Source organism: Antechinus flavipes, chromosome 1, assembly GCF_016432865.1.
Source record: "Antechinus flavipes isolate AdamAnt ecotype Samford, QLD, Australia chromosome 1, AdamAnt_v2, whole genome shotgun sequence".
In the NCBI taxonomy this organism is placed as follows: Eukaryota; Metazoa; Chordata; class Mammalia; order Dasyuromorphia; family Dasyuridae; genus Antechinus; species Antechinus flavipes.
In genome coordinates, this window is record NC_067398.1 from 128,464,194 (window position 1) to 128,608,372 (window position 144,179).

Genomic DNA, 144,179 nt, shown 5'->3' on the forward strand with positions numbered 1-144,179 from the left:
TATTCCATGGTCATCTTAATACTCAACAGTATTCCATTTTTTCCCCCTCATATCTATTCCAATATTATTCATTTTCCTGTTCAGTTATTTTAGTTAGTCTGATGATTAACGTCAGAATTGTTCAAATTTGCATTTCTCTGATAGTGATTTAGAACATTCCTTCATATAACTATAAAAAACTTTTATTTCTTTTTCCTGAAAACTGACTATTCATATCATTTGATGATCTCTTTAAGAATGCTATCCAGGGGCAGCTAGTTGGTGTAGTGGATAAGAGCATCAGCCCTGAAGTTAGGAGAATCTGAGTTCAATATGGCCTTAGACGCTTAACACTTCTTATCTGTGTGACCTTAGGCAAATCATTTAACCCCAGTTGCCTTAGCAAAGGAAAAAAAAAAGCATTAGAATGCTATCCAGGTTCTTTTTTTGTTCATGGCCTTCAGGTAGACTGATAATTTTTAAATTGTCTCTCTGGAATCTATTTTTCAAGTTGGCTGTTTTTTTAGTGAGGTATTTTACATTTTCTTCCATTTTTTTCATTCTTTTTAGTTTGTTTAACTGATCTATAATGTCTCATGGAGTCGTTAGCTTCCATTTGCCCCATTCTAATTTTTAATGTGTGATTGTCTTCAGTTTGTATCTCTTTTTCTATTTGATTTATTCTATTTTTCAAGGTGCTGTTTTTTCAGTGAATTTTTTTTTTTTTTGCATTTAGCTTAATGTATTTTTTAAGGAATTGATTTCTTCATTGGATTTTTTTTTTTTTTTGCATTTGCCCAATTATATTTTTAGGGAATTGCTTTCTTTCCCTAAGATTTCTATTATCAAGGTTCTTTTCTGTGTCTTGCTCATTTTCTTTTCTTTTTGTATTTCCTCTTTTTTATTTTTATGGTTAAGCTCTGTATCTTGGGTAAAGGTGGTACTGTCTCAATCTTCCCATGCAGATCTGAACCTTGGCTTTGAGCACAGGGATCCTTATGTTTGGTGTTTTGCTCATATTTTTACCTGCTCTTTCCAGAAAAAAGCCTGGTTTCACAGAGTTTTTCTTCTGACCTGGTACTAGAGGTTGCCTTACTGGTCTGCTCCACTGCTGAGTCAGAATTGAGGGTCTTAGTTTCTGATCTGCTATATTTAAGATCCTTTCACTGGCTTTTCCAGATTCTGTCTGAATTGGACTGAATGCTCCTTTCACCCCAGTAAGAGTGACCTTTCTTGAAGTCATCCAATCTATCTTGAGCTAGACTCTATTCAGAGGCTTGGTTTCATGTGATAGGAACTTGGCAGAGCTCAAGCAGCTTCCTGGGTTCACTCCACCATATTGGGTCTACCCCCAGAAGACTATTCATATCCTTTGGTCATTTATCAATTGGGGAATGACATATATTTTTATAAATTTAATTCAGTTTTGTATGTATTTGAGAAATGAGGCCTCTATCAGAAAATTTTCTTCCAAATGTCTGCTTTCCTTCTAATCTTTGCTACAATTTAAAGGTTTTATGAATCAAAATTATCTATTTAATTTCCCATAATACTCTCTATCTCTTATTTGCTCATAAATTCTTCCCTTATACTAAGATAAGATATTCCATATTTTCCTAATTTGCTTATGCTACTACCTTTTGTGTCTAAATCATGTACCTATTTTGACCTTACCTTGGTATATAGTGTGTGCTGTTAGTCTATATCTAGTCTGCCAAATTGTTTTCCAGCTTTCCTGGCATTTTTTGTTACAAAGTTAGTTCTTGTCCCAAAACCTTGAACCTTTATGTTTAGCAAACACTAGACTACTATAGTCATTTACTCCTGTGTATTGTATTTAGCTAGTACCATACTGCTTTATAATACAATTTGAATTCAAGTACTGCTAAACAGCTTCTTTCAATTCCCCCATCCTTGATCTTTTGTCCTTCCAGATGGATTTTGTTATTATTTTTAGTTCAATAAAATAATTTCTTGGTAGTTTGATTGGAATGTCACTGAATTATTATTTTTGTTTCATTCACTCAGCCTACTTATGAATAAGTTAATATTTCATCAGTTGTATTGATCTGATTTTATTTTTATGAAAAGTGTTATGTAATTGTGTTTATATAGTTCTGGGATTTGTCTTGGCAGCTAAACTCACAAGTATTTTATATTGTCCACTATTATTTTAAATGGATTTTCTTGTTCTAACTTTTCCTTCTAGGTTTTGTTGGTAATATATGAGAATGATGATGATTTATATGGGTATATTTTATATCCCACAACTTTGCTGAAATTAACTATTTCAACTACTTTTTAAAGTTGATTCCTTTGGATTCTCTAAGTATACCATTATACCACTGCAGAGAGTGACAGTTTCCTCATTGCCTTTTTAAAATTCCTTCAATTTCTTTTTCTCTTATTGTTATAGCTAGCATTTCTAGCAAAATATTGAGTAATAATGGTGATAATGCACAGCCTTGCTTCAATTTTGATCTTATTAGAAAGGCTTTTCTTCCCTATATTATAGATAATATTTACTGAGCTTTTCAGATAGCATAACTTATTATTTTAAGTAACATTCCCCTTATTCCTGTTTGTTAATTTTTTTAAAGGAATTAATCTTGTATTTTGTCAAAGGCTTTTTCTTCATGTATTGAGATAATCATATGATTTCTGTTGGTTTTGTTATTGATATGGATAATTTCCCCAATATTGAACCAGCCCTGCACTTGTATAAATCTCCTCTGGTTATAGTGTATGATCTTTGTGATATATTGCTCTTTGCTTGTATTTTATTTAAAACTTTTGTATCAATGTTCATTAGGGAAATTGATCTACAGTTTTCTTCTGTTTTTGCTCTCTAGGATTCAGGTCCCAGCAATATATTTGTGAATATGTAAGGCTGAAATGAGCAGGTCATATCGTGCTGATTTCTAATCACCAAATATTATGTGTCAATTATGTGCCAAGCACACAGTACTAGGTGTGAGGACACAAACATATTTTTTGTAAAAAAACTGATTCCTGTTCTTAAGGAGCTCACATTCTACTCAAGGGAAAATAACAATATATATGTAAATAAGTAAATATAATAAATACAAAAGTGTAGAGTAGTTTTGGGGGATGTGTGAAACACTACAGATTGGGGAAATTAAAAAAGATATCTTGTTGGAAGTAGTCCTTGAGCTGAATTCTAAATCCTTGAAAGATAAGAGCAATGAAAGTGATTATTTTTTTGAGCCTGTGGCTAAAAACTTAGGTGTGATAGGCAATTCTTTCCATACTATGTATACATAGATGAGTCTACTTACTGGCCATAATCCATGTTTGTGGTATCCTGTACTATTTGTGACTGACAACTTGTGACTGGGTAAAGACATTTGTTTAAAGAGAATTGTTCCATCTTTGGATGAATTGCTGTATGTTCATATGGACTATTAACTACTCTTGTTCCTTCTTGTCTCCAATTAAGTTATATTACACATCAGAGTATTCTACTTGAAGCACTTTGGTAACTTTTCTTGGACTGATCAAACAAGCTGGTCTTCATGCATAAGTAATTTGCTTAACTCTGTTGGGATTTAAGCTTCAACTCCAAAGTGCTACTAAAAATTATATGAGTTCTTCCTTTCTATGACCTCATGGCTGGTAACCTTTTCTTGCCATTTATTTCTTATTAGACTTCAGAGAAGACACTGATGGAATTGTCTGAAATTAGAAGGGAAGCAAATGAATCACAGTCAATGGGTAGATTGGATAACTTTCAACTGCTTTATAAACCTTAACTCAGTCCAAGAACTGGCTGATTATTTTAGTTATCACCAACTTACTTTTCTTATTCAATAACCCAAAATGTGGATAGAAACAGAATTGGCTAGAATTAGGGCTCATCCCTATAACTGAGACTATTTTGGAATTCACTGCAATAGAAAACAGCTGTTCTGGTCTTCTCAGTTTTGAACCAGTGATGAGTAGGATTCTCCCATTCATTATAGGAAGTGTTGGAAATCTTGCAACTTGCCCAGAAATGAGTTTCTATCATTCAGAAGAAAGAACATAATATATCTTATTTGACTTGATATACTTTGAAAATAACTTTCCCTTATATCCATGTTTGAATTGTTTGAATTAAATGTTGTTTACAACATAGTATTAGTTCTTCATTCGTGCATTTCAAAGTATTAGCTAGTCTGTGAGAAGAAAATATGCACTGAAGTAAAAGAACTAAGTTATTTATTTCTTTGAGATATTAAGAAGATTCAAGAAGGTCCCCAGAATGGTCACAAGGATCCCTTTATGATGACTTCATGTAGCAAGCAAGAGACACATAGTCAAAACGGTCAAGGACAGGCTGAAATCTGCATCAGTAGAGGTCAAACTCTTATTCTCATGCTATCATAGGTTCATTTAAATTCATATAATGTTGCTTTAGAGATGCTTTTGTTGCTCTAAGTAAACTAAGTGCTTGTTACATGTTTCAAGCTCCAAGAACATAAGTTTTGAATGAATCAATAAAATATTCAAAGGAATATGGATTTTTCTCCCTCATACTGTTTATACTAAGTAATTCAATACAATTCAATAAATATTTTCTAAGTGCCTATTCTGTGTGAGACATTGTAATATATGATGAGGATACTTTTTATTATTGTTTTAAAATTTTTTATATCTTTTTATTTACAAAACATATGCATGGATACTTTTTTCAACATTGACTCTTACAAAACCTTCTGTTCCAACTTTTCCCCTCCTTTCCCCCACCCCTCCACTAGATGGCAATACATGTTAAATCCAATACATGTATACATATTTATACACTTATCTTGCTGCACAAGAAAAATTGGATCTAGAAAGGAAAATAAAACCTGAGAAGGAAAACAAAAATGCAAGCAAACAATAACAGAAAGAGTGGTCCACACTCAGTTCCCATAGTCCTCTCTCTGAGTGTATATGGCTTTCTTCATTACTGGACAATTGGAACTGCTTTAAATCAACTCATTGTTGAAGAGAGCCATGTGCATATGATGGGAATATTAATAAATATGGAACATCCCTTACCCTCAAGTAAATAGGCAGTTGCTTGATTTTTGATTTTGTTTTGTTGGAAGATACCCAGATAAATAAATTGTAGTCCATTTTATTTTTACGTAAAATAGGTCACCTAACTTTTACTATTTAGGAACTAGAAGGTAAAAGACCAATTGTAGATAGCTTGAGGTCTGTTTAATAGTTTGGGTTAGGTAGTCATTTCCCATTTTTTGACTTGCTAGGTTAAGTGTCATAGTCTTTCTGCCAGCTTTTGAAGTTTGCAGTTATTTAACTCCTAACTGTAAGTTCTGTTTTATACTATATTGGGAGACTGATCATAGTCTTAGGAATGGGCAACATATAAAGGGATCCCTCAGTTGTTCACTAGGTAGACATCAAATCAGTTTTTGCCATTGTTCTTTCATCTTTCAGTTTCCCAATAACTAGAGAAGTTATTTCATCCTTGACTAGTACCTCAGTTCTATGAGAACTATGCTCTTATTCTCTTTTGCAGTTCATTTCTGACATTGTTCTTGGCTTATATTGATTCCTTATTAATTATATTTCCTGCCTTGCATTTCAATTGCGTTATGTTAGACATTTGCTGCTCACTTTTTCCATTCTCATTTAGTTAAACAGCCTGGATCTCAGTTTAAGTTCAAATTCATATCTAATAGTGCTGATATTGCATCTCTCTCTCTCTCTCCCCTGACCTTTTTCTTCCTCTATAGAATGATATTCTGGTCTCAAACCTGTTTCTGGAAACCCAGGCCCTTTTCCCTTATTTTTATGTTTAGATTCTTTCAAACTCCTTGAATCCCTGGTTCCAGTCTGGCTAACAGCTCAGCCCCAGTTATTATTATGGATTCCTTTAGGAAAGTGGGATTAAAAAAGAAGGAAAATAAGTAGACCAAAAGTTTACACAATTACTTCATCACTATCATCATCCATAAAAGCATTTAAAAGCTCTCTCATTTTTCCAGTCACAAATGGAATGAAGCAAAGCTGTGTGCTTGCTTCCATTCTTTTTAGCATGATAGTTTTAGCAATGTTGTCAGACACCTTCAACGAGGAAGAAAACAGCTTCAAGATTAGCATCACACTTGTGGAAAATTTAACTTGAAAAGGCTACAAGCCAAGATTAAAGTGTAAGGAGAGTTGGTTCATAATTTTTTCTTTACACATGATTTTTCACCCAATGCAGCCTGTGAGGTTGAGATGCATCAAAGTATGAATCATTTTTTTTTTTTTTTTGCTGTTAGTGCTAATTTTGGCTGCTAATTATTATCAAGAAAACACAGGTTCTCTACTGGCCATGTCCCACCATCCATATATGGAACCCTTGATTTCAGAAAATGGAGAAATTTTGAATGCCATGGATAAGTTTACTTACCTTGGCCACTATACTTTCCATGGATGAACACATGGATGATGAAGTAGACACATGCATTGCCAGAACTAGCTCAGTGTTTGGGAGGCTCCAAAGGAAAGTGTGGGAGAAAAAAGGTACTTATTAGACTGACTACCAAACTGAAGATCTACAGAGCCATTGTGCTGACTTCATTGTTGTATTTCTAGGAAACCTGGACAGTAAACCAGTGCCATGCCAGGAAATTGAATAGCTTCCATTTGATTTGTCTTAGGAGAATTCTGAAGATCACTTGGCAGGGTAAGAAACCAGACTGTTTAACAAACTGAAATTTTACAAAATTCTTGTTCTAACTTCACGAATGCCTGTGAAATCTGGACAGTATACTAGCACCATGACTTACTTCCATTTGAATTGTCTCAGGGAGATTCTGAAGATCATCTGGCAAGATAAGGTCCTGGACACTGAAGTTTCTTGAGTTAACTAGGAAGCATTGAAACGCTATTGTGGAGAGGAAAATTCTGATGGGCTGGCTATGTTGTCTGAATGCCAAACATATGTTTGTCTAAAAGACTATTTTACAGACAACTCACACAAGGAAAGCACTCACAGAGAAGTCAAAAGAAGTGATACAAGGACTCTCTCAAGATCTCTCTGAGAAACTTTATTTTCATTTGTGAGACTTGAGAGACACAAGCAAAGAACTGCCCAGCATGGCATTCTAGCATCAAAAATGTACTCTATGAATGAAGCAGAATTGCAGTAGTTCAAAGGAGATGTGAGATGTGCAAATTTAGAGACATTTCTGTTCCAAACATTCATGTGGACTATTTGTGCCTGAATTATGGTAGAATGTTCCAAGATTGTATTGATCTGATTAGCTGTAGTCAGATACAATGTACCTTAAACTCTAGCAGTTATGGTTATTTTGGTCCTCTTCTAGAATGAAGGACAACCAAGCAATTATTATGCAAAGAACTTTTACTTAGTGTTTTATATGTGTATATATACACTTCTGAATTTCTATTTTTCTAAATTTCTATGGTGCATAAGGATGTAAAAATAGGAAAGTCACATGATTTTCAGGTCAAAGGTATATATATCCATCAGGCATAGCATTGCATTTTCTACAAAGGTAGTTAGATTGGAAGCAAGAAACAAGAAAAGGGAATGCTAATCAGTAGCTGTGAGAGTTCTGTATCTAGCCGTGGGGCAGTGACAAGGAGAGGGGTGTCCATCAAAAGCAACCAGATTGCTGTGGGCTTGTAATGAAAAATAGAAAATTGAAAAGCCTATTGACCAAACCACTGCTGTCTTTACCCAAGGCATTTTTAGATAGCAGAAACTGCTCTCCACACACTGTGTGTGGACTTGGATATGGAGTCCTACCACATAAGAGAAGTGTATGCACTTAATGATAAATGATTCATAAAATGCCCATGTTTGAGCTGTTTGTTCCACACCCAAAATGGTCTTTAAATTGATTTATTAGCTACTTTGATATCTCATTTTTGAGCTTGGAATTCTACCAATAGCATGAGGAAGTCTGTTAGTAGGAACCATAAGGATTGAGAACTTTACTCTGAGAAGAGTGTTTCTTTGTCACTAGGAATTGGACTTCCCTAGTATTATTCCACTTGATCATTTGAGCATAAATCCTTTTTTCCCCCCAAAACAGCAAACACAAACGCATCTTAAAGGATTTTAAGATGTGGTTTTGGGAGCATCTGATAAGTGTTGTTTTTTACAAATCCAAGCCACTGGCCTCGAAAAACGTCAGAGGATTGCAACGTCTTCACATACTCTGTTTGTGTATTATATTTCTAATGAGATCCTTCTGTGATGTGCTCCATAGAGAGGACAAGTGGTGCCAGAGAAAGGATTTAAAATCTAGTTTATGAATGTTGGAAATGTCTCATTTTTCATTCGGCTTTGACATTTGAATGTTGTCATTGTTCTGGAACATCCAAATTGAGAACCCTGACAAACACTCTTTCATCTGATTCAAATAAGTCTAATAATACCACCTTAAACTAGGCTGGCCCACACATCAAATGGGTCTGTGATGTCACTAGACTGTGGAACCATCTGACACAAGTTGTCTTTAATTTTGAGGACTGCCTTCAATCCCTCATTTCCTTGGCCTGGGGTCAGTGTGCCATTGTTAATAGACAACTTGGGAGGACAAGGAAAATGGAGAGAGTTTCTCATGAATTTTAAGTGTCTCATTTGATGTCCTTTTTTTAGAGAGACCATGGAAGTTATTAAGTACAGACTGTGATTGTTACAGTCATTAATAGTATTATCCCTTACAGACCTAACTCCTTCTTTGGTGATATTTTAGGTAATCATTTAAATCAAGAAAGAAACTTCTTTATGATTATTTAAATTAGTTGGAATAAGGAATTACAGCTCCCTCATTCTGTTGTGTCAGTTTCACAGACCCAGAATTAGTATCTAGATCCTTTGGGGCTTCTTTTTTCCCATAGGAAAAAATGAGAGTAGTTTTTACCTGAGATTTTAGAAAAACAGCTATGAAATCTGAAGAAAGTTTTGAAAAGAATAAGGCAAGGTGATATTTCATAAAATCATAGGATTGTAAAGTTAGGGCTGATGCAAAACATAAATGTTTTAAAATTCATCCAGATCAGAAGCCCTCACCATTTAAATGCGAGAAAACTGAGGTCCATTGAGGTTGTAACTTATTTAATGTCACACAGGTAATTAAGAAGAGCTAGAATTCATCAGACCCAATGGCAGGAAAAATAGGCATCTTTTTCACTTTACCACACTGCCTATTTTTTGGTTTTTAAAATTTATTTTATAATTTTTTATTGTATAGTTACCTCTTCAATTTTTCTCTCTGCCAGCACAGATTCCTCCCCCATACTACATGTTTTTTTTTCCTACCATTGTACAAAACTACTAAATTAAACCCCTGGGGTATAGTGTGCCCCGGAACATTACTGTAAAATAATTTTAGTTGCCATTTAGTAAATATGGGCTCTTGTAGTTTTAATTGCCTACAATCAAATGAATATTCAATAGAAACCAGCCTAATTTTGTGTATATAGTTTAGCATATTGGCCAAATTTATGTAAATGATGCCCTACAGGAATTAATAATGGAATACAAAGCTTGTGAATGGGTTTTTCTGTGAAACACAACCACTTTCTGGCACAAAAGATTCCATTAATTAGCAATGAAAATGAAATTACTAGACTCACATAGTTGTGGTCTATTCCCAGTCAAAGAAATCAACATTAATATTTTGCCTATTTTCTATAATGCTAATGCAAAGAAGGAGACTGGAAAATGTGCAACATATTCTGTGGAGTAGTAACACCCAAGACTTGTTGATCTTGATTTCAGGCATGCCTGAAGGCAGCTAGATGGCACAGTGGATAGAGCACAGGGTCTAAGAGAGTCTGGAAGACCTGAGTTGAATTTAAGGTTCATACATTTACTAGTCATGTACAAATTACTTCCTTCCATTTGTCTCAGTTTCCTTAACTGTAAAATGGGGATGATAACAGCACCTACCTTTCACACTTGTTATGAAGAGCAACCAAGATAACATAAGTAAAGTACTTAGCTTATCATTCCTGGCAAATAATAGACTATATAAATACTTATTTATTGGGACAGACAGCCTAGTGTCTGACTTTACAGCTTCTTGTTTGCATAAAAATGGAAAGCTGGATTTTTTCTTCTAAACTCAATCTTTTGTAAATTGAGCTTTGTTTATCTACAGCTCTTTTATTTTCTTTTTATTAAAAGAAGAAACTGGATAAGACTTTCTCTAGGAGGGTTGGGACTCAGGAGCAGCCACATTAGACTTGTCTCACCTTTAATATTTCTGTCCAGGTAAAATAAAGTTAAGAAAAATATTGAGGGCAAACTTTAAGGAGAAAAAGAAAGTGAGGGGTAAATGTAGGAGTAGAAAGGGTTACATTATTGTACTGGTGGAGTGTTTATAGATTTGCTTTTACACATACATTCACAAACTTATAAATATCTGCATACATATATATATATACACACACACAGTGCATATATGTATATATAACACACAAAATATATACATACATATGTAAATCCATACATGCACACATATGCATGAACCTATAACTTTTCCCCCTTGTATAAACTGGCAAAGCTACAGTACTTCTCCCCACCCCCAAACTCAAACTTTGAGTCCTTCAAAGTTTGGGATTGCTGAAGTAATCATCCTGATTTGCTACATCCTACACATGGTTCTGACTGAAAAAAACAAAACAAACCTACCATATGTTATTGTGTGTATATACACACAGAGAGACAAGCACACATATACATATATGGAAAAGGTTGTTTTAAACTATATATGTAATTGATTTATTTACTATACATAACCTAAGTTTATCTGGAAATGGATGTATGTAGATCAGTTGTCTCTCAAGTCTAAATGTCCCTGTGCCATTTTCCTCTGATTTTCCTCTGATAATTTGCACCCAAAGTCAAACTGATTCCTCTCCAAATGTAGTGATTTTCCTAGTCAGTGTTTTCATTGGTACTCTTGACAATTCTGGATTTCGTATTCAGTGAGGTCACAAAGAGTGATGTTCAATGGAAAGTCATGTAACAGTGTACAATAGTACAAACAGCAAAATGAATCTTTAGGGCAATTACACAATTGTCAACTGTCATAGGAAATTTTAATCTCAGCCCTGGCAAAGAGGGTTTAGTAGCATGAACTACTAACATAAAGCACAATGCAGCTTTATTGAATCAAACCAGATTAAATGCTCCAAACAAAAGCTCTCAAATACTTTTCAGACTCTAATAATTGTTGTAATAGTTCATTTATATCTGACTCTTTGTGATCCCATTTAGGGTTTTCTTGGCAAAGGTCCTGGAGTGGTTTGTCATTTCCTTCTCCAGATCATTTTACAGATGAGGAAACTGAGGTAAACAGAATTAAGTGATTTATTTAGTCCTACACAGATAGTAAATGCTTAAGGCCAAAGTTGAACTCAGGACTTCCAGGCCTAATACTCTATCCACTAAATCACCTAACTGTCCCATCTCTGACTCTGTCATTCTCATATTTATGCTTCAATCCTTCTCATTTTTGCCCTTTCCTAATTATAGACTGTACACGCCATTAAAAATAATAAAAAATGTAAATGAGAGAGATCATTTTTACTTCCATATCTCCAGGATCCAGCACAGTGAAGTGCTTCAAAGTTGCTTATTAAATAGACTTGAACAAGGATGCTTGATATTACATTGTAGGGCATATAGAAGGAACAAAGAAGAAAGGATGGGGCCCAGATATTGTCAATTCACACTGTTTTCACAATTCAATCTACTTGGCATGCCCTTCCCTTTCTAGTTTTGTCAGTCAGTTTCCTACCCATTCTTCAAGGCTTAGCTTAATTGCCATCTCCTCCAAGAAATCTCCCCTATAGTCTCTAATCCAAAATAATCTCCCCTTCTTCTGAATTACCATAGTAGGTCACATTTTGTTGTAGCCTTTTGGGTCTTTATTTTATCTCTTGCACTAGACTGTGGAGGAACTCTTCCAGAGACTGGGTATTTTTTTTTTTTTTAATCAATATCTTGCCCATTGTAGATGACTGATAAATGTAAAATGAATGAATCTAATTTTTGCAAGATGGCTTTTGCCCCTTTTCTTGTCTCACCTTAATATTATTTATTTCTATTGTCTCAAGAAATACAATATTAATTTAGATTCCTTTGCATATGTTATGTAAGTGTGAAAATATTCATCTTTTGATATCAGAAATAAAATTATTCAGTCAGGCAGACTTTTACAGACATGGATAAAATGGTCCTGCCTTCTCTTACAAGTTCTGGTTGAATGAGAAGGAAAAAAAGATTGACAGGGGACTAAAGACCAACTTTATCAGTCTTAGACTGGTCTTCTAAAGAACTCACAGCTTAAACTCATCAAACTATTAATTTCTTTAAACAAACACAATGAATCAACCACATTCTTTTTGGATTTTTCTCCACCTGTGCCTTTGGCCTTCAGTCTGAGTCCACCCTTTTGAGTTCAATGATCTTGTGTTAGATCAAGTAATAGTCTGTTCTCATAGTATGTTTGGGGATTGAAGGAAAATATTTGGAACTTTTATCATTGAGGTGATAAGTACATTCATTGGCATCTGGGGAAAAGGAGTGATTTCTCCACCTTCTGAACTCTGGCTAGAGGCTCTTGCTGAGAGATTCCTAATGGTTGCCAACATAGTTTGGCTGAAGTATTTGCCTTGGTTGAACATTTCCTGGCTTTATTTATCAGTGTCAAAATGATTCCATGGGCATGCTTGGCTGTACTTGTGAACTAATAAATTCCTTCATCTTCTATGACTTTAAAAATGACTTTGTGTGTGTCCTAGGGGCTTGAAGAAAGAGAGGAAAAGGAATTAATATTAATATTATTATTAATTACTATGATTATTATTTTACCTTTTGTAAAGGCTACTTATCCAGTTACAAAAATTGACAGGAAAACCCATTGTTTACACATTTTTCCACTGTGTTTTATTTATCTGCCAAGAAAATTCTTGCACCATACCAACTCCTGTTAGTAAAACAAATGGCCCCTTTCACAATACAGCTCTGCAGAGTTTACATGGGTTTTCCAGCACTACACTTTAGGGGGAAAAATAAAACTTCGGCAACATTTGCATATGCTTTGCTTTCCTTTGTGTAAGCTATGACCTCTTTAACTAGCACCCAATGGCGCCATGAGCCAATTATCAGGATATGTGAACATGTAGGCATTTTGCTGAATGTTCAGCTGGATAGGGATCTTGTTGTATTTCTTGGAATAAATGATGTGTTGTCAGTGAACTCAGTCATGAGTCTGGGAGAAGTGGAAGTGAATAAATGAATGTGTACTACTCTCCTTGGCTTTAATATTGCTGGGAAGAACTGATGGGGATTGAACTACAGTTGACCAGTTTTTGAATTTATAAGCTCATTGATTAACAAGACTTAACAAATTTATAACGATGGTATGTGATTGCTCAGATTCTCTGGATTGGTGTTTCTAATGACTAGCTATTTCAACGAGCCTTTCACAAAGTCTCTCACAATATTCTTGAGGGATAAGATGGAGGGCCATGAGCTTTTTAAATGATAGTACAATTAGATAAATTTTGAATTGGTTCAATGACTTTACCTAAAATGTATTGGTGTGTGTGTGTGTGTGTGTGTGTGTGTGTGTGTGTGTGTGTGTGTAGTGCTAGCTAGTAGAGGGCTCTGTCCTTGGTCCTGTTTCATTTAACATTTTTATCAGTAATTTGGAGGAATAGGGAGAATAATGTGTTTATCAAATGGCATGAAAATGAGAGAACTAGCTAAATTTTTTTTTTATAATAGAATCAGGATGAAAATTTAAAACTCTGGGACAATAGTTTAAAATTAATATGATGAAATTTAATAGAGATTAAAGTCTTATAGTATGGTTCAAAAAATCAATTTCATCCATATAGAACAGTATTTCACAAATAAAAAAGTAATTTTTGTGAGAGACTTGAGAGTTTAGTAGACTGAACATTCAATATTAATCAGCAATATAATGTGTAAACCACAAGAGTGAACATAAACTTAAGTAGCACAAAAAGAAGCAGTGTCCAGAATGATGAAAGTAATAGTCTCATTGTTGTCCTTTTAATCTGATTATATCTGGAATTGTTTATTTCAATTTTTGTTATCTTATTCTTGATGTTTTTAGACTATGTTGTTTTCAGAATTCATGTAGAATTCTAAAATTCTGCATTCTAAGAGTTTATTGGCATTGTCAAAATAGCAGAGCTCCTCAATTGATTTCCCCTCTTTTAAATATATATTTTATTTCCCTCAATTACATGTTAACAACAATTTTTAAAAACACTTTTTAAAAAGTTTTGAGTTCTTAGTTCAATGAATCCCTCTCTCTCTCTCTCCCCTTCCCTGAGATGGTAAGCAGTCAGATATAGGTTGCACAATCATGTAAAATATTTCCATATTAGTCATTTGTATAAGAAAACTCGAATAAAAGAAAAATAACAGAAAAAAAGAAAGTGAAAAATAGCATGTTTCAGTCTGTATTTAGACAATATCAGTTCTTTCTGTGGAAGCAGATAGTCCTCTGGGATTTACTTGGATTATTATAATGCTGAGAATAGCTAAGTTATTCATGAATCTTCATTGAACAATATTGCTATTATTGTGTACAATGTTCTCCTAGTTCTGTTCATTTTGCATCGGTTCATATAAGGTTTTCTATTGATTTTAAAATGCTCCCCTCCTCAATTTGTACTCCCCTTATGTTCACAATTTAAACATGGCTCCTTATTGGTGATGGGGGTGATACTGGCAGACATTTTTCAAATCTTAACTTCAGGTGGCCACAAAACATGACAGAAGAGAAAAAAACCAGATGGGAATTTTTAATCATCTGAATTTTCCTAGTTATCTAGTTTTTGGTGTCCCCATAGTTTGGTTAGGTAGAAAGTTGTAACGTTCTGGGTAGTTTTCTTAAGATCTTTGGACCAACCTTCTTTTCAGTAGAATAGTCACCATGAGAATAACCAGAGATAAAGTCCAAATTCTTTATTTTATCTCCTTCACAGCCTTGTCTCCTTGACTGGGGCCAGGCTAGCTTTCTGGAGGCCCTTCAGACGGGACTTGGTCTCAGTGGGGGAAGCAGGAGGACAGGCCAGTCACCACAAAACTGATAAAGATGGAGTCTCTCTCTCTCTCTGTCCTTGTTGGTTTCTTATATACAATTATATCATTGAAGGTGTGAATCTTGTAGAATAGGTGTCAATCTTGTAGAACTATCTTAAGTACTAAGTACATGTATTGAACTAGAGAACTATTAATCACCACACTAAACTAGATAACCATTTTCTTACCAATTCCTCTGAGTTTACACCTTGAAAGAATCCTTGTTTCAGAGTTCTGACCCATTACAGAAAGTAATAACAAATAGTGAATTGAAGGACATCTGCTAATATTTTCAATTTCTGGAACATACATAGGAAGTTAAAAACAGCAATTTTAGCTTTTTAATCATTATGAACAGTAAACTGACAGACAAAAGGGTCCCTAAGTAGAATAATAATATTGATAATACCGTGCGTCCCCTATGCCAACTTCAGAAAGTCTAACAATATGCCACTCAAGGTTTTCAAAGTCCTTTCTAATGTAGCCTCCTCCTATCTGCCTAGACTTATATCTTCCTACCTGCTATTTATTCTGCAATTCTGTGACACTGGCCTCTTTGCTGTCTTGCATAAAGCATCCTATTTCTTAACTGTGCATTTTCCTTAGTTGTCTCCTGGGACTGGAATTCTCTCCCTCTTTTTCACTTTCTATATTCCCTCACGTCCAGTTCCAGTTAAAACCCCACCTTTTACAAGATGGTTTTTCTAATCCCTTTTCTTGGGAATAGCATCTTTTCTTTGTTGATTAGCTCCCATTTATCCTGTTTAATAGCTTATTTATATATATAAAATTGTTTTCATATCATCTCCTCCATTAGATTCTGAGGTCCTCACAAGCAAGGATTATCTTTTATCTTTCTTTAATTTTGAGCATTTATCATAGTGCCTGGTGGTCTGAGCCTAAAAAATAGTAGAGGCTTAATAAATCATTGTTGACTGACTGACCAGAAGCCAAATTCTCCTGCTGATATTTAAACCTTTGGAGGGTTTTCCTCTATAGGTTTACATAAGTCTGATTTCCATTCCATGAACCAGAGATTTACAGCTCATATTGGTAGAATTTTCTCATTGAATGTCTTCTCTATCTATAATAATGCTGAAATAGTGAGTTTACAATTTTTGGAGTGAGAATATGAAGAAAAAATGGTTACAGAGGTTACTGGCATGATAAGCCTAAAGCCTCTGTAGAATAGTATTATTGAGTTGATTGATGGTGATGGAATACTGACCTGTGAGCTGCAAACCCAGTCACTAAGTTAATTTCATTTATATGCTTGTGTATATGTATGTTGTTTTTGGCTCAAGTATAACCCTTTAGCTCCATTAATCAGACCTTTCACTCTTCCATAAAGTACACTTCAAGTCAACATACATTTATTAAATGATTATTATATGCTTTTCCAACAATACACCACTCTCCCAAACATTTAATCATGTTTGATAGTGTATGTTTCATTCCCTTCCCCTTTTATTGTTCAATTGTGTCTAACTTTCTGAGATACTGTTTTAGCTTTCCTTGGCAAAGATATTGGAGTGTGCCATTTCCTTCTCTCGCTCATTTTATAGGTGAGGAAACTGAGACAAACAGGGGTCAAGTGACTTTGTAATGCTGGAGAAACTGAGGCAAGATAGAAATTAGAGAGTATTTAATATTTTGTTTGAAAGGGAGAGATTTACTGGGACCAAATGGATCCATGGTTTGGTCCCAGGGCTGAATGAGCCTGTATTCTCCAAGAATCCAGCAAACAATTAGAGTTCTCAAATGATATATACATGTGGCTCAGATACAGGGAACAGACCAAGGCAGAGGCGGAGTCAGGGTGCTGAGAGCGGGAACTGGACTCTGACAGGATGGGGGGAGTCACTGGAGATGGGGATGACATAATAGGGGGAGGCACCCTGGAAATGGGGAGAGGCATCTTGATAAGATGCTGTCTGATATTCTGATAGATTGGGATGGGGAGAGGCATTCTGATATTCTAAAATATAAGATCTTTTATCCTTATCAAATATTCTGGTGATTAAGAGGATGGTTGCAGGATTGACCAGAACAATTAAATCACAATTCAGGGAAACTGAGGCTGGACAATTTAGGGAAACTGAGTCAGGATAATTAGGGAAACTGAGTCAGGACAATAAAAGAGAACTGTGGCACAACGACTTATCAAGGATCAGATAGTGTCTAAAGTCAAATTAAGCAAGGCGTTTCTAATTATTTCTAACATAAATTGGTTTGAGATTCCAGGAAGTCAAAGTTAAAAAGTAGAAATAAATCTCTATATACAAGTTAGCTGGCAATGTTCTGGGTTTCAGTGAATTTTACTCTTCAGGAAGGGAGTCTCCTTTTGGAAATGAAATACCCATTGTAGCCAAAGCTTAGAGAATAAACATTCTCTTCCTAGAAAGAAAAATTATTAAGGGTTTCCCCCTTAGTCTGATGCCTAATTATGATGATAGCTTTGCTTTTCCAAAAGATGTAATTGAAATATTTTGAGCTTTATGTTAAAAAAGATGTAGAATAAGGTCAGAGACCTTATGCCTCTTATGAGAAAGAGATACCTTGTCATTTTTTAGTCATTTTTAGTTGTGTTTGACTCTATGTAACCTCATTTGGGGTTTTCTTGGCAAAGATATGGAGCACTATAAGAGACTATACCTAGCAGATGTTACGAGCCACACCCACATATCAGGTAGAGATTAATCTACTGGGCAGAGATTGTCAGTGGAGAGCAAGTCCAGCTGGAGCAGCATGTTGACAACTCTAGAAGAGAATGGCTACTTAGTACTTAGCAGGAGAGTTGCTTTTCATGTATATGTCCTGGTCACATTTTTTTCTCTGTGGATATTCTTCCTTATATGTCCATTTGTCCCATTGCTGATGTATGCATTTGTGGGAGAATATGCTCCAGGTAAATCTCTTATAACTATTTTTCTTATTGTGATAATTCATCAGATGGTTTTGCTTTGAACTACTACTTTGGTAAACTAGTGAAGGAAGAGAAATGAATCAGCATTTATTAAAGTGCCTTTTATGTGCCAGGCATTGTGCTAAATCTTGTGCAAATATTCTCTCACTTCATCCCTGTGAGGTGGATTTTATTATTATTCCCACTTTACAATTGAGGCAACTGAAGTGAACAATGGTTAAGTGACTTTCTCAGGGTCACATAGCTAGTACATATCTGAGGTTGAATTTGAATTTGTCTTCCTGACTCCACACTATTGAGGTACTCCACTTTATTCATTGAGCCACCTACCTGGTTCATAAATATTTATTTTATAGAAATAAGTATATCTGGGGTAGGGTTCATGACTGAAGTTTTTGAAGAAAGTGTCTTGAATCTGAGATATCCTTTTCTAGTGGGGGGACCCATGTATGAATTAAGGGAGAAAGGGAGGTGTCTAAAAGTTTTCATTTTGCTTATTATATTTTTTTCATTGTTTTCTTTATGTATATAAAAATGATATATCCATTCAGTTCTCTCCCCATGTTTCCCTTAGCATTATATTCACTTCAAAAGAACTCTTAAAGGGGCTTACTCCCAAATCCAGTTTGAATTTGAGCCAGAATTTTAAATTTCTAAGAACAACTCTTAATTACTTAATGTGGGCTCTTAAGAACCACCCAACTGAAACAATTTGATTTTTGTGCTCTTTGAAAGCATATTAGTAACTATTGTCATTTTTTCACTCTACATTTTTCCGTTATCCTGTGGCTATGAAAATACTGTGGAGGAACACAGTCTATTTGCTTCTACTACTGCTAGTGACTGCTTCATAGAATGTGATTGAGAGAGCTTGTCCTTGAGGATTTAAAAAAAAAAAAAGATGGTTTATATTGCCTGTTCTGCGGCTACATCCTCTGGTGATCTTTGACATATCTTCTGTCGTCCCATCCAGTCAAAGAAACTGACTTTCACAAGTCCAGTGTTGCAGCTCATCATGTCAAACCATGACAAGGTCCTTTGCCAAAAAGACAGAATGAGTGGCAAAATCTTGCACAAAGACAGACCAGTTTTCTGTCAAAGATGCCCTGACTAATCAGAATAACAGCATAGTCTCACTTTAACTACTTCAACACTCATTTAAATTTGGTTTCAAGGGGAAGAAAATGAACCATATGAATTATGTAAGCATCAGCTGATGTGATTGTCTAATGAAAACCAGGGGGAACACTGGCTTCCCTCAGTTCATCTGCTGAACACCTGTGGTGTTGCATTGCACAAGGCCGGTAAGGTAAGAAATGATTGCTGCCAGGACACAGGCTTTAAAAGGGGACAGGTCTGTGTATTCAAACTAGCTGCCTGAAGAGCTAACATTCATTTCCTATGAAAGGACCTGAGGACATCCAAGCAAATTGTAAAGGATAGAATCTGGGCAGGTACTCGACACTAGCTCATGTGTTAGGACAGAGTTGCTTGAATCTTGTGGTAGCCTGCGGTTATGGTACCACTCAACAACAATGGGATTATAATAAGTTTTCTATGTTGGACCAGCATCAGACAGGTGGGTTTCCTTAGAAAAATATTGCTCAATAAAAATAAAGGAAAATATTCACAAAGTTCATGACTTCTCAGACATCCCTATTTGAAAAATCCTTAAAATGCTTCTCATAGCGTTGGATTAGATCCCATGCACTAGTAATTCTCGAGGTCTTTGAAGTTATCAGCTGCAGCTTTGGTTTATGACTAAGTGCTACCTCATGTTATTGAATATCTGGTGGCCATCTTTAAGGACAGGAAGTTCTTCATCCACCAGAACTGTTTGTTTGTTAGGGTAGGTCATTCTTGCCTCCCTAAAGTATGTTATTTTGGAATATTTCTGTATTTGTACCCATTTTGGCACGAGGAAAGATGGTGTAGAAGTGAAGTTAACAGAATCATAAATTAAAGGTTGGAAGGCATCTTGGAGGCCATCAAGTTTAACCCCTTCATTTTATAAATGAGGAAATTGAGGCTAAGAGAAATTAAGTGATTCTTCCTGAATCACAAGCTAGTCTTAGATCTTCTATACCACCAACTGTCTTAGAAGGCTTAGATGCAAATCCTAACTCTTCTAGTTACTTAGCTGTGTGAGGCTGGGCAAATAACTTCATCTTTTTGGGCCTCAGTTAAGTCCCTGTACATCTCTAGATTGTATGAAATTTGAATTTGAATAATTTTACTTGAAAAACATAATGACATAGTAGATGAAGAGCTATCATTGGAGGCAGGCAGACTTGAGTTCTAGTCTTTTTTGTAGCATTAAAGTGGCTCTTGGCTTTCAATGTCTCAGAGAACTATCTAACACTATAAGTTACAGAAAGGGTCCTGTTATACAAAGGTAGAAGGAATTTCTTCCCTGGAAGTCCCTTGTGGCAGTGAAATCAAAAAAAATAATTCTTCATTTTTCTTAATGGTCCTCAAATATTTTTGCTCTATTTTCTTTCCTTCTTTATTGAGTTATGAAATGATGATTGCTATGTGTAATCAGGGGATCAAATCTATTTACATGATTCTCCTTATTGATCAAAGTTGATTAATCAGTTAAGTCTACATGAAGCAGTGCAGATGGTGAGAACTTCAGAAGAAGAGAAATTTCCTTCTAGCTTTGAGAGAGAAGACATGTAGCTCCAGAATCTCTTCAAGGAAAAATTCCTAAAAATAGAGAAGGATTCTGTGAAGAAGCCAACATGTAAAGGAGTCAGTATCTTAGTCATAAGTCTAATAACTCTAGCTTAGCATACTATTTGGGTAAGTTCTAGGACTGACTTTTGGTTAAGCTGAGATATCTTGTTACCAGCAGGAGAGCTCAATCACTCTCTATATTGTTTGCTATATTCTCATCTGCATGACTTATTTGTTATTTGCTATGTGTGTTCTTTATATAACTAGAATTTAGTGGGAAGGGAGCCAAATTCCTTCCTCATTAATGGATGACAATCAGGAATCCAACTTAAACATTATTTTCCCTAGATTAACAGTATTTAGAAGAGCAGAAAGATATATTTTATCCTAGTATCATCTCTTTAAGGACAATAGAGTAGCCAGCTTCAGGGTCCCAAATTTCCTGCTTTCCTATTGTCAGGGATCTAAATCTTCCTTGAAGAAAAGTGGGTGGAAGAGAATATAGAGATTTAATGTCTCTCTGAGAACTACATCTATATAGATCTGTACAGGACCTATATTGGCAGTATGTATAAATAGCTTCCATATAATGTCCAGATCACAAAACAGAATGACTCACTCTCTCTCGCTCTCCCTCTCCCTTCCATTCTCTTTCCCTCCCCTTCTTTCCCTCCCACTTCCATCCTCTCTCCATGAGTTTTAAGACTTCCTAGTTAGGCAGAACTGCCAAAACTTGTACTTTGCTGCCATATTCTTTGACAACTTAGGGTCATTGTTACATTATGATGAAGTATCATGTCAAACTAGTGAATGCTAGTCATTCAAAGTATTATCAGTAATTGACAGTAGAAAGTCAAAAGTAGCTATGTTGCTTTTAGCAATTATTATGATTCAAAGATGATAGGATACTAATATACTTTCTTTTAAATGAGAAGGTATAAAAGTAGAATTTTCTAGTATGTTTTACATATAGCATAAACTTGTAAAATTATATAAGGTTTTTTGATACACATCAAGGAAAAAAAGGAGACTATTTAAACATATTTTTGGGTGTCTTCCATTTCTTGAACTGTCATAAATTCCTTATTTAGAGAAGAAAATCAGGATCTCTACCATCACCCATTATAGCTAGCTACCACTGGACTTAAAATAAATATACAGATTTGTAACACTTGATAGATGGCAAAGTAAGATTGCAGGAAAGATCAAAACCCTTAAGAAGTTCTTTTTATTACTAGAGACTTATGATTCATAACACACAGTACATTCTGGTCATGTGCTGTGTATAAGTGTATCATGTGTAAACTAAGATTTAGGAAGCTAAAAAAGTCACTGTAGTTTAGCTATACATTGCAAGCAAGGCAGATTTCCTCCCCCCTCTCCTTAGAGTAGGTCTCTGAAAGACAGATGTAGTATGATATTGCTGACAGCAGGGCTCATTCTTTTCATCCTTATGGCTTCCACAAAGGGTTTTATAATCAGGAGTATTTTCTGGAACAGATCTTTGCCATTTAAGATGATCCTTATGCCCTCTAGGCTTCTGCTATGGATGCTGAAAGATGATGAATTATGGGGAAAAAATCCAATTGAACTGAGGGTAGGGCTTAAAAATATACTTGACGCTTTTGTTGTTTTTTGAAAATTTTGAAGTTTCCCTGAGTTCTATAGCTAGATATAGATTTGTATATCTATATACAAATAGCTAGGGATAGCTAGATAAGATTTGTAGAGATTTGAGTGCCTGATATTTTTATCATGCTATCTTCACTATAGATTTAAAGAGTATATTCAAGATGAATGAATAGAATTACAGAATGTCAGTTTGATAGAAACCAGAAATAGATAAGACTGAAAACCTGGGATAGTACAGTTTCCATGGGACTCTGTACCACCTGCTGCCATCTCCATGAATAATATTTTACTTATCAGAAAAAAATCACCAATGAACCCTGCAGTATAATGGATTTAGATGATATGTAGAAAATAGGATAGAAATTTAGAATAGAAAAGACAACTTTCATACATGCAGGAATTTTACCTTTGAAGGATAAAAAATGTAATAAATAGTAAATACTTAATGTAAAATAAGCACATATGGCACTTTAAAGTTTGCAAAGTGCTTTAGATATGCTCTTTGATCCTCACAATAATGCTGTCAGATAAGTACTTTTATTGGCAACATGGCTGAAAACATCATGCTAAAAAAAAAGCATGTGCAAACACACAGCCTTGTTTTATTTTAATGGTGACTGGAAAAAAGTGCAAGATCTATCGTTCAGAACCTAGACAAACATGCCATCATGAAATTGATGTACTATATTGATGAACTCTGGAAAACCAAATTTTGACATCATTTCCCATAAACTCACATGACTGATTGTATTGTATTGTATTGTATTGTATTGTATTGTATTGTATTGTATAGCCTTGATCAGTTCTGTAAATGTTGTATACAGAGCTCTGTTCTGCTCCTGGCATTTCTCCTGGAATAGCTGGAGTTGTTGAGTTTACAAGTAAATATCATATTGACTGCTCCTCAGCCCCTTCTGAAGCCATACTGGCTTTCAGTTAGATGTCTGTTTTTAAGGTATAGTGTCAGCCTATTAAGAAGGACTTTGCAAAGATTCTTGCCAGCAATGATTCTAAAAGAAACTCCCCTCTGTGATTGTCAAGGACACTATATTCCCTTTACCTTTATAATGATGGACAATGGAGTAAACCTTGAACTCCTGGGGTATAACCTCCTCTTGCTATATAATCTGAAAAAATTCATTCAGCTTTTGTATAATCAATGGATTTCCTCATCTTGTAAATCTCAGCGGGAATAGAATCAACATCCAGTGCTTTACCACACACAAATAGTCTAATGGCATTCAAAACCTCTTCTTCACTTCCATATTTTCAGTTTATAGATGAGGAAACTGAGGCATGAAGAGGTTGTGACTTTCCCTGGATTAAAGAGCTAGTAAATGATTGAGGCAAGATTTGAACTTGTCTTCCTTATTCCAAGTCCAGAGCTTTATCCACTATGCCACTGAACTGTCTGTAGAGAAGATAACTGTGGAAAGATGTTGTATGGTTTTATAATTTTCTTCAAATACCTCAGAGGAAAAAAAAACTGTTTGATGCATTAGGTGATGACACAAAATGTCTGTTATTCAATTACTTCAGTACTTTAAGGATTTATGATTGTTTTGGTACAGACTTTTCATAGATAGCAATTCCCTGATGATTTGGTAGATGTTCTGCAAGAGTCACAGTGGCTGAAAAAAAAAGAATATTCTTCTTATGCCAATGAATGACCTCTCTGGGATTAACTAGCTAGGTTGGATCACAAATGAAAGACATTGTTGCTGGCTTGTTTTCACTTTAAGACTTTCTATCTTGGCAGGATCTGCCAAAACTTGTCCTCTGTTGCCATACCATTTGAGAATACAGAGTCATTTTTGTCTTATGGTAAAGTATCATGTAGAATTTTATTGAAGCTAGTTGTTCAAAGAAAGTAATATGTAATTTAAAAATATAGAAAAGCTTTTAGATTGTTATAATATCATTATCAATTCAATTTAGTTCAATGAACATATTATAAGTGTTTTAACCTTTCTTATGACAATATATTGGGTCTAAGATACATCAAGTATATATTACCTTTGAGGAGTTTACAATCTAAAAAGGGATTAAGATAATATAAATACTGTGGCATAAATAATAATAATGTTTTTTATCGACTATTAATATTTTATAATCTAATAATAATTAATACTAACATAAAGGAAAAGTAAAAAAAATAAACAAATGCCAAAAATAGAGCTAAGCAAAATAATATAAAAATATGAGGGTGGAAAGATTCATTTCCTTGGTGAGATTAATAAAAGCTTCATTGAGTCAGCAGCATGTGAGTTGGGTTCAGTGAAAAGATTTTCAGTAGTAGAGATGGCAGTGTGAAGGAGAATATACTTTAGGTATAAGGAATAACATGAATAGAAAAAAATAGAAAATGTGGGAAAGGTCAGCATAAAAATGAAGATGGAGAGTATTTCAATTTGTCTGGAATATGAATAAATGAAGGGGAAAATATTAGATAAAAATTCATATAATATACAACATACATACATATATATGTATAAGGATCTCTTTGTACACACATATAGAGAAAGAGAGGGAGAGGGAAGAAAAGAGGGATAGGGAGAAGGAAAGGACAGAGAGAGAAAGGTGAGGGAAGATGGAGGGAGGGAAAGGATAAGGAAGGAGAGGGGGAGGGAGATAGCAGAAGAGGAAAAGGGAGAAAGAAAGAAAGAAAGAAAGAAAGGAGGGAAATAGGTTAGACAGTGGGGAGAAAAGAAAAGGGGAAGAAGAGGAAGAGACAGAGAAGGAGAGAAGGAGCTAAGGAGAAAAGGGAGGGGGGAAAAAGGGTGGAGAGAAAGAGAGAAGAAGAAGGAGAGGGACACACTCACACACACACACACACACACACTCTCTCACACACATACAGGACGGTGAGGGGTGGGGAAGAGGGAGAGACAGAGGGAGGGGCAGGTAGGCATAACCGATAAAGTTCTGGACTAGAAATCAGGATGACTTAGATTCAAATTCTGTCTCAGATATATGTCAGCCTAGTGGCCTTATGCAAGTCATCAAACATCTGAGATTATTTTCTCATTTGTAAAATGGAAACAATAATAGTCTTACCTCCCAGGCTTGTTGTGAAGATCAGATTAGATAATAAATGTAAAGCATTTTGAAAAACTTTAAAAAAATGTAAATATTAACTGTTATTACGATTGCTTGCAGAATGTTTCAAATACATTACCTAACTTGATCTTCATAATAGTCCTGTTAGGTTGCTTATGATGAAGTTATTGGCAAGTTCTGGATTCAGGGAGCCAAATGAAGAGGTTTAGGGTTCCTGGAGGTCAGGGAGTCAAATGAAGAAGTTCGGGATTGTGTCCCCACATGATGAGGTTTGGCACAGGGTCCCTTGATTCCCCTAAGTTTTGGTGCAGGGCAGGGAATTGTGGGAACCCCTTCTGATGGCGCAGAGGTCCTTTGTAAAGGAATTTACAAACCCCAAAAGCTAGACTGGTAAAAGAAGTTTATTATTGGCATAGGGAAGTCAGCCTTTGCTGTGCATGAATGGAAAGACTGAATTCCTTGGTGGCAAAGTCCTGACAGAGAAGTAAAGTTTCTGGCAGAGAAATCCCGACCGAGATATAAAGTCTTGTTAGGAACATAGGTGAGGAAGAGATAAAAAGGGGGTAACACTGAAAGAGAATATCATTTCAGTGGGCAGAGGGTTGCTGCTACACCAAGAAAAGAGAGAGGTTCCTTGACATAACATGGCATGGCATGTTAGGTTCTCTGCAAGGAATGAGCCCCAAGTTAGCTCTTTTTATAATAGAAGCCTAGACTAGCAGCTCTTGATGAGGGCTGAGTACAGTTTGAGCTGGAATCATAATAGAGAATCTTGGAATTGAATGAGTGTCTCTGGGCTAATCTTCACCTCAATAGAGAGCTTAATCAGTAGAGTTATCAACAGGGGTGGTGCCCATGAGGATAACAGAATGTAGCTGTTTATTCCTTTTCCCTCTGGCAGGGTCTTTTACAGAAGCCAGAATTCAAGGAGACTTTTTCCTTGAAGGAATTTGAGAGAAAGAGAGAGTTTTGGGGGTCTCCTTTCGGTTTCAGTCTCCCCTTTACACTCTCACAAATAGTTTTCATGAAGTTTAATGAAGTGACTAAGGTCACCAAGAGGGAATAAGTGGTAGAATCTTGCTTTGAATCCAAATCTGTTATGTTGTGCTAGAATGGAGGCAAATTGTGGAAGGCCTTGAGTGCCAAGATTAAAAAAAATACTTTGTATTCCTTAGGTGAGAATTGGTCATTGTAAAGCATGGAATAGAAAGGGAATGGCCTGGGGTAGTAGAACCAATTAGAAGTCTATTACAATAGTAAGGACGGGGAAGTGAGGGGCATTGAATTTTAGAAGGCTGCTATGAGGCTAGCTATTTAATCCAATTTCCTGATAGACACATAGATCCTTTACAAATTATGAGGTATTAGAGGAATGTGTAGAAATATTGTTGAAAATCTTCTGATACAAATTATTTTTCTTTTGTAATTTTTTTAGAATCATGGTGCTATAGAATCTTGAAATTGGAAGGAACTTTTGTAATCATTAAATCCAGTCCCTCATTCCATAGATAGTTAATCAAGACCTAGAGATGAAGTGTATTATGGGAATGTTAAAATTTACTTTTATTATTTGGGACTCAGAGCCATTCCTTCAATATTTGGTTAATATTAAACCTCATTTTACCAAAACCTGTCTCATAGGATCCGAAAATTTACTTAAGAGCCTTAAACATTCATTAGATAAGAAGCCAGAGGATGAATCTCAAAAAGTCTTTGACTCTGATTTGAGATCCATGAGGTGACATATAAATCCCCCTTCAATTAGTCTATTTATAAGTTCTCTAAATGTGGTTTAATCTGTAATTTGATTTAGTTTACCTGTAGAGTATGTTTTAATGAGGTTAGTTTTCTTAGGAGATATATGAGATTATAACTCTGTTTAACTAAGTTTATTCAACTTTTATGACATTGAAGAAAGTGATTTTCATTCAATTGGGAGATCTTCGTGTGATAATTAGCTCAAACTTCCCCCAGCCCAGCAAGATCTGCTCATAAAATAGCATTTTGTTAACTCCTTATTAAGAGATTTGTCTGCTAAGAGAAAACTTCTTAGTGAAAAATAAAACTTCCTTTTTTGCCACTAAGATTTCCTGTTAGTGAATTCTTTCACGTTTAACCTGACCTTGGACCAAAGAGGGGATCCTCACATCAATTCTTTACCACTAGAACAACATCAAAATGACTATGCTGAATCTATATAAATGCTTCATGGATCATACAAAGAATCTTCTGATAGAATTATTTTTATTAGACCCATGATCTCATTGGTAGATTAATACTTGTTATGAGGAAATTGTCTCAACAAATGCAGTCCAGCACCTGTTTTGCCATTTAGAATCTGAGAGAGATTTCTAAGGACGTGGAGATGATAAATCCCTTACTCAGGGTCACATGGTATGTGTCAGAGTTGGAACTCTCTATCTGTTCTTGCATTTGGTGTCTTTCCACTTGGGATAATGCAGAAACACTTAATTAGGACTATGAAATGTTGAAGGGACCTCATTCAATACCTGGCTTCTTTTTAGATACTTTCTGTCTGGTGTTAACACTAGGGGGGTGTTAATTTTTGTGCCATGTGGTACTGAAGAAGGGACCCTGAAACTCTAAAACTCCTTGAAGGAGAAAATCTTCAACTCTGCCTCAGTAAGGGACCCTGACTGAAGGAAAAGAAGGCAAACAGTTTCATTCTGTTATTTAGGTGGGGGTGGTTCAGTCCTGAGCAAAAGAATTCTAAGCCAATTGAATTAAAGAAACTCATTCAATTCTATTCAAATTCCAACTCAAGCTGAAACCCAGTTTGTAGATGAGCCAACTTGGGACTCCATCCACTAGCCCCCTCCAGCTTGTAGCCAAAGCTCCTATTATAAAAGAACCAATCTAAAGTCCTCTCTTTGCAGAGGTTCTAAACATGCCATGCTATGCCATGCTAAGCTATGCCATGCTATGCCAAGGAGGCCTCTGCCCACTGGAATAATATTCTTTACTCTCTCTTTACCCTCACCTATTTCCCCAAATGAGACTTTATGCCTCTCTATCAGAATTTCTAACCTTACTTCCCAATCCCTATAATAAAACCTCTTTTTATCAATCTAGGTTTTCTGGTTTGTAAATTCCTTTACAGAGAATCCCTGTGCCGCCAGAAGGGGGGTTCCCCAAAACTCCCTACTCTTGCACCGAATCCTAAAGGGGTGTAGGGGAGCCAAACCTCTCCATTTGGTTCCCTGAACCTTGAATCTGACACTAGACCTTATCATTTAACTCCCTGACCACCAGAGACCCTAATGTCATTTTGGTTCCCTACAAAAGGGAACCCCAAAACCTAAACCTCATCAGAACAATGGAGGACTTCTATGCCATGTGGTACAATGGAGGCTTCCTACAACATGTAAATTCCTATTTCAATCAATCAACCTACAAGCATTTAAAAAATGTCTTTTATATGCAGACACTGTACTAAGTACTACTGTAATGCCAGAGAAACTGAGGCAACGTAGATATTAGAGAATTTTAACATTTTATTGAAAGGGAGAGATTTACATATATATATATTATATATGTATATATAATATATATATATATATAAATTATATATATATATATATATATATATATATATATATTATATATATATATATATATATATATATATATGCATGTGGCTCCAAGCTACTGGGGGTAGTCTGAGGCAGGGGCATAGTCAGAGCACTGAGAGTGGGAGTGGACTATCAATCCAGTTCTGACAGGATGGGAGGATACACTGGATATTCTGATAAATTGGGATCAAGAAGAACAATGATAAAATGGGGAGGAGGCACAGGACATTCTGAGAAGTAGGGAAGATCTGGGATCATGATGTCTAAGATAGAAGGTCTTTCTCCTTATATGGATCGTGATTTTTAGGAGGGAGAGTGGTGTTGCAGTATTGAGCAGATCAATTAGGAACTGAGGCAAAACAATTCAGGGAAACTGAAGCAGGACAATTTATGGAAACTGAGGCAGCACAATAAAAGGGAACTGTGGCACAACACTATGACCATACAAACAGAAAGGAAACATTCCCTGATCTCAAGGAGCTCTCATTACATCAGAAGAGGTATCATATACATATGTGAGGATGTACAAAATTTAGATACAAAGTGATATAGTAAATTGATAAAATCAGAAAAGTTCCTATAGAATGTGACACCTGAGCTGAATCTTTAAAAAATAATTTTAAAATTAAATTTCAGGTTTTTATCTGTGAATCAGCATTTGTATTTTACTTTTCCTCAATTATAAACTCAATTTTAAACACTTCTTAAAATTTTTTGAGTTCCAAATTTTCTTTCTCTTTTCCTCCCCTCACTTCTTTGAGAAGACAATTTGATATAAATTATATATATTCAGTCATGCAAACATGTTTCTATATTAACCATGTTGCAAAAAGAAACAGAGCAAAAAAATTAAGAAAAATAATGGAAGTAAAAAAAAAAAGTATACCTTGATCTGCATTCAGATTCTAACAGTTTTTTTTTCTGGGAATGGGTAGCATTTCTCATTATATGTTCTTCACAATTTTGGATCATTGTATTGTTGAAAATAGCTACATTGTTCACACTTGATTGTTCTACATTATTGTTACTATATATGCCATTCTCCTGATTATGTTAAGCTAAGTCTTGAGGAAGACTCGATTCTAATAAGTGAAAGTTAGAAATGAGTGTGATCTAGTTATGAAGGCAGATAGATGGTACAAAAGAATGAAGATGAGAAATTGATTGCTATGCATGAGGAACAGTAAGAAATCTAGTTTGGCTGGATTTTAGGAAGTATATAAGCAATAATGTACAATAAATATGGGAAACAATGATTGTGAAAGAGTTTAAATGCCAAATTGAATTTTATATTTTATCTTAGAGGTAATGAGAACTCAATGGAGTTTGAATGAGATGGTAAGACTCATTCTTTAAGAAAATTATCTAAATGGAAGGCGGAAGATAAAAGAGGAAAAGATAGATTGAGCTGCTTAGAAACGCAATTAATTAATTAATTATTTCAATAGTCTTGAACCTGACACTAGACCTTATCATTTAACAACTTTGCTACTGTGATTGCTCTTTGGATGTTTTCTAGTTTATCAATGCCACCCCACCTTTTTTAAAATAGCTTTTTATTGACAGAACCCATGCCAGGGTAATTTTTTACAATATTATATCCCTTGCACTCACTTCTGTTCCGATTTTTCCCTTCCCTCCCTCCACCTCCTCCCCCAGATGGCAAGCAGTCCTATACATGTTAAATAGTTTACAGTATATCCTAGATACAATATATGTGTGAAAACCAAACAGTTCTCTTGTTGCACAGGGAAAGCTGGATTCAGAAGGTAAAAATAACCTGGGAAGAAAAACAAAAATGCAAACAATTTACATTCATTTCTCAGTGTTCTTTCTATGGGGATAGCTGCTTCTGTCCATCCTTGATCAATTGAAACTGAGTTAGATCTCTTTGTCGAAGAAATCCACTTCTGTCAGAATACATCCTCATACAGTATCGTTGTTGAGGCATATAATGATCTCCTGGTTCTGCTCATTTCACTCAACATCAGTTCATGTAAATCTCGCCAATCCTCTCTGTATTCATCCTGCTGTTCATTTCTTACAGAACAATAATATTCCATAACATTCATATACCACAATTTACTCAATCATTCTCCAATTGATGGGCATCCATTCATTTTCCAGCTTCTAGCCACTACAAACAGGGCTGCCACAAACATTTTGGCACATACAGGTCCCTTTCCCTTCTTTAGTATCTCTTTTGGGTATAAGCCCAGTAGAAACACTGCTGGATCAAAGGGTATGCACAGTTTGATAACTTTTTGAGCATAGTTCCAAATTGCTCTCCAGAATAGCTGGATGTGTTCACAATTCCACCAACAATGTATCACTGTCCCTGTTTTCCCACATCCCCTCCAACATTCCGCATTGTCTTTCCCTGTCATTCTAGCCAATCTGACAGGTGTGTAGTGATATCTCAGAATTGTCTTAATTTGCATTTCTCTGATTAATAATGATTTGGAGCATATTTTCATATGGCTAGAAATAGTTTCAATTTTTTCATCTGAGAATTGTCTGTTCATATCCTTTGACCATTTATCAATTGGAGAATGGCTTGATTTCTTATAAATTAGAATCAATTCTCTATATATTTTGGAAATGAGGCCTTTATCAGAACCTTTGACTATAAAAATGTTTTCCCAGTTTATTGTTTCCCTTCTAATCTTGTCTGCCTTAGTTTTGTTTATACAAAAACTTTTCAATTTCATATAATCAAAATTTTCTATTTTGTAGTCAATAGTGATCTCTAGTTCTTCTTTGGTCATAAATTCCTTCCTCTTCCACAGGTCTGAGAGGTAAACTATCCTATGCTCTTCCAATTTATTTATAATCTCATTCTTTATTCCTAGGTCATGAACCCATTTTGACCTTATCTTGGTGTACGGTGTTAAGTGTGGGTCAATGCCTAGTTTCTGCCATACTAATTTCCAATTTTCCCAGCAATTTTTGTCAAATAATGTGTTCTTATCCCCAAAACTGAGGTCTTTGGGTTTGTCAAACATTAGATTATTAAAGTTATTGGCTGTTTTGTCCTTTGAACCTAATCAATTCCATATATCAATGCCCTTCTTAATAAATGGCATTTGGAATTAAACTTTATATTTCATATGTCAGGGAAGAGTACAATAGAACCATCATGTCTCCTCTTCAACTCTATGCCTCTTTAAATGCAAACCAAGATTTCATTACCTATTTTTGACCTGTTATAACACATTGTTAACTTATATTGAACTTGAGTCTTGTCCCTTTAATATCCTAAATATTTTTTCAGATATCATGCTCATATTATACATTTGGAATTGAAAATTATACTTATTCATATTAAATATGATTTAGAAATTACATTTATCTCTGTTAAATTTTATCTAAGCTAAGATTGAATCTTGACTCTATCATCTAGTTTGTTAGTTACCCATTCCATATTTTGTAATCTTTATTTGATAAACATACTACTGATGCTTATATACAACTCATTAAAAAAGGTTAAACAGAATAGAGGATCAAGCATAGATCTTGTGAGATATTCTACTGAAAAACAATTTCCAAGAAGGCATCATTAATGACAACTTTGGGGGCAAGCAATTTATAATCAATTCCAAATTCTTGTGCACTATTGTCTAGTCCACTTAATTTCATTTCTTTATTAGAATAATAGTATGTGAGACTTTGTCAAATTCTTTGCTACATTTAGACCAATAATATATACAGTATCCTTCTTATCTATCAGTTTAGTAATCTTGTTTAAAAAAAGGATGAGATTCATCTCTTCTGATTTGAATTTTAGGAAAGTCTTGCTGGCTTTGTGGGATTGCTACTTTCTTGCATGTTTATTCACTATTTCCTTAAATACATTTCTTTAAATTTAATAGTAGTTTAGAATTTAGCCATAAATTGAAATTAAATTCACTGGCCTGGAGTTTGCAGACTCTTTTGTTTTTCACTTTTATAAAAAAAAAAAAGCAATTGGTACATTTATTCTTCTCAAATCTTGCCATTCTTTATTTGATCTCTATACTTTTTTTCAAAGATCACTGAAAATCTCTTAGCAATATCATTTGCTAGTTCTTTTTATAAACTTCTGTACTGAGACCCTATTCTTCTGGCTGGCGACTACTTGCCCAGACCACATTTCTGGAATTGTTTTACTTTATTAAGGCTCAACTTGTTTGTTTTTTTTCCCCTCTCACTTCTTTATAGGTGTCTTTTATTTATTGTGTTTGCCCACTAGATTGTAAGCTCCTTAAAGGAATAGGGGCTACCTTCTTGTAAATACTTAATAAATTTGTTTAATAAATTCACTCTCATTCTCATTCTTCTTCCTTTCCTCCTTCTTTTCCTTCTTTCCTTCTCTCTCCATATGACATAATTTTAAATAACCCATAACAATTCTTACTAGCTCTTGATAGGCACTTTTTTTTGGTACTTGGAATCCTTTTCCTTTTTAAAAAATGGAATACAGACCTAGTAGCAATATTGCTGGATCAAAGTATTTAGCAATACTTTCTAGCTTTCCTGTGGCTGTTAGCATTTATCCCTAATAGAATAACTAGAAGTAGGCAGTAGTTATCTAACTTGACAAATCTTGGGAAATTCTCTTACATGTCTTGTTTTCATGTCCTGGAAAGATAGCAGAACTCTTAGTTGTTAATATCATATCCAAATAATTGACTCAATAATCCTAGAAGCAATTTGCCAACTACCACTAGTTATATTTTCTTCATCTTGTTGGGATGTTTTTTACCTGAAAGTAGTTGTAAATTGACATCATCATTCTTTTTTTTTAAAATAGTATTTTATTTTTCCAAATATGTGCAAAGATAATTTTCAACATTCACCTCTGTAGAATCTTGTGCTCTAAATTTTTTCCCCTCTTTTCTCCTCCCTTCCCGTTTCCAAGACTGCAGGCAATCTGATATAGGTTGAACACATGCAATTATTTTCTATATATTTCTATATTCACCATGCTGTGAAAGAAACATTAGATCAAAAGGGAAAAACCATGAGAAATAAAAAACCTGAAAGCACAACAAAACAACAATAAAACCACAACAACATGAAAACACTATGCTTCCCTCCATATTCAGTCTCTGTAATTATTTCTCTGGATGCAGATGGCACTTTCTATCCCAAGTCTCTTGGAATGTTTTGAATCATCTCATTGTTGAAAAGAGCCAAGTGCATCATAGTTGATCATCACATAATCTTATCATCACTGTGTACAATGTTCTCTTAGTTATGCTCTTTTCACTTAGCATTAGTTCATGTAAGTCTCTCCTGACTTTCTGAAATCATCCTGCTGATCATTTTTATAGAACAATAATATTCCATTACTTTTATATACCATAACTTATTGGCCATTCCCCAAATGATGGGCATCCCCTGAATTTCTGGTTCCTTGCCACTACAAAAAAGGCTGCCATAAACATTTTTGTATATATGAAACTTTTTTCCTCTTTCCTTGGAGAATAAGAAACTTCCTCTTCTTTTGAGGGTTCAACCTCTTTCTCTTTAGAAACATTCTCATCTGTTACCTCTGAATAATTAGCAATTCCTGTTCCTATCTCCTGTAATATATTTTTCTACCCTAAAAGCTCTGGGTATAGGTCAGGTTTCCTCTTTTTCTTCAGGACCTTTTTCTTTGTTTTAATATTTAAGTAAAACTTTCATTAAAAAAAAAGTGGCTTCTTCATAAGATGAAGAGCTCAGAGTGTCACTCTTTTCTCATAGGTAGTCCAGATTGCTCTTTCATAGTCACTTGACTATGGAAGAAATACAAATGTTACAGTTACTACTAAATTCATCCTGCTATTCATGCTAACTGGAAGTTAGAGTTTCCTTCTTGTTATTCTTAATAGTAATTTTTCTAGAAAACTTTTTTGGAAAACTATTTGTGGGAGTTTTCAACCCTAGAGTTTTTTCTTCATTTCTTTTACTACTTTGTTGACATTTTGAAAATTATATTCAATTTACTTTCCCTGTGCTAAAATCATACCTTGCTTTATCAGCTTGTATTGCTTACCTTTGGCAGCTAGATAGTGCAGTGGATAGAGCTCCAGATCTGGAGTCTCATTCTGAGTTCAAATATCACCTTAGACACTAATTGTATAATCCTGGGCAACTCACTCTGTTTACCCCAGTTTCTCATCTGTAAAATGAGCTGAAGAAGTATCTTTGCCAAGAATATCCCAGTAGGGGGTCATTGAGGGTTAGAAATGACTGAACAACAGCAATAATTACCTTGTTTTATTACCTTTTGCTTTTGAGTTCTATTCTTCATTTTTAAATTCTCTCTCACTTGGAGTAGTTTTCTTTTTCCTTCTTTTCTACTTCCACCTCCTCTGCTTCTTCATTTTCTCTTTTTCTTTTTCTTCTCCCTCCTGTTTCTCAAGTTCTTCTGTTCAAGCCTTTCTCTCTCTGAAATCCTTTTTCACCTTGAATCTTTGTTATGTGCTAGAATGGGATTACTTAGTAATTGACTACTTATCTTTGAAGGATCTTTAAAATATAACTTCTTCAATGACTTCTTTGCTGATCATTGTTAAGTTGGAAGTCATCAGGAAAAATTTTGCATGATCTTTATAAGTGTAATTGTAACCCTTAAGTGTCTATCCTCAGTGAAAATGTCTTTAGATGCATATTACTTTATTCCACATTCTTTTTGTGTATGTTTTGTCATTATCCTATGCTATTCATTTCTCTTCATACTCACTAAGACCATTGAGGGAAAGGTTTTGCTGCATACAGTATGGTTTGCCTCTGATATTTCATAGACTCATAGGCTATTAAGAGCTGGCAAAGACTTTGGGGGTTATCTAGTTCAGCATCCTCATTTTACGAAGGGAGAAGTTGAAGCTGAAAGAGGTGGAGTGATATGAATAAGGTCACATTATACAAATCTTATAAATATAGGATGAAATAGCTATGATTATAAGCCAAATCTCTAAGTCTGAGTCTTAGACATTATAATGTTCTTCCCAGTACACCATGACTTACTTCCATCTGGGGGCCAACTTCTTTTAAGCTGCTATAAAATTGTGGGGGCATTAACACTGGCTTTGCTTTTGTTATTTATTATCTGACATTATAAAGTTAGTGGAAGCCTATACCTTACTTCAATTCAGGTTGAAGTTTTTACTAAAAGAATGAAAAAAAATCTACAGGATGGGTTCTAAAAGACAACTCTTTCTATAAATACTGCTAAAACTTTTTAAAAACATGGACCTGTTCAGTTAAAATCTAAACAACACAGACATTTGATTTACTGCAGGCACTAGATTGGAGTGTTAAGTGGCTGTTTTAATTTTAGAGTTTTTATAAAGGAGCTACTCTCAACCTATGGTTGATTACTTTTTAAAAACAGAGACATATGATTTATTGTAAACAGCATATTGGAGAGCTGTTTTTTTTTAAGGACTGAAAAAGATTTAAAAAAAATTTCATGGTCAGAACTTGCCAACTTGGTTTTTAGTTTGGATACCACATGTGCCTAGCTAATCTGAATTGCTTTTAAAGTCTTCTCTAGTAGTGTCAGAGGATTAACCTAGCAAAGGATAAGAAAAAGGAAGCAGTGTCTGTCAGGCTTCCAGTATTTGATTGTGTAGCCTTCTCTATGGTCAATTGGTTTTGTTCAACAAACATTTTGTTTTATGTAGGAAGCACCAAATAGACCAGTATATTTAGAATATAGGGTATGTTAAGGAGGGTATAAAAAAATGAAAGGTGGTTTACAGCTGGATTGTTAAGGACTTTCCATCCTACAGCAACATAGATACACTAGAGGTTTTCCACATATGGTTAATTCATAACAAATTTAATGTTTGTTGAAATGTTTTCTTTTAAAAAATCTTATGATTTTATTTTGTATCAACCAAGTTTTTTTTCAGTTCAATTTAATGTATGTCATTTTGATTTAGTTCAATTCAATTCAACAACTCAATTTAATTTAATTCATTTGGGTTCAGCACCTATTCCTCCCAAGACACCATAGAAGGTATCTAGAGAAACAAAGTTGAAATAAAACATAGTCTCTGCCCTGAAGTAGCTAATAGCTTGCTTTTTTATTGAGGAGAGAAGATAAATAGATAGGTATTTTACTAGGTAAATTCAAATGAGGAGTACAAATTTCTAAGTAGAGAAGGAGATAATAATAATTAAAAGAACATTTGCCTGGAAAAATGTACAATGAAGATTTTTAAGTGGGGAAAAATGTATATTTTTAGGTTGATCAGTTGGAATGGTGATATAGTAGAATATATTAAGTAGACTTAGAGTCAAGAGATCTGGGTTTGAATTCTGCCCCTTCTGTGTACTTATTAGCTTATAACTTAAATTAATTCATTTAACCACTCAGCTTTAATTTAATTATCTTTAAAATATACTGGTAATACTTGGACTATCTACTTCATAGAGTTTCAAGAAGAATGCTTTGTACAAATTTGTTCAGATGAAAGTCATTTTAAGAATAAGTTGAAATTTGTATGAAGATATATTGTCCTTAAGATTCTCTGGCTCACATTTTGTAATTTTGTAGGACAAATATAAAGATAAAACTTTTATACTTCTATAATATCACTGCTAAATTCTAATGGTTTGTTCCAAATAAGTTTTTTTATCTTCATGGGTGTTATCAGAGTCATAACTAGGAATTTTTGTGCCTGGGATAAATATTGTGAGCTACACTGAGGACAAACTGCACAAAAGGTACTCACTGACTGAAACACGGGCATAAATCTACTAGTGAAAAACTGAATAATATGGAGAGAGATTTTATTGTTGTCGTTCTGTCATTTTTCAATTGTGCCTGATTATTCATGATCCTATTTGAGGTTTTCTTGGCAAAAATTCTGAAGTAGTTCTCCATTTCCTTCTTTAGTTCATTTTACAGAGGAGGGATGTGAGGCAAACAGGGATGAGTGATTTGTCCAGGGTCATATAGCTAGTAAGTGTGGCTGTATTTGAACTTTCCTAAGTGTCAGAGATCAAATTAGGAAGATGAGTTTTCCTGACTCTAAGTCTGGCACACTATTCCCTGTTTCATCTAGTTCCCTTTGGAGGGATGTTTTAAGATTAATATCTGGAACTTTCCAACTTAATAAATTATTCATAGTAACCAGGTACTGAATGATTTCAAGTCTTGCTAGTATTCTTTTGATTTAGTGTTGTACCACAAAGATCCAATTGCATTATATTAGTTGTACTTCTGGAAATCATTAATGCTCTGGGCAGCTTAGGAAGACAGAAGAAGAGGTCTGCAGACACTGAGTTGGGGACTGGCCAAGAGTTCCAGACTATAGAAGTAACACTGGCTGTGAATTGTAGAGCAGCAGGATTGTCCAGAGACAGTAAGGGGACCTATGCTAATCCTGGGAACAAAATCTGGTGCTATTTGGTAGCTTTGTTGATCATTACTCAGTTTTGTGTTACAATTTCAAGGTGGATTGTCACCAATTCCATAGTTCCAGATTGTAGGATGAAGAGGAGTAGGATTGATAATGAAGAAGGGGTCTGATCTTTATAAGGAAGGGTCAGGAATTCTCTCTGGATCATAACCTTAGAAGAACCAAATGTTTACAACTACCCAAATTGAGCTGTGAAGCAGGTCATAGAAGACAGAAGCTCATGCCAGTAACTTCCACCAGAGTTGAGCAGAAGCCAATTGTAACATAAAGTCCAAAAATCAAGAAAAAAAGAACCTGTCCATAAAAATGTACTATGGTGATAAGGAAATTCAAGTCATAAATTCAGAAGATGGTACATATTGGACAAAAGCCTGGAAAAAATTCCTAGAGAAGCTAAGGCAATAAAAAAAGAGTAAAAATGTGATTTAAAAAAAAAGAGTAGCAAAGGAAAAACATGAAAAAGTAAAAAGCAAAAATGTATGGAAATTATGAAAAGAGAATCAACAACTTGGAAAAAAGAGGCATAAGCATTACTAAAGGAAATATCTCTTTTTAAGAATTAGAATTGGTCAAGTGGAAACAAATGACTTCATAAGACATCAAGAAACAAATGAAAAAAAGGCAAAAGATGGAAAAAATAGAAGAAAATGTGAGAAATAATAACTGACTTGGAAATAAGGAGAGACAACTTTAGACTTATTGGATGACTTAGAATACATGATCAAAGAAGGAATACCAGACATCATATTTCAAGGAATTATAAAGAGAAACTGAGCATAAAGGTTAGAATCAGAAGGTATAGTTTTCTCCACAGTTTTTTCTTTTTGAATTGTGAGTCTTTACCTAGTAATTGTTCTTGAGTTTACTAAACCCTATTCTACCCTGTTCAAATACATCTGAATCTTGTTTACCAACATTTTTCCAAGGATTACCTCTTCTATTATTTTACTAATTATTGTAGAGGGCTGGAATTCTGAAAGCAGAGCACTTAAGGCTAATTACCTACTCAAGATGTGATAAAATGGTTCTATAAACATATGGTGATGTGATGGCTCTCCTCAGGATTGGTGCTTGCCGAATGTGTTGTTATGAGGTGATCAGAGGCAAGGATTAGAGGGCTGAGGGAAAGGGTCAGAGGCTCTTTACTGCAGTAAGCTGAGGAGAAAGGACTTCAGGCTCCAGACTCCAAAGTCCAGGATTCATCTTTGGCAAGCCACATGGCAGCTTGCCTTCCTCCTTCACTTCTCCTCCTTAAAACTAAGTACTTTCACTGATCCTGATTGTGATTGATCCTGAGGTCCTCCAGAGAGCTAGCCTGGACATTATAAATTATAAATTATAAAATTATATATAAATTATAAATGAATTTAGGTAGTTTGCTACTTTAGTATGCCCCAACCATATCAAGTAGTTGAAATTTCATAGTCTAACACTAACATAAGTCTAACACTAAATACTTGGTACTATATTTCTAACCATATCCTTTTATTCCCCTATACTACACTACCTGTTCTAAATAATCTGGTCTGTTCTGTCTCTGGAACACAAGAGATACATGTGCCTTTGTTCATAGTGTTTTACTTGTAAATCCTTATTTCCTCATTCTTCCCCCCATTCTTTAGATTTTAGCTCAGATGAAACCTCCATAAAGCCTCTTTTATCTCCCAGTAGATAATGATCTTTTTCTTTCCTCAAATAAGACTGCCTTTTGTGCCTTCTTTTGCTTGAATTTATACTATACATTATAGTTTTATAATACTATACATTACAGTTTTCCGTAATCTTAATTCTATCCTGAACAATAAATTTCATGAGGGCAGGGCTATTATTTTTTTATATAGCAACCTTTGTATTTCATTGAGCACCTAGCACAGGATTGTACATAGTAATTGTTTAATAAAGTTTGTTGAATTGAACTTGAAAATGATACTTCTGGGAGCAGCATATTCTTTTTGGTATTTTCACCAAAAAAGAGTTTTGACTGAGGGTAATTAAAGGGAAAGAGAGACTATTTTTAATTGTTGTTTTCTGTGTTTAGGCCTGAAGTGGTAATGGTGAAAAAGAATACAAGAGTGAATTAATGTAAAAAAGAAGAGTTTAGGAAGAGAAAAAAAATATAAGACTTGAAGAAAAGGAGGGAAAAGGAGAGTAATAATGCAGTAGAAACCCATCTTTCTTTCAAGGGATTTGGCTCAGAAATTACAAGTCTGAAACCACAGTTTACTGCACTGCTTTAAGGCAGCTCTCTGGCCAAGGGGAAAGGCAAATTGTGGTTTCCAGTGCAAGCTGTGGTTTTAAGATGTTTCTGGGTTGTTTTTTGTTTAAAAACTTATGACAGGAGTGAAGTCACTATCCCCTTCAGCCTTTCTTTCTCCCAGGCATTGTTTTGACTGCTTCCCCCCTCTCCCGCTCCCCCCCATTTGTGCCCATTCACACTGGGATTCTAAACCTTTTAAGCCAGTAAATACTCAGAATCTTTTGAGATAGTACTTTCCTTCCCATCAAGTGACTCATCTACTCTATTTATTGAAGTCTAACCTCAGAAGGGGGAAGGTTCACCACAATTGAAACTTATGAATTTTGGCAGGTTAGATTCCCAGTGGTGCCAAGAGCATCACACCATCCCATTGATGTCTTCAGCTGCTCAGAGAGAATGATGGACTAATTAAAATATGAAAAAAAAAACCTTGATGGTTTCCTTGAACCACATTGGGAAACCAAGACAAACCAAGGTAAGTAGGGGATGTAGTCTAATCCTGTTATAACACAACTTATTACATGTATTTGGATTTACCACATGGCAAGTCATGTCTGCCAGGAAAAACACCCTCAAACCAACATCTAGAAAAAGCCTAAAATAACAGGATGTAATATAACATTCATTCTGAAAGGTTTTTGTTTTTTTTTTTTGATTGGTAACTTTGTTTTTCACTCATTTAATTCATCCTTGAATATAACAAGGTTGATTATATTGGTTTAGAGTTGAATGTTCTTTCCCTTTCTATTCTATTATTCCTTCAAATAAATCATCCTTCATGTCATTGCCTGGCTTCTGGTAATATGTTTCTTCTGATCAATGTCCTTTAATGGTTCCCTATTGCCAATGAAGTAAAGTTCATGCTTGCTTGTCTAACATTCTGTTTTCTCCAGAATTTGGCATGATTTTACCTTTCTAGTTTCCTCTCATATGGTTTCCTCAACCAATATTTCACTTTAACAAAATTGGAGTATTTGCTATTTGGAGTCAACATATACCCTGCATTTTCTTATTACTTTCATGTCTTTACTCATCCTGCTTTCTATTTCTCATCTGTTAAATTTCTTCCCATCCTTTAAAACTCAACTCAAAAACTTCCTTTTACAGGAAGCCTTCCCTGATTGCTTCTATCCCATAAGACTTCCCAAAAAACTTGGCCTTGCCTTTCCTAATATAGCTGTTATGCACTCATTTATACTGTATTAATGTGTATATACATCACATTGTGATTTTGATAGATTCTATGGGGTAAGGACCATATTTTATCTATTTTCTGTCTCAACCAATGTTAAGGGCAGTGATAAAGTTTGTTCAGTTGAATTACTATAATAGGTAAAAGAGACTGACTCAAAATGGTAGCATGAACTAGATGAGGTTACATCATTAATAAGAGACAAAGCTGGCACCCAGATTTGGTGCTCATTTTATTACCTCTTTGAGTCTCATCTGTAAAATGAACATAATAATGCTTTTAGTGCTTACCTCAAAGGGTGATTAAGATCAAGTGAAATAATGCATTCAGTGTTTTTAAAGTGTTAAAGAGGTACATAAATGCTAGCAGTCATTTTCATTTTTATTAGCTGCTACTATCACACTATTGACTCATAATGAGTTTCTGGCCCATTAAAACTCTCAGACCCCTTTTATAGAAACTTTCATCCAATTATTTTTCCTGCCTTCTATAATCAAATTTTTGAGGCAAAGTCTAGGGTTAAAAAAAAAAGCTTCAAATTTCAAATTATTGGATTTACTCTAATTTTATTCCATTGACTATATAGTTTCATCCCATTTTTGGATCCTAATTCTCTCTTCAAACATGTTAGCTTTTCCTGTCATCTTTTTGTTGTATTTAAAACTGAGAGGAATTAAGTCATTAATAAAAATGTTAAACCCAGGTCAACTGCAGACCATTATGGCACACCATCCAAGACATCTCAGTAAGCTGATATGAATTCATTGATCATCATTCTTTGAATCTGGTGGTTCTGCCAATTCCAAATCAGCTTCACTCCAATCAGTTCAGCTCATATTCTTTCATTTTAGCGACAATGATATTGTGAGGAACTATCAAATATATACTAAAACCATGTATTTCATTTCTATACTATTTACCTAATTTTTGTGACCTTGTCATTAAGAAAAAAGTTGGGCTAGTGTGACACAACTGGTTTTTTTTATTGTAGATATGCAAAGTTATATTGATTAATACTTGGTTGCCTTTATAGTCTTCATAAAATATCCTAATAGTAATGAGATCTAGATTTTTGGCCTGGTATCAAACTTAGGATCATCAGTATGTACTTTGAAAAAAACTTGCCTATTTTCCATTAGTTTCCCCCCACCCCCACCACAAACCAGCAGCAATAGCTGATAGTTATTTCTGTATTTGAGGATGTAGTCTTTTGTTTCTGGTAACTTGAACTCCTTACTTATCTTGGATTCATTTTCTTGTTAGCCATTTAAATTATGGTCTTGATAGTCTGAAAGTGATTCTCCATGGTAGAGAAAACAGAAACAAGAAGAATTCAGTAGTTCTGTATTCTGTTATCTAGTTATCATACCATACCTTCTCTGAGTTTCCGTTTACCTCCAACATAGATTAAAAAGATACCTTTTGATATCCTTAGAATTCACTGTTGTTTTTAGAGCTTTCCCTAGGTTTATGTGATGCTCCTATTTCTTGATTTTTCTCTTACCTATTTGATTGCTATGTAATGTCTCCCAAGTACATATGTCCCTTAAGGTTTTGTCCTGGGCTCACTTCTCTTTCCCCCTCTATGTTGCTTATTTTGGTGATTTTGTCATCCCTATGGGTTCAAAGATTATTTCTATGTGGGTGATTATCAGATTTATTTCATTTATTTATTTATTTATTTGCTGAAGCAATTGGGGTTAAGTGGCTTGCCCATGACCACACAGCCAGGAAGTGTTAAGTATCTGAGGCCAGATTTAAACTCAGGTCCTCCTGACGTCAGGGCTGGTGCTCTACCCACTACACCAATTAACTGCCCTGATTATCAGATTTATTTATGCAGTTTCAGTTTCTCTCTTGAATCTATTCTAATATTCCCAACTGTTTTTTGGATTTCTTGAATTGGATCTCAAAGAATAATAAAAGCCTTTTATAAAAGGCTATGATGCATGGCTATGTGAATTGAGAGAAGGGGATTTATATGAAAAATGTTGTGAATATAGAAACAAAATGATTGAAGTACCCATGGGTATCTCAAATTCAACTTGTGCAAAATAGAATTCACTATCTCTTAATCTTCCCTTCTTCCCCAACAAAATAGGAAAAAAAGATCAAAATGTCTCTCCTCTTCCAAAATTTCCTATTGTTACTGAGGGCATCACCATCTTCCTACTTACTTAGGCCCACTGTGTGGTATTGCTCTAAGCTCCTTACTCTCATTCACCTCACATATCCAATCTATCCATAAATCTTGTTTCTATCTTCACAACATTTCTCTTAAAGATGAGGAAACTGAGGCAGACAGAGATTAAGTCACTTGCCCAAGGTCATGTAGCTAGTAAATATACAAGACTGGATGTGAATTCATGTCTTCTTTATCTTAAGTTGAGTGGTCCATTTATTACAATACTCAGATCCCATACTCAGATCCCTTTAAATTCTCTCAAAGCCAAGAGTTGACCATAATTTAACAGTACTTTGTAGTAGTATACAGTAGTAGTATTCTATACTGAACAAATATACATATTCTTCCCTCAATTTATTTGAAATCTAATTCTCTTTATGAAATTCTTTTGTAGTTCTTTTGTTATTTAGTTGACTTAGTTGTAATATATCACATGATGAACAATGCAGCTGGATTAAAATCCGTGAGACTCAATAAATAAAACCAGACTAAATAAAGCATTTGCTTTGGACTTTTATCTAGAGGGAAAAAGGCAAAATGACTAAAACAAATGTCAAGGATTAATATAGAGTGAATTTCTACTGTACTTGTTTTGTTTGATTTTAAAGTAATTGATTTTCAGTGACTTGTTTTTTCTTAAATGGATCTCAATAGTAAGAAAAATTGGAGGGTAGGGGAATATTCACAGGAATCAACAGGATATTGTGGAAAATGGACAGGGTATTAAAAGATTATGGTTGCAGTCCTGGCTTTGTTATCAATGAGGTATGTGATCTTTTAAATCATTTTATCTTTTTTTCTTCATTTGTGAAAATGGATTTGAATCACGATATCTCTAAATTACCTTTTAGTTTGAATATTATGTAATTCCTTAGTAAAGATCTATCTTCTTCTTGGATTTTGCTTAAAAGATGCAGGAAACACTGTCTCCTTATCTGGTCTCATTTGCTTTTTTACTTACTATATTCATTTGCTTTTGTACTTACCACATTCTATTTGCATTTTTATGGTTTGTTGCTGTCCATCATTCTTGAAGAGGACCAAAATGACATCTCTATGTCAGAGTCAAGTTACAGTCCGTCTGACTGTGGGTGATCAGACTAATCTGAGCTTTGAATGCTCTGCCACAGGTTGGATACAAATAATCCATATGAGCACATGGGGTGGCTTCTGTAACTTTGCAGATCTAGTGTTTCTTCTGGGCCAATTTAATTCTGTTTTGATCACAGAGAACAGCACCTTCTCTGATGTGATCATGCCATCTTATAACATGTACTTGCCTTCAAAAAGGCAAGGACTTTGTTGCTCATAATAGGAAGTTGACATAATGGAAAAAGAACTAGATTCGGATCTAGTAGAAGTGAGTTCAGTTCACTCAGTCCAATTGTTAATTTAACCTCTGATCTCTAGTTTCCTTATTTATAAAATGAGTGCATTGGACAAGATGATCTCTAAGATTCCTTCCAGCTCTAAATTCAATGATACAATTAACCTGTTAATATTTGTTAATGAAAGTCCCCTCCCCTTCCCTCTCCTCTTTCCAAAATCATATCCTCCTCACCCCTCACATGGACTATTTCAACATCTTTCACAATGGACTACCTGCCTCAAGTTTCTCCTTACACTAGTCCATCCACTATATCAATGCCACAAAGCTTTTCTTGAAATATAGATTTGATTATGTCACCCACTTAATACTTAAACTCCCTATTAATTCTAAGATTAAATATGAAGTCTTCTATCTGGCATTTAAAACATATCACAGACTTCCTTTTCTATCTAATATTTGAACACATCCTCTATACTCTATACTTCTTATTCTCTATCCCTTCATATCCTTCATTTTCCATCTCTGAACCTTTGTACTCGCTTTCATCTATATCTGAAATTATTTATCTCCTAACTTCTACCATTTAGAATCTCTGACTTCCTTAAAGAGTTAATTCAAAAGCTATTTTATCTTGGAAATCCTTTCTGCTCCACTCTTTTACCTCAGCAGCTGCTAGTTCCTCCTACTTTAAGGCTATTTTTTTTTTCATCAACTCTATTTCTCTTGAATGTAACAATTCATGTATCTGTTGTTTCCCACATTTGAATGTGAGCTCCATGAGGGAAGGTAATACTTTTGCTTTTTCTTTGTATGTCCTGTTCATATTGTAGTACTTGGTGTATAGTAAGCTATTTACAAATATTGACTGATTGATTAAAAACAATTGATAAAAATAAAACTAGTGTGGATTTTGACTGGTGCTCTGCTTTTAAGTAGGCCATTTAGATAGTAATTTTGCCTTGCTATTAATGTAAGACACTGCTAATGCACTTTGAATTTAGCAAAGTTGAATTAGGATTCATGTGTGAAGAGGTCCAGGATCTTCAGGATGTCCACTGCAACACAAAGGTCAAAATATCCTCAAAAGATAAGTCTTAACTGATGGAGTCTGAATAGAGATTGAAGATAATTTTTTCACTTTTTTCCTTTTCTTTTTTTTTTTGCAACATGGCTAATATAAAAATATGTTTGGTGAAAGATATTGGTGAAAGATAAGACTGGAGGCCAGATTTCAGGAGATTTAGAAGATAGTGAAGGGAAGGAACCCCTAATTCTGTAAGTTATCAATGCCTTTTAACCCATGTATATGACTAATAAATTTATCCCTCAATCAAGGATGACCCCTTATGTACAAAAATATTTCTAGCAGGATTTTTTTATTGTAGCAAAATACTGGAAGCAAAGTAGATTTTGATGGGAGAAAATTGTTGAACAAAAAGGCAATAGAATATTATTAACTAAAAGAAATTAGAAAAGGATCAGATTCAGAGAAAATGTGGAGCGTTTGATAAAGATCAGAATAAGAAAAAGTAGGACAAAAATTTATATAATGATTTCAGCATTGGAGGGGAGAACAATTATGACAGACTTAGGAATTTTGATCAATGCATCCAGTCATGAACCAAGAACCAGAAGACTGATGATGAATCATATCTGCATGTGTAGCATAATATATAAATTTTTCATATTTATCAATGTGTGGATTTTTGAATGACTTTTTTGTTGCAATGGAAGTTTTTTTTTGTGGGAAAGGAAGAATTTTTTGGAATTAGATGGATAGTCATAGTGATATTTAAAACAGGAAAAGAGAAAAAAGAAATATCAATAAGTCATTAAAAATACACAGAAGAGAGTAGAAAGAAGTTTATAAAAAATAGGTAAGTACAGGAGGGTTGAAAGTATTTGAAAAGGAAAAAAATATATATCCCAAGCTATATCTAGAATGGCGATTCATGACTTCATGTACTCCTCTTTTTTTTTTTTAATACAGACAAATATTCATACTTGTTGATCCTTTTCCAGTTCATAACAAAAAAGGAAAACTTTAAAAGAATAGTATCTTATTCCCAATTAAGGATTTTTTTAAAAAAAATTTCAGTCTAGGTGTTCCTATCTTAAACACACAGGAACTCATGAATCTAATCCCAATACTGATTGGCATGAAAGCTTTATCTTACTCTGTTTTCCCAGTCTGGACCAGTTATTCCTTCAGGCACCTCTGATAACACTACTTCTCAAGGTTCACCATATTGGTACTTGACATAGTACAAATATCTGATCAGATATAGTTCCACTGTAGCTCAGAACTCCTGAACTTGAGATCTAATAACTTTAGCCTCTCCAACAAGAAAAGACTACAAATGTATGTCACCAATCCTATTTTTAAGGATGAGGGGAATTTAAGTTCATTTGTATGCAGCACTGAAGAAGTCAATAGGTGATTAAGTAATCAATCTGTTGGAGATGATGAGAAGGAATGAGATCAAGAGTATATGAAAAAGAGTTGACTTTGGGGAGGACAAAGACTTGAATGAAGGAAGAGAGAATGGAGAGTATGTTAGGAGAAAATGAGATGAAGAGAAAGGGAGAAGAGGGAGCTCATGTAAATGTCCTTGATTTTCTTGGTAAAATATGAAATAAGTCCTTATTTGATAGAATGTATTGAAGGGCTTTTATTAGGCCTGAAGAGAGAAAAGAAAGTTGTAGTGAGTGTAATAGAGAATTAATTAATAGCTAATGTTTATATAACACTTAAAGATTTACAAAGTACTTTATTAAGTACTGCAGGGAGTATTTCATTGAGATATACAGCAAATTTGTAGGGGATTAAATGAATAAAGTTTCAAAACTTTCTCCATTTCCATTCATCAGCATGAGAGTAGAACTGAAGAAAGTAGATAATGGGAGTTATCACAAGAACTGAAGAAAGTAGATAATGGGAGTTATCACAGGCTTGGGGTTTGACAAAGGATTGCTGGTGAAAGGACAAGGAACAAGGAATTAGAGAGTAGAGGAAAATGTAGAATTGAACCAGTTTACTAAGTAGCCACAGCTGGGAAAGAAAGAGAATATAATCAAAGTCGGTCTGGAAAAGTATTTAGAAGTGTAGATATTGGAGATCACCGTGACTACAAAGAAATGATTTAGGAGTTATAAAGCATATGGGGTTATGGAATGATAGGAAAATTATGGTCTAGTAAAGGAATTTAGAAGAAATCTTCATGGAAGAAAATTTGTGGGTGATGGCAAAATTATCACATGTTAACAGTTCCTAGTAAGAGGGTAGGAATTGGAGTAAAGAGAAGACTATATACTAGGCACTGATCTCATTGAGGAAGGAACTAGAATGTCTTGGGGGCCAGTAGAGCAGTCACAAAAATTCTTGGATAGAAAGAATCATATGTAAAGGAGGAGAAATTTCCAAATAATGGTGATAGAGGAAAAGGAAAGTTTGGAAATGGCACTAGGAAGCAAAAAAATGTTCCTGCTATGTGAGATTTTTTCTAACCCCTCTCCCCAGTTGTTAAACTTCTCCCATATTGCTTCAGAATATTTTGCTTTGCATTTTCTAAATCTTACTTATGAGAACCTGTTGCTTCTTCTAAGTAATATGTAAGCTCTGTAAGAGTATGAACTGTTTTTATTTTTCTTTTTATCTATACCTAGTGCCTAACTCTGGCACATAAGTGGTGCTGTATAGTACTTAATATGTTTTTAATAAATGCTTGTTGAGTGAATAAAAGTAGACGTTCTAATCTACTTTTTTCTCAGAGACTGGAACAAATGATAAGAGAATGAAGTTGAGGAGGATTTGAGCCACAAATTTGGGGAGAAAGTATATAATGTATAACCTCTTTTTCTGGAAAATAGGAAGTGGAGAACTCTGCTGAAAGGGAAGTTAGAGGTAGTTAGGCTTGAGAAGGAAAGAAGCTTGGAATAGCCTGCTGAGGAGAGTGTGATAGAAAGTCAATTAGCAAAAAGGAAAATTACTGGAATTGTTATGCCACAGTTTTCTTTAACTGTCCTGACTCAGTTTCCCTGTCTCAGTTACCTTAACTGTTCTGTCTCTGACCCAGTAAAACTAAGGATTATTTGCTCTCGGGTTATGAATTAGCAAGATAAAAGAGTAGCTCTCCTGATTCTTTTATGGATTTACAATATTCCTTTAGAATATTCCAAGACCAACCCATGATATCTTTACTTCTTTGTCTCTGGAATTTTTAGGTTTTATGGCTTCCCCTCCCTGATAAAAAAACCTTCCCTCCCTTTCTCTTCTTTGTCTCCAAAAAGGTATTTAAGAAGTTGTTGTTCTTCCATTCATTGCTGGAGAATGGCATCTGGCAGCTGTATGCTGGACGCTGGATTCTTTGGGTCCTCCAGCCCTGGGACCAATATGGATTCCTTGGTCCCAGTATACTTATCTCTGTCTGACTGGATAATCTGAGACGAGAGTCCTGTCCAGTCAATCTTACTCTCCCATTAATAAAAATATTAAAACTCTCTAATCTCTCTCCTGCCTCAGTTTCTCCGGCATTACAATTTGGAGGTCCCACCGAGATAATAGAAACTGAGAACTGGATTAGAGATTAGAGATCTCTCGGTCTCCACCTAGGCCTGAGGGGGGATCAGGACCTGGGTCTGTTCCTTGAGAAAAGACCAGCACTCTGGCTACCCCAGAGCCTCCTAGGAAAAGGAAGTGGTTCTTCAGCCTCAGTCTGGCCTACAGTGGACAACGAAATAGATTCGGTATTTGATTCGGCATTCGGGAGAGTAAGTATGTCTGGGTACCTTTTGGGGTACCATCTGGTTTTGGTTCTGGTTCTGGTCTGTTCTGTTGTTGCAACCTGTGGTCTCAGAATAAATGCCGACGGGTTTACAAATTCTGAGACGGGTATTTTCTGGGACGCTGGAGAATACCCTCTGGGTATGGTATGTTTGCTTAATGTTGTAACTGTGTAGTCTGTCATATATGTTCTATGTTCTGTGTGGTTTGTCTGTTATGTTGTTGGTTGGAAAACAACGTTGCAACTGTGCATAGTAAATTGGAGCTCCATGTTTGTTTGTGTGTGTCTGTGTTAAAATTTAGGAAGCTTGTAAGAGATAAGGATTCAGCCTCTGAGTTGCAGGCTTAGAAAGTTTGAAAAATCTTTCTCTCTCTCTCTGTCTTTGGCTGACTGCAGCAGCCTGTGAGAAAAAGGGAGAAAAGGGAAAGGAAGAAAAAAAAAAGGAAAAGAAAAAAAATAGATTGAAAGGGATTTGAAAGTTCGGAAAGTTAAAAAATATATATAGAAGAGCAGGTGCTAACATTTAAAGGAAAGGAGATTGTTTAAGTATGTAGTCAGGGGGAAAGAGAAAGTTGGAAATGGGTGGATTTGGGAAGAAACCTGATATTGGGAAACTGATGGGCTAAATCTTGAAAAGGATCCCCATGTAGGAAATTGAGTGGGGAACCCGAGGGAAGTTTTTTTCCTAGGGGTCAGGAGCGGGGGAAGGATGGCCACATGGAATCCTCTCCGCCCCTCACCCTGCTGAGTATGTTCCTGCCGTTTTTTTTCTTATCTGATTACGGCCAGTTCAGCAAACTGATTTTTAAGGACATGCTTATTTTAGGTTAATTGATTGAATATTTGTTTCTTCATAAAGGTTTTCTTGGTTAAGAGATATGGTCATAAATGTGATCCATACTTTGGTACGAATATTTCTAAGAGTTTAATTGCTATGTTAAAAAAAACCTTGAATTCTTTTATGTGGAATTGGGTGTTTTGTATAAGTTTAAATTGATTGTATTGGGTCATCCTGAGGTTATTTAAAGGGCCTCTGAACATAATAGTTTTTTCTCTTTGTCCTTTTGAAAATGTTTTTGTTATGGACAATATGCAATTTGGGATGTTTTTCTATGTATTGCGTATTTTAAAAGCAAAATGATTTGTATGTATAATGTTCACTCATGTAACATCTACCTAGATATGATAATTGTTCTAAGTTGTGAACTTACTGAGACAAAATTGCTTTCTGTTATGACTTATAAGGATATGATAAATAATTTATCCGAAATTTGATGACATCTGTTATTGGAGTTTTTGGGCTTAGAGTTAATTAGCTAATGCTATTTGGGAGTTTTAAAGCTCCACCCTGTGACAGTTACTGGGACAATTGATTGATAAGCTGTTAAAACTCAACTGCTTATGTTATGTTATAGTTATGTTCTTGCATTTTTCCTTCTGTAACTGATCTCTCTGATCAGAGCAATGATCAATGGAACTGTTAATGCAATTCAATTATGTCAAGCCTTGCTATTTTCAGTCTGGTTATATGTAGTCATTATATCCTAAATGCTTGGGCAAATGAGTATTTCGCCTGGTCATCTGTCTGTTACTAGATATTTGTGTTTTGTTTCTTTAAGGTTTCTACATGATAAGTGGACAATTAACAGGGGTCTGTAAGACTGCACCCATTTGCTTGGCCTGTAAAGCAAACTCGTCTCTTCACATAGGAAACTGCTGGCCAATCCATTTTGGCCTCCTCGTATTTTGCAACAGTCTGGTGAACTGAGTCTATGAGACTGATCTAATCTTTATGTGTTAGATTTGTGTTTTTGTTCTAGATTTTGGTCAAATTACAGATATTGACTTGCTTCTGGAACCTGGATCAGCTTTGATCAGCCTTGATTGTCAGCATGACGCACCCACTCTGCATGGAATGAGAGCCTCCTGTCACTTCATAGCCTGAAGCAGCAGTTTTAAAATGAGACCATGGACTGGACCCTGCATCGACTGTACTTTGGACTGATATGAGGGACTTTGGGAATGGTTGATGACTGACTGTTAAACCTTGCCTGGATCATCTATTACTGTGTGTTTAAGATTTGATATGGATTTGTTAAAACTGTGTAATTATTGCTGATATGTTTTGAGGGCTTTTTAGGAAATGCTACTGTATTATCTGTTATGTATAGGGATTTTGATTTGCTCTTGGGATTTATATGGGGAATGTCATTTGATAATTCCTTTCCGTGAGAAAAAAAAAGGGAGGTAGAGATAGAACATTGGGGAAACTGATACCTGGAAGAATGGGAACCCCTAGCTTCCTATTCACTTTGCCTTACGCATCTCTGCCCCACCCCCGATCTCACTTAGTTCAGATTGAATTTGGATGCTTTAGTTTTAGAATCCCTTATTTTGTTAAAATTTCCCTGGCAGACTCAGTTTTTGAGATTATTTTTTAGAAAAGTTTTAGAAATCAGACACCTGTTGTGACACTGGCAGTCTCTCTGATCTGTTTTTCCATTCCTGTAACCCCAGTTCATTAAGTATTTCAGCATTTCAAAGGACCTTGAAGTTTGGCTTGAGGCACCTAAAAAGTTTGGAGTTTGCCTGCCTTGATGGTCTAACTGTGCATAATCTGCTCAGAAATCTGTATTCTAATAGCAGTCCTGTTTCTCTGGGTGGGGACGGGTGGAGTACTACAAGCCTCATCCTTCCCCCATGGAGAGGGCTGCCTCTCTGAATGGGCCTTGGACCCTGCTGCTTTGTAAGCAGAGACTGAGTTAAGTGCACAAATGACCACAGACCTAATTGTCCATCTCAAATTGGATTCTCTGGCTGAGATGGTGCTCCAGAACTGTAGAGGACCTGACATGCTTGCAACAAGGGAGCCTTTGTACAGCTGTTAACTCTGGGGTTATCAGGGAGAGACTTGCTCTTGCCAATGAGTCTTACATTTTTTCTAGTTTTATTTTTGGCACATTTGCTTTACATAAGGTGGGACAAAGACCTCCTGGGTATCTAGAGGAAGGTGCTAAGATTCAAAGGTTTGAATATTTAGGAGAAAGAGTGTGGAATGTTATGCCACAGTTTTCTTTAACTGTCCTGACTCAGTTTCCCTGTCTCAGTTACCTTAACTGTTCTGTCTCTGACCCAGTAAAACTAAGGATTATTTGCTCTCGGGTTATGAATTAGCAAGATAAAAGAGTAGCTCTCCTGATTCTTTTATGGATTTACAATATTCCTTTAGAATATTCCAAGACCAACCCATGATATCTTTACTTCTTTGTCTCTGGAATTTTTAGGTTTTATGGCTTCCCCTCCCTGATAAAAAAACCTTCCCTCCCTTTCTCTTCTTTGTCTCCAAAAAGGTATTTAAGAAGTTGTTGTTCTTCCATTCATTGCTGGAGAATGGCATCTGGCAGCTGTATGCTGGACGCTGGATTCTTTGGGTCCTCCAGCCCTGGGACCAATATGGATTCCTTGGTCCCAGTATACTTATCTCTGTCTGACTGGATAATCTGAGACGAGAGTCCTGTCCAGTCAATCTTACTCTCCCATTAATAAAAATATTAAAACTCTCTAATCTCTCTCCTGCCTCAGTTTCTCCGGCATTACAGAATGAAGCAGTAAAAAAGATCAAACTGAGATTGGATAGCAAAAAGTTAATTGATTTGTCTATGGTTGCTCAGCTAGAAAGAGTCAAAACTGGGACTCTAATTTAGGCATTAGTTTCATAAGATTGCTAAGCCATCATATCCTACATTAGGATATCTATAAAAGATCCTTGTAATGAGTTCTTGTTAAAAGAGCCTTATTCATAAATGACTAGATTTTCCAAATATTTGGCTATACAACTTTCTGTTGATGGAAAACAGAACTCAGTGATATCAGTGAGCTTCTCCAGTGGGCATAATTATTAGCATTGCACATAGAGCTCTTGATAGATTTAAGAAACAGACAAAGGAATAGCGAAGTTAACTAACCAAAAAAGAAGAAAGGAAAATGAAAGAGGGGAAATTAGAAAGAAAGATCTCAAGCATGGAGATAGATTAAAAAGGATAAGATAAAATAAACACAAGAGAAAGGATTTTAAAGGAATAAAAGTGGACAGCAGAGGCTAAAGTAGAGACAAGGACCAAATTTAGACAATGTGGGTAGTCACATAATTCAAATTGTTCAGGGCAAAAAACAATCTTCAGCATTAGTATTCTTCAGACAATATGTTGCAAAGATAGGTTAATCCAGATAATTTTTAATGTTATCTATACGGAGAAAGGAACAGCAGAGGATGAGGTAGAAGTTATAGAAGTAATGGACATGAACTTGGACAGACTTTGGGGAATAACAGAGAATAGATGAGCCTGACATGCTATGGAGGCTCATTGGAGAACAACAAGAAATAACAACAAATATACTGCTTTATATAATTCTGACATATGAATATTGGAATCTAGGAGATAAATAGCAGAAAATTATGTAACAGTGAATGTGGGATTGATTTTGGGGTTCAGGGGATCTCTGCCACATCATAATGAGTACCAACAGACAAACTTTGAATACTAATTAATAGGAAATGGGAATAGGGACAGAGAATTGTTTTTTGATTTCATTAGTAACCAGGGAACTCTTGTATAAGGAAACTATTATGGTAGGTAAGAAACTTCTCTGCAACTTATAGTTTTAGAGAAATGCCTATAGTATAGACAGCTTAAGTCTGTTGCCAAGAATCATAAAAGTAGTTCATGTCAAAGGTTGAACTTGTATTTGGGTCCTTTCTAGTTCCAAGACCAACTCTTTATTCAGTAGGCCAGCCCATCTCTCTTCAAACTTGAATAGTGGTAGCAATGCCATCAAGATTCTGACTTGTTTGCTTCTTTCTCTTGATCCTTCCTTCTCCTCAACTGTCTTGGCTTCTTGAATCATCAAAGCTTCAAGAAGATTTGCACAGTAAGGCTTCATGGAATTTGAAAGGTTCAACAAAGAACATTGTTTGTATTTTACTCCAATCCAATATACAATGTGAGGCTCAGATAGGATGGAAATGTATAATGCCTGTCTCTGAGGTGGGGAAAAAGTAAAAAGAAAACTATTTGCCAAAGCCAGGATAGGACTCAGGGCTGGATGTCTTCTATGAAGAAGAATAAGAAATCTCCCCAAAATTGTTTTAGGTGTTACTCAGGTGGATTTAGGAGGCTGGTGAAAAAGACACTAGGGAATATGATGAACAGTCTGAAACTAAATGGCTGGAGAGGTTTCTGAAAGTATAAAAACAATGGCTAGCATTTAGATAGTACCTTGAGGTTTATAAAGCATTTTATACTCTTATTTGATCCTTGCAGCAATTCTGTGAGATAGGTACTGTTATTATTCTCACTTTACAGATGAGGAAACTGAGGCTAAGAGAACTTAAGTGACAGAAAGCTGTGTCTGAATCAGGTTTTGAACTCATTGCTTTCTGATTCCAACTACAGCATCCTATCCAATGAGCCTCCTAGCTATATTTAGCTCCCAGATATGCAGATAAAGAATTTTGAAACCGAATAAAACTGAATGAATATCCATCAGCTGATCCCCCAAAAGCCTGAATTGAGCAGTTGTATTAGAGGTGGGAAGCAACAGTGATAGCAAAGGACAGAGGGATGGGTAAGGGGTAGTCATTTTTAGTGATCCTGGGAAAGGTAGCTTTGAGATAGAGAGGGAGTTCAGTGATTGATAGGAAAAGAGGCAGAGCTGAAACAGATATTAGGAGGCAGAACTGATTATGACTGATGATGGTGGAGGTGAACCTTCATCCACGTATATGTGAGGACCTGCCCTTTTAGACCCCCCTCTTCACCAAAGAGTTTGTTTCCTTTTCTTATTGGTTTAGGAGACTGTAAGAATAATTGTTTTCTATTTTTTTAATCAGGGGTGAAGGATAATTTTATTTTACAGGTTTTCCTGTTATTTATATACATTGATGGTATATTTGAATAAATGCTTTCCTATCCTGTTTCAGATATTTACTAGCTATGGAACCCTAGACAAGTCACTTAACATCTATCAGACTAATTTGTTCATCTGTAAAATGGGAATAGTAATAAATGCTTCGGAGTTGTGAGGATAAAATGAATACCTTAAAGCAATATATAAATGCTACTGTTATCAAGTTGAATATTACTGTAGTACCTATCATCCAGGCTTTTTGTGAAGATCCAGTGAGATAACATATGTAAAATATTTTGCAAATTTTAAAATGCTATATAAATGCTATTATTCTTCTTTTATTTCTGTTGATTTACCTGGTTTGTGAGAAAACTGCACTGAGTAGGGGGTCTGAGCAGAGAGTATCTTTTTCCTCTTTCACATTGAATCAGGGTAGAGAAAGATGTGCCCATGTTGATATTAAAGATACAAAATAATTCTCCACTGGAGTTCTTTAAGTAGCAAATTTATTTTATCAATGGAGAATGAATATAATAAATCATACATTTGTAAACTTCTGAGGGAAATAATATGTGAGACATATTTGTATTCTTTGAGATGATTGTAGACTAAATTAAAAAAATACTTCAATCCTTAATTACTCAGGTTGCCTTATTATGAAACCCAAATTCAATAAAACATTTAAAAGGCAGCCTATAGATGCATATAGAGCCTATAGAGAGAAAAGCAACTGGGGAGTGGGGGGAGGAGGCTGAAAGCTATTCCATGCGAACATTAGTAGAAGGAAATGGGGATTGCTTGAAGAGAAAAAAACCTTCTTTCCAAATTTGGGATGGGAATGATAACTAATTTTTTTCAAGACAATTAGGATTAAATACCTTGCTCAGGGTCATATAGCTAGTAAGTATTAAGTATCTGCGGCTGGATTTGAACTCAGGTCCTCCAGATTCCAGGGCCAGTGCTCTATCCACTACACCATATAGATGTCCTAGAATGATAATTATTTTAAAAATATTGGGCATTTGTAATATGGTTGATATAAGTAAGAAAGATTCCTTTGGCTCCAAAAGGGAGAACTATAATCAGTTGATAGAAGTTTCAGACAAGCAGGTTTTGGTAAAATTTAAGAAAATAATGAAAATAATTTGAAACTGGAATGTGTCAAGAGGTATTGCCTTCTGTGTCACTGGAATGTTTAAACAGATGCTGGATGACCACTTGGTGCGAATGTCATAGATAGAATTCATCTGTTCTTTAAGGAATTCTGTTAGATGACCTTTACAGGCTTTTCTAACTATGATTTCATGTGAAAAATGCTAACTCATATTGTACCGTATAAAAATGGCTTTAAGTTATTGGATGATGACTGTTTGGGATAGAAGAAGCTTTTATTTATTAAATGAAAAGATTAAAAAATGAGGATTTTTATTGATATTTAATTTACACACTTCCTTAGCAATTGGGAAAATGCAATTTCTTCAAAATAGACATTTTAAACAGAAGACTAGACTCCATCTAAAATGTTAGTTCCTTCCCAACATTTATATGCTTCAGTTTAACTAATAATTTTTGTAAGCACCTTTAGGTTGGGTTTTTGAATTGAATTATCAGACTTAGGAACTAGAGAGATAGCAAAAGTACCCTATTCAGGCCTAATAGGCAGAAATAAACACCAAATCTGAAAAAGGTAAAGAGAAATAAAGTCAGGTCTCTGAAAAGATGAGAACCCCATTCCTATGATAGTGGGTGGCTTAAAAGTACTGGTTGTGATGTGGGTGACACAATAAAGACATTCATACCATTTCTAAAAATTCCTGGCAGCAGAGTCAAGTCTGGCTGGAGATGATTGCCCAATGAGTGCTGTCATGTTTTCCATCAGGGACTGTGGATATTTGTGTATAATTCCTGTGGGATCTGAGTATGGGATGTATACACACAGTAAAAGTTCAGTTTCAAGTAGCTGCTAACATCCCATAAACAATGCATTCCAAATGCCTTTTGGGATTTCTCCCATGTGTGTGTATGTACACACACACACACACACACACACTCACACACACACTGATGTTTTGTTGCAAAATAATGGCAATTTCTCATAATGTATATGACTTCTATATGACTTCTTGTAGGAATGTTCATAGTGCTAAAAATGAAAAGTATTGGAAAATGTTTTATACTGATAGCAGTCCTTTAACTGAAAGTTCCTATTTAGTTCTTCTCTGCAAAATAAAAGTTGGATTTAAATTTTGCTCTTGAGCTTAAAAATAATGGAGCTAAAAAATTTCTTCCTTGTTCATTTGCTTCTGTGAAAATCAAGACAACAAAACTGTTTTCCTAATCTCCTAATGAAAATTCTCATTTAATTGTTCTCTTAAAAAATTTATCTTGTTTTTTACAGGGCTGAGGTGAAAGAAATGTGCTCCATTTATTTGTATTGGGAGTTGTGGACAAACCTGGAAAGAAGGCAGATATAATCTACCAAAACTCAGACAAAACTGGGTTTTAAATTTCTTTTTGAAGTTGTTTCATGTGATTAAAGGTAAAATAATTTTCCAGGATGAATTAACAAATTATTTAGGAACCACAGTTTCAAATGATTTGACATCAAGACAAGAAATGAATTTTAAGGGGAAATTCAAGGACATTATATGTACTATTTAAGAAAATCTCTTTTTAGGGTAAGAATAAAAACAATAACTTTTGTTCCCAATATTAGAAGTTCCTTGATAATTTTATTTTCATGAGGGAGTCTATGTTTGATCATTGTGACTATTCATTTTATCAATATTTAGAAGAGATTGGATAATTCAATGTCCTGAATTCCTATAATAGGAAAAATGAGGGGAATAATAGAAATGAGGGGAAATAACTCATATCACTGTTTTCTCAAATAAATAAATGAGAACTCATTTTATACAAAGGTTTGGGAGTAGATCTCCCTTTTGTATTGAGAAATTCTAATCTGAAATCTATTCTTATCCACAATTTCCAATCCTTTTGAGTTCTGTAAAATAAATAATGACTTTATAGGAAATGCATTGAATCTGACATCTAAAGACTTGGATACAAATTCCTGCTCAAATTTGTAGCTTATCAAATACATGAAAGCCAATGGACTCCAAGACCTTCTGACTTCCTAGAAAGAGTTAATTTCAGTTGTATGACTTGGACCCATGATAGAAAAGGGATGTTCTACAACTGCTACTTCAAACATGATGGAAAATGGTGGAACTTGAGGTGTCTCTACACATCTCCATCAGAAATTATTCTGCTATGTCTTGGACTTTGATCCCATAGAAGCTATTGTGTATGCTGAATTTGTTTTTGAGGCAAAGTGGATGGATGAATTTTGGGCACTGTATAACCGTTTGGAACATACTTTTTTAAATTTCCATTTTAAAATTTTTTATAAATAATTGACTTTTAGTATGTAGCTCATTGTAGGAACTTTTTTTAATTATAGTTTTTTATCGACAAAACATATGCATGGGTAATTTTTCAACATTGTCCCTTGCAATCACTTCTGTCCCAACTTTTCCCTTCCCTCCTTCCACCCTTCCCCTAGAAGGCAGGCAGTCTCATACATGTTAAACATGTTAAAGTATATCTTAAATACAATATATGTGTACAGATCTGTACAGTTCTCTTGTTGCACAAGAAAAATCAGATTCAGAAAGATAAAAATAATCTGTGAAGAAAAACAAAAATACAAGTAGTCCACATTCATTTCCCAGTGTTCTTTTTCTGGGTATAGCTGGTTCTGTCCATCATTGATCAATTGGAACTGAATTGGATCTTCTCATTGTCGAAGATAACTACTTCTATCAGAATATATCCTCAAACAGTATTGTTGTGGAACACACATTTTAACAAAAATTTCAATTATACAAATCATATTGGGTCTATTGTGTGAATATATTTATGATGCATAATCTTTTTTTGCCCTTTAGTCATCTACTTCTGAGAAGTGAATCTGTTTAATCTTGTTGCCACACTACTTCCCTGCCATCTCTACACCATGCCCCTGTATGCATATGTTTTCAACTTCCCCTCTTTCCTTTCAGATCCTCTTTATGTGTTATCTTCTCCCATTTTGAGGGGGTAGAGGCCGTTTTGTTTGTTTGCATTGGTGTCCCTACAGCTTAGCAGACTGCTTAGCATGTAGTTTGAGCCCATACATATTCTCTCTCTGTCTCTCTCTTCTTTTCTTCTTCCTTCCCTCCCTCTTTATCCTATCATTTCCATATTTCCAAGGAATGAACAAAATGTCATAGAATTGAAAAAGAAATGAATTTGTAGTCAAAGGACCTGTTTTCAAAACTTACTTCTGCCATTGATTACCTATGTCACCTTAGGAAGGCCATTTAACATTTCTAGGTCTCATTTGCCTCATCTGTCAAATAATTAGATCCTGGCTCTAAAATCTATGATCTTATATGCCCTTCATGATTTAATAATAAGTAGTAGGAACCTTTCAAAACCTAATGAGAAAAATGAGCCATATAGGAATTTTCCATGCCAAGCTTTCCACTGAGGGAAGCATTTTGGAGCTATGGGATCCTTTAGCGTCTACTCTAATCTTATCAATTGCTTGTATTTTAAATCTGGCTTGTGAATACTATCCTTCTGGTTGTTGTTATAAAGCTCTTTGGTTCTGCTTTTTTCCCTTCAAGAGCTACATGCTGTTTTTATTTAAATAAGGAACACAAGAATAAGTTTAATGTCTTAAAAATGAGCAAAAAGGGTTATGGTTTAGCCACTACATTTTTCATCAGTATCTCACCAGTCACATGATATTAGTATAGTACACTTTGTCATAGCTACTTAAGAGACAGTAAGTTGTGTGAAAGAAAATCAATATCTTATGCTCCCAAATCTAGTAGAGACTGTGAAAGGAGGAAGTGTGGAAAGGTGACATTCTCTTGTGAATGTCTAGTAGTATTAGTACTCATCCATGGCAATCATAATAAAAATGTCTCCCAAATAAAATCCATCTAAGTTTTTATATATGACTGAATAGTGAACTGTGACAACACATTTGCCTTGTTTATGATGAATGCTGAAAATGTAGTTCTTCAAATTAAAAAAAAATTATAGCTGATCACATGATATGATCAACATGACTTTTTTTATTAACATTCTGAATTCCTGGATAATTATCTTGCATTCTCTAACATTCTACACATCTCTAACATCTACACAATTAGTCATGCAATCACAAGGACCATAGATTTAGAGCCAGAAGGGATATTAGAGGTCATCTAAACCCAGCCTCTGCATTTTATAGAAGAGGAAACTGAGTTTCAGAGAGTTTAAATAACTTGCCCAAAGTCATTTAAAGAGTTTAAATAACTTGGACACTAAGTGGAAGACTCAATATGTGAACGTGTCTACTCAAATTTTAAGCCTAATATTCTTTCCATTATTATGTCTCCTCTAGTTTGTAAGAAGGAGTAAGTAAATCTTGAAATTAGGTCTTGGGAACAGACTTTCTTTTTTCAAGCTACTATTTAATGTATTTAATATTTTTCATTCCACTATGTGATAGGAAGCTGAAATAGCCTTCCAAAAATTAACCTACCAATTCTCTCTAATGATGGAACATAGTCCCAGAAGGCTCAAAGGCTTTGTGGGTAAATATGAAAATTAAATGGAATAAATATTATAGAACACTTCAAAGAGTGTCAAAGGTAAAAATGAAACTCTGCATGTGTGAAATTCAGAATGGATTCTGTAGATTTTCAGGGTAATATCATTATATATTATCTATCCTCTCTCCCCAGTACCTCCAAATCTGAGTCTTCCTGATACTTTGAAGTCTGAAAAAAAAATTTAATCTTGATATCACTAACTAAAGGTGTGTTGAATGTATTCTACTTCAATGTAGCTAGATATGTTCACAAAGTTTAAAAACTCAATGAAAATAGCAAGTATTTCCCACCTTTCTATGCTAAATAACTAATAACCATATCATTTTTTCCTTTGTTGCATCAAAAAGATACATTAAAATTAATTTTCAGTAATAAAAATTAAATTCTTTTAGAAAAACAATTTAAAATGATAAAGGGATATGTGAGGATTTGTGGCATAGATGATAATTTAATTTTTACCAATGTATAATACCACCATTCAAAGGATAAAGTTATTAACATGCTCTCAAAGCATATATCCCAAATTGGAATTCCAGGTGAGGCTTATTGAATTATAATGCAACCTTTAAAATGTCACAGAGGTCACTTTAATAATTTATTTTTTTTTCAGCAAGAGATGTGACTGTATGTAACCATCAACTAGACAGTAATTATGGATCTTTCAAATCTGGTATGAGTTTTTTTTACAAATTGTTTAGAATCAGAACTAGATTACTTGATTCCTTGAGATTTCTGCTGAATATGTAATATCAATCAATAATGTGTCTAAGATGTAAAACAATACTTTCATAGATGTGACTAGTAACTCACAAATGTGTAGGAGAACAAGACAAGAAAGCAAGTCACTTGTCAAAACCTATATTTCTTTAAATGGACCTTTAGGGATACCTCCCTCCTAGCTCTAAGGTTAGTTAATATCAATTTCATATAAGAAATTAACTAATTGACTTTTAAACCATAGTTTTAAAAGAATATTATAATGTCTGGGCTACCTCTCTGGAGGGTCTCAGGACAGGCCTTGGTCTTTAGGTGGAGAAGTGATAAAGGCAGGAGAGTCACCATGAGTCTGGTTAAAGATCAAGTCCTAATTCTTCTTTGTGTCTGTGTCTGAGACTCTTCTGTGTCTCCTCTGTGTCTATGGCTGAGAGATTCTTTCTGAGTCCTTCCAGCCCTTAAATACTTCAATACAATTACATTACTACAGCACACGAACATATGCCAACTGTAGCCATTACATCAACGTATTATACTAAGTATGTGCTTAACCTGTACCTTGCTGTCCTTGATTCAAGTATACCTTTTCAGAGTTATGGCCCTCTATATCTCCTCCTTTTGTTTTAGAACACAGGTGGTCATGCCCTCCCTGACTTCTCAGGAAGGGAGGTGAGAACACCAAAGGGAAATGGGGAGTCAAATCAGATATTGTTAACAAGTTTCCTCTGAAATTGAAATAGGTATACACAAATCCATCAGCATGGGAGGTATTACACAAGCACATAGTAATATAACACAGGCTGATTCCTGCAGATTTTGAAATCCTGCAACAATCTCATCATGTGTCAGGGAATCCAATGATTCCTGCTGGTTTTAAAGTCCTGCAGCAGTCTCATCAATAATTTTTGATGTTCATGAGTCAATTGCCATAACTACCACACTCTTTCAATGGTGGGCACAGTCAGCAATGGAACCATATTATGTTTCTTGGGTCTTCTCCTTTGTTTGAAGGATCTTCTCTGTCTCTCTCTGATGGACAAGGTGAATATGGTTTGTTGGCACTCATCTGATTCCTTCTCCATCTGTAGAGATATAGACAAACCCTCTTCCCGAAGCAGTTAACCTATCTAGTCCCTTCCATTCACTACTTTCTGGATCTCTCCATATCACCTGATGATTATCTAAAGATAGTGAAGCTGCTCACACTGGATACTGCCCTTCCAGTGGATTATAAAACCTGTCTGCTGGAGCCAGAGCATCTTTATCAAAAATAAAAAAAATCAATAATGTGAAGAACTAAATTTAAAAGTTCTCTAAGGTTACCTGTGGCTCCCTTTTTCTTTTGTTTTTGGAGGAGCATCTTGATGTCTCTTTCTCCTCTTTACTATTGCTTGTCCTTGAGAATTAGAAGGTATACTAGTGGTATGTACAATCTGATACTGTGCACAAAAATGTGCAAAATGTTTAGAAGTATATGCAGGTCCATTATCTGTTTTTATTGCTTGTGGCACACCCATGATTGCAAAAGCTTGTATAAGGAATTCAGTGACCACTCGGGCTATCTCTTTTGCTGCTGGTATTGCAAAAGTAAATCCTGAAAAGGTGTCTAGTACAACATGCATAAAAGACAGATGACCAAAAGATTTATAACAAGTCACATCCATTTGTCAAATTTCATTGGGTCTCAAACCATGAGGGTTCTTCCCTGAAGGGAGCATAGGAGCATGGAAAGGAAGGCAAGTTGTACAGCCTTTTACTATGCTCCTAACTGCCTCTTTTGTTATCCAAATTGCAAATGTAAAGCTTGAGCAGCTTGGTGATATTTAGAATGAGATTCTTGGGCTGTCTGAAATAAAGGAATATTGACTAATATGGTTAGAGGACTCTCTGCCTCTGAATTTCCATAAAAAATAGGACCTGGAAGTTCACTACGAGAGTGAACATGCAAGATATAACTCTTACCTGGATGCTTTCTCACTTGCTCTTGAAGTTCCTTAAAACTCTTAAAGTTTCTGATATTAGAAGCTACAAATTTTATTTGGACTGTGTAATGGGCTGAGGCTTGAATTGATGCACTGAGGTCCCAAGCACATGAGGCTAAATAGTAATTGGACCATACTCTATTAATATATAAACTTGGAGAAAGAATGGCCCCCGCCTACTCTTTGTGCAAGTCCTGATGTGTTGTATAGGAAATGACGATTTTGGTGGGTGGAGGCAGGGGAGTGGAAAAGGAAGGGGAAGGAGAGACTTTTGGGATTGCCTTGCCACAGTTTGCTCAGCTCACATCTCTCTCTGTTAGCTGGCTTCCTGTCGCAACCATCCATATTGCTATCGCAACCTTTCTTGCCTATATTTGCTATCGCAATCTTTATTCACCTCTTCACTTCAATAAATATTGAAGATTTTTCCCTTAACCTGAATTCCTGACTCTGGCTGATTTTTAAATACGCGGTCATTACAGGACTGTGGCAATTCTTTGTACCACACCTACTGAATATGCCGAATCAGATAGTATATTTACATCTCCTGGATAATAAGAGCTAGCATGATGGCGTACAATTCATTCTGCTGAATGGACTGAAAAGAAGTTCTGACTATTCTCTTTATAATTAAGTCATGACAGTATACAGCACAAATATTATGTTTGGATGCATCTGTAAAGATAATTGGTCCTTTAAGAGGAACCTTAGAAATCTTTTCTTCAAACATCTATTGCCAATTATGTAATAGATGGGATATTTTTAATGGAGACCCATGTGTAAAATTTGGAGCTATGGCCAAAAAAAAAAAAAAAAAAAAAAAAAAAAACCACTCTGGGATGTTTTCACAGCAAACATTAATTTGAGCATTGATTTAAAAGATATATATCTTGTCAGATCTTATCCCAGATAATTGTATTACTCACTTAATGGCCTTTAATAAGATTCAAACCACAAGCACTGGGTAAGCAATAAGGCTTTGGTTTGGTTGTGCTGAGAGCGTCACCCACTCTATCACATGGTCTTCTTGATAAAGGACTACTTTGGGTGCCTCTTTTGTAACAAAAATTGATATTTCCAAGGGTTTTTGAGTAACCCTTTCAATCGTATTGGATAAAGCCAGTTCAACCACTCTCAAAGCCTTTTGAGCTTTTTTGGTAAGCTGGAGTGGTGAGTTTAAAGCATTGTCTTCCCTTAAAATGTCATACAATGGTTGTAATTGATAGGTAGTTAAGCCTAATTCTGGATGCATCCATTGGCTATCTCCTATCAATTTCTGAAAGTCATTTAAGATGTTCAAATTCTCTGTTCTTAAAGAAAGCTTTTGTGTTGTAAGCACCTTAGAATATACTTCATATCCTAAATATTGAAAAGCAGCAGCTTTGGATTTTTCCATACATTTGTAATAAAATAACTTTTAAAAATGCTTTTCTTACTGAAGTAAGAGTAGCAGTTACATAACATTTGACATATAATAGGGCTATTTTTCATAATTTGTGGCATTCAAATCTTTTTATAAGCCTCAGCTAAATTAACACTAGGCACTGAAGGCAAATCTTTTCATATCTTCCTTATGCAGAGTGATAGAATAGAAACAATCCTTAATGTTTATAAACCCAGAAAGGCCATTCCCTAGACAATTGAGTAGGAGATGGAATTCCAGGCTGAAGAGTTCTCATAGTTTCCATCTGTTCATTTACTTTTCTTAAATCAGTCAATATCCTCCATTTTCCAGATTTCTTTCTTACAACAAATACAGGGGAATTCCAAGGACTTAGAGAAGGTTGAAAGTGTCCTTGGTCAAGTTGCTCCTGTACTATATCTAATAAGGCCTGAATTTTTTTGCTTGTTAAGGGCCACTGTTCCACCCACACTGGTGTATTAGTTTTCCATTGAATGGGAACAGGTGAGGGTATTGGCAGGCCTTCAACATCAGCCTTGGCTAAGAAGCCTATCCTAACAGTTGTAAGATGTCTCTTCCCCATAGATTGATGAGGATTTTTTCAACTATAAAAGGAGTAAAAACTCCTGTTTCATTTTCTAATATCCATCTCAAAGGGGTAGCACTACTTTCAGCTGCTATTGATCCTCCTCTAGCAGACATATAGGTGTCTGCATTAACCTTTGGCCAATGACTGGGCCAATTGGCACCTCTAATAACTGTACGATCTGCACCCCTGTCTACCAACCCTTTCAACAGTATGCCATTTACATAAATTGTGAGCATAAGACAGTCAGCTGTAATGGCTGTAGTCCAGAATATTCCTGAATTCTGTTGTTCGGAGTCAAAATCTGGATAAATGTCACCAAATTGCCTATCAGGAGTGTGTATCAGTAAACCTATTGCTACTGTTTCTCCTGGGTGATAAGTCACATATTGTCTACCTGTATTAGTGATTGGGATATTAGCTACACATTCCCCAGTTTTCCAAAGCAGTATACAGATAAAATTGTTCTGTAAGCATTCTTAGGAGATGAAATGGCCAAGCCTACTGTGTGTGGAAGCAAGGCTTTTATAGGCTGGACAGGGACAGATTTTACCTCTCCAGGGGATATCTCAATAGTCCCAGCTGCGTACAATTCTATTCTTCCCAATTGTAATCCCTTTCATCCCATCTTGGCTGATAGATCATGTTGGCACTGGAGCCGTGCACCACTTCCTGTTTTCCTGAGTCAACCTACATTCTGATGTCCAATGGAAGCCTTTGTTGCATTTTGGACATAGGGTTTTGGGTCTTGTTTTCCCACCCTGTTTTTTTAACTCTATCTTTTTGCCAACATCGAGCTTTCAAATGCCCTACTTTACCACACTGAAAACATTGACAAGTCTCTCTGGAAATCCCTTGCCAAAAGGGACCTTGTCTTCCCATGTTCAGATCTTGAAAAGTCTGCATCATAGCCTGACTATAAAAGGTATTTGTGTCCACTGTGGAAGAGTGTCTTATGATCTCCTCTAAAGGAGCATGCTTGTGTAGTCTTAGTATAATTCTTCTACAAACCTCATTAGCATCTTCCTAAGCAAGTTGTAATTATATGTAATTTTAAAATTACTGTCCTAACAGATTATATGAGCCAATCTATTCTGTTCTATTATTATGTAACATAATGTGATATTATTTAATAGTGTTATATCATAGATATTATTCTGCAAACTTGAGGATGAGGCCAATAGTACTTCTATATTATTCTAGTTCACCAGTAAGGTACCCTATGCTACACAATGATGATCAGGGTGATTCTGATGTACTTGGTTGTTGGTATATTAAACCCATCTATAGAATAATAGGTTCCAAATCTGAAAGGGACCTTAGAGGTCATTTGATCTAACCTCTTCATGATACAGATGAGGTCACTATATCTAGAGAAGTGAAGTGACTAACAGGAATTCTGGGAAACCTTCCCACACCCACAAGAGTCTGGGAATCACCAGAAGCTGCCTGGGATCAGTGCTACAACTCATAATTGCTATGTAGTAGGTCAGATTTTGACAAGTCTTCTCTTCAGAATCTCAGAAGCACTTCGGATCATTGTCTTTCAGTAGGCATTATTCTTTGATCTTTTTGTTTTCTTATACATCTTGTTCTTTTCTTCCGATGCCTTGGTTCATGCTGCCCTTCATGTTGCATAGACAACAGCTGCAACAAATATCAGAATCTATACTACACAACATGACATAATAAATTCTGGGGATAGATAAGTGACTAAGGTGAATAAGATGTAGTATTGTTCTCAAGAAGTATATTGTCCAATAGAGAGCATAGCATCAATAACTGGCATAATAATAACAATAAATAGCATTTATATAGTGCTTACTATGTGCCAGGCATTGTGCTAAGTGCTTTACAAGTATTACCTCATCCGATCACCAAAATAACTCTGGGAAGTACATACTATCATACCCATTTTATATTAGAGAAAACTGAGACAAACAGAGATTGTATAACTTGCCCGAGATTACATAGCTAGTAAATTTTTTTTTACTGGATTTTAATCCAGATCCTTCTAACTCAAGGCTCAAATGATAGTTAACAGATCAAAGAAAATGAAGTTAGAAAAAACATTATTACATTTATGTTATGATGGATTGCTTTGATTTTCTCAATAAAGTAAGGGGGAAGGTCATCTAGTGTGGAGGAGAGAAAGATAGAAAGGAGAAAAGAGAAGGAGGGGAAGAGGAAGGCAGGTGCTAGGGGTAGTATAAGACAAAAGGAGAAACAAAAAGGTTTCATCAGTGAAGAATAACAGATTGTCTTGCAGTGGTGAAGGCCTGATTGAGATTAAATGATAGACATTTGCAGGTAGCCTAGATTATCTGATATCATGAATTTCTCCAGGAGTATTCAGCACCACATTATACATTTACAGTAAATAAATACCTGTTGAATTCAAACAAGTTAATGATAATTTTATAAGAAATAGTATGATTTAATGACTAGAAATTTATGATTAAAACCAGGAAGATCTGAATTCAAGTCCCACTTCCATCACACATTTGCTCTATGATCTATGGCTAATCATCTGGATAAAATACTGAGTATTGTAGACAACTCTCTAAGATGAGAAATGAAACCTGAATGAATAGAGAGAGCTTCTGTAACTAGTAGTTCCCAGATAAAAAAAAAATCAAGTCCAGTTTTTATCCCTTAATGATAAATTATAGAACAATTGTAGAATGTTCTTGAATATATATAGCTTGAATATATATAGCTAATTTCTCTTATTAGGACTCTAAATGCCTTTAACATATTTCAAGATCTTTGAGGTCAAAGATTGTGTTTTATTTCATCTTTGTGGATTCAGCACCTAGAACAGCACCTTGTAGTCACCTGGTTAATACTGAAATGCTTTGTGTTCTATTGCATCTTTATGTTTCTATTCCAATTAGTGAAAATAAGACACATGTTTCGATAAGGTGTCTAGAATTATAGAAGGTGAAGGTTGCTTACTACCTGATGTTTTAAAACAAATCCTTTACAGAAACTTTCTACGATGAAAACATTTGTACATTGTTGGCCAAAGGTTTTTGCCAGTCTATTTTCATAGTATAGATACAAAAGCCAAAGAATTATATATATATATATATATATATATATATATATATATATATATATATATATATATATAATAAAAGATAGGCAGACTGAGATAAATGATCTTTATTCACCTAGTATATTTCACGTTTACATATAAGAACATGTTTCTCTCCCCCTCCCCCCCCAGGACAATGCAAATTCCTTAAAGATAGGGACTATTTGATTTTTGCCTTTGTGCCCCTAATGCTTAATATATAGTTGGTGGTTAAAATGCTTGTTGATTGATTGAACCAAGTGAAAGACAGCTTGTGATTGGGTGATAATGGATTAAAAAAAACTTTCTCTTTTCATTATCATAAAAGAAGCTAATGTCACAGAGAAGGGGAAAAAGTCCTTCTGGAGATTATTGGATATACTTCTGGTTTCTTGTGATGGCTTATCTATCTATATTTAGATGCTTGGATTCATCATCTGATCCTCATGTTATGTAAGGCCCTGAGACAGGGGGCTAACTGTCCTCAAATGCACTTCATACATCTGGAAATCATTTCTCTAATCTTTCCTATTAGCCAGATACTGAGTGCACAACCTCAGATTGGGAAGGCAGTCAGCTATTAAAAAAAATAATAATTTGCAATACTTGTTTCTGCTACAGATGCTTCTGCACTTTTGGCAGATATGCTGACCTAATAAAGAGTAAGTTGTCTTTAGACAGCATTACAAGTTTCAAGAGAAGTCATTATGTACTCAGATGAGAATACTTTTCATTTTTTAAACCTTCTCTTTTTATAGATGAAGAAACTGAGGTCTAGAAATGTCAAGACTTGCTTAACTGAATCAGAGTCAAAGTGCTGGAGTTGAAAGATAATTACAGTGCTTTGTGGATAGGATTAGCTGTAAAAATGGGGAAAGGTAGAAAGAATTTGTAAGAATTATTTAGGAAGGACTTGTGTGTTGGGGTTCTGTGGCAGAGACATGAGATGGGGGAAATGTGAAAAGAGAAGGGCAGTTGCTAATTCAGTTTACTTTTTCACACATAATGAAGAACATTGTATTTGAAATCAAGATTCTTAGGCTTGAATCTGATAATTTGCCCTTTTACTACTTGTATGATCATGGGGAAGTCACTTTTATCTTTCTGTGCTAACATTTTCTTCTGCAAATTGAAGTAGTTGGCTTAGGTGAATATGAGGGTCCCTTTCATCTCTAAATCCTAAAACACAAAGATCTTTTATGATAGAAGGATCTCTCCATTTGGGGATATTCTACTTCAGCCAGTAGACAGTGCAAATTGTCAACTCTCAAATATCCATTGATAGTTTTATCCAAATAGTTACCAACTATTACCAACTGTTACCAATTACTTTTAATTACTTTTTTAAACTGAATATTAGATTCATCAGATTTATTAGATTTTAAGCTCCTTGAGCAGGAACTACTTTTTGCCTCTTTTTGTATTCCCAGTGCTTAGCACAATATCAATCATTTAATAGGCACTTAATAAATATTTATTAATTGATTCTTTGAAGAAAATATGCTTTTTGACCTTATTTGAGCTGACATTGGGACTGAGACCTTTGAAGCCAAGATAAAGATCTTTGTATACTATGAAGTTCTAATTAGCAAAATTTCAAGGAGTTTAGTACCTCAGCATATAATTGTCTGTATCAGAGATGCAGATGCCAAATTCAAATAGAAATGGAAATGGGCACTAAACGATATACAAGGATCCATGTAGGCCACATATTGACATAGAAAACCATATATCAACATTACAGGTTTTATTCTATTTTATTTAATTTGTCAATCATTTGCCAATTACATTTCAATATGGTTGGGAGCACTCAGGATTGTTGTTGGTACATGGAGACAGGTTGCTTGTCTCTGTCTACTTTGAAAAATGATTTGGTAAATTCTTAGAATTAAATGAGGATCAAAAAAAAATGGGTAGTGAACCTCCATGAAGAAACTGAATAGGTTCACATCAGGCCCTCACTATTGGGTAAATCAAATTATCTCTCTGAATCTCAATTTATCCATTTATAAAATGAGAACAATATTATTTGTACTATGTAACTCATAGGAGTGATATAAAGCAAGAGCTTTTTAAATAGTAAAATGACATAAATGTTATTAATTTTATTTTGTTCATTATGTTATCATTAATGGATATCAGCATTCAATTATAAATATAAAATTCTAAAGTTAAATATAAATTATTTTGAGATAATTCATTATTTGAGTTTAACCATGCAACTGTTAAAACTAGTGTAGTGGATAGAGAACAAGACTTGGAGTCACATCCATATCTAGCCTCTGACACTTACTGGCTATCTGAAATCACTTAATACCCCAGCCTTAGTTTCCTTAACTATACAATGAGGAATGTGGATTGAATAGCCTCCAAGGCCCTCAATAGCTCTACATCTCTTTTCTCAAGTTTATGATATACTATGAAAATAGGGTCTTTATAAAACAAAAATAATTTTTTTCCAAGAAAAATAATACTGTGAACAGGATTACAAAGAGAAATAGATAGCCAGCTTAGACATTATGAAATTGAGGACCTTCATTTTGTAGATGATAAAACTAAGGTCCAAAAAAGTTCAATGGTTTGCCCATAGTGAGTCATCTTACTAATAGAAGAGCCAGGAATGGAACCTGGCTTCCAGACTTACAGTCTAATAGCTGAGAGCAGATTGTTTTAAAAAATATTTTTGCTTATACTCCAATATGTTTATTTACTAAAGAAGTTCTAAAAAGGACCTTTACTTGGAAACATCAGCAATTAACACAGTAATACTTCATTTCCTTGAAAGTAATAAAAAGTATATCTTTTAATATACAATTTAGGCATTTATAATAATTCAGACTGAATGTTACCAGTTAGTGAGTGGCTAATATATGAAAATCAGCTCAAATAACTGAGTGTTACAAAAAGTTTACCCTCTGAGAAACAATGTGACATGGTGATTAGCTGGCATTATCAGATTTGGGTTTAGTCATGCACCTTCTGCATACTGGTTGGGTGGTCCTGGGAAAATTACTTAACCTTTTAGTGCCCCAGGCAACCTGCTGAAATGTTAAATTGCAGAGTGAGTGCAGAGTTGCTTTGGTAGAAGGAGCTGATACTAACAAAATTGCAGGTATGTTTTTTTAAAGTATGCTTAGAAAAACTGTCTAGCATAGTGAAGAGAATCTGATCTTAGAGTCACAGAGACTTAGATTCACCTCCTATTTCTGACACATATTGTCTATGTCTTCATGGACAGGTCATTTAACTTCTCAGATCCTAGGCAATTCTATAACTTTAGGTTGCAGACAAGTTGTTGACCTGTTAGGAGGAATTTCTGCATATATGCATATATCTTTCTCAATGCACCTTTACCCTTCTTCCATCCCTTTTCCTATGAAAAAAATATATACTATACAAAAATATTTACTATTTATTTTTTGTAAGATCCCCAAAATATAATCTATAACACTTCACATTTGTTCAAAGAAACCTTTGGGTTTTTACTAGAGAGAAAATATTTAGCTTTTAATGAAAGCACACTTTTATTAAGAAAAATATGTGGCTGGGAAAAACGTCTTTTATTTTATTACATAGGTACAACTTTCTAGGTAAAAGCAGTTTGAGAATAATTTACATAATTGAGAAAGACACTGAAAGAACTGAAGAATAATTTCTGTGCAAATCAAGTTTGAATTTAGCCAACAAGGTAAACTGATAGCAGGAATTTACTGTGGATCATCTGAGCAAATGGATCAACAAAACAAAAAAAAGGATTTGTGGAAAGGATAAATGACAGATGATGGAATATTCAACCACTTGAACATAAACTTGACTACAAGATGCTAAGAGATATCAGTGGAACTCCAGGTTTGTGTATGTGGTAGGGTAGCAATTGGTTATACAATATGGACTTTAAAGGAATGAATCAGAAAGGAAACGATTCATGTCTGCCCTTTGAGTAACACAGAGGAAATGATTGTAGATGTTGACATAAGGGAATACTTAAGGGAGTGATAACCATCATAATCCAGTTACATTTGTAATTAGGAATAAAGTGAGATCCAACAAAGTAAAATTAAAGGATGATGATTACTAAATTATACCAGAGAAAATTTTAAAAGAAAGACAAAATAAAAATATAAAGAATTTAAGGCAGGAGACAAAAGGGGAAAATGGAAAGTGTTAAAAAAGAATCTATATCTATATCTAGTAAATTATTGCCAGAATTTTTCTTTTTTCATCTTAGATAAATGAATTACAAAATGTGATTGAAAGCAAGAAAAATATCACATGTGAATAATAAAAGTCTACATGCAGAGGAGGAACTGGAAAGATTACAGAATGAAGTTAAAATACTGTAAAAATGATAAGAAAAGCAATGTTTGGCAAAAGAAAGTGCTCATTGCACAATAAGTTAATATAAATAAAGTGAAAGTTTTCTAGAACATATTGAATAAGAGGCCAGTGATGGAGACAACCAGCTTTTTAGATACAGGAAGGAATAATTTATAGGATGAAGAGGTAGCCACATTGCCAAAACCAAACCAAACCAAAAAAAAAAAAAAACTAACACAATTCTTTGAGGTGACATGAAGTAGGGCCTGAACTGTACATCTGGCTTTTATGGGCCGATTAATTGAAACATTAACTAAAAACAAGGTAAAGATCATGATTAATTTGAGATTTAGGAAAATTATTTGTATAGGATTAAATCTCTGCTGAATATATACTCCTTGAAGGCAGGGACTGTTTTTATTTTTGTCTTTGTATCTCCAGCATCTAAGAGAGCATCTTCAACATAGAAGGAGCTAAATAAATTTCTATTAAATTAATTTAAATCACATTATTGACTTTCCAGCACACTGAATTTGAGGACTTATAAGAGCTGTCACAGCAATATTTATAAAGGTCTATTGATTTCACTTAGGGAAAAGGTGTTTTGGAATGAGAGATGGACTTGGAAACAAGGAAGGAAAAAAAATAGAGGCAAGAGGATACTGAAAAATAAAACATTCTAATTTCCCTGACCAGTGGCTTTAGAATCAGGTCACCTAAAACAAAAACCAGGTAATGAAGATCAAATACAAACTTGAGAATATATCCAAGAATGAGGGATTTGCTTTTTGTTCTTTTTTTTTTTTAAACAAAAACAAAGACAAAGCAACTTTATTGATGTCTCTTAAAAAACGGATCACAGTAATTTCTTTTTTCTTCTCCTCCTTTCTTCTCCTTCTTCTCCTTCCTTCTTCCTTCCTCTTTCCTACCTTCTTTCTTTCTTCTTCTTTTCTTCCTTGTCTAGACTCACACAGCTAGTGTCTCAGGACAGATTTGAACTTGAGACTTCCTGATTCCAGGGCCAGTGCTCTTTTCATTGCACTTCCTAGCTGTTTCCACCAATTTTTTTAGATTACTATAATTTCTAGATATATTGCCCTCATCCCACCTCATATGATCTCTGCCTTATAACAAAGAAAAGATGTATGAAAAATTCAACACAAATGATAATGCTCGACAGTACATACACTATTCTGTACCCATAGTGCCTTAATTTTCCACCAAAAAGAAGCTTCTTTATCTCATCTTTGAGGCAGAGTTTGTCATTACAATTACTCAATGTTTTTGACTTTATTTTAGAGTTTTTTCATTTATAGTTTTTGTGTATATTTTCCCAAGTTGTGTTTATTTCCTTCTGTATTAGTTTATATAAGTGCTTCTATGTTTTTCTGAATTTCTTATATTCATTTTTTTAGCGTAATATTATATTGTGTTTATATAGCCAAATTTGCACAGTCATTCTCCAATTGATGGGTACTTTGTTTCTAGTTTTTTTTTTTTTTTTTTTTTTTGGCTATCATGGTAAGTACTGATACCAACATTTTTTTTCTCTATATATGGTATTTCTTGTAGTCTTTGACTTTCTTGGAGTATATGCTTAGCAGGATGTCTTCTGGATAAAAGAAAATAAACACTTTTGAAGCTTTTCTAATAGAATCCCAGTTATTTTACAAAATTGTTAAAGTTTTCTCCATCATTGTATTAGCATATTTGCCTTCTTACAACTGCTCCAAAATATTTTTCCCCAAATTTTTTTCATTTTTGTCAGTTTACTGGGCATGAAGTGAAACCTTATATTTGTTTTTAATTGATATATATATATTTTTTTTAGTGATTTGGAGTAGTCTTTCAACTGGTTGTTAATAGTTTACAATGCTTTTAAAGACAATATTTGTTCATATCCTTTGACCGCTTGTGTATTGGTTAATTTATTATTTGTTCTTCATTGATTGAAGTCTTGATTTGGAACCCTGAATAACATTTGTATAAGATATTGCCATCTTCATATGTGAAAATTTTGGCACTTACTATTCTCTCTTTTGAGAAATTATGAAGATTGTAATCAAAAGATTACTTATGTCTTTAAGGCTGAAGTTCACAAAATGAACACAACAACGTTGTGAGGGCAGATAGTATAAGTATTATCTTCCTATTTTTATGTAAGAGGAAACTGAGATTTAGAGAGATTAAACGACTCCCCCAAGGCCACACAGTAAATGAGTCAGAATTCAAGCCCAGGTTTCCCATTGCAGGCACTTTTTCTAAGTATATATTTACTATGCCATTAGCAAAAAATAAAACTGAACTTTTTAATGCTATGTTGCAATTGAAGAAAGCACAAGCTCAGATAATTCAAAATAGTAAATAACACTCAGACCAAATATATTTTATTTAGGAATTTGAATCAATTAAGCAAACATACATTCCTTTCATAACAAAATGAGTGTACTTGATATTCAGGAAATCCGAAGCACATAAAACAAAATGAATGAAGCTGTCATAAACAGATTTGATGTGCGAGAATCTCAAGAGCCCAGCTTCTTTCCTATCTTGGCTTCCTTCTCCATTTCCCCCAGATATTCATATTACACGAGGTAAAGATGGTTCAATTTGTTCTCCAGTTGTTACCCAGAGAATGATTTGTGTTTAAAGATACTTATTGCTTTGTACGTTAAATTTTTTAAATAATATCTAGTATTTACATAATACTTTAAAGTTTGTAATTTACTTTACAAATTTTAATATTATTCTCACAACAACATTGAGAGATGGGTACTATATTATCCTCATTTTACAAGTGAGGAAACTGAGGCAGACAGGTTAAATGACTTGCTTTGGCTCACATAGCCATTAAATATTTGAGAATGGATTGGACTCAGGTCTTTCTGATTCCTAATCTAGTTCACTCTCTACTCTAAAACCCAACTGCCTCATTAAAAAAAAATCTCATTCATAATCTTATAGACCTTATGTTCTATAGAGTAGATGAGGGAGAAGATAGAGAAAGGAGAAGGGTTTCCTTCTTATAGAAATCACACTGCTGATTCCTTCCAGAGCACATAATACTCATACTCTTGGAATGTTTACCTTTCCACAGCTTAAAAAGGGTTGGTGAATATATTTTTTAAAAATAATCTTTTCTTGGGAAAATTGCTTTTATTAAATTATATTTAAGAAAAGTGTATTAATATCACATAATAATATACTCTGGGTTTCTTGAGAGAAGGATTACTTCATTATTTTGTATTTGAAAACCCAGCACTAACAATGAACTGGCATATAACAGGAACTTAATAGATGTTGATATGTAAAATACCATGCCTTCAAAGGCAAATCTAATAAATTTAGGCTCAAGTAAATATATAAAAGTATTCTGGTGGGGATGCAAAGAATAAGTGAAGAAGATGAGGGATCTTTGGGTGGGAGGAAGTTAAAGTAAATAGCAAGGCAAGTTATGGAGCAGAATTTAGTTAGAGTCAGTAAGGATAGGAAAGACATGTGTATGTAGGGGATGTGTGTATGAGTACGTATATGTATTTATATATGTATTTACATATGTATATATAAATGCATTTTTCTTAACTAGCTTGCTTGAGGGTGGGGGATAAAAGGAGAGAAAGGAAAAAATAAGGTGAGCAGCAGAGAAACAAAGAACAATAGGAACATAATTTCTTCTACTGACATTCTTTCTTGATCTGGTAATTTGTTGTTATATATTTTGAATCCTTCCTGATGTTCTGCTGGGCACATTACAGTCTTCTCTTTTGTTTTGCTTTATTTTGTTTCTTATTCCTTTTCTGCTTTTCTTTTTTTCTTATTCTGTTTTTTTTTCAAATAAAATTAAAAAAAAGAAAAAAAAAGAAAAAATCATCCTGACCATTGCAACTTTTTTTTTGGATGGAGAATTATTGCACCAAAATTATGTTGCAGTATGGATACAGTGGATACAGCACTAGCCCCATGGATAGAATATTGGCCACTAAATCAGAGACTTGGAGGTGGGACTTCTGACATTTACTATCTGTGTACCTTGAGCACATAAATTAAACTATCTGTGCTTCCTTTTTACTAGTTGTAAAGTGAAGTGATTAAACTTATGGTTTCTAGGATGCCATCTAGCACTAAATCTCTAATCCTGTGATTTTATGAAAGTGAAAGTGTCTCATCTTTCGTAAGTGTCATGGGTTGCTGAATGATATATTGAGGGTGAGGGACAGTTTTTGGATGTTAGTAAAATCACTCCTTATAAGGAGCACTGATTTAGCTTGATGAATATAATATAGCTGGCCCTTACAGCAGTCTATAACCCAGATTCTTAACTGTAGATTGTGATCCCATTTGGGGTCTTTTAACCAAATATAAGGGTTGGGAAATTATGATTTATTGTCAGCAAATGTTTGATTTGTATACCTATTTTTATATCTATAAACCTGGGAGTGCATAAAAATTTCTCAGGTGAAAGGGGTTTGTGAGTAGAAGAAGTAAGTGTAAATCCCTGGTCTGTAACAAAGTGGGGGTACTTCAGCATATTATTCCAGTTTCCTTTTCCTTATACTCTTACCTCCTTTTTAGGCTGAATGTACTAGTTTAAAAAACAAGCTCTTTGAAGGCAGGGACCAACCTTTTTTTCTTATTACCTCTGTTGTTTATCAGAAAAACGGAATGGTATTGCCTTTATTAGCCTAACTCTTGTCTGTATTATAAGAATGAACTTTTTTCAAATACTCCTAGAACCATTCAGAAGCCTACTGAACTTATGAAACTGTTCTGGGCATAGGGAGGACACATGACTGATTGATTATTTTCTGTCATTAGGGACAAATATCTCCTCTTCTGCTTACCTCTCCTCCTCCATGCCATTTGTCAGGATAAGTAATTATTATATTCCCAAACGTATTGTCTGAATTGACTTTTAACTTTAGGGGCCAAGCTCACTGAATAAATCAAGCTTACCCTCAGTGAAAATAACAACTTATAATAATAGTATGTAGCTTCTCTAAGGTGATTCTATATATATTTTCCCCTTTATTAAGGGGCCTGTAATTTAAATGAGATGCATTGTTAACTTTTTAAAAAAAAAAGCAGTTATACTTAAATATTTAAGATGTGAACATACTGCTAAGTTATTCAGTTTTATCCTGTTAGTCACTTCATTCTTGGGTAATGCATTGAGATGCATTTCAGGCCATGACAGAACTGAGTATAGATATAAGTCAGCAAGGAAGAGGTGAAAAAAAAGCAACTATACTTAATTTCAGGGGCTCTCACCTTGATTAAAGTGTGTGGAAATTATAGGATTATGGACTGAGATCTGGAAATGAAACTGAAGGTATATGAAAATGATGTTCTTCACATAAGTTTTGTATTGTGGGTTGCTAAATGAAGTTGTGGGCATGGGAGCAGCCAGGAATCAATGATTTGGATATAGGAGACATAGTTATGCATTCAGATTTATTGTAAACACTTTCCATATATTCACCAATAAGACAAACGAGTAGCTTGCAAAGTCTATTAACTTTCATTTTCAGTTGATGAAACTAAGACCTGGGGAGGTTAAGTGCCAAAGTCACTCATCTAAGTGAGCACTAGAGGCAAGGACTCGAATCCAATTTCTCTGACTCCTGAAACTGATCTTTTCATAGTATTGCCTCCTACATTACTCTGCTCTCCATCCGCCTACAGGTGGATCACCAACCACCCAGATCTTCACAGCTGCTACCACAATACATATGTAAACAATCTCTGAATGGGATTTATGGATTTGGGACATTTGGCCTTGAATTAGAATGATGATTTCCCCTCTTAATGCATGACCTCAGGTTTTTAACAGAGTGTGTAGGTGTTGGGTTTGACTGAAGGAGAAAGAGCTGGAGTTTGGAGAAAGCCCTGAAGAGCTCACAGCTGCAGGCAATCAAACAGGATTCCAGAAAGTGGGGGCAGCCTTGAATTAGAGGGGCAGGAGAGGAGGCTGGAGTAGTGTGCAGAGTGAAACCTGGCACCGAGTCTTTGAGAATTAACCAGAATTCCATAAATTGGGTTTCTAGGGAATGGTTTGAGTGATTTCTGAACCCCTCCTAGATTTGCTCAGAATTCCTATCTTCTCTGGCTGCTTATCTGATGTGTGAAGGCGGAGGGTGGTAAATATCAACTAAATACATAATGACATAGCTGTGCAAAGACATTTTAAAGGAAAAAGAACACATGTGCAGTCAATTCTTAATTACCTGCAATAGCCATGGCCAATTTTTCTCTAGGCCTGGAATCCTTTTGAGAAATTTGGGAGACATTGCACAATTTAGGGATGCCCAAGAGTCTGCTAGGAATGGCTGCTCTTTTGCCTTCCCCTCCCAAAAAATGATATAGTTATGTCCTCTATGACCTTTTCTGGGACTCCCTTAGTACAAAAATCTTATATATTTCTCCATTTCCTTTATATCACTATCAAATTTCTTTTTAGATATATAAAATATCACTATATATTCATGAGCTTAATGACAATATTCTCAGCAAATGCAAAAATAAAAAATAAACTTAATAAACCCACAAAATCAGAAGAAATTATATTTTGATAACAATTGTGATATTTTACAACTAGTTTAAGTAATTATTTTAACAAAATAACATATTTATTAGATCTATGCCTCCTTCATGTATAGAATCTTAGTATCATGGATTTGAAATGGAAGCATATAATCCAGTCCACTCAAAAACTTCCCCATGCCTGAAAGCAAAGTTCATGTGCCATCTTTTAAGTGAAGCCTAATGTGCTCTCTAGACTATTAGTTATCTTTCCCATACATACCACCAAACTACTTTGCATTTCCATTTACTTTGGACATTTCTGTGCACATGTCAATTTCTTCAATGGAATGTAAACTTATTGATGATAGGAACTCCTTTCCTCTCTCCCTCCCTCCCTTCCCTTCTCTCTCCTCCTTCCTTCCTTCCTTCCAAATTGTGAATCATATTTACCATTTTAAATACTACAATTAGCATGGCTCCCTTTGCATAAATACTTGTTAAAAAATGTTTAAAAAGCACATATAGCACATAGTTGGAAATTAGGAATCAGAAATATTAGCCATACCCTTATTTTCTTCACTTCTTTCATCTGTGACTATCCAAAAAGTAGGAAACAGGCAATTCTTAAAATTAAATGTTCTTTCCTGTAAACAGGCAGTTATTTTGCTTTAGTAACAAATATATTTTGAAAGAATTCATTATCAAATTTAAATGACAGAAAATAGGGAATCACTCCAGCTTCTTGGATCAAAACATTGGATCACTGGGAAGTGTGAAGTAGGAGGAACTTGAAGCTATAATGAAGTACAACCTACTGTAGAAAGAAAAAAGACCTTGGTTTGGAAAGGTGAGAATCCTACCTATGCATAAGTGTTTGAACAGTTATGTTTAAAAAATAAATATATTATTAAAAGCGACACACATGTTTCCTTATGCTTAATTGTTTGGTCATCAAAAATTGCAAGGTTACTGGGACAAATCTAGTTTAAGAGGAGCCATTGGGTTGTGAAGAAAATAAGAGGTACATAGACCATATAAATAATTTCTACATAGGATGGAAAGACTCATTTTGAATAAAAGCACGACGTGGGACATAACCTGAGCTTCCAATAATATCAGGTCAAGAAAATTGGAGGAGAATTAATGTATATAAATCTGAATTTAAGATCTAAGTTTCTCTCTGTAGAACAGTGAAAGAGAGGAGATGAAGAAATATCTTCAACCAAATTGAGGGCAAAGAGGGATGCAATGGTTTGGGGAATAAAACCTCGAAATGATTTAGACCTTGTGTGAAAGTGACCATAGAGCAGTCATTGATTGAGAAAACCACACTGAGACATGCAGGCTGGCTCCAGAAAGAATATTTGTTTACACGCTATTGTAAAAACATCTCCCTATGGTGACACCCTCTTTAATGACAGCCTGAGCTGTCAGTACCTATGTCTTTTCAGAGCATATAAAATTTTAACTTGATTAGCATTAACTTAATTGGAGCCTTTCAAATTTCTGAAATATGAGATGGATTGGAGATCATGTTCTGTTGTTAAACATGATATATCATTTAAATTATGACCTTTCTTTTCCCAGCACCACCCCCAACCTCTGGCTTTGCTTCTGCAAAATAAACAGTTGTCTCTATTTGTGTGTCTCATATATGTTAACATGATGGATCATAGGATCCTCAATTTAGAGTGGTAGAAGACCTTTGTTTCCTTATCAAGAAAAATGGAAACTGATACCCAGAGGGAATGACTAACCAACATTGCACAGGTCACAAATGGCATAGCCATTATACAAATTAGGTCTTCTAACACTAAACTTGGTACTCTTTCTTTTATACTATTCTGTTCAAAGAATATTAAGTTCTTTGACAGCAGTAGCAATTTCCATTTAATTGCTTTTGTATAAAATGCAACATAATAGAAATGGTTCATTAGTGCATGTGGAGTTTGTTGACTCAATCTCTCAGTGTATTCATTAAAATTTACTATGTCCTAGAGATAAGACAAAAGTGAAACAATCCTTTAGAACATTCTAAAGGAAAAGACAACAGGTACATATACAGACATATATAAGACTTATATAAATCAAATACAAGACAACCTTAGAAAAGAAGACTACTTAGACTTTCTAGTACTTACGCTCACCATGAAGAAAAGCCTTCCAAAGTATGCAGTAATTAAACTGAATCTTAAATGATAGGGAGGGCTCCAGGAGACAAGAGATGCAAAGGAAAAACATTCCAGGAAAAAGAGAAACAGTACAGAGGATGGGGTTCAAGATGGGATATCACAAGGAACAGCAAACAGAACAGAATGGATAGATAATAGAGAATGTGGAGAAGAGTTATCTCTAAGTGGGAAGAAACCAAATGCTAAAGAAAGATAATCAAATAGAGGAGTTTGTATTTGATTGAAAAGGTAATAGACAAGTTTAATGAGTCAAGAGTCAACATCAGCAGACTTAGTAGATCTTAAGAAATCAGTTAAGTTTGTGTTGCACTATTTTACAAAGTTTTTTTAAAATTAGAAACAGCAACATTATAAAAAAATGACTTGCTAGATTCTTTCCCCTTCTTTTAGAAGATATATACACATATATTCATACATATGCACATATATATGATGTTATATATGTGTATATGTAAGATTTTTCTGTATATACTTCTATTTATCAGTTATTTCTTTGGATGTAGGTAATTTCTTCCTTCATATGGAAGACTTCATATGTCAATATGTCAAAGCAGTCAGTTTATCCACTATGGAAAAGAAGTCATAGAATTATAAACTTTTAGGATTGGAAAGAATCCAAAAGGTCATCAATGCTAACCTGGTCAAGAATTCTTATTAACAACATTCCAAACAAGTGGAGGCCAATGATTGTGATTGAGAAATTATTACCTTTTAAAGATGCCTATTTAATTATTATTAGGAAATTTTTCTTATGCTGTGTTGAAAGCCTACTCCTTATACCTTTTACCTGTTGTAACTAAACTGTGTGATCTGATAGAGTTAACTGCATAAGGTGCAGAGAAAGAAAAATCTTTTTACTTTTCCTTGGTTGGCCCCCACCCTTGAAATGTGTATGGTCTAGACCAATGGTTCTCAAACTTTTGTTTTTAGTATCTTTATCCTATTAAAAATTATTGAGGATCTCTCCAAAGAGTTTGTGTTTATCTGGATTATATTTATAGACATTTACCATATTGGAAATAAAAACTATTTTTGAATTTGTACACCTTCTAAAAGGGTTTCAGAGATCCCCAGGATTCTCTAGACCATACTTTAAGAACCACTGGTCTAGACCTTCCAGTGATTCTTGTTTTTCATTCCTTTCATCTGGACCTATTTACCTCATCACTATCCTCACTACATTGCTAAGGAGAGATATGTTCTGAGCACATATGAGAGGAAATAAATGGATAGGATAATTTAACAGTGTCCATTTCCTTTGCTGGACATCAGTGATTATGGGCTTGCTTGTCTAAAAAGAAGGTTGGAAAAATCCAGAATATATTTTCACCCTGCTTTATGACTTTTATGGAAATTATTGATAAAGCAAAGTTATTGGATTCTTTTGCTTGGTACTTTGGATTGAAGCTGTTTGTCCTTTTGTCTTATTGTTATGTCTATATATCTCATACCATTCATTAGCTTTCTTTCCTTTAGTCTCCAGGTTGCAATTAAGGATATATATATATATATATATATATATATATATATATATATAAATGTTACCATAGAGAGAATATTATCTATAGCGAGTTGTCTTTTTAGAACTATACAAATCAGGAATTATGTGCAAAGAAAAGACATTTTGCTCAATTTCTATAATCCCAAGCAATAAACAGGAGGAAAAGATATAGTTTATTAACTATTTTTCTTTGTCTGCTGGAAAGGAATAGTTAAGCCATATCTATGACAACCCTGGTCTTTTGGAGATCTCATCCAAACAACTAGTAAAATGTTAACTGCAGCTACCTAAGTGTCTGATCATCAATTCAGTCTTAGTTTCCTCTCCTCCTCACTTGTTTAACTTGCCTTTACTTGATTCTTCAAAGACAAACAAAGCTTCAAAAGTAAATACTCCTTATGCTGATTATCAATTTAGAGCTCACAAAAGTCATAGTTCCTGATAGAATGGGAATAAATGGATCAGAATTTTCAAAGACCTCCTATTTCTTTAGAGACCTACTTTGCAGGCCTCCAAATAAAGCAAAACAAATCCACATCAAAGCCTTTCAGAAATTTAAAAACAAGAGGTGGCTTCTCTTCACTGGCAGTCCTGTAAGCAGAAGCTATGATCACTTTAAGAATTGATGCTTTAGAGGGAAATCCTTTTTGAATATGAATTGGATGGCTGCTAAGGTTGCTCTCAACTGTAAAAATATTGTGTGTATGTAGTAGTTAACATTTCTCCTACATCATTTCATGGAGAAGACTTCCTGAAGTCTTCTCTTCTCCATGCTAAACATTCCTAGTTACTTCAACTAATTCTTCTAAATGCTATGGTTTTGAAGCCTTTCACCATTCTCAGGGGTAATAGAGCAGCTAACCTGGTGATCAACAAAGATAAAACTGTATTTAGAAATAGGTAATAGGACCTTGAGGTCCAGTGGAAGCTGGAAAGAGATTAAAGTTAGTTGAGTCTAATGAGAAGATTTGAGATTTGATTGGGACCTTAGGATTTATAATAGGTTTTAAAACCTTTTGATGTCAGCCACATGCTCCTTTACCCAGACTGGTAACTTTATTGATAATTTGCTGCCTAAGATATATGTAGGGCTTAGAAAAATGATGATAGGAGGTGATTATAAGTATTTACGGCCTTTCATTTAAACCCAGGAATCTTAAGTGACAGCTTTTTGAGAAGCTTGTCAGTCAATTAAGTGGTTTGAAATTCTGCCAATGGTTTAAAAACCTGTGGTTTGGGTAAGTTTGCAGTCATTGGGGCCCTGACAGTCTCCCCACAGCTCTCTTATTTCCATCCGAAACCACTATTTTGCTGGTTCAGGAGGATGCAGCACAGACGTCTTGACCCTGTTGTTTATTTCTGAGGGTAAAAAAATCACAATGGACCTTAGATCTGAGTGTGCTTGTCAAATTGATTAAAGCTTTTCATGGCCAACAGAACAGTCAGAACTCAAATGATGGGCTGTCCCTTGCTGGTCCCTCTATAGGAAAAAGATAGGGTTAATGATCTTGGAGAGGAACTGCATCTATTTTACCATTACAATTCTATTCTTACTGCCTAAAACAAACAAAAACAAACACAAGGAAGAGACTAAAGATTTAATTATTGTTTCAGCTGACATTTCTTAATGGCCTATATACAAAGCATCATATCAAGTGTCATTAAAGTATATAACACTAATTGACATTTATATAATACCTTAAGGTTTTTCTAGTGCTTTACATACTTTTTATCATCTCTCAAAAATTCTGTGAGCTGGGTACTATTGTATTTGTTGTTTAGTCATTTCTGTTGTGCTTGTCTCTTTGTGAATCCATTTTGGTTTTTCTTGGTAAAAATGGTTGGTTTGCCATTTTCTTCTCCAGCTCATTTTACAGATGAGGAAATGGAGGCAAACAGGGTTAAGTGATTTACACAGGGTCACACAACTAGTAAGTGTCTCCAGTCACATTTGAACTCTGGAAATTCTTTTGATCCCAGGCTAGGCAACCTATTCTCTGTGTCACCTAGTTGCCTGTGGGCACTATTATTGTCCCTGTTTTTTAGATGAAAAAACTGAAGCTCTGATTGGGCAGGTAATCACACAGGTAGTAAGTCTCTTGAGATCAAATTCTAAAGCAGAACTTTCAGGAAACATTTTTTTTTCACTGTGCCTTAATGACCCTTGTGAACACGGTGGCCTGGCAACTATTTTTTTTATCTTCTTTGCCTTCTTAGCAGCCATAGCTACTGAAGATCTAGAAAAGAAAATTCTTTAAAGTTCTTGGTACTTTTAAATGACTCAACATCAGAAATAAAGATGGTTTTAGAGAGTTGTCTTGTGTATCAGAAAGAATTTGAACACTGGTCTTCCTAAAGCCAACTCCCTACTTAGACCACTGCCACTAATATTTTTTGTGTAACAAAACAAAATGGAGGTAATTCATTCATATTCTTTGTTTGGTCTTTGGCTTCCCCCTACTTACCTAGATCTACAGTTTCAAACATTTTCTCCTTTGTAAATTCTGTATTCTAACAGGAAACCTGCCTTATCAGTGTCTGTCATTACACCATCAGCCTAAGAAGTCTAATCAGAGAGTACAAAGGACATCTCCATGCATGAGAATGCCCTCAGTAACCCTAACCTGATATATCTGCAGTCAAGCCTTCCACAGTAGATCACTCTTTAGCATTACACCAGCATCTTCTCTCTCAGCTCCACATTTATCAGCAGAGAAACACAAACACTGCAGCTTCATAGGTACACAGTGTCCCCACACCTATTGCAGTCTAGGGCAGCAGTGACTTAGGCCCTGGTGCAAACCACCCACAGGCAGTCTTTGATGTTCTGTGGTTCAAATATTTAAATACCCTGTGTTTGAAGTGAAGATCCACTGTTAAAGACTTCATAAAAATCTATATAAGGGGAGCTATTCTGTAATTGCCTCAAATCAGAAGAGAAATGAATTAAAGAAAAAAACATATTTTTAATAGTCAATCCTGAAGCCTCCTTCCTTCTCCTCCACCCCTTTTCTTTTTTCGTTCTGCCCTAGCCCAAAATCTGATGCTAAGTTGACATTCATTAGTCCCTGGAAAAGAGTGGAATGCCCAAATGGCAGTGAATTTCTATAGCTAAAGAAATTATTTACCCTTATACCACAAAGCAGATGACTTTCCAGTTTGGACTGAGCATTATGAGAACACAGAATAAATAATAGAAGAAGAATCAGGTAATAGATAGGAATAATAATCAGAGAAATGACTTACATTTACATAGTTCTTTATGGTAGTCAAAAGTCTTAAGTTTTAATTTTTCAGCCCCACTGCTGACTCATTGTGCCTGTTTGAATCTTTGTAGAATTATAACATTTTGAAGCTGGACTGTTCCATAGAGATTAATTTCTCACATTTTCCCATTTTAGAGATATGAATTACAATTTGGGATTTTGAGATCAGAGATATATAATTAACTTTAATTTCAAATGAGGATAAGTAGTGATGGGAGAGTAAGAAAGATCTGAGATTGTGTTATAAATACATATTTCTTTTTTATTTTTTATAGTAGCTTTTTATTTTTCAAAATACATGCAAAGCTAGTTTTTAACATTTACCCTTGCAAAACCTTGTATTCCATATTGTTCTCCCTCCTCCTCCTCTTCTCCCCTCCCCTAGACAGCAAGTAATTCAATGTAGGTTAAGCATATGCAATTCATCTAAACATATTTCCACATTTATCATGCAGCACAAGAAAAAATATGAATACATATTTCCCTAAATTCTTGGGAACTTTTTTATTCTCATGGGACTAGTGCATAATAGACACTTAATAAAATGCTTGTTGATTGATTGATTGTGTCTGTGGGTTTTTTTGGAAATATGTAAATGAACTAATTAGCCATATAATCTTTCTTCACACTGGACCAGCTTTAAAATCTTTGAATTTCATTACTGAGTATTTATTTTAACTAATTCTATTTTGTATTTGGGCCAATTTGAACCTATAAAAGAAAAAAATCTATATTATACTCTTGAATATAGAAACAATTGCTAAGAATATAGAATGGCTGCATTTTAGGATGTTTCTAGTGATTCAACTTTAGTGTTTGACAAAGAAGCAAACAAGCTTGCTGAGGAAAACAAATAAACAAAAAGTCAAATAAACAGCCCCCTTTCCAAAACTTTAACTGAGCTGTTCCCATTTGGCTGATTTCTGGGAAGCAGATGGGAAAGTGTCTTTGGCCTCCTTTCTTGGCCTTCTTTCATTATTTCTTTAAAATGCTCAAGGCCTCTTATTTACCAAACAGTGTAAGTTGATAAAAGTAAGACTTCCTCAGTGTTCTAAATTTTGGCCCAGTTAATCTTTCAGGAGTGTTGAAAACAGGGCTTTAATTAGCAATTTTATCAGTTAACCCAGTCACTCATCTCCAGGTCTTATCTGATACCTTGGTAGTGCAGGCACTTAGGGACTTCAGAAAAAGGCCGACTTGTCAGAGTGACAGTTGAGAGGACTTTTGTGGGAGAGGAAAAAAGAGGTCTCAGCAATGGACTGCATTAAATGGAACTTGATACCGATCCGAAAGGAATTATCTCACCAAAGTAACCTAGAATAGGAGTTGATTCCTCTTGTATTTCTCCATAATCCTCTATGGTATGTCATCTTAGTATTAAAGACATAGTCGATGGTTTCTTATAGTGTGAAAATAGGACTTGAAATGAGTGAAACTTCTCTGTTAGACACTGATTAAGTGGAAGGCAATGTGGCCTGAGTTGTGCCTTCCATTCCCAAAAACTAAGGAGAAACCCAAAATAGGGATCTGGTTGAAAAAAATTGGAACAGTTCCTTGGAGGTAAACATGATGATGACAAGAAAGCATTAAAAGATGAATCTCAGATATATTGGAGACATTCTGCTTTCTTTTAGCCCATCTGTAGGATAAGGAGCCAGGATGAGGGTTTGAATCTTGACTCTACTACTTTCTACCTGTGTGATCTTATTTATGAAAGCCACCCAACCTTTCTGGGCCTTACTTTATTTGTAAATGAGGGGGTTGGAATAGATAGCCTAAATTCTCTTCCAGCTATAACATGGAAGTGGTTTGAATCTCTTTCTTTGTTAGTTTTGTTCTTCTTTGTGGTATCATTTTCCACTTAGAATTTGTTGAAAATCTTTATTTTCTGTTACTTGGCACATAAAATTGTTACTGACATAGTATAATCACCTGGGGGGGAAAAAAACCATGGACTCTCAGTAAATGAAAAAACCCCACAAACCCTCAACATTTAAACTATTAAAACAAGATTCATCATTTTATTATCTTAAGATGAACCCATTATCACTGCAATGGCAGAGTAAGTAAAAGAAAAAAACACACTACATAAGGGGTATACTAGAGCCAAGAAGATATTTATGCTTGCCTAAGCAATTCTGATGATTTGATAGTTGAAATGTTTATGCTTTTATTCACTTAGATAATATACTTAAGACATCTATGTTAAACAACAGATAATCACAGTGGTGTACTGAGGGTGTGATGTAGTTGCAGTTAGTATTTGAGGGCTATTAAAACAAACTTAGAAGGCTCTGAACACAATTTGACAATTTTATGTTTCCCATCCCATAAAGCAAAGGCAAAGCAATCACTTTACTGACTTTAACTGGAAAACACAGTCTGGGCTTTAGATTTATTGTTAAAAGGAGGAAAAACTTGTTTTCACTAGAGAAGAAGCCTGTTAGAATAAGAGTTCAGTAAACCTTAAGCACAAATTAATTTGTGTCTTTATTTTGCTTTTAACCAAATGAAAAAATTGGAGTTTTTATGTGATGGCTGTCATTTCATTTTCTGTTCTCTATTCTATATTCTTTTATCTCTTTATACTCCTTTCCAATCCTAAAATAACTGAAAGTGTAATATTCCCCCAGAAGGGTATCGATGTCATGGTGATTGTTTCAATAATGAGGTTAGTTCAGCTCCTTGGATTTCCCCCAGCTCCACAGCTCCTCTTTCTGACGTCCCTTGCCTGAAGCACTGTCACAACCAGACAAACTGAGTGTCACAACAATCTCTAAACTTGCAAGAGGCTGGAATGTTAGCTGCCTCCCCCTTATTTATTGAGATGCAGGACAACTGTTAGCAAACAAAGTACGAGGGCAGGCTGCCAAACCTATTTTTCTACAGATAAACTTGAGAAATTCAGAGACATTGACAGATTTGAAACTCAAAGTTGGGCCAAGCCAGAGATGGGATAGCTAACACAAAATCTTGTGCTGTTTTTTAGGGGTAAAGGTCCCTTCCTGATCCTTACATGCACACATACACATACAAATACACATTTTTAAAGAGGTGAATTCTGAATGCAAGAATGACAACTTTGGAACACAAAGTAGTTCACTGAATGAACTAAAGGTTATTATAGAGAGGTAGCTTGATCAGGAAACTAAGGAAATTCAACATAACAAGGTAAATATTTCTGTATCTTTAGGTACATAGCCTTTACCTTTATTAATCATAATATCATTAACAGTAAGCTTTCATTGTCTTGTTTCCTTAAATTCTTTCCATATCTCAGAACAGTCAAAGGGTTTGGACAAGTAATAATGAAAACCAACATTGCAAAACCTTTTGGTTACCATGGTTTGTCAGGCAGAGAGCATTATTCTCTGGATTTAAAGATGAGGAAACTAAAATTCTAAGAGAGAAGTGACCAGGTCCCAGGTCTCCTAGCTAGCAAGTAAGTTCAATTTTTAAAATCAGTCCTCCCAAGTGCAGACTTAGCACAATTTTTACTATACTACATACTCTTTCACATTAGGTATATGATTTCTGGTGATCAGAAGATCAGAAAATCCCAGAAACAATTCTGTTTTCTATGGGAAGGCATTCCTAATCTTTCTTGATTCTAGTGCTCCTCTGGGTTGATTCTTTCCTGTTTATCCTGTATATAGCTCATTTGCACATATTGATTTTTATACAACCTTCCTTATTACAGTGTGAGCTACTCAAAGGCAGGAATTGTCTTTTGCCTTTCTTTGTATCTTTTGCTCTTAGCGATATGCCTGGTATGTAGAAAGTTACTTAATAAATATTTTTTGACTAATTGACTGAGTGATTTGAATCACTGACTTTGTTATTGAAACCAAACTTTAGCTTTAATAAATAAAAGGACAATATTAAACAAGACAATTCATTAAACATACTTAATAAATATTTAATATTAAGTAAATCAATATTAAAATAAAATAAAAATGTACTTAATAAACGTACCATGTGCAGTCATTCTAAATAATGGGATACAAAAGGAGACAAAAGATAGTCCCTCCCCTCAAGGAGTTTATAATCTAATGGAAGAAATAACATACAATAAATAGATACAAAGTTAGCCATATACAGGATTAACAATTAACAGAGGAAAGCACTGGAATTAAGAGGGATTAGGAAAGATTTCATGTTAAAGGTGAGATTTTATTTGGGATTTTAAGAAAGCCAGGAAGGTCAGTAATTTGAGTGGAAGAGGAAGAGACTTGAAAAAAGGTGTCCAAAGGAATCTAGAAACCTTTTTAGTTGGCAGTCATCTTGCTAAGCAGAGAGATATGATAGCCAAGGACAATGCTGATTTAGAATATAAACTAATGTGTGAAACACAAATAATGGTGGAAAATAGGAAATGAAGTTATTGAGCTAGATTGGGAAGTGACTGAACTAAATGCAGTATGTGAATATCATGTAATATGACTATGCTACAAATGTAATATTACTATGCTCCAGAGAAGCAGGGAAAGATATATGAATTGATGGAGTAAAATGATCAGAACCAGGAAAACAATTTACATAATAAGAAATGAAAAAAAGAAACAGAAACTGAATCTTGTATAATTATAATCACCAAATTTGGTCCTGGCACTAGAAATTAGTTGAGAGGTGGGACACTCCCACCACTGGAATATTAGAAGTCTACTTCCAGGCATGGTTGATATGTTGGTTTTACTAAGAGTGAATTCTTTTATTTATTTTAAAATGTTTGTTACAAAGAAGCCATTGAGGATGAGTCATTGGATAGAAGAGGTGGGGAAAGGGTATATTTTTAAATGGAATATTATATACCAACAATATTCATTAGTAAAATAAAACAAATAAAAATCACATTGGTGGAGAACATTAGAAGTTTATGCAAAATATTGCCTGCTTAAAATAGATTTTTATTGATATATTTTGTTTTAATATCAATTGTATTTCTCTCTATATTCTTCACCCTACTCCAACCCTTCGCTAGAGAATTCTTATAATAAGAATTTCCTTTAAAGAAGAGAAAAATAGTGCAGCAAAACTAATCAATGCATCAAAAAAAAAGTCTACTGTTATGCACATTATTCTATACCCATGGACTCCTAGCTCTGCAAAGGAACAAGGGAAGAACCTTGCTTTTTATAACTTGGCAACAGTTAATTGCAGTTATTTAGTGGTTGTTCCTCTCCCCCTCTACCCCCCCCTCCCATTCATACTGCTGTAGTAACTGAATATTATTTTCCTGGATCTGCTTTCTTTATGTTGTCAGTTCATACACATCTTTATGCTTTTCTATGTTGTCTTTTAAAATACTTAAAATCAGTAAAGGTGAAAACAAGTCTACAGAAAACTTGTGAAATTCAGATAAGCCACATCATCCCAAGAGACTTCCTGGATTAATTGGCAATAAGATTAAAAACAGATGAAAATGGAACACATTTATTAGTATTATTAAAAAAATCTATTTTCTTTATTGGTGACAGAACAGCCATCACATTTAGACTTCATCACTTTAGTCCTCAAAATACAGAGAAATAAAAAGACATTTAGGAAAATGAATATGGGATAAATAGCATGAGATTAGGCAAAGATTATACTGTGGTAATCCATTTAGAAGTGACACAATCATGAAAATACTGAAGAATCACTTTATAGACTATCTTAAAAAGAGAAAACAAATGAAAGAAAAATGGATGATATGAATGGGCCTATATGATGACCATTATCAACTAATAATATATAAATACACAATTTTCTAATTTTTACATAAATCTTAGGGAATAATATGTAGGTAGAGCAAAACTATCATTGACAGAACACGAGGCTTGAACATGAAGTTTTTTTTTTTTGTTATGATTCTCTGTAGCAGAATACATTTTTTATAAATACACAATTGCTTGGAAGGTGCAGAGAATACAATGTATTATGTTTATTTTTACAAAAACACAAAATATTTGTTTAGTATGAAAAGAAGTATTTGAGTCACCAAAGCAAAATGTAGCTTTATAGGTAACATTTCCTATATTAAGAGCAGACAAGATTCCTTGATAAAGGAGACCACACAGATAACTTTGTTCAGTGTTTTTCCAATTATTAAAATCACATAAAGCACAAAAGAAGGGAATGTATTTTCACCAAAGCTATTTAACATTGCAAGGTCCAAAAAGAAATCACATGCATTACAGACAATGAAATCATCCAAGTGCTCTCATTTGTTGATGATATTGTCTTAATTATACCAAGCATCAGAACATAGCTTCTCAATAAGACCATGATTATTCAAAAGAGACCACTATAACAATTCTTAAAGGAAAATACAACCTCCTATTTTTTAGATGCTTGCATGAAGTTTAATGGACAATCTACTGAGTTGGTTCAGGAGTAAATAAATCTTGTGGGAATGCTGTCAATTAGCATATCTTAAATATATAAAGAACTTTGACAAATCTATAAAAATATGTAATCATTCCCCAATTGATATATAGTCAGAGGATATGAATAGATTTTTCCAATGAAGAAATCAAAACAATGTATAATGATCTTTCATATGAATAAATAATTATTGATTAGAGAAATGCAAATTAAAAGAACCTTGAAATATCATTTTATACCTATCAGATTGGCTAAAATAATTGAAGGGGAAAATGACAAATATTGGGTGTAGAAAAATTGGACACTAATTAATTGTGGATGGAATGGCAAACTGATCCAAACACTTTGGAGAGTAATCTGGAATTATGTCCAAAGAGTTATTAAACTGCACTCTGCTTTTTGACTCAGCAATACCATCACTAGGTCTATTTGTAATAATTTTTAGGGAAAAAAGAAAAGAACCTATATATTATAAAATATTTATAGCAGCTCTCTTTGTGGTGACAAAGAAGTAGAAATTGCAGAGATGCACATCAATTAGTGAATGCCTGAATCAGTTGTGCTATATCATTGCGATAAAATACTAATGTGCTATAAAATTGATAAGGTCAATATACAGTAATAGCAATATTGTTTTTTAGAATATCTTTGAACAAATAAGTCATTTTGACTATTATGTAGACCCAAATTAACTACAAAGCACTTATGAAGAAAGACATTATTTATATACAAAAAAAGAATTTAATAAGTAGAAATATATGTATAGAATGACAACATACATATACATATTTGTGACTAATGGTAGCTATTTCTAGGCTTGAGGGAAGGATAGAGAAAAAAGGAAAAAAAATTATATGGTAACTTTAATATATATTTAAAAGGAATAGCAAGTTGTATATAATTGCAGTTTCTTGCACAATCATCTTTTTTACTATATTTGAAACTTTATCCCATAAATTAAAAATAAAATAAAAATTTAAAAAAGAGGAATAAAGCAAGTTGACTACATTTAGGAATCAGCTTAGTTTTTTTCTTACTACTGTTTCCCAATACAAAGACCTCTGACAATGATATATGGTCACAAATTTTGAACATCATGATCTCTGGGAAATCCACATCTTGGGTAACCCAAAGAATAATGGAGATATATGCATAGTACAGTTTTCCCCATATTTTCAAAAGCAATCTAGGCTTAAGAAGTGCTTAAGACACATTATTGAGGATATGTATAAATGGAAAAGAAATTGGGTCAGTCATGTGGCAAGAGCAAAAGATGACAGATGGCCTAACTGAATGCTCTACTGATACCTATAAAAACTAAAAAGGCCTTGAAGAAAGCCCCCAGCACATTGGGTAGGAAGTAATTTGATGTTTCTGTGATCTTTACAATTCTCTAAAGTTAAAATTTTCAAAGAAATTACAAAACCTCATTAGTAGACAAGTTTCCTTAACTAGGAGTTCCCTATACTCAATGAAACCACAAATTCTTTTTCTATCTGAAACAATTCCTGGGACATTCCATGTCATGATATTATAACAGGTTAGCTTTTACCTTATCTTACCAGGGTCTGGACCCAATTGTTGCTTCCCAGACTATATAGCCCTACTATGTGCACCTCTCCTTTATGTGTTATCTTCCTCTACTAGGGTAAAAACTTGTTGAGATCCAGGTCTGTTTTGCTTATCTTCTCTGTGGGCAGTAGTAAGTGCTTAAAAATATTTTTTTTTCATTGTTTCTCCCTCCCTCCTTCCCTCTCTTTCTCCCCCCTTTCCTCCCTCCCTCCCTTCCTTTTCTTCCTTTCCCTCCCTTCCTTCCTTCCTCCTTCCTTCCTTCCTTCCTTCCTTCCTTCCTTCCTTCCTTCCTTCCTTCCTTCCTTCCTCCCTCCCTCCCTCCCTCCCTTCCTTCCTTCTTTTCTTCCTTCCTTCCTTCCTCCCTCCCTCCCTCCCTTCCTTCCTTCCTTCCTTTTCTTCCTTCTTTTCTTCCTCCCTTCCTTCCTTCCTTCCTCTCTCCCTTCCTTCTTTTCTTCCTTCCTTCCTCTCTCCTTCCTCCCTCCCTCCCTTCCTTCCTTCTTTCCTTCCTTTCTCCCTCCCTCCCTTTCTCCTTCTCCCTCCTTCCCTCTCTCTCTCCTTCTCCCTTCCTCCCTCTTCCTCTCCCTCTCTCTCTCTTTCTCCTTCTCTCTCTGCTTCTCTCTCTCTCCCTCCCTCATACATTATGTATTTCTGCTTCTATTTATCTTCTAGAATTATTTAGGCAAATATTATAAATAACACTATTAGGAATAGAGACACAGCCTCATACTCAAGACTTGGCATCCAGTCCTACTTCTCACATTTATACAAACATGAAAAGAACCTCTCTAAGACTACAAACTGCAAAGAAGTTGCTGTACTTCATTGGTAGAAGGACTCCCCTCTTCAGTTCTTCTCTGCACCAAATGAAAAGAAGTCTGGGTTAATTTTTATTTTTATTTATTTATTCTTCTGGGCTAATTAAAAAGGAGAGTTTTTTTGGATGTAGACAGATTGGCAACCTCAAGGAATGTTATTGACTCTAATGGGCCCAGGGGCATGGTCTGTTATGTCATTCCCAATTTTAGTTTTTGCTCATCAGCATCATCTCTGGGAGAAGAGAGTACTTTTTACTCCAGTAGGACCATAAAGAACTTTGGATCCCTATACCTGTGCCCATAAAGCAGGGTAAAGCAGAATAGGCCTTTTATTTCATGTGGGGCCAACTTTCACTACCCAATATACTAAAGACATCTACTTCTCTACTAAGTATGAAATGTTTACACTGTGATACCACTCTCACACCCCTTTTGTACATCAGAATAACCTTTTGAGATGCTTTATTCTTACTCACAATTCCAACTTGTGCCAGTGACATGCTTGAGAAAAATGCCTTTTCTCTGAGCCTGTGAACCACAAACTACAGGACTGATTCCATGTAAATAACATAAGAGATCATTGTAGCTAAAACAAACAAACAAACAAACAAACAAAATCCTCAAATGTTCTGGGAAAGTAGCAGGCACTCAGTAAATATTTATTGCCAGATTGGCATCTTGATGTCATTTTCCACAGTTTTGTTCCCCAGTTGGAAGCCACTGGAAGCTAAGGAACAATGTCTTCTTTCTGTAAATTCCTGGTATTGTTGAGACTGCATATTATCATACATTGAGGGTTTAAAAATAATTAATGAATGAAAAATAATTTTCCACATGCTCTTGAAATAGGGGAGTAATCCACAAGAGTTTGTGTTGCTATGATGAAAGGCTTTGATCTAAGAGACAGGAGACCTTGGTTCTCATTCCAACTGGGCAGCTACTTAGTTGTGCAATTATGGGCCAGGCACACACAGCATTACACATGGTTAAGTACTCAATAGATTTTTTTTTTGGTTTATTAAGACAAATCACTTAATCTTTCAGCACTTCAGTTTCCTCTTTTTAAAATGAGAATCAGAATACCTGCCTTATAGGGTGGTTGTGAAGAGAATTCTTTTCTTTCTTCTCAATTCTCAACACTTTAAAGTAAACCCAAAAAACAACACACACACACACACACACACACACACACACACACACACGCTATATATAGTCAAAATTCTCTCTCTCTCTCTCTCTCTCTCTCTCTATATATATATATATACATTACATATATATATATACATATGTATATATATATATATATATAATTCAAAATATGCAAAGTCTTATCACTGCTGATGAACTTAAGGAACATGTATAAGATACTAATGCCAAAAAAATTCTAAGACTTTTGAGTATGTTTAACATAGCAAAGGCCTTTCATAGGATTGATTTAAAGCTAAAAAAAAAACTTTAAAATTTTGCTCAATTTTGAAAATTTTTTTCTAAGTATGTCTAATGTCTTAGGCATTATACTAGGTGCTAGTAATACAAAAACGGAAGTAAAAACTATAGCCTATGAGGAACTTACAAACTAGTAAAAAAAGACAATATCTCATCTACATATGTGAATATTTACAAAAGTGTATGAATGCATGAAAAATGACATTTTTAACATTTATTAAACATTTATTAAATTTATTAAACATTTATTAAATACCATGCATAAAAATATGCTAAGCATTTGGGATTAAAACATAAAAGATATCCCCTGTTCTTAAGGTTCTAATTGGTAGAAAAAATCCACATAAAAGTTTTTCTGGATGGGTGGAATTGACTGAGATCTTATAGGTGCCATTTTGTAAGGCAGAAGGCAGGAATAAGGTGTCTAGAAGGTATATTTGTAGGGCAGATGGCAAGGTCTACAGGTTTTCCTTCTTCCTGAAGGGCTTGTAATGACTCACCACTCATCCAAGTAGAGTGAGTAGCCATATCACATATCATTTCTACAAAATAGATACAAGATAATTTGGAGGACAGTGAAAAGGAAAGTTTATGTAGAAAGGAATGCTTAAGCTGGATTTTAAGGAAACTAGGGATTCTTGGGGGTGGATGTAAGTAAAGAGAATAGTTCACATGGGAGGACAGATTGCAAAGTTAGGGAGATAGGCTATGGAGGCTTAGGTGCCAATGCCACATGAAAATAAAACAGAGCAATTTCAATAAGGAGAGAATGTAGTCCAACCTAATCATTTTCCAGATGAAGGAAACAATCTAGCAATGTTAGTAGCTTCCCATATAGCTATCATATGTTAAGGCATCAAATTCCAAGAAACCTCCACCATCATCAGCGGAGCTAAGGATTGTATCCACCTGTAGTATGAATGATTCCCTCAGACTGTTCTTCCCTGCCAATTCAATCTATTGCCCTCACATCTTTATTACTACTATTCCTGGGCTCACTGCACTGATGATAGAGCTCAACTCTATTAATTCAAGTGGAGCAAAGCAGACCTACCCCAACACCAAAACTTCATGTATTGCTTAATATAACTTGTTTTTCACCCCAGGATCCAGCTCAAGATCTGAGACAACAGATTTTTCCCCTTCAGTATCAGAGCCTTAAGTACCAGGCCCCTTACCTTATAGGACCAGAACCTCCAATATTATACCTTCTCCTCAAGAACCTGGCCAACAAGTAAAGAAATACTCAGATTCCAGACCTCTTGTTTCTAGGATCCCATTTATAAGAAGGACCACTGAAACCAAGCCTCAAAGTCCTTTCTGAGTAATTGAAAGATAACTATCAACCCATTGTCATTCACAGGATTCTTGTGTTGGGGTCTTTTCATAAAGATTTTTATCTTTTTTTTTCCTGTGGTTAGTAAACTCCTATTTCTTATTCTCTCATTTCTTATTAAATAGGTTCTCTGGGCCTTACTAATTGCCTATTCTTTCATCCCCATTTATATCTACCCTACCCCTTACAAGTCCCAATCCAGCTTTGCCTACCTCATTTATTATGCCTTGTTGGAACTCACTTCACAAGAATAAGATTCCCTTCATCTTAAACCTCCTCCACCTCTTATATTCCTTCATGGCTGTGAAATTCACTGATATGTGGTTTACCTCAAAGACACTGCATTTCTGGCCATTATTTCCAGTACTGATGAATTTTTCTTTAATGGTCCAGGGGAAACAAGCATATGTTTTGTTTTCTGTTATAACTTCTAGATTCTTCTCTGTTGGAATCATTAGTAGTATCTCCTTGATTTACGGTTAGTTCTATCTAGGAATAATCTTAACCTAGATATTTGAGAGGATTTAAGATTAATTATATCTAGCCATAATCTTAATTTAGATACTTGAGAGTTATCTATTGGTGTTCAGGTCATGTTCTCACCCTGGCTTTGGGAACAGCAATGGCCTTCAGATCACAGAGTTTCCTTTCATTCTTGTCCTCATAGTCATCATTCAGGTAAGCAATCCCTGTGGAAAAGAGACTTATCATGTTATATGTTATACCAAAAGGCAAGTAAACTCAAAGGCCTAGGAATAGTAGCATCCCACACACCACTAACCTTGCTCCCAGCTTAGGGCCTGAGGTCATTATCTATCTCCTTTGAAAAAGGGGGCAATCATCCCTACCAAATGCTATTTAAAGGGCTGGTAAACCAGAAGAGATAAAGCAGAAAGGTACCCTGAGGGTAAAACAAGAGGTAGTATGTAGCATGACCACTTTGACTACAGCATCAAAGTTTTGACTAATTTCTACCAAATCACAGGTGGTATAGCCTTCCTTCCTTAGCAATCAATTACTGAAGATTACAAAAAGAAAGGTATTGCTTCAATGATACTGTCATTACAAAATGACTAAACCTCAGAAATGGATATGGTTTGATCAATGGAAGAAATAATAAAGAAGGTTTTTATGATCTGCTTTGGTACTATATCCTAAAGACTATGGGGCTTGCAGATGTGAGCTCCTTTAGAGCAGGGATTGTGTTTTTTGTTTGTAGTGCTTAGGACAGTAGATTTTTAATGTGTTTTTTCATCAATTCTATCTCCTCTCTCCAAAAATTTAACATCCAGTTCACAGTGTTTTTTCTCATCCAAATCCTTGCTCTCATACTTAGAGACACACATATATATAGACTCCCATATCCTGCCTCTTCATTTCAAAACTTTAGCCACACACAGGGACATTTATACACTTGATCTCCCCAACACTGGCAAAAGTTTTACTTCTATGATAAAAAATTCTATAATATTATAATGCCATGTAAATAATGCCACCTTTCATTTAATCTTTCCCTATTCCTCACTCTTTAAAAAAGTATATTTATTTTCTCCCCAAATTACATGTGAAGATAAGTTTTACCATTAACTTATAGAATATTTTGAATTCCAAATTTTTCTCCTTCTCTTCCATTTTCTCTTTTTCTCTTCCCCTCTTTCTAAAGTGGTAGGCAATTTGGTATAGTTATACATGTGCTATCATATAAACCATATTTCCAAAACAGTTGACCTAGAAAATAGATCAGGAGAGACAATTTAAAAAGTATTGGTCTACTTGAAGGCCACAACCAAAAAAAGATTCTGGATAGCATTCTTCAAGAGATCATCAAGGAAAACTGCCCTGATTTACTAGAACCAGAAAGTAAAGCAGTCATTGACAGAATCCATTGATCACCTCTGGAAAGGAATCTCACAAGGAAAACTCTTAAGAAACCTTGTTGAAAACTCCAGAACTATAGTTTCAAGAAAAAAAATACTTCAAGCTGCCAGAGAAAAAAATAATTGAAATGTTGAGGAGTCACAGTCAGGTTACTCAGGATGTGGCAGCTTCTACCCTACAGGATGGGAAGGCCTGCAATATCACATTTTGGAAGACAAAGGACCTGGGATTTCAACTAAGAATCAACTCCAGTGAGACTAAGCATCTTCTTTCAGGGGTGGAGATGAAATAAGGAACTTTAAATCATTTTTGTTGAAAAGACCAGAACTAAAAAGAAAATTTGATCTTCAAATACAGGAATTAAGAGAAGCATAGAAAGTTGAACAGAAACCCCTCCCTCCAGCAAAAACATATTACTTAAAAGTAAAGGATCTTTACATCCCTAGATAGGAAAATGGTATTTGTAGTTCTTGAGAACTATATCTTTTGTTAAGGCAGTTAGAGGGGGGCATACATAGATAGAAGGTATGAGTACTGGTTCATATGATATTAAAAAAAAGATATTAAAAATTTCCATATTAAAAAATCATAGTGTAAAAAAAACTGAAAGAAAAAACCCATGAAAAAGAATATAGTAAGTGAAAAAGTATACTTTCATCTGTAATTCAGAGTCTATCAATTCTTTATCTGAATGTTGAAAACATTTTCCTTCAACAATCCTTTGTACTTATCTTAGATCATTGTTTTGCTGAGCAGAGCTGAATAATTCATAACTAATCATCCTACAATGTTGCTTATACTGTATGCACAATTTCCCGGTTATTTTTATAAATAATATTTCATTTTCCCTTCAATAACATATCAACATAATTTTTAGTGTTCATTTTTATAAGATTTTGTTTCACATTTTTCTCCCTTCATTCCCTCCCCTCTTCCTAAAATGGTTGCCAAGTTGATATAGATTATACATGCGCTATCTTGTAAAATTTATTTTCATATTAGTTATGGTTGTGAAAGAAGAAAGATCAAAATGACAAAAAAATCCACAAAAAGAATAAAGTAATTGAGAAAAGTATATTTTGATCTGCATGTCGATCAGTTTTTTATCTGCATGTGTATAGCATTTTCTATCATGAGTCCTATGTAACTGTGTTAGATTATTGTGTTGTTGAGAAGAGCTAAGTCATTCATAATTGATCATCATATGATGTTGCTGACACTGTGTACAATCTGTGTACTGAATCTGTTCATCTCACTTTACATCAGTTTGTACAAGCCTTTGCAGTATTTCTGAAATTTGCCTGCTCATCATTTATTATTACACAATAGTATTCCATTACATTTACATACCACAATTTGTTCAACCTTTCCCCACTTAATGGGCATTCCTTCAATTTCCAGTATTTTGCCACCATGGAAAGGGCTACTATTAATATTTTTGCACATGTAGATCCTTTCCTCCTTTTTAATGATCTCTTTGGAATAAAGACCTAGTAATGACCTGAGTCAAAGAGAATTGGTTTGGGCATATTTCTAAATTGCTCTCCAGACCAACTGATAGTTGGATTAGTTAATTACTCCAACAGCAGTATAGTAATGTCCCAATTTTCCCATAGTCTCTTCCACATTTAGCATTTTCCATTCTTTTGTCTCATTAGCCAATCTATTAACGGGGAGGTGATACCTCAGAAGGGTTTTAATTTGCATTTCTCTAATCAAAAATGATTTGGAGCACTTCTTCATATGCTTATAGACAACTTTGATTTCTTCATTTGAAAACTGGCTGTCCAAATCCTCTATTATCAATTGGAGAATGGCTTTTATTCTTATCAATTTGATTTAGGTCTCTACATATTTGAGAAATGAGGGCTTTATCAGAGCTACTTGCTATAAAGATTATTTCTCAGCTTTGTGCTTGCCTTCTAATCTTAGTTGCATTGTTTTTGTGCAAAAGTTTATTAATTTAATATAATCAAAATTATGTATTTTACATATTGTAATGCTATCTATCTCTGTATTGGTCATGAAGCTGCATCTCACTTAACTTCTCCTTTAAGAATTTGGATGATATACCATTTGGTGCATATATATGTTGTATTGACATTTCTTCATTGTCTATTGTACCTTTTAGCTAGGTGTGGTTTCCTTTTTTATCCCTTTTAATAAGATTCATTTTTTGCTTTTACTTTGTCTAAGATCAGGATGGCTACTCTTCCTAATTTTTTTTTTTAAGTTTAGCTGAAGCTAATAGATTCTGCTCTAGTCCCATACCTTTACTCTGTGCCTGTTTTTCTTGAGAACAGTATAAGATTCTGGTTTTTGATCCACTCTGCTATTTCTCTTTATCATATCTTAATTATTTTTATATCATTCCCTCTCATTCATCTTACACTTATGCCCTCTGTTTATATATATATATCTTCTAGTTGTATTATCAGTGATACAATTTTTAAGAATTACAAGTATCATCTTCCCATACAGAGATGTAAATAGTTTAACTCCATTGAAGCTTTTTTGTTTTCTTTCCCCCCTTCCCCTTTATATGCTTCTCTTAGATTGTGATACTAAAAATCAATTTTTAAAAATCAGTTTTGTTTTTCTCTTTATGAATGTTTGAAATCCTTGTGTTTCATTGAATGGCCATTTCTTTCCCCACACATTAAAGTATTATGCTTAATTTTGCTAGGTAAGGGATTTTTAATGGTAGTCCTACTTCCTCTTGTTGTGTACAGTGTTCTCTTAGTTCTACTCATTTCACTTAGCATCAGTTCATATAAGTCTTTCCAAGCTTCTTTGAAATCATCCTGCTGATCATTTCTTATAGAATAATAATATTCCATAACATTCATATACCATAACTTATTCAGCTATTCTCCAACTAATGGGCATCCACTCTATTTCCAGTTCCTTGCCACCACAAAAAGGGCTACTGTAAGCATTTTTGCACATGTGGGTCCTTTTCCTTTTTTATGATCTCTTTGGGATATAGGCTCAGGAGAAACACTGCTGGATCAAAGGTTAAGCACAGTTAGTCCTTTGGGCATAGTTTCAAATTGCTCTGCAGAATGGTTGGATCAGTTCACAATTCTATCAACAATTTTCCCAGTTTTCCCACACCCCCTCCTAACATTCACCATTATTTTTCCTGTCGTCTTAGCCAATCTGCATTTCTTTGATCAATAATGAGTTAGAGCATTTTTTCATATGACTAGAAATGTTTTTTTTTTTATCTGAAAATTGTCTGTTAATATCCTTTGACCATTTATCATTTGGAAAATGGCTTGTATTATAAATTTGAGTTAATTCTTTTTGTATTTTAGAAATGAGGCCTTTATCAGAATGCTGATGTAAATGTAAATTTTTTCCCCCAGTTTATTGCTTCCCTTATAATCTTGCGTGCATTGGTTTTGTTTGTCCAAAAACTTTTAAATTTAAAACAATTGAAATTATCCATTTTGCATTCCATAATGTACTCTAGTTCTCCTTTGGCCACAATCCTTCCTTTTCCATGAATCTGAGAGGAGACTATCCTTTGTTCTTCTAATTTGTTTATAATATCACTCTTCATGTCTTAAAATGAACCCATTTAGATCTTATCTTGGTTTAGGGTGTTGGGTTGGGTCAATACCTAGTTTTTGCTATACTAATTTCTAATTTTCCCAGCAATTTTTGTCAAAAAGAGAGTTCTTGTTCTAGAATCTTTGAATTTATCAAACCCTCAATTATAATAGTCATTAACTATTTTATCTTGTGGGCTTAACTTATTCCACTGATTGACTACTTTATTTCTTAGCCATTACCAAATGGTTTTGATGATTGCTGCTTTTATAATATAATTTTAGATCTGAGGCAATTAGGTCACCTTCATTTGCATTTTTTCATTAATTCCTTTGAAATTCTTGACCTTTTGTTCTTCCAGATGAACTTTGTTATCATTTTCTCTAGCTTTGTAAAATAATTTTTTGGAAGTTTGATTGGTATGACATTGAATATGTAGATTAATTTAGGTAATATTGTTATTTTTATAAGATTTTATAAGATTTTTATAAGATTATAAGATGGGACTGAATCAGTATATTAATTTAAATAGAATTGTAATTTTTATTATGTTGTCTTGGCCTACTCATGAATACTTGATATTCTTCCAAATGATTAGATCTCATTTTCTGTAGAAAATGTTTTGTTTGTTTAAATAGTTTCTGACTTTGTACAACTTGGCAGGTAGACTCCAAAATATTTTATATTGTCTACAGTTATTTTAAATTGAATTTCTGTTTGTATCTCTCCCTGCTGGATTTTGTTGGTAACATAGAAATACTGGTGATTTATGGGAATTTATTTTGTATCTTGCAAATTTGCTAAAGTTGTGAATTGTTTCTCATAGTTTTTTGATTCTCTAGGATTCTCTAAGTATAATATATCAGCTGCAAAGAGTGATAATTTGGTTTCCTCATTACCTAATATAATTCCTTTAATTTCTTTTCTTCTCATTGCTAAAGCTAACATTTCTAATACAATATTGAATAGTAATGGTAATAGAAAGGGACAACTTTTTTTCACCCCTGAATTTACTGGTAATGCTTCTAGTTTATCCCCATTACATATCATGTTTGGTGATGGTTTTAAATATCTGCTACTGATAATTTAAATGAAAACTTATATGATTTAAACTCTTTTTTGAGACATTGCATGAGTTCTATTTGTACTTGATTCCACCTCCTGTTTTCCTTTTTGAGTTTTGCTTATAGGTGTTTTGACATTGTCCTCTTGTGATATTGTGCTTTGGTCACCTGGTCTCTGTCACCATAATAACTTTCCACAGTCACATTATTATTCTTTTCTGTTTGTTCTTTACTCATCTCTCTTTGTCTCTCTCTATTTCTGTCTCTCCCTCTGTTTCTCTCTCTCTCTCTCTCTCTCTTTTTCTCTTTCTGTCTCTCTTTCTCTTCTTTCTCTCCCTTTTTCCTTTCTTTAAAATTTGAGTTCTGCTCCCAGACTGGAAGGGGTACTTTCTCAGGCTTCTTGTGTCAGTGGCCGCTGGCCCTGGCTATATACTGATACTGCACTGATGTTATCTTGAGGTCCAGAGGAACCTTCCTGTTTGGTGCTACAGTGAGGTGGTGGAGATGGTGTGGGTAAAGGTTGATGGAACTGTTAGAGAATGTAGAGGTATGGCAGCTTTTGGTACTGAGCTGGGGGTCTATTGGTTTTTATGTGTGCTGAGGCTAATGAGTGTTTCTATGTTTTCCAGGTCTACACTGAAGTACATGGAGGCCCACTGTTTGGAGGATGTCTTTTTGCTTGGGGATATACTGAAACATGTGGTGCTTCTTGGATCTGGAGTCTGCCAGTTCTCCTGATTATGTTAAGGTACCTGAAGGTTGTGTCGGGGTCCTGGTATTGGCATTTGTCTGTTCCCACTGGACCTCCCTCTCGTTTCTTGGAGTCTCCTCACTCATCTTGCCCAATTTTTGTCCTTACCATGATCTTCAGTCCCTCTACTTTCCCCTGATTTCTTAGCTTATTATTCCTCTTTCATTTTTGACAATTTTCAACCTTGAACATATAAACAATTCAACTTTACAGTGTCTCCTAGTCTCAAATTCCTTTCTTCTTTGTCATCACTGTTCAAGAAAATCATTGTTCATGCTTTGCTAAACCCCAGTCCTTGGTTGACTCCACCATCTGCTTTTACTCATATGCTGCTGAATAGTCCTAGAGGAAGTCTTGAAACCACGTTGCCTGGGTCTATATGAATTTTTGTTCTCTAATTGCAGTTGGACTTTTACTCCTTTTCATTTACAATTCTAAACCTTTTGTTCTCTCCTCAGACCTCTCACACAATATCTTGCTTTTTCCCTCTGACTTTTGCTTATATTTTAATGATTTTTTAATAGATTCCAAGATCTTAAGGTCATATTAAACTTGTAAGTTATCTCAGAAGCCATGTAATCCAGCTCCTTCATTTTAAAGATGAGGAAACTGAGACCATTACTGTATACATGTTGTTACTCCCAATAGAATGTAAGTTCCTTGAGAGTTGGACTGTTTCATTTTTGTGTTTGTAGCTGGCACAATTCCTGATGCATTACAGACCCTTAAAAATGCTAGTTGATTATGTGAATGTTTGATTTGCTGTAGCTAAAGCTAAATTTGAATACAGGACTTTCCACTCCCAATTCATTTTTCTTTTCTCTGTACCATACTACTTCTTCTATGGTGCATTGAATATCCCTGTACATGGCAATCATGTTTTAAACATCATGAGAGTTGCCTTCTCGTTATTGATAAGAGATAACTTCTACAAATATAGAAGCCATATTCATGTAATTCCATGAGCATCCTCTAGTAATGTTTGATAAACATTAAACACTGTCCAAAGGAAATTGAATGAACATAGTCCCTGATCTTTAGGAATTTAGGATTACAAGTAGATATCATCAACTTGGACAAATACATGAAAGGATATATAAATATTGAGAAATAATAAATACACAAAAGTACTTATACATTGTACAAATATTTGTACAAGCTCAGTACACATAGGGAATAATAGGACATAATACACATGAAAAATTGGTCCAGAGCTGCCTTCTGGTACTCTACCCTTTGGAGGATTTTCTCCTACTACGCCCCAGAGAAACAGATTTTTTTCCTTTTCAAAAACTCTTGTCCTTTTTCCTTTAGTTCTTTTGTGGTATTCTTACTCATTGTGTTTCTTCAAGTACAGTACAATTTTACTATGGTATGTTGAGATATTGGAGGGACAAAATATGAACAAATTGGATAAATTATAGATACACTATTTCTCATCAATCAAGTTAGCTTAATTTAGTTAATTGCACTAAATTTGGCTTTTAAAAATGTAATTTTGCTATTACACTTTTGTTGGAATCCTTACAAACTGCTAACTAATTAGAGTTGATCTAATCTTACAAGAAGATGTTTTGGGCAGAATCTGAAACAAGGTACTAAGTAGGACTAATTAATACAAGGCTTGTGTTCACACCTTTACTCATTGGAGTTCACAAGTATGGGAGTTTCACAAAGTAAACTTTGTAACTTTATGAGTTCACACCTCCCTTGAAGCTCTTCGGCCAGAGAGCACTATGGGAGAAAACCCACAATCCCTCTCTTGAAGGAGCATTAAATAGAGCTTCAATGGGCCAGTCAAAGAAGTTTTTCAGAGTGAAGAAGCTACAAGTCAAGATTTCAGTGGAATTACGCCAGAAGCCCTCTCTCCGAGGCAAGGCAGAATATTTTCCACTTGGCTAGCTGGTGGCAGAAGAAGAGTTTTTCAGAGTGAAGAAGCTACAAGTCGAGATTTCAGCAGAATTATGCCAGAAGCCCTCTCTCCGAGGCAAGGCAGAATATTTTCCACTTGGCTGGCTGGTGACAGAAGAAGAGTTTTCAGAGGAAGAAGCTACAAGTCGAGAGTTCAGTGGACAACCAGATTCATCTTCATCTCACACCACTGTGGTAGGTGGCTGGGCTCCTGCACGCCCCCACTGAGACCAAGCTGGTCTGAAAGACTCACCAGAAAGCTGGCTGAGCCCCAAGTGAAGGAGACAAGAGATTCATTCCATCTCTGTGCTGGTTGGAGGCAGAAGAAAGCAGAGGCAGAGGCTGAAGGATCAGACCTTTGGATTTGGCGACATTCGGAGGGAGCTCTTGGAACCAAGCAGAGAGAGCTCTAAACTAACCGGGCTATATTGGAGATAATAAAAGATCTGAACTTTTATCACCTGGCTGCATTTGGGAAGAACCACATTTTGGCGCCCGAACAGGGACCAAAATGTGGTGAGCTTTTTCTTCTCAAAACTGGGGAATTTGAGAACTTTTATAATATTTTATAGAAGAACAAGAACTCCAACAATTGAACTCTTACACACTTTATTATCCCAAATTTGTTATTACAATCCTAATAGCTCTTCACATAGAATAGATGCTCTTACTTGGGGTTAGGTTGCTATAGAAAGATCAATTTAGACCTGTAACTGAGAGACAGACTTGAATTTGAATAAGAAAGGACAAACAACATTAGAGCTATTAGGATTAGCTAATAGTTCTCATAAAAAAAAAAGATCTAGCAAAGAAGAAGAATCTAACCATAGAAACTTACTATGGGAATAGGAAAAATCCAGGTTCATCTTCAGAGAAAAACAGTGAAGTAAAAAAAGCCTCTTTTACTACAAAGAGTAATGTTAAATGACTATCTACTTGGAAAGAACTTATAGAATAACTCAAAAAAAAAGCATTAGGGGGCAGCTAGGTTGTGCAGTGGATAGAACACCAGCCCTAAAGTCAGGAGAATCTGAGTTCAAATCTGGCTTCAGACACTTAATACTTCCTAACTGTGTGACCCTGGGCAAGTCACTTAATCCCAATTGCTTCAGCAAAAAAAAAACAAAAAAGACTTTAAAAAGCAAATGAGAGAGAGAGATTGAGAAAAAACTTTTAAAAAACTTAACAAAAACAAGAAGATAATGAAAGAAAAAGTTAACCAACTAGAAAAGGCTATCTAGAATTTTAAAGAAGAAATAATTCCTTGAAAATTATAAATGGGCAAAGAAAAGCCATTGAAGCTAAAAGAGATCAAGAAACAATTTAAAAATGCTATAAAAATGAAAAATTTAAAAGAGAATGTGAAATATCTTATAAGAAAAACAACAGATCTACAGAATAGATCAAGAAGAGAAAACACAAGATAAGTGGACTACCTGAAAGCTGTGAGCAAAAAAAAAAAAAAAAAAAAAAAGAAGCATGACACAATAATAAAAAGAAATAATCAAAGAAATTGTCCTGGAGTGATGGAACATGAGAGGAAGGTAAAAATAGAAAAAAAAAATCCACCAATCATCACTACAAGGCAAACATATAGGAATATTATTGTTAAATTTTGAAACCCATAGATCAAAAAGAAAATTTTACAAGAAATAAATTCTTACCCCCCCAAATTTAAATATATTAGAGCTACAATTTGAATTTATAGGATTTATCAGCAGCTACAATAAAAACTGCAGGTCCTGGGGGAAAAAATATATATATATATTGACAATCAAAAGAACTAGATCTGCAGCTCAAAATATCATATACAGAGAAAGCAACTATAATATTGGATAAAAAAAAATGAACATTCAATGAACTAGCAGATTTTCAGAACTTTGTCTCATTTAAACCTTAACTCTAAAAAATTTAAAATATAAGAACCAGTATCAAAGACTAGCTTCGAGGGACTCAACAAGGAGGAATTATATATGTTTTTAACTTGGAAATGTAAACCATGTGTTTAAGATTGACATTAGTAATTGGGTAGTTCAAAAGAAAGACTGAGCAGAGCTGAGTATGATTTCTCTCTAAAAAGCAACACTAGGAAAAGGTAAGAATAGTAATTTTGCTCTATACGTGAGGTGCAGAGGAAGAACTGACATAGAGGCATTAAAGGCAGGAGGAGGGATGGTAGTTCTGAAAACCTACTCATATCAGGAATTGGTTAAATAGGGAACAATACATATATATATACATACATACATACACTGCACACATAAATATATACACATATATACATATTCATGTATATATACACACATACACACAATGAAGGGTATAGCACCCTCCAAAATCTATAAGAAACAAGGGATGAGGGAATAGGGGTATAGAAGGGTGTGTAGGTTTGCAGCAATGGAATGAACTGTGTAGATTAATGGGAAAGAGACAAAAAGGAAGGGGGGGGGGAGAAGATAAGAGAGGGATCCATGGGTGGGAGGAGGTTGTAATAGAAGGCATTTTACAGATCAAGAAACTGTGCTTGAGAGAGAATAAATTATGTGCTCACAGTCCCACAGCTAATTTAAATCTGAGGCAGGATTTGAAATCATATTGTTCCATATTTTCCCTATTTTTAAAAGTATTTATTAAATATCTTAAATTCCTTTATTATTAGGTACTGGGAATATCCATGTAAAGAATAAACCAGGGCTTTCATTGGGGTCAGGCCAGTGGAAATTTTATGCTTTGTCATCTGGGGTTTTGGTCCTTTCTCCAATATTTACTGCTTTTGTGACCCTCCTCATGGCATTAACTTCCCTGTGTCATAGTCTCACCATCCATAAAAAAATCCTAAAAGTTTCATGGCCTACCTTGAAGGTGTGTTGGGAAAAAAGCTGTTTAATGATAAAATGTAATATAATGGGGAGCTATTATGGTTGTTAGGATAATTGCTTTTATTATTGCCATCTGTTCTCAGGGATGGCACCTACTTAGGATGATGAATTCCTTATCAGGTGCCACAGAAACACTGAAACGATTGGATTAATTTTGAATTGTTATACATTTTGAGCTTCCCTGTATTTTTAATGCACATAATGGATGTGGAACAAATGTTAACCCTTTCTTTATGCCTCAGGGCTGTTACAACAAAAGTTTATCCTGTATTGCAGGATAGGGATGTTTTCCAGAGCAATTAAACTTTTATGAGTTCCTCTTTTAACTGGCATCAGATTGCTGTGCTTTGACATCTCTTTTTTCTCTTTATTTAATGATCAGTTGCCCTATCATAATGCCCTTAGAGAGTTATTCAACTTTACATGTAGCTAGTTTTCAGTCTGGGGGCCTGAGGATGGTCCTGACTCTTCTTTGAGACAAATATGATGCATTAAAAATAAATTGCATGAGCTTTGGAATCAGAGAATCTGGGATAAAATTCATTTACTTCCTGCTACGTTACTTCACTTCTCTGAGCCTCAGTTTCCCCAGCTATTAAAATGAAGGGGTTGGTTTAAATGATCTCCACTATTCTTTCCAGCTCTAAGTTCATGATTCTATACTCCTATCAGAATAACAGCGTGGGCCCTATTGTGGAAAGGAAAACACTTTGTAAACTTTAAAGCACCATTTAAATGGGAGATGTTATGGGCTTTGTGACAGCAGTTTACTGCTCAAAGGCCTTATTAGCTTATTTGTGGTTTCACAGCTGTGTTCTGGATGGTTGAGGTTGCTGGAAGGTTGACCTATGGATAAGTGAAACATTTAACCATGCTCTCTTTCTGAGTCTAAAGTATTTCCCCTCAGGCTGAGACACCTCTGGAATCATTTAGGAACAGTTGTATCCTCCATGCCAAGTCAACTGCTGAGGTGGTTAGTCCTGACCAGACAAGCCGCGGGGCGATGGGGGTTGTGCCTAAACTTGAATATTCTATTCTGGATCTTGTTGACTGGCATTGACAACTGTAGAAGTGTATTACTGTGATTATTCCTCTTAGATATGTGATAATGTGAAACAAATGCAGCAGAACTACAACCTCTTCAATTCAGTATTTCTCATAGACTATTCTAAAGAGTGTTGCCTAGGAGCAGTTCAACTTCATTCACTTATCAATGCTGGGTACTCCTCATCCCAAAGCAAAGTGAAGCCTTTTTGTGAGAGTAGATAATTTCATGAGTTGCTAGGATTTCCAAAGTCTAATAATAAGTAATAATAAAGTAAAAGCAAAAAGAAAGATATTCCATATACTCAAGTAGCTTAAGTCATAATGTTTGAACACCCTAATTAGGGAGCTGAAAAAGTTGGTGTGAGTAGTGTGGTGGTACCAGTTAGGAGAAAGGAAGATTTCTAGTTTGGCACTTCACTCAAAATGGAGGTTCTGGGAGGAACTCACCAATGTAAAAAGGCACATGCAGGTCAGAAGGCAGCTGAGACATGATGATATAGTATGTAAGAGAATGAGTAATGGTTGGCTTTTGCTCAGGTTCTGCAATTCTGGGAATAATAGAGATTGCATTGCCTGAACTTGAAAACTTTTAACTTGTTATTTATGTTATAGGACATTCTTTTGCACAGGCTGATGATCTTCATGCCTGGAATGCTCTCCCCTATCACCTTTTCCTTTTTGAACTCTGAGATTCATCTATGACTCTGCTCATGTACCACTTACTAAATGAAAATTTTCCTAACCCTTCAGTCATTAGGGTTTTCATTTGCTTCAATTTGCTGTGTACATATTGTACATTTACTTCTTTGTATACCATTGTTTCCTCAACAGAATGAAAACTCTTTGATGGCAGGGTTGTTTCCTTCCCTCCCTCCCTCTCTCCCTCCCTCCTTCCCTTCCTTTCCCTCCTTCCCTTCCCTCCTTCCTTCCCTCCTTCCTTCTTTCCTTTTCTCCTTCCCTCCTTCCTTCCTTCCTTCCCTCCCTCCTTCCCTCTCTCCTTCCCTCCCTCCTTCCTTCCCTCCCTCTTTCCCTCCTTTTTTCCCTCCCTCCTTCCTTCCTTCCTTCTGTCCTTCCTTCCTTCTTTTCTTCTGTCCTTCCTTCCTTCCTTCTCTCCTTCCTTCCTTCCTTCTCTCCTTCCTTCCTTCTCTCCTTCCTTCCTTCCTCCTTCCTTCCCTCCTTCCTTCCTTTCCTCCTTCCTTCTTTTCCTCCTTCCTTCCTTTCCTCCTTCCTTCCTTCCTTTCTTCCTTCCTTCCTTCCTTCTTCCTTCCTTCCTTCCTTCCTTCCTTCCTTCCTTCCTTCCTTCCTTCTTCCTTCCTTCCTTCCTTTCTTCCTTCCTTCCTTCCTTCCTTCCTCCTTTCCTTCCTTCCTTTCCTCCTTCCTTCCTTCCTTCTTCTACTCTATTGTCTCACACAGCACTTGGTACACTGTATGCAATTACAACATACACACAAGATATATGCCAAATAAATTGTTAAATTGACTTGAAATGAATTTCCCTTTTGGTGGGAACTGCCAGAGCTTTCCTCCCACTGGAACAATCTATGAAATGCTAAAATTGCTTCCATTCAATGGTCATATTTTAGGGGAGTGAGGATTAGTGGTCTATAAATGTTAAATAGTGATGATAATTGTTATCTTTAAAATAGTAATGAGAATGTAAGGTGTGTGTGTGATTGTGTGTCTGTCCTAAGGTCCATACAGGTTATATGTTCTTTGTATCTAGATTTGGCTTCCAGGGAAATATAAACAGATGTTTCTAGAATATTCTCTATCCACCCACCCTTTGTAAGGGTAAATTTTAATTTTTGTCAAGAGAAAAAGTAGGAGATAAAAACCAGGAGTCTGGTCACTATGCTCTCTCCAGAAAGGTTGTACCAGGATAAAATTATATCTTTCTGCCCTCCTAGATTTTGTTTGTCTAAGAGAAATGATTTATAGGTTCAAGCTGTGATCCTGTTTGCTATCCCTTAACAGGGAAGGAGAGCACTAAGCCATTTATCCAAAACTAGACTCCCTTCCCACCAAATGCCAGTTATACAAAAATCACATGTAGTGAATCTCTAATAGATCCATTTATAACTAAATTGAAAACAAAGAGAAATCACAAAAAAATATGCAGATGAAATTGTATTAGAGAATGCACAGAATGAATAAACTTTTTCATGGTGAAAGAGGTATCTCAGCTTAACCAAAAAAAAAAAAGTCTTAGATTTTAAAAGGAAATTCCCTGAACTCTTTAATATGGGAAGTTGGTATAGAGACTTGATTGAGATGCTGGCCCCTTTACATGTTGGCCTCTTTCAGGATCCACTCTCTGAAGCAAATATGCAGTCATGAGTCTTCTTTTTCAGGGTTGGAAGGCAGAAGATCAGGAATCTCTCCTCTTTCAAGCTCTTCCATTGATGAAGGAGTGGAGAATTAATCTCCATCAGTGAAGAGATTTTCCACAAATAGATTTTGAGCCCTTTGTTATAATAACAAATGGTACCTACCTCAAAATACTCTTAGGAATAAAAAAGCTTTTTGCAAATCTGAAATTGATACGTATTGTTTTTGTTACCAGGCTACTTGAGAGCAGGGCCAGTTTCTTTTCTTGTTTTTGTAACCCCAGTACCTAGCACAATGTCTGGTGTTTGTTGATTGATTGGCTGGGTTTCCAAAGGGCCAGCATCACGGTCAAGTGTGTTATCCATGTTTGACATACTATCGAAATTGTAGCCCTTTATCCCTGATTGCTCTTTTAACAACTAGACATTTTCCACTTTTTATTTATTGAGGATCTAACTTTTGAAATCACATTAGTTAAAATCCCTTTATTTATACTCAAATTCATCTCTATGTCTAAATGAAGAAGGTGGTTGCCCATGTGATGTGATAAAAGCAGGCACTAAAACTCTCTTGCCAACCCCCAGGTACTCTGAAATTTCCACCATTAAATCCACCTTTGGATTAATACATCAACTTGTTTTCAACTTGCCTTAAAATGAAAATTTTTATTTGGGTTACAACTCATTAAATGATGTTAATGAGTTGTAACCCAAATAAAAATTTTCATTTTTTAGGAAATGTGCTGTCAGTGTTTAATACTATTTTTTGGCATCTTGTTAAAAAAGTTCTAGCCATACAACACGATTTATGGTTAAGGATACTTGAAAGGGTAGGTAAAGATGAATCCAAATCAAGGATGCAGGAAGTATATGACATAATAGGTTGAGAAGATATGGTATCAAGGACCTTTTGCCTTTTTCATAGATGTATCTTTGATCTTCTCTGTTCATATCCTTGAATGACTTTTTGAGTTTTAAAAAATCTTTTAAATCACATAACCTTTAAAAAACCTTATTTTTAATAACAATAATTTTAAAATAATAATAATAATAATAATAATAATAATTTTTCAGAATACATGAGAAGATAGTTTTTAACACTTACCTTTGCAAAACCTTGTGTTTCAAATTTTTCTCCCTCCCTTCCCTTTTACTCCTTCCTTAGATATCAAGCAATCCAGTATGGGTTAAACAAGGTACAATTCCTTTAAACTTATTTCCACATTGTCATGCTGCATGAGAAAAAGCAGATCAAAAGGGGAAAAAACACGAGAAAGAAAGAAAAAAAAATCAAGCAAATAAACAATATTGACAACAAAAAAGGTGACAGTCAGTCTCCATAGTTCTCTCTCTGGATGTGGATGGCTCTTTCCATCACTAGTCTATTGGAATTGTCTTGAATCAACTCATTTTTGAAAAGAGTCAAGTCCATCACAATTAATTATCATATAATTTCGTTGCTGTGTACAATATTCTCTTGATTCTACTCACTTCACTTAGCACGACTTCATGTAAGTTTTTCCAGGCTTTTCTGAAATTAGCCTGCTCAACATTTCAGATTGAACAATACTATTCCATTACATTCATATGCCATTCCTTATTTAGCCATCCCCAACTGATGGATATCCTTTAGCTTCCAGTTCCTTGCTACACGAAAAGGACTGCTACAAACATTTTTTCACATGAGTCATTTTTCCTTTTTTATGATATTTTTGGGATACAGACACAGCAGAGAAACTGATGGATCAAAGGTAATGCACAGTTTGATAGACCTTTGGGTGTAATTCCAAATTGCACTTCAGGGTAAATTCACAACTCCACCAAGAATGTATTAATATTCCAGAAAATCTTTTATTTTTCAAATAAAAAAGTTTAATTCATTTCTCTTCCAATTTCCACTTTATTGAAAAGAAAGAAAAGTGAAAGTTTTCCCACATTGGTTACATTCTACAGAATTTATCATCTTTCTCTTAGGAGGTGAGATGCATGCTTCCTCATCAATTAGCTGAAAATATGGTTGGTTATTGCCTTGATCAGAATTCTTAAATATTTATGTTTGTCTGTAATACATTGTTATTTATATAATCTTCCCCTTATTTTGCTGACTTTAGTCTTAGTTCATCAAAGCTTTCAGTTTCTCTAAAATTGTCCCTTTGTCATTTCTTTTGGCAAAATAATATTCAATTCAATTCAATACTATAATTATTTCACTAATTAATGGTCATCCCATTGCTTCCAGTTTCTTGCTATTACAAAGAGAGCGGATGTATTTATCTATCTACATATACGTGCATATGTATCTTTATGTGTATATCTACAAACACAATACATATATTCATATAAGTACACACATGTTTATGCAATACAATATTGGCTTATGCACACATATATGTGTGTATATGTATATTTATATATAGCCACAATACACACATTTGTATAGATGTGCAAATATAAAAAGTGTATTTGTATATATGTGTATATATAGATACATATATATACAGTTGTATATGTACATGTACACATACAACATAAATACATGTAATGCTCTTTTTCCTCTTTAATTTCTTTGGAGTAAAAGCCTACTAGTGATCTCTGAATGAGAGTGTAAACAGTTTAGCAAATTTTGGGGCACTAGTACAAATTGCTTTTTAGGAGACCTGAGCTACTTCACTGTTCTGCCAATGTATTAATAATATACTTGCTTTCTCACATACTCTCCAACGGATTATTTTTTTCCTTTTTGTCATGTTTATTAAAGATGTGAGGTGGAACCTCAGAACTGCTTTAATTTGCATTTCTCTAATTATTATTGATTTGGAGCTTCTTTTTTTTTTTTTTTGTAACATGGCTGTTGATAGTCTGGAACTTTCATATACTTTGACCATTTATCTCCTGAGAAATGGCTTTTATTCTTATATATTTGAATCAGTTTTCTATATATCTTAGAACTACATCAGAAAAATTAGTTGCCAAGAGTCAGTTCTCTCCCATTTATTTATCACTTAACATTTCCATTTTAATCTCATCCATTTTGATTTTCAAATATATAGGCTTTTTAAACTTCCAATCTTGACTTGCCCTAAACTGTAGAATTCTTATGCTAATAATAAATTCCTCAAATTTTTTTCTTTTTAGGGAATATGAGGTGTGTTTCATATGCTTCTTGGTTTCAGCTTGAAAAGAAAAGAATTAAGAGTAAAATATATCCAGCTTGGATGAATTTGGGCTTCCACTTTTTTCCACGAGAACTTTGGGACCTGGAAACTCAAAATGAACACAGAGGCACCAATTTACGTGAAATGAAAGTGAAAAGGCTTATAGAAATCTGTCCTATGTAGAGGTTTTCTTGAAGACTCACTGCAGAATCTCTGAGTTGGGACAGAGGTATGTGCCAATTCTTACTGTTTTCATGTACCCCATCTTTCTTTGAAACCTTTCATGTGCCATGTGGTTTTCATCAGATAAGTCCCTAAAATCTGACAGATCTTTTTCTTTCTGTCTTGCAGTCTGGGTTGAGAAGTACAAGCAATTTCAGAGTGAGCTAAAGACTCCTCTGAGGGTTGTTTGTTGTTTCATAGCCAATAAATCTTAAATATGCCAGATTATTGTGGTATCTTCACATGAATCTATATCTGAAGTGCTGTTCATGCCAGTTGTCTTTTCTATTGCCATGTGGCAGTTTCAATTTGTAGCTGGATATGACTTGTTTCACCTGACCTTATTGCTCACATCAGTTTTAAATTCTAAAACTAGGTGGTCCTTAAAGTCTAAAAGTGGGTGGTCCTCTTGATTAGTTCTGATTCAGGGTACTTTAATCAAGAAATTCAGCACATAAGCTTCTGGAAGAGATTTTAAAAAAACACTCCAAATCAAAGCAATTTAGCCTTTTGATATACTTTTGTTCCTTATGAATATTCATCTTTTAAGAGCTGAAAGATTGGTGATCTTCTTTCTGGAGTCAAAATAAATCTTTACTATCTAAACTATAAAAAATGAAGTAAAACAAAAACATACACACATCTATGCACACATGGAATAGGGCTCAAGCCTAGACTGTAATTTCACTGGTCCTAGAAACTTCCACGTTAAGTGAATCCCTCTGCCAGTATAGATATATATTATATATACTGTAACTTGGAGATTGATCTATTTATACATATGTACACATCTGGTGTTTACATAGTTAGACAAAGAGAACAAGAAAAAAGTTGGGAGGGAGAGTGCCCTGGAGTACAAAAGATCTAGGTTCAAATCCCACTTCTGACATATACTGACCATGTGATCCTGAACAAGTGGCCTAGTTCTCTAGATCTGGACTTCTTCAATTTTTTCCACTAGCAATGCTCTTTTGCCAAAGAAATTTTTACATAACCCTGGATATAGAGGTATATAAAATAGATATAAAAATTAATCATTTACTGATAACAAATCATAATTTTGCAATCTTCACATTCAGTTATGAGACCCCATATGGCATTACAACACACAGTTTAAGAAGCTGAGCTTTAGAGTACTCTTTAAAAATTTAAATTGCAGAGCAGACACACTGATAGAGGAGGTTCCTTAGTAAAATCTCCCCAGACCAGTAAATTTATAGATATAGTTGTTAACTTTACTTGTCTTGTTAAATCTCAGTATCTCTGACTCTCTGTCTTTCCTGTCTCTCTCTGTCTCTGTCTCCCTCTCACTCACAAACTTAAAAAACTCTGCAAAACAGGTTGTTTGCTATATAATTATATTTTCAGTATGTTGAAATGTTTGCAGTTTTTGATTGTCAATTTTATGATAAAAAGAAATTTAAAAAAAGATTAGTCTTTAAAGTTGACCGTGATAGAATTACAGAGGAGCAATCCACCAACTGAGGATATATATTAGTACACAGAACTAGTGTACTTCTACAATTTTTTAGTTAAATCCCTTAGGTTTCCTCTCACTTTTTAGTAGACTGGCTCCACCTCTATATCAGCTGTCTTCCCATATACGTGTAAACGCAGGGAAATAATAAAGGTCTTAATTTAGTTGAGACTTTATGAATACAGATTATAATACTTCTAGACTTTTCTATCCTATGGACCCTTGTGTAGCCCCTTGCCTAATTCCTCCATAGAGGACAGACTTACTGACTTTCGCTTGGGGCTTTGAATTTCATCAGAGATTCTAGTGTAGCAGTAAGACTTTCTCCTAATTGTTTTTCATTCTTTTTTGAGGTCTTTTTATTTATTTATTTTAGTACTTCTCCTTGGAAATATGTTGCTAGCTGAAATGATGTAGCATTTTCTTTATTCTGATTTGTAAAAAAAAAAAAAACCCAAAGCCCAGACAGGGATTTCATTGGCATAGGTCAATTCCATCTCCTGATCAATTACCTTCTGTTCTGTCATTTACAGTGACAGAGAGTTGCCTTGTCCAATGAGATATTAAGTGACTTGTCTAAGGTTATTAATATGCAAGATATACTGTAAGTCTATTTGTTCCCTTTTTGTCCTTTTTGATTTTAAATGCATTTAAAATGTTTAATTAATGTTTTCATTCCCATTTCATTATCCTATCACTACTTACTAACCTGCTAACCCTCTCTTTATATCCATACTGCCACAGTCAGACTACAAAAAAGCCAGATTCAATTATTTTTGAGAGTTTCTTTCATTTTCTAAAGTGATATAACAATTTCCTTGGATTGAAAGAATTTGTCTTAGCATTGTGGGTTTCCCCACTTTCTGATTTTTGTGTAGCTCTCTAAATGAAGTGCTAAATATGTAAATAATAAATTATAAATAATTTAAGTGCCATAGTGATCAAAAACTCCTGAGCAAGTTTTCATAATTTAAAAAAAGGCGAATGAAAACAATACAAGCATTTATTAATATAGGTATTTCAGATATTTTAAAAATGTCTTTGTTCTCTATACTTTCCTCATTCACAATTAAATTGTTTAGAAAGCTTTAATTTCAGGTGAGATTAAAAAAAATATCTGATGAATCTTAACACAAGTTAGTTTCATAGTTGGAAAAAGTATGTAACTATAAGCTCTTTAAGGACAGGAATTATTTTGTATCCCTAGTGCCTGGCACCCTCTAAGCATCTCATACATGCTTTTTGCTTTGTATTGCATTGACTTGAGACCAGATACCACTAAGAAAGTCCATAAGAAGATAGGGATGTCATTAATCTTGGACATCATGCCCTATAAAAATATGGATATACATGTATATGTATATATATACACATATAGTTGAAGTTGAACACACAAAAGGTTCATATAGGAGATAATTGTTAGAAAGGTTTGGCTAGGTTTTTTCCCCCATGTAAAATGCTTATAGTCAGTGAGTAAAAGAATTTCCTTGCCTTATTTAAATAGCTATTAAAAGGCTTTCCTGCAGATTTCATTAGGGAGTCACATGGCAACATGTGTAAAAAGTCATTGTATAGAAAAAGCTTTTAGGAGCATAAGGCAGCCAGGATAGATCATGTAACAGCCTAAACATGTGACACATCCTCAGATAACTGAAGCCACAGCCAATAACTGCCTCTGGAATCTGCTAAGGAGTAGCTGCCATGACTGGCAAATATAGTTCCCTCTTTGGTATCTACTGGAGGTGCTGCTGACTGTTAGGATGAGTCACCCACATAGTTTTACAGAATGCATGGGGCGCTAGAGGAAATGACACTTACCTGTCCCAACAAAGTCTCTCATCCATTTTATATATAGAGACAGATACTTCCGTAACATATAATAAACATAAATTTAATTTTATTCTGCTGACTCTTCAGGAAAACTGAATTGTGTTCATCTTGAGAGAAACCATTCAGATAACCATTTCTTTCAGTAGTATTTAGTTCCTCAACTCTTAATCATGAAGTTAAATGTATTTATCACTGATTAAACTAAGAGAAGAAGCTATTTATACTGTGAAGGTATGTTTCTTTTTAGAGAAGTCAAGTTAAATTGAGTCAATAAGCATTTATCAAATGACTATCATATGCCAGGCACTGTGCTGAATGCTGGCGATACAAAATAGATGAAAACAACAATCAAAAACCAATGGGGCAAATGGAATAGTGGAAAAAAAGATCAGATTTAAAGTCTGTAAGACCTGGGTTCAAGTCCTGTTTTTAGTGTATACGATATCTATGATCTTAATCTTAATTAACCTAAGTTATATTAAGTAACTTCATCTCTTAATGTCTCAGGCAACTTTCTAATAATTTAAGTTTACAAATTAGTTGCTGATCTGTATGATTGAGGGAATTTCCAAGCAAGGTATTTTCTTTAAATTTATGAAATCACATATCTAGAACAGAAAATAAATGTAATTTAGATATAATTCAAGTCTTGATTCAAAGTGATGATTGTTTTTCTAGCCTAATATTTCATATTGGTAAGCTATATTCTTTGAGATTTTCCCAAAATTCTCATATTTTGGTATCTTTTTTTTAAATTCTAAAAACAGGATTAAAAAGTTCTTTAGTATTTTTTTTAATTGTAAAAACAGAATTAAAAAGTTCTTTAGCTCTAAGTAGCTAACACAATAATCTGTAGTGTGGTAGCAAAGACTCAGAATGCAATATCAATATGTCTATGAGAACTATGAATGAGATAATGTAGGAGAATGCACCTGGGAAATACAGAACATACAAATGTAAGAGATCATAATGATTGCTGTTGTTTTATTATTGTTTGACTTAAATGTCTACACTGGGCTGTGGTACTGTGTGTGCAGTCCTTTACTTGGAAAAGTTGGCACAACAATGTTTCCTATTGGGAAAAGCAGAGAGCTCCTGAGGTAAAATATAGCGATGTAAAATGATCTCATTTGAGCGTCAGCTGAAAAATAGGTTCCCTATTTCCTTGCTCCATCTTCTTTGGGGATCTCTTAAACAGATAATGCTTGGAATATCAAGTACAGATCAAAAGCTGTTGATTTAATGGCAAATCTTGGTCTGGGACTTTGCCCAAACATTAGCTTTCTCTGCTTTGATCTTTCATATTTCCTTGTGTTTCCCAGCAGAGGCCAGTGAATAGTCAGGACAGCTAGCTGAAGCAGCAGAAAAGCAGCTGGATAAGTGGGCACATTCTATTTTTTAATTCGATATCAAGGTTTTAAAATATATACCTGACGACTGTGGTCTTAAAGCAATAACAAATTTGATTCGGTGTTATTGGTTGATCTTATAAGTATGGATTTTCTTGTATGGTCCTGATTTAAAAAAAAATAACATACTTTTAACAAAGTTTTAGAAAAAACAATAGTCTTTGTCAGACAATGAGGCCTGACTTCTTATTCAGAAAAACACAATTGATCTATCTATAGGGCATAATGAAGATTTGATTCCTGCCTTGACTAGGGAACACCAGAGAATATTAATGATTTCATAACCAAGACAGTCTGGTCTGATAAATGTCAATGTCACTATTCCATCAAGAAATTGAAGAAGAGCTTTATTCAGCTTTACAATGATATTTTAGAAGACAGAATAAAGACTGTTTTAGGGTTTGGGATGGCCCCTGACAGGAATCATGTGACAAATAAGAGAGTTTGGCATTTGTAAAATAATTTTTTATCAAATAGAAATCATATTCTGTCAATAATAATAATAATAATAACCCCTATCTATGTAACACTTTACTGTTTACATGGGGTAAACCACACAGAGTAGGCAATTTTTGCTCTTTCAATCATCCAGTCAACTATGCAGACTTGATAGAGATACTGGAATGGTTTGCCATTTCCTTCTCCGCTTCATTTTTATGGCCTAGGCAACTGAAGCACACAGGGTTTAGTGTCCAAGGCCATACAAGTCCCTGAGGCCAGATTTGAATATTGTACAGAGTATTCTGTACATTAGTGCTTTTCCTTAACAACCTGAATGTTAAAGGAGGACTGGTTACAGTGACTGGAAATTTATTGGGAATTTAAGATCAATAAGCATCCTGCCAATTTTAGGCTTCAGCAGCACTGTACTGAAAATCTGGAAAGTCCTATGCTAACTGCAGAGAACAAATAAAATCTCCTCTGCTGAAGTTTTAAAAACAAGTGTCGTTTGATTGTCTGGGCCACAAGTGTAATCTGTCACACTTTGCCCTCCTCTGCTTTTTGTTTTGTTTCCTCTTCTTTCTTCTCTTGCTTACTATCAATTAGGTCTTCAGATCAGGAAAATTATGAGCATACTCAGTACTTTGCCCTCATTTTGGATACTATTGAGCCTTGCACAAGCATATATTATACACAAGCTAATATGAATACAGCTGTTATGACAATGTCAGGAAGAGAAAGGCAATGAATCCTCACAATAGCCTGAATGAACCCAGAACCTCTGGGTTAAGGTCCCTAAAGTGATCCTTGGCGTTTGTCTATGGAACCGATTATCTTGACAAGTATCAGAGCAAGAAAACTTCTACCATCTACCTTTAAGATTGTTGTGAGTGATTTGTAAACTTTCAAACATTCTATATATGTGAGTTATAGCTATCTCTCAAGTAATATCACTTTACACCCTTATATTTTACTTCTGGGGCCCATTACTTTTTCCAGCAGGAAATACTGCTGAACCGACTTTTACAAGTGACCTTTGAAAGTCACCTGGAAGCTATCATTGGTATATGTCTTAAGGGGAATGTCAGGGGACTGGAACAGCCTGCAATTTATAAGCAGCATTGCTTTTCCTTCAAGATCATTTATTGACATAGATAGATCTCTAAACCCTTATCTTTAGTAACACTGGTTACTTATGGCAGAGTTTAGAAGGTTTCTTCTTCTCCTACAATGCTACATTGGAAATGAACTGGGGTTGCCCAACTGATATTCCCTTAACTCAACTTTGTGGATTAGTTTCTGTGTAGGTTTCCTGTCCCAGGGGTTTATATCTTCTTTAGTCTGACAGCTGGAATTATGAGTCTTTAGGGAATGAAGCAAGACTCATTGGTGGTCAATAAGTGTTAATTAATAATGAAACCCATCTGCCCAGTCAAGTCTTGCCTGACAAATGTGGGTGGCAAGATTGCCAAAGAATTCCAAATTACTTTTAATTTAATTGTTTGATTGCTCTGACCATTGGAAATATACCCAGAGGCCAAGGAATATTATATAAGTTTTTAAACCCCAAAAGAATCCACTGTAGTTATGAAATTGTCCAAACTGCAAGATGAATAATAATATTGGAAAGGAAAGAGTATGTAATGGACCATATAGCAACTTGGATTCAAAATCTGCCTTTGAAATCGTAATGGTAACTATTTTAATGAATTCTGGAAACTATAAGCTGAAGAGCTGGAGATATAAGCTGAAAAAGTATGTAACCTAAATATAGTTTTTAGATTTGAATAGAAATCAGTTTTGCCTCATTTATCAGGTTTAGTGCTTAATGATCTTTTAATTGGAAGTTTTGAATTAGAAAATCCAATTATGCATGGCCTAAAAATGTCAAAATTCCAGTTCTTTTAAAGAGATCCTTCTAGAATTCAGATGGTACTTGTAAAATGTCTAGGTTGGTATTTTCTCTTTTTAACATATAAACAGTGACCAAATACCAAGTACAGTTTTAAAGATTGGGCTATCTCTAACAGACATCAGAGTTATTTACTAGGAATTTGAAAAGGAATGAAACTGGGTTCATTCCTCAAGAAAGACTCAAAATGATATCAAAATTTTCTCAACAAGAAAACTATGGATTAGGCATGTTATGGCCTGGTGCTGAGTCAGAAATGAAAAGAGAGTCTTGACAAATCTAAGATCATAAGGTCATAGGAGTTGGAGTGGGGATTTGAGAAATCTTCAACTCCAACTCCTTCATTTTACAGATGAGGCAACTGAGGCCCAAAAAAATTGATTGACTTGTTTGGGGGTCATAAAGTCAATAAGTTATAGATCTAGAACTTGAACCCTAATTTCCTATTTTAATATTTAGGAACTGTTCCTAAACACTGTTTACTGTCCATGGAAGTGTCTCTCATTTCAAATATCTCAGTATCAAATTTGCTTAAAGATATATAGAGAAATATTGGAGTATCCAATAAAATATGCATATCTGAAATTCAAACAACCAGAAATCATTGGCTATTTTCTGAGTTCAATATTTATATTTATAGGAATGAAGCAAATGACAAATTATTGTTTTTTTTTTTTTTTTTTTTTGGTGGGGTGAGTGGATAGAATTAGATGTGTACACACTTAGCCAAAGCAGATAGGCTTGCACTTTGTGACTTCAATTTTCAAAGAGTTCCTTTGTATTGAGAGGGCAGATAATTTCTCAAAGGTCACTCTTTTAATCATGTATTAATGGCTTGACCTATACCTAAGTCTTTTTGAGTCTAAGTAAAGTTATCTACACACTGATTATAGCATGGTACATCTCTAAGAAATTAATAATAGAGCTTTTTTTTCCCCCCAAAAACGTAACTACTTAGTTATGTCATAGAGTCCTCCTTCTTTCTCTCCTCCTTCCATCCCTCCCTTCTTTCCTCCCTCCCTTCTTTCTTTCCCCCTGTTTTTCCTCCCTCCTTCCCTCCCTTCCTTTCTCTTCCTTCTATCATAATTTTCTATTGTCCTTTAAGCCTAAATATATAAAGTGGTGAAGTTAAATGAGTGAGCCTTCAATTTTGGCTGTAACTATCTGAGCAAGTCGTTTAAGTTTTCTAAACCTCAGAGTCCCTTTGTAAAATGAATATAATAAGATCTGTGCTATCTACCATATAGGGCTATTGTGAGAAAAGTTCAAGTAAATCAGAAATTTTTATGTTTATATAATATTTCTTATTATTTTAATATATCATATCAACAGTATTATAATAACATAATACCATATAACATTATTATATTATATAATATATAAATTATAATAGTTCTTATTATTTTATGATAATCCATAATTAATTAGGATATTTATTGAATTATAGCACAGTCTTACCCAACAAGCAAAGGAACATTAATAACTCTCTCTGTTTGTTTCTATCTTCCTCCCTTTCTCTCCTCTTCTCTCTCTCATCCATATGTGTTATATTTCTTCCCTAATTTCTCTGCATTATTAATATTGAAATTATTGTTTTATCAAAATATTACTAAAAATGAGTCAGTATAAAATGTTAAAGTCTCAGTCCTGCTGTATTTTTGCTAGTCTATATATTTTTCTCTGATTACAAATTTTTTCTGTATCATAACAATGACATATCTGAAAGCAGTAACCTTTTAGTGTGATTTTATTTGACTTATTTTTAGTTAATATAAATAAATAATTTATTTATTAAAATTATTTATTTTATATATCTTTCTCTTCATAAAGTTTGCATCTTTATTCAAATACATGTGACTCAAGATAATTCAAGTTAAATTCTCCCTATTTCATTTCCTTGAATTTTTGTATTTTGCTGAGTTATTCCATTATTTTATCTGTGAAAAAGGAAACTAATTATACAACAAATATGTCAACCATGCTGTATGGTTATACTGTGTATAATCCTTTTGGTTTTCTTTAAAGTGATTTTAGACTAAGCTGTGTAAAATGGCTCCAACTTTCAGGAATTTCACCAATTCTATGCATTATTACTGTTTGCCAATGAAATATTTCCGTCCTTTTGATGAAAAAGCTTTAAAAATGCACACATGGTGCTTTATGTAGTTCCACTTATCCTGTTCATTCATGTGCAATATTCTCCAAAATGGCATTAATTTGTAAATTTCTTGCAGAAAGTTGTGAAACACTATCATGCTATCTCTATCAGAACAAAGTCCTTCTTGACAATTCAAAGACATACCTTATTCTGAATGAAGGGATTGTAAAGGGAAAAGACTTGTGAACAAAAGATGGAAATTATACAAACAGGAGTCAGATATCACAGGTTGGAAATATGAATAGCTAATAGAGTGTGGGGCAAAAAAAAAGTGTTTGAAAGGCAGCTCAAAGACAAGAAGGTATTTCATCCATTTTCAAAACATAGCTTTTGTGGCTCCCTTTAAAGAAAATGTCCAAACAGGTTTTATCCTTCTTATTAAATGCAGACAAATATTCTACCATATGGCAGGCCTATAAACTTCTAGTTAAATAAGGATGGTAAAAGTCTATACTTTTAAACTCTAAGAAAAAGATCAATGACAGTTTCCAATACTCCCTTTATTACATTGAGGCACTATATATGTTTTCAATTATTTTTGAAGAGTTATTAAAATATAAATGGTCCAATTATCTAATCTTGAATTAATGAGAGCAGGAATAGTCTCACATTTATTTTTATATACACATTGCCTAGTATGTAAACAAGCACTTAACAAATGCAATTTTTCTGATAATAGAATAAAATTTTAAGTATAGCTCCAAGAGGGGTACAGGAGTTTAAAATGATGGTGACATAACTAATAAAAATAATTTTCTACTTCTTCCAGACAGGAACGTATCAAGAAAATTCTCCATTTTACCAGTGGCATTAATTTGTATATATTTGTTATGGATTCTCATTGTCCAATCATTTCAACTCCTACCTGATACTTTGTGATTTCATTTGACATTTCCTTCTCCAGCTTATTTTATGGATAAAGAAACTGAGGCAACCAGGATTAAGTAACCTACCCATCATGGTCACACATGATCAGTAAGTATCTGAGGCTGGATTTGAACTCATGGAGATGAATCTTCTTGACTCTAGGCCTTTTATTTTATGCATTGTGTTATCTAGCTGCCCATGGATTTTTATAGACTTAGCTAATAGAATATTTTGAAAAGTATAGAAAAGAGACTAGTAAGTAATTCAAAAATAGTTTACTATCAAAATCAAAATTATCTCTATAAGAGGCCTTCCCACCACTATTTATAGTGACTCACCTCTGAGATTAGCTTGGATTTACCTTGTGAATCTCTTGAATATCTATAGCTATTTGTGTTTTCTCTCCTTTATTAGAATATGAACTACTTTAGGATAGGGACCATGCTTTTGCCTTTCTTTGTAACCTGAGCATGGTAGCCTAGTGCCTAGCAAGCTATAAGCATTTAATGAATGCTTGTTGTTATGAGTTCAAATGTTGGAGTTCTTGTTCTTCTCAAAACACAGCCGGTTTAGCTTAGAGCCCTCCGGATGTCTCCAAATCCAAAGGTTCTGTCCTTCAGCCTCTGCCTCTGCTTTCTTCAGCCTCCAGCCAACACAGAGATGGAATGAATCTCTTGTCTCCTTCATTTGGGGCTCGGCTAGCTTTCTGGTGAGTCTTTCAGACCAGCTTGGTCTCAGTGGGGGGGCGTGCAGGAGCCCAGCCACCAGCTACAGTGGTGTGAGATGAAGATGAATCTGGTTGTCCACTGAACTCTCCACTCTAGCTTTATTCTCTGAAAACTCTTCGTCTGCCACCAGCCAGCCAAGTGGAATATATTCTGCCTTGCCTCAGAAAGAGGGCTTCTGGCGTAATTCCGCTGAAATCCATCAAAGTGCTCTCTGCACCAGAGTCGCTCCTCTCCAGTCCAGCTGAACTCTCCTCTGCGACTAGCCAGCCAAGAGGAAAATGTATTCTGCCATAGATCTCTCATCGCTGGCCTTATATCTGACTCTTCTGAGAGAATGGGATTATGGGTTTTCTCCCATAGTGCTCTCTGGCCCAAAGAGCTTTAAGGGAGGTGTGAACTCCCTTGAAGTTAGAAAGTTTACTTTGTGAAGCTGGCATACTTGTGAACTCCAATGAGTAAAGGTGTGAACACAAGCCTTGTATTAATTAGTTCTACTTAGTACCTTGTTTCAGGTTCTGGCCAAAATCTTCTTATAAGATTAGATCAACTCTAATTAGTTAGCAGTTAGTAAGGATTCCAACAGCTTGTACACTTATGAATTGATTTATCAATGAAAATGGAAATCATATTGACAATATAGAATTCCAAACCTGCTATTTACTGCTTTTGTGATTTTGACTAAACCACTTAACTTTTCCGAATCTTAATTTTCTCACATGTAAAACAAAAATATTAGACTTAGTAACAGGGGAGGCAGCACAATATGGTGGAAAGAACACTAGATTTGAGATCAGAAGACCTGGATTCAGATCTCAGTTCTACCACTTACCTGACTGAGAATGAGTATTCTTCTTTAGCCTCAATTTGCAACCAGAGCATTGTGCTTGGAGTTAAGAAGTCCAAAGTTTGTATTTAACCTCAGATATTAGCTGTGCGACTTGGAGCAAATTGGCTCAGTTTCCTCAATTGTAAAATGGGGATAGCAATAACATCTGCTTCCTAAGATTGTTATGAGGATCAAATGAGATAGTACTTATAAAAAGTGCTGAGGGCATTGATTGCCACATAGTAGGTACTATATAAAAATTTATTCCTTTCCCTTCCCTTGAAGGTTCCTAAATTTTATTATTACATGATCCTGTGATCTCCAGGGACCTTTCCATATGTAAGCCTTATAATCTTATAAAACAAAAGGCTGAAAGCTCACCAGAAATGTGAGATAGGTAATGAGATGAACTTGTAAAATGTTTGCTATTTTTTCAAGTCAAGTTAATGAAGGATTGACTATGCCCATTGGAACATATCAAATAAAATGGGTTTGAAGAGAATAAGAATTTTTTTATCAGAGGATTTTAGTATTGAGCTACCAATAATTAAAATATATTCTATAACTCATATTTTTTTTAGTGAATGCAGGCAGCATGGGTAATGGAAAGCATGTTAGAATTAGACTGAGAAGATTTAAATCTTCCATTTACTGCCGGATGATTTAGGGAAAATCATTTCACCTCACTTTCTTGATTTGTAAAATGAAAGAGTTAGATTGAGAAGCTGAGGCAAATATGGTTAAATGACTTGCCCAGGGTCACACAACTATTAAGTATCTGAGGCTGGATTTGAAACAGATCTTTATGACTTCTGGGCCAGTGCTCTAACCATTGTCACCTAGCTGCCCTAAGGCCCTTTAATCCAGTGCTTCAGTGCCCTACAGAGGTGAGCCATAACTAAAATTGTTCATGATACTTACTAGAAATGTTTTGCTTTTTTTTTTAAATAATGATTTTGGTAAAAGTAATTCAATGAAACCCTGATGAAGAGATTAAATTGGAGAGGGGCAGGCTAAAGGATTTGATTGGAGGATGCAGCCAAAACAAAGACATTTCTAGATATAGGTGTAAGAAAATGGATCTACATGGGGTAAAGAACTAAAGGGCTAATTGGGAAACAGCTGTCCTGAAATTCCAAAAGAAAAGAAGAATAGTTTGATTAGTAATCACAGTACTGTCTAGTGTTGGGTAGTAGTTATTATAGTTATACATAACTATAAAATGGAGGCTTCCAAAGTATGGATCTACAGACCTTTGTGGGCCCTCCCAGATCCTTTCAGGAGTAGTATATTAAGCACTTTACAAAAAGTATCTCATTTACATGAGATTTTCATGATCCCCATTAAAAATCCTTGGAGATAAGTGCTATATCACTATCTTGCAATTGAGGAAACTAAAGTAGACAGAAGTTAAATGATGTGTTGGGAGTCATATAGCTAGTAAGCATCTTGGGTTGGATTTAAGCATAGGTCTTCTAAACATAGGTGGAAGATGGAGCATCTTAAATGAACAATAGCAAGGAACCTAATGTCACTAGATCAAAGAATGATGAGGGTGAGTAAGACATTGTGGTCTGAATCTTTGAAAGCGATATAAACACCATTGAAATGGACTTATTTGAATATTTGAAACTAGGGACCATTATTATTGTATATAGTTAGGTGGTGTGATATATACATGGATATAGATCCATATAATCATAGATTTTACATTTACTTTTTTCCTATTTCATACAGCCTTAATTGATGCTCTTTTCATTTCAGCCCTCGTATAAGGCAGAGGAATGTGATCATCTTTAGTTTCATACTTTTGGATGTTTCAAGCTATTGAGGAATGATACTTTTGTTAGGGAGTGGGAATGATTAATCAATAGCTCAATTAGTAATTACTTATGCAACAGGTACTATGATGAATGCTAGGGAAAAGAAGACAAAATTACTTGCAATCTATTGGAACAAATAGCAAGTACAGATATAAACAAAAACCAAATATATATACAACACTGGTGATTTGGAGAGTGGAGGCTGGGTAGTAGCTCTAGATTAAAGAATATGGTGACTCAACAAGCTGGAAGTAACAAAGGTCAGAAATTCATATAATTTGCCTATAATTGACCTTCTAAAGGCACTCTCAGCATCATCAAAGCAAATCACTTGGGACTTTGTCTCTACCTACCTAGAGGATACCAATTTCACCTACATATATGTTTTGAAAGAGAATATTTGTTTTAGAATGGGATAATTTATAGCATAATTTGCCCTAGCCTTTACTATGCAAAGAACTATCCTTACTGGAAAAATTTGTTAATTGTGTTTCTTAACTCCAGGCTTTCCTTTCTCTCTATTCCATCTATAAATTGCCCAGAGGTTATTCTTCATCAGATATTGCATTCAAAATATCATGTCCTTGCACAAAACTTCAATACCTCCTCATTACCCACAGAATATATTCTTAGCCTGTTATTTAATGGCCTCCACAATCTGGCTTCCATCTGTATTTCCAGCTGTATTTCTAACTACTTCCCTTTGTGAATTATACATTCTTACAAAATCAGTCTACTTATCATCCACTTAAAATATTTCATCTTTTTCAACCTTTGTGCCTTTACTGATATATTTTTCCTTCTTGAAATATGATTGTATATATATATATATATATATATATATATATATATATTTGTGGATATATACATACATATGCATACAGTCAAATAGATGAAGGAGTGGGTAGAAGGTTAGGCTTGGAGTCAAGAAAGATTAAGTTAAAATATGGCCTCACATACTTACTTGCTGACTGTGTGACTCTGGACAAGTCACTTAACTTTGTTTCCCTCAGTTTCCTCATCTGTAAAATGAGCTGAATAAGGAAACGGCAAACCACTGCATTATCTTTGTCAAGAAAACCCCAAATTGGGTCACAAAGAATTGAACATGACTAAAATAGACAAACAAACAAAATACATATATGCATGCATACATTCACATACTCTGTATACATATATATAATGCATATGTATGTATTATTGTTTGTATACATACATATATGTATATAATATCAGATTATAGTAACCAAAGATCTTTGCTAGATCTGGCTACTCAGTAGATGCTTGTGACATGGTTCCTTTTACTGCCTCGGGGATTTGATACACTACTGTTTTCTGGGGCTCATGTTTTGCCTCTGTGCCACTTTCTACTCAAGCCAGGGCTTATGGATGTTGGTGTTGTACCATCTTTTAAGTTCTTGAGTATTGGACCTCTGTGCTAGGGCCTATGAATAGTTACTATCACTTCTATGGCTCTCTTTGCCAGGCTTGTTGATGTTAAAGGTACTGCCACCTGGGTTAGTAAGTCTATCTTAGAAGTATTGCTTCTTCATCAATGTCCAAGGAAAGATGAGGATGGGGTGTAATGAAGGAATAAGTGCCTACTTTATATCAGAAAATTTTTATTTTCTTTGATCTTTACAACATTGGGAGGTAGATGTTATCATTATTCCCATTTTACAGTTGAGGAAACTGAAGCAGATAGAGGTTATATAACTTGCCTAGAATCACAGTTAGTCAATGTCCAAGGTTGGATTTGAGCTCAGATCTTTCTGACTCCAGATCCAGTGCTCTTGCTGTTATGTGACCTAGCTGTCAGATGAAATAGTTTCAGCAATTAAAGGCAGGTAAATGACCTTTAACTGCCCTATGTGTACAGTTATCATTTCTATTGTGCTTCTTATATTGGGCAGGTAGAAGTTACTTTGCTAGGAGAAGAGGAGAAGAATGAGAGAGACAGAGAGAGAGAAAGAAAGAGAGAGGGAGAGAGACAGAGGGAAGGAGAGAGAAAGAGGAAGGAGGAAAGAAAGAGGGAGAAGAAGGGAGGGAGAGAGAGAGAGAGGAAAGGAAGAAGAAAAATTGCATTTTCCATTTTTATTTCTATAAAGTCTCTGGGGTCCTAGGGAGGCTTAACTAGTATCCTTTTAAATGTCTTCCCCAGTCCCTCATATTAAAGATTCTTAGTAAAGTTTATGTGGCAGTTAATTATTAATGATCTCCTTATTGCCACATAAGGGCCCCAAACTATTCAGCAGAGCTCTTAAAAAAATCCTCATCTTACATTTTTAAGGGAGGACCTAACCCTACTACAGCTATAGAGATCAAAATCATTCCCAAATACTTAAGCATTGAGACCACTTCATCTTCAGGATATGGTTATTAAGGACAGAGTCTATTCACATCTGTTTCTAGTTTCTGAATACTTATAGACAATTGATTTAATTCTATAGGGCCAATAGGGTCTCCTTGTCCAATTAATTAGGCTTGAAGGATGAGGTATCACACAAGTAATAGTATACTGGTCATAGGATTGCTAGTGTAGGAATAAATGGCATTTTTCTTAAAATAATAAATAGCATCTATCTAAAATCATTAGCAAGCAGTATATATAATTACGATAAACTAGAAGCATTCTATATAAAATGAGGGGTTAAAGAAAGATGGTCATTATCACTACAATTTTTCAATATTGTACCAAAAATATTATCTTTAGCAATAAGAGAAGAAAAAGAAATCAAAGGAATTAGTGTAGGCACTGAGGGGAAAAAGGATCACTCTTTGCAAATGATATGCTGGCATATTTAGAGAATCCTAGAGGATCCACAAAAAATACATGAAATAGCTAACTTTAGCAAAGTTGCAGGATATAAAATAAACCTACGTTACTCATCGCATTTGTATGTGTTAACAACAAAGCCAAATAGCAAGTGATAGAAAGAAATTCCATTTACTGTAGATAATATAAAATACTTGGGAGTCTGCCTGCCAAGACAAACCCAGGGACTATATGAACATAATTACAAAACACTTTTCACACAAATAACATTAGATCTAAACAAGTAGAAAATATCAATTGCTCATGGGTAGGCTGAGCTAATATAATAAAAATGACAATTGTACCTAAATTAATCTTTTCATTCAGTGCCAATACCAATTTAATTGCCAAAAATTACTTTATGGAGCTAGAAAAAGTAATAACAAAATTAATCTGGAAGAACAAAAGGTTAAGAATATCAAGGGAATTAATGAAAAAAATGGAAAGGAAGATGACCTAGTTGTATCAGACATAAAACTATATTACAAAGCAGCAGTCATCAAGACCATTTAGTACTGGCTGGGAAATACATGAATGGATCAGTGAATTAGATTAGGTACACAAATACAGAGTTGTCAATAACTATAGCAATCTAGTGTTTGAAAAACCCTAAAACTCTAATTTCTTGGAAAAGAACTCATTATTTGATAAAAATTACTGAGAAAATTGGAAACTAGGCATTGACTAATGTCTCACACCAATACTAAGATAAGGTCTAAATGGGTTCATGACTAAGACATAAAGGGTAATACTATAAGTAAATTAGGAGAACAAGAAATAGTCTATTTTTCAGATCTTTGGGGAAGGGAAAAATTTATGGCCAAAGAAGAATTAGAGAACATTATAAAATGCAAAATGGATAACTTTGACTACATTAAATTAAAAAGTTTTTGCAGAAGCAAAACCAATGCAGCCAAGATTAAAAGAAAGCAAAAAGCCGGGAAAATTTTTACAAGTTTTTACTATTTTATCAATGTTTCTGATAAAGGCCTCATTTCTAAAATATATAGAGAACTGAATCAAATTTGTAAAAATACAGCTCATGTCCTAATTGATAAATATCAAAGGATATGAACAGAAAATTTTCAGATGAAGAAATTAAAGGCATTTATACTCATGTGAAAAATGCTCTAAATCATTGTTGATTAGAGAAATGCAAAATAAGACAACTGAGGTATCACTTCAAATCTCTCAGATTAGCTAAAATGACAGAAAAGATAATGGTAAATTTTGGAGGGGATGTGAGAAAATTGGGACACTAATGCATTGTTGGTAGAGTTGAGAACTGAACCAACCATTCTGAAGAGCAATCACTAACAAGGGGAAAAAAAGGATCCATGTATGCAAAAACATTTATAACAACTTTTTGTAGTAGCAAAAAATTGAAAATTGAGTAAATGCTCATTAATTGGGAAATAACTGAATAAGTTATAGTATATGAATGTAATAGAATATTATTCTTCTATAAGAAATTATGAGCATGTTGCTTTCAGAAAAACCTGGGAAGACTTACATGAATTGATGCTGAGTGAAGTAAACACAACTAAGAGAATATTGTATGTAATAACAGCAAGATTACATGATAATCACCTGTGATGGACTTGGCTCTTCTCAGCAATGTGGTGACCCAGGACAATTCCAATAAATTTGGTATGGGAAATGCCATTCGCATATAGAAAAAGAACTATGGAGACCAGCAGCATTTTAACCTTTTTTTGGTTTGTTTGCCTTTTCTTTTTTTTTTCTCCCTTTTGATCTGATTTTTCCTATAGAACATGACAAATATGTAAATATGTTTAGAAAGATTGCACATATTTAACTTATACTGGATTGCTTGCTATCTTAGGGAGAGGAGAGATGGAACATAGAGTAAAACTATAGAACATAAAATCTTATAGAAATAAATGTTGAAAATTATGTTTATGGTATTTGGAAAAATACTATTGAGAAAAGAATCAATGCCAGTGAATCATAAATTCTTTCCCAAGAAGCTTGCCTAATCCCTCCAAAATATTATATATGATGCTTGAAGACAAGCCTTGTTAGATATAGACAGACAGAACCACTGGGTTGACTACCTTGTAATAAAATTCTTTAGTTTTGATGACTTATAAAACAAAAACAAATACAAAATGGTTCTTTTCCTCTTATGTTCTTCAGTGTCACAGAGAGAATTATATAAATGGGGATAGTGGGTATTAAAATCACAGATCTGAGACCATGTAGAAAGATTAATTTAATTATTGGGGCTTCATATATGAGATTCTTTCCCAAAGATCAATAAGCATTGTAATATATTACTGGAAGCACTGATCCATGTAAAAAATGTCATCCTTGGCAGAAATAAAAACAGAAATTTTCAGAAAATTACAACAGAATGGAAGCATGACTCACAGCTTCCATATCCTTGGAGAAGCAAACAAAGGAGTTAATGAAATTTAGTGGAATTTGTTTTACTCAAAGGCATCAACAAATGATATTTTATGGGATATATAGCTTACCTTATAGTCCTCATGAGAAACATAAACAAAAAGATCACTATTGAGATAATTATAGATCACACACAAACATCATAGAAGTAGAGAATTTCTATGAAGAAGTCCTATGAAGAAGAAATTTTCTAAACTAAGTCAACATGTAGTTTTAAAACTCACTGGCTTCAGTGCTAACTTGGATATAAAGAGGAGCAAATGTTGGAAAATTCAGTTTAAGAACAAGAAGTGAAGAAAGCTGAACATTTTAAATTTACTTAGGATCCTCATGCCTGCAAGAAGAGAGAAAATGCTGGACATTCAGAGTATAGTAAGAAATGTAAGTTATCTATGTCTCAACAGACAATTACTGAGAGGTGACAGATATGGGAGTCATATCTGTGCAGTCAGACCATAGACTTGTTAGGGCAAAAGTCAAAATCAGTACCATTTAGAAGAAAGAATCAAAATGAGAAGTCCCTGAATGCAGTTATATTAATGCCAATCTGATCTATTCAAACAAATTATAGGTAGTAAAATGGTAATTTGGTTAGGGAAAACAAAAGAACTATAATTTTTTAAAGTTGTTATTTAGTTATGTCCTTGTCACTTTTTGTGACCCCATTTGGAGTTTTCTTGATATAGACATTGGAATGATTTCTCATTTCCTTCATCTAATTTTGTGGATGATGAAGTGATGTCAACGAAATTAAATGATTTGGCCAGGATCACATAGCTAATTCATGTCTGAGGCTGGATTTGAACTCAGGTATATGAGTTTTTCCAATTCCAATCTGGAGCTCTATCTTCTGTACCACTTAGCTGCCTCATTTGCCACAAAAAAGAAACCTAAAGAACTCAGAAACAGCCTTAGTGATCATTTTTTTTTTTTTGGCACCTTGGCAGAGAGACACGGTCATCAAGGAAATATTAGTTTTAAATGAAAATTCAGAATACTTTGAGACAAATAATGAGAGAAAATTATGAAAAGTACACATCATAAATAAGGATAGTGGAGGGAAAAGCAATTCTTTAGAAAGATTGGCATTAGACATAATGAAATTAGATCATTGGCAACTTAATCAACTGGAGAACAGTATGTTAGTCTTGGAAAGATCTGATTTGAATCCTGTCTCCATTGCTTATTGGCTGTGTGATCCTAGGCAAATCATGCAATCCCTCTCAGTATGTTTCCTCATCTGCAAAATTAGAATAATTTCTTATCTCATCTTTTGTTCTAAGGGTCCAATGTAAAATGCTTGGTAAACAATAAAGTGGATAGCTAAGAGGCACATTAGATAGAACGCTCCCTCTAGAGTCAGGGAGAACTGATTTCAAATTCAGCCTCAGATATTTACTAGCTATGGGAGCCTGGATAAGTTATTTGATCCTATTTGACTTAGGAAATGGCAAATCACTCCAGTATTTTTGCCAAGAAAATCCTAAATGAGTTATAAAGAGTTGGGTGAGACTGAAATTACTGAATCAAAAAAAAATAAAATAAGAAATAACTTCCACCTAGTATCCCCAGAATCTTTAACTTTTTACTCATAAAACTAGAAAGAAGACAACAAATATAGAAAATGGGAAGGGAAAAGACTGAATGATCAGACAAAACTCATAAACTATATTACCATGAGACAGGTGATTGAGATATAACTATCAAATCACATGACCACTTGCTTATTTTTATAAAAACCTTTATACAATGATATTTTGAGGATATCCTTTTTGTAAATATGAGGAAACAACTTTTTATACTAGCCTTTTCAAACTTGATATTCCCCTGTTCTATTTCTGACTCTGTTTTCCAGTGGTATAGCATAGCAACTCAGTCTTCTCTGACCTTTGGACAATTTATGGTTCACCAGCTTAGGCCTCTGCCTCAAGTTTTGGGTAATCATAACTGGCCCCAATTTGATGTTGAGCTTTTTTTCTCATGCTTAATTGCTGCCTAAGACTTTCCTTTTGCCTTTCCCCCATAATCCCTTACCTTGCTGTCATCTGCTCCCAGAGTCCTGTCCTATTCACCCCCTCTATTCCATAGTTCTCTGGTGAGTCACTTAGAGTTTATAGAATTGCTGGGCTGGTGCTAGGGATTTTTCTGCCCTCTGTAGACTTTTGTTTTTGAAGCACTGTGGCCAAGTTTTCTGTTTGTAAACCAGGGCAGACTTTTACAGATTGGAGACAGGGTCTCTAGGGCCCTTAAAAAACAGATCATAAGCTTATATCTCATCTATGGGTTTGTAATGAAGCTTCCCTGTAGTGTTGGAGGTTGGGGTCGGTGAGTGTCAATTCATGGCTTTTAAATCTTTTTTTGGATTCTGATTTTCCTATACCATGGAGAAAGCTGGAGTTATTTTATCCTTGGCAATTAATTTCTGTTTTGGAGAGGCTTGAGAGATCATGGGGGTCACAGAAAATGCTATTCTTCTTATCTTTTTGTTCATATGATCTGGAAGTCCAGACAACTTTTTAAAAATGATTTTCCAGAGCTGAACACATTTTTACCAAAACACACACACACACATATATATGTTTACATATATATGTATCTATAGAGATATGTATGTATGTATGTAATTTTAATTGTGCAAAATGATATTTCTAATCAAATGGATTAAATGTTCTAAAAATGTTTATCAGGGCTCTTTTTTTTGGTGGCAAATAATTGGATATTATAGGGATGTCCATCAATTGGGAAATGACTGAACGTTGTGTTATATGATTGTGAAGGAATACTACTGTACTGTAAGAAATAATAAGATCAATGGTCTTAGAAAAACATGAAATACTTGTGCAAAATATGAAGAATGAAATGAGCAGAAATAAGAGAACACTGATTACAATAATAATATTGTTTTAAGAATGACTTTGAACAAATAAGTTATTTTGACTACTATAAATAGCCAAGTTATCTATAAAAGACATTTGAAGAAAAATCCTATTTGCATCCAGAGGGAAAAAAACCTGATAAATAGAAATATGAATAGAATAATTTTATGTACATATACCTATTTGTGTCTAATGGTAGCCATCTCTAGTATGGGGGAAGTAGAAGAGAGGAAAAAAAGAGAAAAAAAGAAATTTACATGATAATTTTATATATTTGTATTTGTTGTTGTATATCTGTATTTTTTATTGTATATTTGAAAGAAATACAAATTCATGTGTAATCATCTTTTAAAAAATGTAGTAAGTTAGGAAAATGCTTGTTTTATTCCATAAATTAAAAAAAGAATTTAATGATTAAAAAATAAATGCTAATTAAAAAAGAAACTCCAGCTGTGTTTATAGTTTGTTAATCACGAAAGCCTCAATTTCTTATCTCTAAAATGCAGAAGTTAAACTAAATGGCTTTTGAGGTGTCTTTTAGCTTCAGACTTTTGATCTATATCCTTACAACTCTTCTCCAGTGGCATTTCCCATAGAGATGTTAAAATCATAAAATATTTCTTGATAAGGGAACTAACAAGATAACTTTGAACAAGATGATGTGATGATCAACTGTGATGGACTTGACTCTTCTCAACAATGTGGTGATTCAAGTCAATTCCAACTGACATGGAATAAAAAATGCCATACTCAACCAGAAAGAGAACTATGGAAAATGAATGTAGATCAGAGTATAGTATTTTCACCTTATTTTGTTTGCTTTTTCTTTTTGATGTTTTTTCCCTCTTTGATCTGCTTTTTCTTGCACAATATAACAAATATGGGAATGTTTAAAAGAATTGCACATATTTAATCTAAAAAAACAAAAAAAAAACCCCAAGATAATTTTGTCTCATAGTCATTTGATTGTTGGTATGAAATGACACACAAAACACAGAGATGTATGTTTTTGGAGAGATATGTGTTATGGAGGTTGAATACTGTGGAATCCAAATAGAAGTCTGGTCCCTTATTAATAATTGTGATCTCTATATGCTTTCAGTGGCAGATGACTTTGTGCTGGTTGAATCAAGCTCTGAAATATTAAAAAGTCCCTTCAATAATATTTAGAACCACTTACAAGAATTCAGTCTAACGATCAAAATAAGAAAAAAAAGTGGATAAAGTTCCACATATCCACATCCACTCATACATATGGTATATGATTGTGTTGGAATCTGTGCTATAAGAAATGGTGAGCTCTGTGTATTTAGAAAAACGTGGAAAACCTTGCACAAAATAATGCAGAGAGAAATGAACAAAACCAAGAGAACATTATATTTAGTAACAGCAATGTTGTTTTAAGAATGAAATTGAACAAATAAGTAATTTTAACTTTACAAATTAATTTAAAAGGACATAAGAAAGATACTATCTGCATTCAGTGAAAGAAGTGATAAATAGAAGTTTATATAGAATAATTTAACATATATAAACCTATTTGTGTCTAATGGGAGTCATCTCTGGAGTGGCAGGGGAAGGAAAAGAAAGAAAAAGAAAAAAAAGAAATTTACACGTTGTGTATAGTAGATTTGCAGTTCCATGTACAATCATATTTTTTATTATACTCCCAGTTTCTTAAATTGGGTTTTGTGACTCCATATGGGGTTTAATAACTGAATATGGTGGTCATGAAATCATGACTATTATTAGGAAATGTTTGCTTTGTATGCCTATTTTATTTATCTCTATACCTGGGGCCACATAAAAATTTCTCAGAGAAAAGAGGTCTGAGTGGAAAAAATTTAAGAAGCCCTGCCATAAATTAAAGATAAAGAAAAAAAATTGATAGGAAATAAAAAGGAGGAATGTATTCCAGGCATGGAGGCTTGCATGGACAAAAGCATGGAGATAGAAGATGAAATGCTATGTGTAAGAAATAGAGAGACCATTTTGTCTAGATCACAGATTGTCAAAAAGAAAAGCCATGTTTTCTGAGTTTGGAAAGATAATTGGGGGCCAGGTTCTTTAGTGTTTTAAAAGACATAGACATTCTTATTTTATCCTAGAGGGAGTAGGAAATTATTGGAGTTGATTGAGTAGGTGAGATTCATGCTCAGATTCAAACTCAAGGAAAACTCCTTTAGTAATTTTGTGTAGGGGAGGCTGAAATAGGGAGAGATTGAGTATGAGAGCAATTAGAATGTTACAATAATCTAGACAAGAGGTGATGAGGGCCTTAAGTCAGGTAAAAGCTGTGTGAATGATGAGAAGGAGTTTCATGAGAGATATGTTGCTTAAGTAAATATTTGATGGGGGTAGATTGCAGATTATTTCCAGTAATGATTTGGGCTCAAGATATAGTATAAAAACTGTTTTTTTAAAAAACAGACCTAAAGTTTCATTGATATAGGGACTTTTTGTAGAGATATTTGTATTCTCACTGCTTATGTGAGGCATTTGTAACTAGTGGAAAAGAACTGGCCTTGTCATCAGGAATTTATCATTAACAATCTTTTCTTAAGCATTTACTATATGCTAAATACTGGGTTCAAGTCTTCCTTTGACATGCATTTATTGTGTGACCTCAGGCAAATTCTTTAATCTCTCAGTATACTTGGCATGTTGCAGAGAAGAAAATACTGATGTGCAGTGGCATAAAACTATTATTTATATCATGTATGATTGAAATGGGGGCTAGGCCACTGTAGAGTGAGAATAAGATAAAAGGGGAGCTCAGTTTACTAAAACCTAAAGAATGTTATAAAAAGTTTTAGAGAAAGGATTCCATTTCTAGACATGGACAAGAATCACACAGTATAGAATAGTCGAATAAATTTTGATCTGTAGTTCTGGAGGGGCAACCACATGATTATTGCTGGTTTAGGTTTGCAAAGTGCTTTATGAACTGTATATTATTGGAAATTCACTTAAAAAAATCTCCTATTACTTAAGTACTATGTGAATGATTATACTCATTTTATAGATGAGGAAACAGAGGCTCCAGCAAATAAAGTGTAGAGTTTTAAGCTTTGCAAAACATTATTTCATTTATTTTGTACTTGGTCACTTAGCAAATAAATGTCAGGGATATGTTTAAACCCAGTTCTCTCCTTTCCTCAAAATCCTCATTCTTTCTACAACACCACATTACCCTTACTCACATCATGATTACAGGTGCTTTGAAGTATTGAAAAACTGTTGACAGGGAATAGAGACATTAGTGTTGTAGATATGCATCCAAGACTTTGAGAAGATATCACCCCCTACCCTTCATTGCTTTGGTAGTAATGTTTGACATGCTTGTTTCTTAGAAAAAATTCCCCATTTTTTATTTTGTAGTTTTTTAAAGAGCCATTTTTAAAACTACTGATTTCTAACAATCACATTGCATGGGACAATGGATTTCTGAATCCATTTCCTGATAACTCCTTTTCCTGAAAGCTACTACTCCAGTGACCTCTCCCTCCCTTCATCTCTATCTCCCAGTTTTGGAAACTGAGATAAAAATTCACCTCCAGAGAATTTTCAAGATCAATAAATGGTAAATCTTTTAAAAAAGAATTATGTGATTTTCTTTTATATAAATATTGCTGATTCGTTCATATCTCAGTGGTTGCGTTCCACCTTATAGTTGTGTTCTAGATAGCAGTGAATAGATAACATTCAGTTTAATGCTTATTGGTTCCTCTGTCCATAGTTTCTTAACAAAAGCATTTAGCATCATACCAATTCATCAGATGCCTAGTTAAGGAAGAGAGGGAATAAGTAAACAAAAGAAAAGGCATACATCAGAGATGATTGACAGTGGTGCTTTAAAGGTTGTAGGAGATTTGAAAGTTATCTGGCCCTTCCTTGCCTATATATAATTGGAGAATCACAGTTCTAGAGTTGGAATGAATATTAGAGGCCATCTAATCTAATTGAATAATTTTACATACAAGGAAATTGAGGTCCAGAAACACTAATTAACTTACACAAAATCACACATATTAGCTATTAATACTTGTTGAATCTTCTGTTTCCTTATCTGGAAAATGGACATTGTCATCCATGAAATACTTAAGTTACAGGGTTTTTGTGAATTTCCAAATAAATACAGAGTATTTAATTCCAAAGCCAGTCTTTAATTTGAGTTTTCTCTGTATCTCTGTCTCTGTCTCTTTCTGATTCTCTGTCTTTGTTTCTCTGTCTTTCTCTTTCTCATCCTGAGCACCTAGTTTGGTGTTTGGGACATAGGCACTTAAAAATGTGTTTGGGCTAAGTAATTTATTTATAATCAGGCCAAAGTGGATAAAAAAAATCAATCTAAATAACCTTTTTGTAGTGGCAAGGAATTGGAAACTGAATGAACGATCAATTGGAGAATAGCTAAATAAGTTATGGTATATGCATGTAATGGAATATTATTGTTCTATAAGAAATGATGAGCAGGCTGATTTCAGAAAAGCCTGGGAAAGATTTAGCTGAATTGATGTTAAGTAAAGTGAGTAGAAGGAAGAGAATATTGTACATAACAACAACAAGATTATTGTAGAAGAGCCAAGTCTATCACAGTTGATCATCATATAATCAAAATTAAGTGCCTTTTGATCTGATTTTTTTTTTTTTTTGTGTAGCATGATAAATGTGGAAATACATTTGAAGAATCATACATGTTTAACCTATATTGGATTACTTGCTGTTTAGGGGAGGAATAGAGGGAAGGAGAAAAATTTGGAACACAAGGTTATGCAAAGATGAATTTTTGTAAACTATTTTTACATGTGTTTTGAAAAGTAAAAAGCTATTATTATTAAAAAATAAATAGAAGAAGAACCATGCAGTAAAAAAAGAGAAAATCAATCTATAGGTATTAAGAGCCTACTATGTATCAAGCACTGTGTTAAGTCCTAGGGATACAAAATGACACAAAAGATATTTTTTGGCATAAGTTTGGAGAGGAGAGGAAGGAAGATCTGTTATGGGATGAAGT